Here is a 116,923-nt window from a genome sequence, read left to right as displayed (position 1 = left end):
CAACAAAGCCTACCTGTGGCACCTACCTATCTTATCTATAAGAATTGCATGAGTTTTTTCCAAAAACATTACTGTTCTAAGGACTTCTAAATCAGAGGCCACATAGCTATTGATTATTGACTGCATGCTTGTAGCGACAAGGATCACCTCTTTGCTCAGCTGGACAAACATGAGCAGTGTGAGAACAGGCATGGGAAAACTTGGCAGTTAATTATGGCAAGAAGCTGATCTGGATGCAAAACAGACATGGTTTTATAGTGTGTTTTCTCTCTACCAGATCTCCGTAACACTATAATGAGCACTGCTGTCATACCAAATTCCTGCTGTGAGTCAGAAAGGGGGTGAAGTGGAAGAGCCTCCAACACTACCCCCAGTCCTGTTTGCCAGGAGGTGCAGTGAGTACGAGCCCCCAGGACTCTGCCCATGGCTTTTCATCCTAACGCCCCTTCTGTCCCCTTGGGAGAAAGTGAACAAAACTGGGTTTAAGTTTTGTTCCTGACAAGTCCTGGAGTTAGAGCTCTAGACAATCTCTGCTACAAAATAATAAAATAAAATAAAATAAAATAAAATAAAATAAAATAAAATAAAATAAAATAAAATAAAATAAAATAAAATAAAATAAAATAAAATAAAATAAAATAAAATAAAATAAAATAAAGTGGGATACAGGCACTACATTCTGATTACAACCCTGTTAAATTCCCTGCATCTTTACATCTTTACTTTTCATTTTTGATTTTTATTCTTCTTTGTCTCTGCTTGAGTAATAACATCACCTGCTTGTCTTATACTAAACACATCTTGTTAACTTGCCAGCAATGTCATTTTGTGAATGGTATATCTTGACTGCTACAGAAAAATGTTAGAGGAAAATCATCATTGCCCATATCAATAGACTCTTAAATTGATTCCTTTCATGCTTTCATGCTCTGTTTTTATTAAATGTTTAAGTTGCTGTGTTCTTATTAAATATTACAGGATGTTGCAACAGATGGAAATAGGCCATTGCAACAACTTTCACATTACTAGTCAGTAGCAGTTCCCATTTCATAAACCTGCTTTATGGGAGCCTGTAATTATACATTCATAATAAAATATGAACTATACACAGTTTGTACATTTATTTTCAGTATTCAGCCAGAAAATTTTAGAGTAGAAGCCAAATCATTTTCAAAGGGAAGAAAAGTATATCATGTGCCATACTGAACCAAGATACTCTGTTACACTGAAAGAGAAAAACTGCACACCAAGAACAGAACAATCTCTTCTCCCAAGTAAACCTTTATAGAACAAAACATCATTGGGCAAATTTTGTACTTTTGCGTTGAAGAGCCTGATTGCACCATAGAGTTGGAGACATATAACTACTGGCTGACATAAAAGTGATCAAGGTCATAAAATACAGCTGAGGTTATGCTACTTCTCCTCACCTTATCATATGAAGGGATTTCAAACCACTTTTAACCTTTGGTTAGCTCCTAGATAGGCTTTTATCAAATCTGTTCAGGCGAGCAACAAATTAGACTTTAGCTTATTATCACTGTTCCTCTATCTGGCTTTGCTCAATTAGGTGTGTTGGGCATTTTTCAAATGGCATTAGGAACCTCATTTTTTACTACAGTAAACTCACAAACAGCTGTGCCAGGAAGAGAAAAAATGTAATATTGCTTCTGACGGGACTGCTGTGATACACTTTGTCCCACTGAACACAGAGAAGGAACACTGCGAGTATTGGGAAAGGCACACAGAGCCGCTTGGTTCCTGGAAGAGTCTTGGTACTGTGGAGCAAAAGTTGTGGGCTCACCTCCAAAAAAATGAAAATAAAAAATAAGAAAATTATCTTGCTCTCTTGAAGTATGTAATTGTCCAAAATTTTGACAGCTTTAGTTTTTTGGTTTTGTTTTTGTATTTTTGTGGCGTTACCTATCCTCTCTCACTATCAAAGATGTTTGCAGAACGAGCGCTCTGACTTCCTGCCTATTTGATCACAACACTTTATTACTTCTAATTTGCTGTATGTGGGAGGCCAAGGATTAGCACAGAACTAGGCGTCGCAAACTCAGATCTTCCTGCTATCTGACTGCGGGATTACAGACCAACTACGTCCAGCTCCAGTTTACTGTGTTTGAACAGAGAGGTTACCCTCATGGCAAAGCTCACATTCTGTGTTTTGACAACAGGTTAAAATAAGAGAGGCAGAACACCTTGGCTACACACAAGTGGTTGCTTTGAACAAAGGGTTGCCTCCTTCCTCCTTCGTTTTTATGCCTGGCTCCAACCCCCTCTTTTATCAGTTTGTGGCTAATCCTGCATGCCTGGCCTCGCCACACTTCTGCTGTCCACCCAAGCTCAGGACACCCCTCTGTCACCGTAACAGAGACTGAAATCTTTCTCTTGCTCTCCAGAGGAGAGTGAGCTGAGGTGCCGTTCTCATTTCACACCCCTGGCAAAGCATGACCTTTTGATGGGATCATGAGTACCCTGTCATGCACTGCCTCCGACACTCAGTGCTGGAATTGTGTGGCTGATCAAGCAAGCAACAGCTTTACTTCTTACCGTGCTGGATGACCTCAAATTTGTGAACAAGGTGATGGCCCAGTAGGTGAGTAGGGGTTTTGCTTCGCTCAACATCTACCTTGGTAGATGAGCTGGGAAGGGGAGAGACACAGAGCCCCTTCCCACACACACTAATGCTCCTCAGCCTCCTGAAGCTTCTCACTGATCCTTCCCAACCTCCTGTCCTCATTTTGGGAAACTGTGCCACCCCTCCCACTGAAACAAATGTCGCTCCTCCTGAGGATGAAGATAGTGTCTGCAGGCAAGTCCCGAGCTGCTGGTTTGCGCCATTTTGATCCTACTACAGCAGCTTCCCAGTTCCCTTTTCCCAGGTAGGCCCTCGTTACTAAAACACAGCTTGTCAGACATTCTCCAAGAATACTTTTTCCTCAGAAAAATATTGATTCACGTTAAATATATTCCTTAATTCTAAAATAGAGCTTCTGAACAACGTACAGGCATAACAAAAGGGTAAAAATACCCAGGAAAAAGTAGCTAAGCAGTTCAGGTACTCACTCAGAAAGCAGAGGCAGACTCAAGTTCTCCTCCGTGTCAGAAAATGCAGGGATCAAAACTCACCCTTCCCACCCTTGCAGGAAGTGAGTTAACCACAGGTTACGCCATACTTTGCTGTTTGCAACCTTCTCTCTGTTTTACATGACTTTTTTGGTTGGGTCACCAATTTCTCCCCCTTACAAGGGAAACAGCCAGCTTCCAGAGAACAGGAATACTTAGAGGAAGGCTTCAAGCAATCTAAAAACATTGGGAGGAAAAAGCATTAAAAAATTGACATTTGGCTTTTTAAAGAGAACACTATTACACACTGCCTTTGTATAAAGAAAAAGTAAAACAGTACCCCCTAAAAATTAAAGCTTTTTGACATTCCAACACTAAAAGTTGTATCTTTTCTCAGGACAAAAACAATCAAACAAACAAACAAACAAACAAAATAATAGTGGAGCACTATGAAATTTTCAATGCCTGTGATGAAACACCTTAACGATATCTGAGGCCCACTCCAATGGCCCCAGCATGAACCTCGGCAGAGTGCCTTTTTCCTACAGTGTTCGTGTGACAGATAATGAATGACAGGAATGTCTGCGACCGCCTGCCTGCCCCAGTGATTGTTCTGGAACAGCCTTCAGTCCTCAGCAAATGAAGCAAACAAATCAAAATTATGCCGTAGTAGTTACACCATACAATGAATCTATGAAAATAAGTATTCCGTTCCTGAAATACCAAATGCTTTACTACAGACGTGAATCTCAAAAACCACAAAGAGCTGTCTGTGAAAGCCCACAGTAGATACAAACAACATACAGTAGAGCACAAGATTATATTTCAGAGAAAATGGTGAAATAAATTAATTTAAATTTTGATGTAATAGTCTCCAGTAGAGGAAGATGACTCAATAAGCAGAAAATATTTGTTTTGGGGTCAAATGTAGCTCTTTAACGTGGCCATAAGTTTTCTGTGAGCGTTTTAGTTCATGTTTTTTGCCAACTGTGGCTTGCTAATGACTTGTGACTATCCACATATTATCAATAATCAATATTTGAGTTGTGTGGCTTGTCAAGTGAGCAACAGTTTTAGTTCTTACCATGTTGGATGACCTAAATTTTGTGGACAGGGTGATGGCCTAATCAGTGAACTGAGATACTGCTGCCCTCAAGGACACAAGGGCAGGTGGAGGGATAGAAATAGAAGACAATGTATGGTGATTTTTTGGAAATTCACATTTTTTATTTAAATGCAAGTAGAACATTAAATCTATTCACCTATAATATGGAAATATCTTTTTCCTGTGCTTTGAGTTCTTTAACTGAAAAATGTGTTTGTGCCTGGAAGAAGCAGGGAAAGTGTGGTATTTCTGGTACATTACTGAGGAGCTGTAGAAGGAACAAAGACTTGTAACACTCAAGCTACACTGAAAAAATGTCAGAGGCATCACTTTGTGGCACGGAGAAGAAGGATAGAGTTGTAATCTTAGTGAATCTGAGTTCCTCAGTTTTGATCTGAATTTTGCAGTGTTGGCAAGAATGAGTCCATAGTTATCTTGAACTGTTCCCCTCACTGTCCCTCATACTCACTTCATTTTTCATTACTGAGAACTCTGATTGTTCTCCAGAAGTGCTGAAAATGATGCGAGAGTAAACAATCTCTCTAAATTGTGATCTGATCATTAATGCCACTTGTAAAGTTACATGAAATTGTCTCATCCTCCTGTTCTTTATAGATTTAGCTCGGGACATCCTGAAAAAGCAGCTGTGACTCCACTGCCCTCCTGCTGCACTGTTTCTCTAACATGTTTTCATGTTGTCTCGGACACTGCGTAACCTCGGGGCTAGGCATTTCTCTTCCCTTGACGGTGTCACTACACATGCTATAGCCTGTCAGTTTGAATCTGATTTTTCCTTTCTGGTTTGAGGGGTACAGAAACATTTGGAAGATGTAATTCAAACTCAGGCCATATGATACAGTCCACTCACTTAGCTGAGAACATCTGCTTTGCTCCACTGCTGTGCACTCCTGACTAGGTAATAATTCTAGACAGAAAAGATCAGACTGAGCCTGAAAGAGCTCAGACCTATGGAAAAGAATCTTCTGATAAAACCTGAGTCCAGTGGAAACTCTTAACATTAAAGTAAAACAATGAACTTCTTGCAAAGAAAAAATGCATGTTTCCCTGTTTGAAAAGGCAAAAAATAAGCATACCTTCCTTCTCCACGTTTTGGCATTTTTAAATGTTATAGAGATGTTAGATGTTATGGTAAAGAGTAGAGGTTGATAAAGTAAAAATAATGGTAGCAACACATTTCTATGTCCTTAGAGGCAGGCTGTGGGAATCTCAGGCCAAAGCACTGCAGGTTTTATAAGTAAATACAGAAAGACCATGTCTCTCCTTTTCGCTCTGCCTGAACAAGACTGTTCTGGCTTCAGTGCAAAGTGTTTGACTCTGGATCTCAAATCTTCTTATCTAACTTGTAAATTTGGTAGTCTACCTATTCCTGCTATTGATAAAGGCTAAGGATCCTAAAAATTCTTGAAAAGACTTAACTGAAATTAAAATAATGTAATGACTGAATAATAATAATTAAATAATAATTGGGAAAAAAATCCATTCAGGACTGTCATTTACCTCCAAGAGTATGGTTACTTTTCTGACTCACATGCTAAAGTTTCATTTTACCTGACTTTACACATCACAAGCATGGCTATGTACTTCTGTGCTACTTGTCTAGACTCTTTTTATAGTCAATGGAGATAAACAAGCTCTTCAAGAAGGCAATTCACCCAATCACCTTAACCATCTGTCTTTGGAAGAGATGAAATGCGTCCTAGTTGGTTATATCTCACCACGGACTATAAAGAAGTGTAGATGAGTAGCTCATATGCAAACAACCACGCTGCAGATGACTACAGTGAGGTGCACCCCAGCCTAGATGACTTGCACTGCTAGTTGGCTTAATGTAGTAGGACTCCTCTTTGGCTGACGCTGTAGGCAATTGGCGGGACTATCCCTGAAACTGTCCTTACTCCAGTAAAAAGTATTGGGGATGTGGAAGGCATACATTTCTTATTCTTCTAGTGAGTTAAAAGAGGCATAAACGTGGCTGTCTCGAGAGCTATTGTTTAGCATTTCTGAAGGAGGGGCCCCTAAATCTGCAGAGAAGATAATTCATAGTGGTGAATTTCTCTGCAAAGCAGCAGGTTCCAAACAAAGTGAATTTGGGTCCTAATGTGTGACCCTGTTGTCTGAGAACATGTTAGAGAGGCACCTTGTAGCTGTTGTCTCTATCTTGTGGTGGTAGGTCCTCTTCCGTGATGTCTTCTTATGCTGTCACTGAAACCACCATCCTGAAATGTTTTCTTACTTGCTGTCTCTCAGCCTTTAGCTGCTCCCCCAGTTCTCTATGTTGCAATACATTTATTTTGGGGGGAGAAGTTCAAAATGTCTTCCACCTTGTGTATTTGGAGGACAAACCACAGCCAACCAAAACAGGTTGGGTGATGTGTTTTTGACTATGCACAACAGAGTTTGGTCTCTTATATGACCATGCATTGCAATTTATCCTTAAAACATGGTCATCTCTATAGTAATTCATATTTCTAAAGGTTCAAATCAAACTTGTCTGAACTGTTAAGTTTCCATTTTGTGGAACTTGTAAAATGCTTCCTGGTTTTTATATAAAAAATTCCACTGATTTTCAGCACACTAGGATAGATGCAAAGGTATCATCCTTATGGGGGGAAAATCTTGCTGATTCATTTTTATCGGTATAGACCTGAGGAAGTTTCTGCATGGCTGGCCAACCAGCTCACCTGCTCCTTCTTTCTTGCTCAGTCTAAAGAGAAAAGGGAAATTCCCTTGCATGAAGTAAGGCATTCAACTTATCCCATGGTCAAAAAAAAAAGGTCAAATGGACAAACATTTACCAGTGAATTTCCATTCCAGGAGTGTGAAGGAGAATTTTCTACAAAGATCACAAAGGAGATCTCAATGTATTACAAAAACTGTTCCCTTTTTTTTTTTTTTTATGCAAGTTCTGCAGTATACCCTTTTCTGTGTTTGCCTGCATCAATATTGAAAGGAAAAATACAAAAAAGCCTGCATCAATATTGAAAGGAAAAATACAAAAAAGACAAGAGGTAGTTTAATGACCAGTAAACAACTCTGAAGTGTTTGGACATCAAGTTATCTCATTTAATTATGACTATTTTGTATTGCTCTTTAGTAAATCTCTTTTCCAATAATACATATAACTACAAACTGAAAGAAAGAAATACTAAATAATGTAATCCATGGACTGCCAGAAGAATTCTGTAAGTTAATCTACCTGGGAATATTTCTGAATCAGAAGGAGAAATATCTCAGATGAAAACAAATTTCAACATCTTTTTTTGTGTGTTTTTTTTTTTTTTCAAGCTTAAAAGAATTTTTTGCACTGGTTCATTGTTGCATAAATACCTAAAAATGTCTTGGGATATAGCTTGACATGCAAAATGTATGTTTTTTAATTTGTGTTTTAAGTTTCTTGTGCCATGACAAAGTGCAAATTTTGTTTTCAAATGTATGGAAAGGGCACAGAAGAGTTTAGGCATCACTGTCAGGAGCCACAGCTGAATGAGGCTGCAATGTGAAACTACAGAGGAATAAATACATAGTTTTTCACATCACACAATACAAAGTCAAGAGCAGTAGCAAGCAGCATCTTTTTATGCAAGTCCAGAATTTCTAAGCTATTTGCATGAGAAATTAGTATCATTTATATTTTTAAAAACAAATCCATATGAATTTAATCTCCTCATCTATCAGCTCCTGTTTCCTTTGTCAAGAGGGTTTGGCAGGCAAACCAGAGGCAAATGGATTTACACATGACCTACTTTATGTGGTGAATTATATAAATAGTCTACTCCAAAATTTTGGAGAAGCCATTTAGAACACCTTGGAAGGCACGCATAAAGGAACACAAAGTCAATGGAGGAATGAAAGCATCTTTCACATGCTTGTAGGATGAAGGTAGCAATTGAGAAGAAACAAGTCAGAGGAGCCTGATGTCCAAGGCAGTTAGCCAGCCTGTGCCAAAAGCCCCATGACTGTGCGTGTGGCAGTCACACACCAGGGCACAGTGTCACCCTGCCGCTGGCAAAGCCTTTTGTTCAGTTTTGCACAACACAGCTCATCATAGTATCTGATCACAAAATGGATACTGCCTTGGAAGACGACAGCTATACGGGATTCATAAATAGTAACACATGCAACTGTGCAGGAGCTGGGCCTGGAATTATGTTGGCATTAAAGCCGGCGGGAATTCCAGCCGAGCTCCGCTCGCTAGCGGCTCAGCTGGGCACATCCGCTCCTTGGCTGCACACAAATGCCAATTGTAAGCTTCTTTTTTAGAAATGGTGAAAGCCTCCACCAACTGCAAAATGACTGGTGGCAGTTGTTTTTTTTTTTAATGCCAGGATAAAGCAAGGGAAACTCATGGAAAATAAGGCAGCGGTTCCTCAGGCCTATGACGATTCACAGAAGAAAAGAGCAAGATGGATCTTAGTGAGAACAGTGAAACTGCTTTGGCTTTTTAGGCCATCTCTGATATGCTAGCAAGGCAGAGAAAATCCTTTTTCCTCCAGGATTGCCCTTGAACAAAACCGGAGAAGACCTCCATAGTGTAATTAATTGACCTGAAAGGATCTTTATTCTCTGAGTTTCCTGAATAAGAGCACGCTTGTACGGAAATAACCTGCGGGGTCAAAGTGAGGGGAGAGGGTGGCCTTACCCTGACACAGAGCCCTAGCGGTCAGTTAACCCAGCGGCAGCGTGAGCCAGCGCCTCCGCCGTGAGCCCTCCCCAGCACACTGAGACCAGGGGAAAGCCTGTGCTCCTCAGCACAAGACATGTATCAGGAAAGCAGCAAAATGGACCGTGTTTAACCTTGTTTTAAGTCTCAAAACCAAGTCACAGCAGGAAAACTAGCTGAAACATTCATTCTTGACAGTCTTTGCGACTCATATGCCAATTTCATGAAATTATGCTCTACCCTAATTTAGCTGAGCGTAAGGAATTTTCTGCATGGCATAAATTATTTCACTTGTGCCCACTAACCTCTCTTCAGAGACATGTTTACAGCTCTAACTGTGCAGATTGTAACAGTCAGACCTAAGTATTGCACCGTTTACGCATTTCATTAGAGTTCTTAATTGCTTTGGTTTCCCTTACTATGAGATACCTAAATTACGAACTGTGGAACCTTGCTGGTTATGCATGGAAATCCACTGTATTAATATTCTTGGTTTTGCTAGATGTTAACTTACTTTGAAGAAGTACTGCTTCACGCAGCCCTTTCTTGACATTACTAGTGAAAGTGCAGGTGGGACTGTGAATGGGTAATTCAAATAGCCGAGAGCAGGAAGGGAAATCCACTGTCATGATTAGAAAAGGAGCAGTCCAATAGACAAGATCTTAATTAGGCACTTGGAAATCTTTCTTTGATATGTTATATTTTCATAAACTGAACAATTTTACAAGATTCAGCAACAAGATATGGTCTAAAAGAAAGTTTTTATTGAGTTCTAATTATTTATCGCTATTGTTGACATTAACTCCTTTTCCCTAACTTGTGATTTATCATTATATGGCAGGGATGACACCTACACATAGAATTTGTCTCTGGACAGCTATTTTCAAGCAAGTAGATTCTTACCGAAGCTATATGACAAACTAATGCTGGACTCCAGGCTAACATTGGTTTCAGGGTATTTTAAAATGCAAATGTAGTGTTTTGAAATTCGAACTCAGGGGCAATTTTGTGTCTTTGGGCCAGAAAGCTTGTTCGGTTGGTGCTTCCATAGAGTCTGCTTAGCTAAAAGACTGTCTTTCTTTGATTAGTCCTCAAGATTGGGGTTAATTAATGGGATTTAAATGAATGATTGGATCATACTTTAACATGCTAATGACAATGGTATTTTTAGTATGTTCACACCCATTCTATGTGATTGTGCTCTGATAATACTCAATTGTCTCCAGGTTTCTAAAGAAATGTCTTATCTGACATTTGGAAGTAAACTCAAATGTCAAGATTCTTAAAAAACTGCATTAGCAACTTAAGCGAGGTATAGTGAAACCCAGCTTGAAATCTAAACCTAACACTACAATTTCAAGTTATGCTACCAGCTGCATGCATCATGTCACTTTCCTTATTATTCCTGTCAATAGCCCAATGAGGCGGTTGCAAGGATGTTGTGTAGAAATGTCAGTGAGGGTGTTTTGGATGCTAGGATGTGTGCACTTCTTAACATTGACAAAGCACATAATTAACCTATTTTCTCTTTTAAATGTTTTTGGGAAAAAAAAAAAATATATATATATATATTTGCTCGTTAATGATCTTTCTTTTACCACTGAATAGCATTTCACCTGTCATAACACTTGAAGGATTAATGAAAATAATTATGTGTGAAGATTTACAGTGAATTGATGTACTGGTTTTAATCCCTTCAGGCTTTCACCTTTAATTTTCCTGTTATTTCTGCAAATGATCGCATTAAAACGATACAGACGTTGTTTTGCAGCTCTTTAATGTGATACACCTTGATGGATCAGAGCAAGCGGAACAACACGCTGCCTTCAACAAAGGCACACTAGGGGGACTAGCTCTCTGTGGTGGAAGAGAACTGTTGCTAGCAAACAACACAGCAGCCCCATCCCAGAAGGCTGCAATTAAATAATCTGTAAAATAATAAAGCAATAATCATAATAAAAGACTTTTTTATTAGGAGATACTTCTCGGCGGAGTGCAAAAGACGGAGAGCACTATCAGCAGACTCGCTCCGGAGAGGAGCGGCTCTGCCGTTTGCCTTTTCTGCTCTCAGAGACCAACTTTGTATGTGGGGAATTTTTTTCATAATAATTATTTTTTTTCCGTCAAGGCAGTTTGAAACTTGCTACGAGGCGTTTACTTCTGCTGAGGTGCTTTTAATGCACTTTTAAAAGTTTACTTTACTGAGGTGTTTTTTCATGCAGATTTTTTAGTTTTTGTTTGTTTGTTTGTTTCTCATCTCAAACGAAAGATTTTGCGGTGCGTTTCACCGAATTCACCAACACTTGGGCGCCGGCTTTAACATTTCTTCTCCACACAGCCGCTCGCCTCAGCCACCCGGCCGTGGCAGCCGGGACCCCCTCACCGCCCCGCCGCTCCCCACGCCCCAAACCGGCCCTAAAACCGGAGCGGCTGGGCTGGGGGCGGCGGGGCTGCGTTTTTCGGTGTGTTAGTGTGCCGGTTTATCGTTTTTTCCCCTTTTTTTTCCTCCCCTCAGCGAAGGGCCCGCGCCCCCCTCACGCCTACAGCTCCCAGGATCCCTCGGGGATGGCGGTCCCGCCTCTCCCCTGCCGGCCCTTGTTGTTGGGAATGGCGGGGGGGGGGTGCCGTGCCCGGCCCCCTAATGGCCGGCAGGGGGAGGACCCGGCCCCGCCGTGCGCTCGGGCCGCTCCCCTCGGAGGAGGAGGAGGAAGGGGAAGGGGCGAGCCCAGCCCAGCCCAGCCCGCGGAGCCGCTGAGGGAGGGGAGTGGAAGGAGAGGGGGAGCCCCCAGCGGGAGGATCCCGGGGGGCGGCGCCGGCTGAGGCGGGGCGGCGGCTGGATCCTGCCCCGGGACGGCGGAGCCCAAGTTGCGGCGGGGCGGCGGCCGCCCCTGTCTGCCTGCCTGCCGCTGCCGGGGCCAGCAGGAGGAGGAGGAGGAGGAGGAGGAAGGGGGGAGCCTCCCGCCTCAGCCCCGCTGCCCCTCCGCTTGTTGTGCGTGAGAGACAGACACACACACGCCGCTCCCCGTCCCTCCTCCCTCCCTCTCTCCTTCCCTCCCTCCCTCCCCTTCCCTCGCCCCGCACAGCCCCAGGAGGCCGGAGCGGGCGCGGCGCTGCCGCCGCGTCTCGGGGCTCCCTCGGCCCGGCCCGGAGGAGGAGGACGAGGAGGAGGACGAGGAGGACGAGGAGCGCCCCGGCGGAGGGGCGGGCGGCCCAGCCATGAGCGGCGGGGAGGTGGTCTGCTCGGGCTGGCTCCGAAAGTCGCCACCGGAGAAGAAGTTGAAGCGCTACGTGAGTGCCCTCGCCCTCCCCTCTCTTCTCTTCTCTTCGCCTCCCTTCCGTCCCTTCCTTCCCTTCGTTTCCCTTCCCTTCTATCCCCTTCCCCGCGTCCCCCCTCGCCCTGCCCGGCCTCCTTCGCCCCGTCCCTCCCGGCCGGGCCCGGCGCCCTTCGCCCGCTCCCGCAGCCCGCCGGGCTCCCCCCGTCCCTCTCTTTCCCTCCCCTCCCTTTCCCTTTTTTCTTCTTTTTGTTTTTCCCCAACTCCTTTCTGCTTTCCCCCTCGAAGCGCCGAGCGGTCAGCTCTGCCCTGCCGCGGCTTTATCGCCTTTCCCAGCAGAGTGGGGAGAGGGGCGGAGTTTTTCCGCCTTCCCCGGGGCTCCGGGCTCGGGATATTTCGGGTTTTTTGCCTCTAAACACTGCTGCCCCGGCCCCGGGCGGCCCCCCCAGGCGGGGATGCCCCGGGTGCGCTCCCCGCAGGGCCGGGGGAGCCTTTGCCCTTGGGACCGGAGCCCTGCAGGAGGAGGGAGCTGCGAGCCAAGCGCCTTTTCCTCGTGTTTCCCCCAGCTGCCCGCCGGTGCTCAGGAGGAAATATTTTAGCGGAGCCGAGCCGGAGCTCGCAGGAAAATGGAGCGTGTTTGCTGAGAGGGCAGATTTCGTGACAGGGCAGCGGCCAGGCGGCTGGTGCTGCTCGGGGCTGGCGGCGACGCTGCTGTCAAGTCACGTAGGAGGCAGGGGTGATGCCAGAAGTCAGCTCTGCTCAGCCCTTTCCCATTGGCACCGCCGCAGCCTCATGGTATCTGTGTAATTGGTACAAAATGTGTGTTTTTCTTAATTCTTTTTTCCTCTCTTTCCGTCTTTGTTTAGCCCGTTGGGTGGTATTTAAGTAGGAACGGCCCTCGCAGCTCGGCGTCGTTTGGAGAGGCAGCTCAGCCTTTGCTTGAGAGCTGAACCTCAACGCAACCCGGCTGCTGTCCGTCAGCTGGCGATTCGCAGCCGCTGCTTGGGAAGGAGCTGTTGTAGGCAACTTGTTAAATGGCAGGGGGTTGGTGAAATCGGCTCTTAAAGTTAGTTATTTAAAAAAAAAAAAAAAAAAAAAAAAAGAATAGCCCGTTCACCGGTTCCCAGTGACAAAAACCCTGTTCTCGCCAAGGGCACAGGATCAGACTTGCCGAGAATGACCTGATGGGTCACGGGAGGGCTGTGCTTCCCCGCTGAATCGGACACAGGCTGTATTTTTGGCTGAGCCTCTGTGTGTGTATTCAGAGCGTGCTGCTTCACCAGTGTGCAAGAAGTGGGAAAACTATTAATGTTTTTAAAGTTTGAGTTAATTTCCCACTCAAGCCCTAAATCGTGTACAGTTACACTGTCTGTTAGTGGAAGAAAGCGTAAGTGAGAGTTGGCTGCTCTAAATCAATGCCATAAATCAGTCCCTAACATGTTAGCTATTTTCCATATAACTTTCTGTTCAGCATATTTCTAGCTCTGTTTCTGTATCAGAATAGTATCAGAACCTTTGAGGGTAAAAGTAGCCGTAGTGTTGGTCAGGTGGATCCCTGTCCTAACAGAGTAGTTCCTTCATTTTCACTTAAAACAGGGATCTGCTTTTTGAGGAGGCAGAGTATCAGTGATAGTATGGTTGGCCTGTGTTGGCAGGGCTTCGTGTAACATCTGTGTGCACCCAAGGCCATAAGGTCAGAAGTTTAAATCTTGCATGCTGTTGCAGATGACTTTCTGCTTGTATTCTCCCATGTAAGAGAAAGGAGAGACTGTGTTTAAAGGAGGACTTGAAGTAAAATTCCTCTTGCTTGTCTGCGGTGCCTGATCAGTTGTAGGCTAAAGGGTCACGCTCGTTTTTAAAGGCATAAAAATGACCTTGACGTCGTGATCGCAATCTTTAAGCAAAGAGAAAGTTGACAAATAAATTGGAACTGAGTGCAGTGATTGAAGCATTGGCTTCTGCTCTCTGTAATTCTAAACTTCTGCTAGGGCACAGAAAAGCTATGTTTTTAAAGCCATATTTTATCCTGGTGATATTTCAAGAGACTGCACAAGGAGAAAAGATGGGAAAGTGATTTCAATAGGAAACTGCTTTTCTGCAACGCATACTTTTCACATATATATATGGAAAATTGTAACTTCACGCCCTATTAGATTTTGCATGCAAGTGTTGGGGCAAATCCAGGTTACCATCTGGGAAGGGAGATAAAAAGTCTGAAATTGCAGTTAAATATGGCTTCAGTTCTTAGGAAGGGTGAAAAGGAGCACTTTGAAGCTAGTGCATAGACATGTGTTTCACAGGGACTTCAATTTTTAGTTTGAAACAGTTGGACATGGTATTAAAGCTATCTTGCAATCATTTGGGGGCTAAAAAAAGAAAGTAAACTGGCCTACAGGTGGCAAAAACAGATTTACTTGGATATATGCCTTAATGCCATGTATATTTTCTCCCCCTCAAAGCAGTCATATTTTGATGTCATGTTCCTGTGTTTCAGGTGTGCAAGTAACTTTGCAATAACCATTTGCACCTGTTGTTCGTTCCCCGGAGCTGGTGTTCAGAACAGTTTCTTTGCTGGAATAGGTTTTCAGCAGGAGATTTTGGGGGGAGAATACTGTGGCTCCAAGATCAGGATGTGGATTTAGGAGACAAGTAGGGAAAGAGTATTGGGGCTAAATCCTGCACAGGTCTCTACAGCCTGTGCAATGCTTCCACGAGTAGCAGGAAAGGACTTGTGTCTGCATGGGGAAGCAGGACCGCTATATTTTATGGCTTCTGTTACCTTCTGCATTGTTTGCTATTGCAACTTCTGTTGCCTTCAATTTTGGGAACTTCTGTGCCCTTGTTTTAACCCGCTGTCACCAACTTGCACTTTTACTGCTCTTGTTCCCTTATTTTTAAAGACGTAATTGGAAATCCACTTTATCCCAATTTGTACTTCAAAAAGCACTTGCAAACCCTGGCTTCGTAGTTCTCTGCTACATTGCACATGCCAGTTAAAATAGCTTGTTCTTTGTGGTAGCAGTACAGAGAATTTTCTACTGTCACAGTGTTAAGAAGCAACCAGATATTTAAACACAGCTGTCCTTTGGTAAAGCAAGGAAGGAAGGAAAAACTTGAGTGAACGGGAGTAAGTCTTCTCAATTCTCTCCTAGGATGACTATGCTTTCATTTGGGTGGTGTCTGGGGCTCAGTAGGACAACCGAATATGCTTAAAACTAGGGTCTTAGTGTTGATGCTTGGTTTATACAATTGATTTGTAGTGTCTACTGCGGTAAAGAGCAGCTCGTGCCTTTTTGATTTTTAAATCTAAGTGTGGTGTAGCTGAAGCTAAGCTTTTTTTTTTTTTTTTTCATACCCATACTTAAGACAGTGTAGGTATGGAAGTAATAAAAGTGGAATATTTTACTGTGGTTTTGCTTGGCGTTTACTCTTTGGCACTAATCACATAGGTACCTTTTTGCTCTTGAGTAATACTTAAGCGTGCTAAGATATGTAATGGTGTTAAGAAATGTTTTATTCAGCAGAACAGTTGTAATCTGGTAGAAGCTGAAGTGCATGACAAAAGCTCATTTTCTGGAAGACACCTGTTTGTGTTAAAACCTTCTGTGATCTTGCATCAGCGTAGTGAGCAAATCTGAGAATCCAGTTGATTTACATGCATGAACACACATACACAAAAAACACAACAAGATGAGCTTGTTTCACATCGAGAGCTGTCCCTGTAAAGCTGGGTGGTCAAGTTAACTCAAGGTTGGTGAGTGTAATCAGGTAATGTTCTGTGACATCTTAGTATTCAGAACTTGATTATACTTGTGCCTCCTGCAGAAGTTGGTGAAGATCTTGCAGGAAGCAGTGCAGAAGTGTTAGTGCAGAAGCCTTACGTCTTGGACAGAAGTCGGTCCCTTCCCTTCTTCTGTGCACACTGCAGGAACCAGTATCTTGCCTTCTGATATTTATAAACATAAGTTAGTGAACCCTAAGCCACGTATTTGAAAGCACAAGTAAACATAATGCTTGTGTTGCTGATCGAAGGAAGCTGCGTTGTTTTATGTGCTGACCGAAGGTGCTAAAATGGACTTGGTTATAACTTTGGGGGTATACCTACATTGCAAGCTTGATCTTTGGCGTAAATCTCAGTTCTGCAGCACAGAACTCAATCTGCAAGTATTTATCCTGTGCAGATTTGTGAAGAAAGACAGTTTTCTTCCACTAGTTAGTCTGATTTTTTTTTATTTTTTTTTTAGGTAATATACCATACTGATATACACTGTGAATTTAAATGTTTCTTATTGTGGATGGTCAGACAGCTAGTACCTGAACTGTTTGAGCACTTAATTGTTGCTGGGGCAAGTAGGAAAATCAAGAGGAAAGCGCAATTTCTGTTACTTCAGTCTGAAGTGTGGGTGAACTGCTGGACGCAGGAAACAAGCCATATATTTCTGAAGATGTTTCTTGATGAGAACAGTTTTTCTTAATTCTGTTAAATAGTAACATTTATTTTGAGACCAGAAGATCTGAGAGATGATAAAATACTCGAATTCTGACTTAATGTTATTGAAGATCATTCTCAGTTGGATCTATAGCAGGCTGTGGATACCCTTTCATCGTGGTTCTTTCTTGGTAGATGTGTTAATAAGATTTGGTGCAGCTAATCACAAGGGATTACAATTCAATGAAGACTAACTGGGAGCAGGGGGAGGAAGTGGCAAAGCCAATTATTGTCTCCAGCTTTCTGTGATGCTGCACAACATCTGCTATTCCACGTAAGCACAAAATCTTGTGGTGCTGAACATTGAGTTTATGCAACATATATATTAAAGTTGAAGGAAATCATGAAATACCATAAACTTAGCTTTCAGTTTTCTGCAGATGACCTTGTTTTGCCTGTCTTTCAGTCAATTGTAAGCCAGAATGCTAGAGAAAGCAGCTATCTTAAATAAATGTGAATTGGATATCTTGAGAAAAGGAATGTTTTTATTGGACAGTTTAGTTCTAAAAAGTCTAGGCCTTGACTGTCAAAAAGAGCATATATTTTGGAGGCCGCTGGAGTGCTTTATTACTCCCCAGTGTGTGCATAGCAGTGGTGTTATTTTTGGTTGATGAGGACACCTTTCAGATGGGATATAATCCCTCCATTTTCCTTCTGTTTTGGTATTGAACAGCCTGCTATTTAGAAAGGGGAGAGTGCTAGTCAGAAAACTGTTTCCAGTGTCCTTTTTTCCTCTGAAAATTTTAAAATCTTGGAATGATGGCTTAGAAATTCTGGGGTGTGTAGTGTTTTTTGTTTTTTTTTTTTTTAAACTTTGCTAGCCTTTTTTGACATGGCTTTTGGATCATACAGCTAGAATCCAATTTAATCTCATGCAAACGTTTAAAACATATTTATTTCTCATTAAATTTGGCTCCTGGCTTTGACGGAAGTCTCACTTAAAAAGTGAAAGGAGCATCAGTGATTCAAGATGTAGCAGTCTTAATTAAGAGTAATTCCATGTATTGTAGATAGCTTTGGTTTGGGTATTTCATGTGTTTTTAGTTTTGCTATCTTTTTTTCTAGTCTAAAAATGGACTTGACCAAACTATATTAGGTAAAATGTTTTCTTAAATCAAGAAGGCGAGTACAACTGATGGGATGCAAGTTTCGTTTTTACACAGAGCAAATCAAATCAAGATATTATTTTATATTACCTTATAGTTTCATCCCCAAATCTGTTTTCTCCTTATTTTCATCCAAACCTCTTCTGTAGCATTGCAGTGACAGTGTCTTGGGACTTTTCTTAAACTGACCTTAAAATTTTCCATGCTTCAATGACTAAACATTTTATTGCCAATAGAAGCAATTTAATCTGTTGCAATTTAATTGCAGTATTTCATTAGGAGGGACAGACCTTGTGTCATGCAAATTACTTGTGCAAGGCAGGCAGAAAGATCAGACAGAAAAGGATAATCTTGTCAAGGCAGGTATGTTGTGTACAGGTGAACATTGTTAGTCCAATACAATTTGCTGCTGTTCTAGGGGCTCTAATGTGAATTAAGATCCTTATATGTACAAACAAGTATTTCTAAGGCAGTACTACATTTTTCTTTTTGGGGGGATGGGGGAAGAACAAATTCTGCTATCTCCAGATCAAAAGGAAAGTGCTGTGTGTTTGTAATTCCTGCTTTACCAATTCTTGAATAGGCTATTGCAGTTCTTTTTTATAGATTTCTGGCTTGTTTACTTTAGAAAGTGTTTGTAGTTGTACAAATAGTATTAGCTTTATGCTGGTTGTAGTTTTTCAAAACCGGCTTCTAATAAAATTACGTAGTCTGTTTTTTCTGCTTGTATTTGGTCTTGCTTCCAGCTGTTAACAAAAGTTTTGTTTCTCATGATTAACTTCTGAAGCTTTTTGGAACATTCTGCACACTTTCAGTTGTAGAAAATAATCTCACTTTATAGTGTTTGCCTTCTTAGTGGTGTACATGAGGGAGGTGTTCATAAGCGAACTTTAACTGAGATGAAAGAGACTGAATTAACTGCTGAACTCTCTAACCATCTTTTTTATTATTATTTTTTTAACCAAAGCCTCATATAGGAAGGACTGTATTTAATTGCATTACTTTGCACCAAAATTACAACTTCAGGATCAAAATACCTGAGGCTATGGTGACGTACTTTCCTTCCTTTTTGCAGGTAAATGGCAGCAATTTTGGATAAATGACAACGTGATAGTTGTCTGTCTTGGAGCTGGTGGTATTACAACATGTAATTAAGAATCAGGCATTTGTGTCCGTATGGCTTGTGTATTATTAAATATAATATCTGTTCATAATAATACAAGTAATTCCGTGTAAAAACATATCTTGAAGAAGTGCCGCTTCTAGAAGAACGTGCCAAGATAGCATAGTAGTCTGTCACTTCTGGACAAAGCTGAGTTTAGGCCCCACGTCAAGAACTGAATTAAGTGAGAAGGTTTTGCTGTTCATACAGCAATTCATTGGCAGAGTGACTTGAGAAAAAAAAAGATGCATTTTCAGGAGCTACGTTCTTTGAGAATTTGGGGCAAGCCTCAAGCTTTGCCTTCTCTGCTTTTTCTGAAACAGGTAACTTTGGTTTTCTGGCAAACCCTGGTAAACTTGGATTAGGGGTTCTGGTGTTTGCAGATGGGGCCCTGTGGTTTTACCCCGTGGCTCTGCAGGTAGAGATGGGAGGGAATGGCAGTAGGACATGTGGATGACCTTGCCTAGCAGGAGGAAAGCAACCTCATGTCTTTGCCTGTTTTCCACACTAGAGTTTCCCAGCAAGCTAGCTGGTCACATGTTGGTTGTCCTGCTCTTTTATAAGTGAAAACAACAACAGATAAACCCTTCGTGGCAGTGGAGATAGTGGCTGTCACAAACTGAATCTGCTTCTCCACCCATTTTCCAGCACAGCCAGCCTTGGGGCAGGGTGATGGCAGATCTGCTGCCTGCCTTCCTTGAGGGTAAGTCTGTCTCCACCCCAAAAGGAATGCGATGGGTTTCAGAGGTGCAGGCAAGCACGTTCCTCTCCTCTGGGGTTACAGCTACTCCCAGGCTCTTCGGTATTTTTGCCTCAGAAGAAAAGCAAAAAGAAAAACAACACAAAAATAGACAGACTTCAGTTTATTTTTCTGTGTTGTCTGGGGCTTGGGATTTAAAAGCAAAATAAACCTGTAGGTGTTTATTGCTGACAGTAGGAGTTCATGGGATTAGTCTTGGGGTATGGAATAAGAATACAGGAAGCTATTCAAACACAGTTAATACCCCTGCCTTCAAATAGACTTTTGATATGACCAACACAAAAGAATTACGTTGCACTTGGAAGAGTTACTGTAAGTGAAGATATGTACATAGTATCAAATGAAAAACAGGTTTTGAATTTTAAGACTTAAAGTAGAATGATAGCCGTTCATAAAAAAAAAAAATATCTGGGAATAGTGTCAGTTTGTCGTCATCTCTTTGTATAGAGAACTGCACTGAGTCACGTAATGTGCTAGACAAATGTTCCCCTTCACACTTAATGCATGTTTCTTTTACTATTTTCTGACGCTTGTGTTTCCATGTAGGTTCTTAAACAGCATCAGATGTAGTAAAGAAGCTGGGCTTGATTTTTTTGGGGGGGATGGTGCAGAAGAGGATTGACGTGTCTGATGGATTGCTTGTTGGAACAGCTAGATCTGGAGTGTATGAGCCATAGTTAATCAAGTCCAAGGCCATATGCAGAATTTGACAGTTATAATTAAAAAAACAAAGCATATAAATCATTAGAAATGTAGTGAAATACAGACAGTAAGTCTGCGCTTTCCCAGCAAGCACTAAGAAAAAAAAAGAATGTTAGGTAAAATTGTTGGGATCATTTATCTGATGCTTGTAGTGGATATGGTACAGATTGGTGTTGTGTACTTGTCAAGAAACAGCTAAGAGAGAATATCAGAGTCATCATGTGTGGACTTAAGGAAATGAATGGGCAATTTGTCTTTCCATGGTTCAATTAAAAAATAATAATAAGGAGGGAGTAAGAATGAAGAGGAGAGGGTACTTGCTGCAGTTTGAGTCTGAAGAGGCTTGCCCTACCTGGAACAGATTAGGCAGCGGAGCACCCTGCCACACGGAAGTGTCAGAGGTAGGCTAGGGGTGGGATCCAGTCTGGCAATTCAGCTTTCCTAGAAAGTAGTGATCTGTATGAACTTGATTTGAGATTTAAGCCACAAACTAATAGAACTTTATCCCCTTTGATTATTTCACTTGTTACATAACTCCATGGGGTTTTCATGGATTTTTTTTTCTTCTCTCTGTGGTGCTATGTTTCTTTCAATTATATGTTTTACTGAGTGATGTTCTCAGGGTGGCATTAGAGAAACTTTTTTTTTTTTTTTTTTTTTTTTACAAAATCCTGTTCTGTTGCTACAGGAGATAACTTTTTTTAAAAAAAAAAAAAAAAAGTGCAAGGGTAAGTATGAAGTGCAACAGTATCTTCTGGTTCTTGCATGTGCTATTGTCATCTCAGGTATGGTATGCAATTATTACTGCGAGTTTGCATCATGCTGTGCTTTTTGCAGTCTAATGACTTGTTTCTTATCTAGTGAGAAAACATCCTGAAAGCTCAATGCTGAGGTTATGTCATGTTCTGGGTTGTGACCTAAAAGTTGCCTGTGTGCACAATTCAAGTTGAGATGCATAAATTTGTCAGCACGGTGAAAAGTAACTTAAGCTGCTGTTCGCTATTAGAGGTCCATCAGCAGACAAGATGCTTACACAGACTCCAGAGTTAGTTCTTCATAAGTTGTCACCTGTCTTCTCCTTGCTGGGGTTTTGGGAAGGGAAACTTTTTGAGGGGTGGGTGGGAGGGGAAGAGAGATAAAGTGAAGAGTAGCATTTAAATGAGTCATTAGTGTAAATTGGGAAACATAGCCTTGGTTTCATCCCAGAGTAATTTTGTCCCAGGACAAGTAACTGCAGAGTTTTCTGCTGTGGTGTGTACTTTAATGCTAAGTTAATTGCCTTTTCACACTCCTTTGCATTTTTCCTTGACCTGACATCTCTGTGAATCTCTACTGCTCTGAGATGAAATAATAATAATAATAAAAAAAAAAAGACATGAATTTATTGTCTGATTTATAAAGAATGGCAGGGATGTCTTTACTGATTATATAAACGAGGCACCAACATCATTACCTAAACTTGTCAGTGTTCATTGGTGGCATTTTCTTGTCGTACAGCCATAGCCGACTGATTCAAATCTTCCAGTTCACTGTTTGGGCCTTGGAATGGGCACATCTTTAAATTGCAGTAATAGTCCGCATAATTACACCTTTTTGCTGGGCATGTGCTGTTGGGAGCTGATCTAAAACTCCGTGGAGAGGAGGTGCAAAGTCATTAGCAACACTGGTGAGATGCCTGACAGCTTCCAAGGACTGCTGGTGTGGCAGAAGCGTTCCCAGTGGGGGTGCTTCTGCGCTCTGCTTACGGGAAGAGGTTTTCCTGTCAGCCTCTGTTACCGGTGTCCAGCAAAGCCAAAGCATGTTCCTGCCTCCTTAGGTGGCTGGGATGTGAGCCTTCTTTCTGGCCACCTTTTTCCCGTGTCCAGTTTTTTCCGGTGCTCCCTTCTTCTCAACTTGTTGCTTCCCATTGCGGGCAGCGTGGTACGGGCTGGGAAGGTGGCAGAGGCCTTTCTGGTGACCTCCTTCATGGTTGTTTCTGTTATTTCAGGATGCCCAGTGACAGCAAAACCAAGCCGAGTGTCACGGCTGCTGCTCACACTTGTGATGTGGTTGATATAGAGGGAAGAAAATGTTCACTTGGGAGTGGTTCGAATCCTTTGCTGCTGGTGGCTGTTGTTCAGAGGGAGGGCGGGATGGAGCCTTCCCCTCTGAAATGTAACTGCTTAAAAGAACTAGGGAACAGGCAAGACTGTGATCAATCCTTCCCAGCTGGGCGACCGAGCCGGACAGATGTTTCTTACTCAGTGCTAAGGAGGAAAGTCCCTGGCCGGCAGCTCGAGGGTAAGGGTTGAAAGGTGAAGAAATCCTGCGGGGGGCCTCCTGCTGCGATGATGGCTTCAGCCCTGCACAAGTGAGAGAAGATCCAAAACTTGTCTCTCGTGTCCTTTCCTTCTCCTTCCCCTTGTTGCAACTATTTTCTGTTTATTTTCCTACTTGTAAATTGCATAATTTAGTCCTTCCTGTCACTTCCTAATGTCTGAATCATAGGTAGCTCTTCCTGCCTGCAGTAAACAAACATTTTACTCCTGGCGCTTCTCCAGAAGTTGAAATTGTATTTATGGAGGTGGGGGGGTCCCCCTGGCAATGTGCTTGGGAAGCTACATGTAATTCACTTGTGTACAGATGGGAAAACAAAGACATCAGCTGGCTGCAGAGGGGTGAAGTAAGCAGCTTATCCAGTCTTTAAACTGATGTAGCTGTTCAGCTGATCAGGACAAGCAGGTGAATGGTAGCACATGATAACAGGGTATAAACAGTGGGTTACAAGCTTCTGAAGTTGGAAATGTTATCAGCTAGGGAGAACTGCATCAAGTCTTCCTGTCGCTGCTGTTACATCTTTATCCAGTCGCAGACCTTGCGTGTAGGTACAGTGCTGAGATGCAGGGGGTCTGTCATTTAACCAGTGACTTTTGAGCAGCGCTGTCTGGTCTGACAGCAGGGCTTTGCTCACTTTTTTTTTTTTTTTTCCTATTTTAGCACAGGACAAGAAGATAATACAGGGCACTTGGGGATACAAGGTCTGCCTCCATTAGCCTGCTGGACTTCTTAGGCCATATCTGCAAAAGCTGCAAAACAGATGTCAACCTGGCTTTTCCTGTTACTCCTATTATTTTTAAGCTGTGAAGAGCCTTCATTTTATTTTAATTTTTAGATTGACTGAGTCCACAATGAAGCATAGAAGCTAAAACTAACCCATGGAGGCCTCCTACCTCCTTCTCTCTTGCTCTCTCCTTCTCACTCCCTGTTGGTCTGTCTTGAATCTTGGTAGACCAGCCTTGTGGCTGGCACAGCTCCCTACATTGCAGCTACATGTGGAACTGTTAAATGAGTTTAAAATGGTAAACAGAGACAACAGAGGAAAGATGCAGTTCTTGTTATGGCAACTTGGCATTTGTACCTTCCCATCAGTCTCTGCATCCTCACTTCCCTGATTGCTCCTGCTAAAATGAGAAGGTGTGAATAAGTCAGATTTATTAAGGACAGACTAGATGAGGTAAGAGCACTCTGTGTGTCACACTGATGTCCTAATTGTTTTCTTGAAAAAGAGATTCTCTTCTTTTTAAATGTTACAACCTACTTTGATTTTAACTGCTCTTCATATAGCATGGGAAGCAGATGATTTAAAAAATAAAGATACAAACGGCGGACTGTGCCAATCAAAGCAATAGAATATTACTCCAGCTAAGTTTTATACCAATTTCAGAAAAAAATGGTTGAAGCAAAACCAAAAACCAGCACCTACCCTCACCCTACACCTAAAAAACCCCACTGCTGTTACATGCCATCGGAAAAACTCATGTTCCAGCTTCTCCTGGCCGAGATTACATAAGCACAGGAGTAGGTTTTTCACGGGCCATTTGTTCCCTTCCAGTCAGCAAAAGAAAGGATGGATTTCCTCACAAAGAGAAATTTTGGAACTATTAGCTCATCTTGGAAGTTGTGAATGAGTTACTCTTTCTGTCATCATCTTCTATTTGCACTATTTCCCTACGTGTAATGAAGGAATCTAGATTTCTTTCCACAATGCTGGGAGGAGTTCTTGATTCCCATGGTTGGGCTTGAATTGAATTTTCTGTATTTGGAGCGTAAAAATAATTTTGTGGATGCTGTTTGGGTAATGAATAATGGTTGAGATTGGTAATGAATAATGGTAACTGAGAAGAATGCAAGTGTGATAGAAGACAGTATGCTGTTTATAACACTGCTCTAGTATGATGGCAAGCTAGTTCTTAAAAACACTCTACCATGGGGGAAATAAATTCTGAAACAACCATATTTAAGGTGTTTTCATTACTGTCCTTTTGCTACCTGCATTTTGCAGTTTTTGGAACTTAATAGTACAAATTGAAGTAAATGCCATGTTAAATAATGTAGGAAATACTTGTGTGTCCTTTGTACGCTGCATGGTGGACGTTTTGCTGAATCAGAAGCAAAAATGCAAGGGCTGGGTCCTGTAATTATAGTATTACAGGACCTGTCTACTATTGCCTTTTAATTTATGTTTGCAATATGAAGTTTTTCTGGTTAGAATAAAGATAACACTGAACAAAGAATAATGAATCCCAGTTTTTCTACCTTTTGCATTACTTTAAGTTGTCTTGTAGTGTTCCATGGTGATATTTTGTCAGTTCTAGTTGATAAATTATCGCATTGGTTTGTGAATCTTTTAATTTGAACTTGAAGCTTTAAAATTATGATCTTGCAATAAATTGCAATGATTGTTACTGGCACTGCTCATTTAAGAAGATGACAGTCATGCCTTCTCAAAGGGTGTTGGGTGTTTTTCTTGAAGAAGGCGTAAGTAATATTGAAGTCAAATCTGTTGGAGGGTTTTATGATTTTTTATTTTTTTTTTTTAGCGAATAGTTAAAGCAGTGCTTCTATGAGCTGCTTGTGAAATTGCAGTAAGTCTCAATTTAGAATGCAAATATTTCTCTAGGTAATTGAACTATATAGCCTTTAGTTGCTATAAAACACCTTTATAGCATTAAGAAAAAAAATCATGCTAAGTTCTATACCAAAACTTGTAACTCTGAGAGCGGGCGTAAGCCAAGAAAATGGTTGGGACTGTAGTAGAAACATACTTTCCCACGAAATAAAATCCAAGGATGTAGCCACCATAATTGTGCAATGAATTATCATAAATGTGATGTCATAGTCTCTGCAACCTACTGAAGGGGTAGTCTGATTTTGAAATCAACCAAGTAGTGAATAACAAGTTTCTGAATTGGCCCAGACAACAGCAGACATGTCTGCATCGTTTGGGGAAAGCAGTCATCTCCGTAGAGAATTAAACTATTTCAAAATAGAATTTGTTGACTTAATGTGTTAATCTTGGCTTTCCATGAAGAAGTGCAGCATCCCGTACATATTAATTATTTTTAACAGATCACTAAACTACTACTGGCTTTGTAGGTAAAAGACTGATTGAAAGAAGGTTCATTGAGGCCATTAGGTGTTTAAATCCTACTGGACAGTAATTACAGTTTAGAGGAACTACAACTTCTTACTCTCCCTTGTGGAGAAGGGTCCCAGATACAGAGGTGTAATTGCAGGATTGTAGCTTTGGATTTACAGGGATAAATCCACAGGTTTGCCCAAGGGTGTATTTTGAGGATCAGGCAGAACCAACAACCTTTAAGGTATGAATAGTACAATTTAGAAACTTTATGATAATTATTGTATGTGATAAGAAAAATACATTGCTTGAACACCAGCTCTGTTAGGCATACATTATCTTACTGTAAAACAACCAAGTGAACGAGTCCTTTGTTTGTCACACTTTTGGATTAAAAATTAAGTATTGATCATTAAATTATTAGAACAAGTTGAACTTAATTTAAGTGTAGTAAATACTTGTCTCATTGTCCAAATGAGTATATATTCTAAATATAACAAAGCACAGTATACATTTTTAATCTTTTACTATAACTTCTTGGTGTGGTTATATAATAACTAAAACAAACAATTTATAAACTAGTGATGTGCCCACGAAAGATCTCTTCACTTTCTTAGCAGAAAAATCTTTACACCCATCCCTGTGTCCTTCAGGCAGAAACCTGGGTAAATAAACAGGCCTTACAGTATGCCCAGAGGGTTATCGGTAAGGGGGAGGCGGGAGCAAAATCGAGAGCCAAGAGCCTTCCCAGAAAACTATCTGCTGGTATGTTCCATGTTTGGGAAACCTTGGCTTCCGCATGGTTCAGTCTTTCCTCATGACTCTTACAGATGCATACAGGTGACCTTTTCCAAGCTAGTTTCTCATGTCAGCGGTTCGTTTGTTCTTCTTATGTGTTTTTTCCTTCCATCTTTATTCACTTTAGAAATAGTCAAAACTTTCTTGTTTGAGCTCTTACATATAGCCTTGTTATGCTATAGCCTGCTATTCTGGTAACCTGATTAGTGTTTCCACTAAAGGATAGTAGGTTTTGCTTCTTTTTTGATTTTGGTCTCACTTTCTCTTGGGGAAGTGCAACTTCTGTATTACTGCGTATCTCTTTGTTGGTATCGACCTGTCCCTGGATGAGTACCCATGCTCATTTTACTTATGTTTTACATCAATGGCACTTTCTTCATTCCCACTGTTCCTAAATCTTGCCTCTTCTCTGAATTGTTTTCTGTATGTTGCTATCATACTCCATTTGTTAGTGCAACATTAATATGTTCTGTTTTCTTGTAAGAAGTTTTTGCAGTTCACATTCTCCATTACTTTAAATTATACCCATGTTTTCCTAACAAGCAAGTCTCTTGCACACGAGTTGGCCATTCCAGGAATATGTAGATGACATGGCCTGCACTTGTCATTGGATTAGGCATGTAGACTTTTTCCAGACAATACAAACTACAGTTGCTGTCATTTTTTGTCAGCCCTGCTAATCAAATTGTACATTTCTAAATGCAACAACTAATTTTGTCATAAATGCATGAAATCCAGATGATGTGAAGGTGGTATCCAAAGCCTTTTGTAACTACAGTGTGTCCTTATAGAGACTTGTATAATTTTTTTTACTTGTTTGCTCCAGCAGATTTATTTATTTAACTCCATGTTAAGTTAAGCATTTCACCCCTAAGTCCTCTCTAGATTATTAGAACTTGAGTTTTCTCATTCAGTTCTGACTTAAGGCTGACCTATGATGCGTACAGATGAACTGCAGGTTATATTTAACACATACATGAAATACTCCTGCCTAGAAGGGTAAGGTTCAGTTTTGGACAACAAGAACGGTTGTTACTCTGGGTGTGTTATTTAGCACGTTATTTGTCATGTTTAAAAATGACAATAAATGTATTACAACTTTTTCACAAATATGCTAAATGGCCACAAATCCCTTGAAGAGCAGCTGACTTAAGCAACCACGTCCCCATTTTCCTTCTGTCTCCCATCCTTCTGAGATAGTATGCTAATGAGGGAAGGAGCTTGTGGACTAGGCTGTGAGGAGAGTTTACACTGAAAATGGTCTCGTCTCTCTGCTTGGAAAGCATGTTGAAGGCTTTAAAAGAAATGATTCTTATTTAGTAATAATATGGGTAGAGTGAGAAATCCCTCTGTAGCTAGGGCTTTGACTGTGTAGAGATCCATAAGGCTGAAACAGATTGAATTAGTGCATAGGAACAATTGACTGAATACCAAGTGGAGAGCATGGGAATTATCTGCGCTCTGTTAGGAGTGCTGCCAAGATAAGCTGCTGTCTTCTGTATCAGCTGCAAAGTTTCTTCGTGGTCATCCCTCAGTAAAGCCCCAAATAGTGCACGTGGTTTGAATTCCATTGAGATATGAAAGCAAACACAAATATGAAAGCCGACTCCTGAAAGAATGAAACATTTTTTAATTTTTAAGCCAAATTTTCTTTCACTTGATGATCTCACTGTTCTAATAAAAAAAAAAAAAAAAGTGAAGCCAGCAGAGTCCCTCATCTGAAGGGGCTGAAAAGCTTCTTCTCAGTCTTCAAATACTTCCTTCAGTGTCCGCGCTGCCTCTCCCGGGCTGAGCCTCTGTCAGGTACGCGTCTCCCGGCCTGTGGCGGGCCAGGCCCAGACAGGCTGTGTGGGGCTGGGGGCTGTGCTTACAGCACTGATCGGACTTTGGGGGCTACTTGGTGTTTTCACAGATCTTAAAAACGCTCTGTAAGTCAGTTATTGGAAAACTGAACTGATTGCTCAGCCAAGAAGTGGATCTCTGTATCCCAGATACTGCAGCGCGTCCAAGCCCCTCGCTCTGGGAGAGGAAGCAGTTGTGGAGCTACCTCAGGGCTGTGCGTGTACCGAGGGAGGTCAAGGCACCAGAGGTGGCTGCTGCTAGCGTTAAAACTAACCAGCCTGTGCATTTTGGTTTTGCCATGACCAGTGGTAGATGCCTGGGGGGAAATAGATAGAGCTGTCTGCATGTAGACGTAAAAGTCACCTGGAAGTGATCCAGAAATATTGCTTACTCTCGCAGTTGTTCTCTTGCACCTCTCTGTGCAAGAGATTCCTGGAGCGGAGGGATGGAGATGATGACTTGTTATTTTCTGATCTTGCTAACCTGCAGTGTTCTTAATGGGAATAACTGGAAATGAAGAGGCTACTCAGGTGTAATGAGGTTTAACTAATGTAACCAATGTTTCAACTTGTTCTACTGCATGTTTGCTCTAAGGCTTGTTTACGTATTGTATAAGCCAAACTCGCCTGTCTCGTTGGGTGAGTGTGGTTAAAAGTCTGCAGAGCTAAGTGAACTGCTGTAATATCTTACATAGCATTAACAAAATATGCCCCTGTGGTATGACACATGGCATATGAAATTTAAGTGCTTTTGAGACACGCCTCATAATGGTGATAGGCTTTTTTTTTTTTTTTCAGATGGTGGGAAATTAAGCTTGCTCAAAATGTATTGTAACTATCTTTAGCTAATCAAAGAAAAAAAAATCAAAGGCAGAGGGGCAGGGATCAGAGGCCCAAAGGAAGGTAAATGGAAACTGAAAACTCTCACCACTGGTCCTTGGGCTTGTTATGAAATGAATTAGAAATGTTTGCATTGACGGACAGTTTGTATCCTGTGAGGTGATTTTTTTTTTTTTTTTTTTTTCTCCCCCAACTTCCCAAGTACACTGCCTTCTTGGGCTTCGGGTGAGCTTTTTGGAGTTCATCATGTGAATATTTTTGGTATATTATATATTATCACTTCTTTGGCCAACTTCTTTCACTGAGATCTAGTGTAAGAAGAATGTACTAGTCACTCAGATAACACTTTCAATACCAAGGGAAACTGTACCACTCCACGTTTTTTCCTCTAGTCCTAAACTTAATGAGTTAATACGAAGCTAAATTTAGTAAAGAATTTTTCAAGTAAGCTGCTTATTCAGAACTACTGTAACTTGATCAGTATTTTGCTAAATACTTTTTGCTAATATGAAGTAAGTCTGGTTTTGAACCAAGTTCTGTAGTTAATCTTTTTTGCCAGTTTTGCTCATGAGAGCTGCTTCAGCTGTAGGATATGGTTTGTTGTAAAAGCCTTTTGTGCTTAGAATTGCTTTTTGTGGTCCCTTGTTAATGCTAGCATGTAACATCTGCATTCCTGTAAGAACCTGAAGAGTCTCCAACTTTCCAGGGTCCTATCAGAAGTGCTATCTAATGGAAATATTTCCTTATAACACATTGACATAAGGAACTTTCATAGAAATGTTTATTTTGAGAAAAATAAAAAATATTTAATTTTAATGTCACAGGAAAAGTATTTTAACAAGAAAACAGATAAATTCTTCAGAAGTCTAAAAATAAAGCTACAGTGAAGCAAAAGACTTCCACATTATTTTTTCCTTTATACATTCCCTGCTCTACTAAAAAGTTGGAAGGAAACGCAGCTCTGTAATCTCAGGGTTTCCTGGTTTTTGTCTTCTGATGGTCTTCCTAATATGTGTGGCATGGTTTGCTTAGTACTGACGGTCTAAAGTTTTCTAGGGTAATGTAGATAGTAGGCATGTACTCATGTAAAGATGTGTTGTGGTTTGTATCTCAGTTCTTCAGTGTAGTTCTCTGACCTTAATCTGTGTTACTGGAAAGAGGCTTGTGCAAAACGCTGGCTCCTAAGGCCATACAGGTGATTTTCATCTAGAAACAGTGGCTACAAGGGAATATGCTGCCTTGTGTGAAGCTTCCCAGTAGTTTTTTCATTATATCCATTTTCGGTCCGAGTGTTTTGAGTGTCAGGCAAGAAACTGCAGTCGCCAGACTGCACTGGCATGAGCGCACTGAGTTGCGTAGTGATGAGGGTCTGGCTTTTCCCCTGGGATCCCGATGTGAAAGTGAAGCCAATGAGGGTTTAGAAGCACTGCAAAGATGCTAGACATAGCAGTTCTTCATTGTGCTGTGAAATTTCTTTATGGCTTAAAAATTTCTGCATGGTAGGGCAAGTTCCAGGTGGTAGATCAGTCTTGAAATTAAGGAGGTTGTAACTGGTCAACTTTTCTCTGGAATAGAACAGATCTGTTTATCCAGCAAATGAGAGGTGGTATAAGAACGCCTTGCTCTTCTTACTGCCTTAAATTGAGAAGAAGGAGAGAGGAATCCAACAGTGTGAGCTGAGTGCACCATGGGTGAGTGGATGGCCTTGTGTATTTACATTTGACTTATTATAGTGTAGTCATTCTTCTTCGTCTTCTAAAATTAGCAGAGCACAGCATAATTATAATACTTTCATGCTTCAGGATAACCTTTGCATTTCATTAGTTCATTGGTTCTTATTTATGCTACGTCAGTTCAGGAAGAAAAATGCTAAACTGGAAGAACTTGTTTTGAAAGTTCAGTACAAGTGTGTGCTTTCTTCATCTCTAATTTTGTATCTCCCACCTCTTCTCTGAATGTGAAAGTCTGTTTGCCTTGTCCTTTATAGTAAATGGGAGACTTCACTGTGAAGCAGCATCAAAGCAGTTTATTTGCCTTCAAATACATGTATGTATTTGATTAGAAGTTGAGTTGACACCCCTTAAATCCTCCTTTCTTCCTCCTCCCCCACGCAAATATTTTTAGGACAAGATTTACTGGTAAAAATAGTAACAGGTTTGAGGCGTCTTGCTTTTTCTTAGCTCTGCTTTCCGTTCTGCACTCAGGCTTGTGCATCTCAGCGAGGTGCGGTGGTGTTTGGACCCTGCCAGCTGATGTTGGGTCAGCAGCACGGTGCTGTGCTGCGAGTAGCTGCTGGCTAACAGGCAGCTCGTCTCACACACGTCGGTGCAGGTTTTTCCCATAAGAAGTTGTGGCTTTCGGTGACTGTGCAGTACAGGGGTTTCTAACTATTTTGGGAGCTTTTCTGGAGGGACAAGTAGGCAATCTGGGGGCAGGTTCTTTTCCTCTCTGGTAGCCCTATCCAGTGTGGGACTGGTGGCTGCTCCCTCCCCTTGGCCATGGGCTCTGTGGGGCCACATCTTACCCTGGATATCATCACCTGAACATTTGGCCTCACTGTCACTGTGTGTAGCAGTGTGTGGCCAGCTGTCCGGGCCCACCCGGGTGTCCCTGCTTGGTGCTGGCATGATTTGCTTGCACGCCTGGCTGGGTCTCACCTGCAGCAGGCTTGTGCTTTGCTGCTTGGGAACTGCGGGCGTGGAAGATGCCCGTGTTCCTATGGGAAGGGAGGCTTTGGTGTTTATCTGCCTGGAACACCACTTGAAAGGTAGCCGGCGAGGAATGTGCACCCTTTAAAGATCACAGTCTTGTAGTATTTTATGGATACTTTGAAAGGCAAAAGAGTGTTTGACAGGGTTAGCGGGCAAATAAATGTATGTGGCCCTGGGGCTCTTCACCCTGTTGTGCTAACATAGCTTTCAGACAAAACCAGAAGGATGAGCTAGTCATATTCTCTTCCTTCTGTGACTTGTTGCAGAGACTGGAGTGAAAAATGAAACATTTGCGCTTCAGACCGCTCTCAAGTGTACGACGCGTACTTCATCTTAGTGTCTTTCCTTGCCGTTGATGTTAATGGAAATAACCTTTTTCGCCACCCATTTTTCTTGTTCACAGTCTTTTATGTGACCTTGCAGTGAAGTCATAAAAGCTTGAATCTTTGCTATCGCAATCCTTGCCATAGCAACATGCGTCATAGCCGTATAATTATTTATTTAATGGGTTTAATTATGAAAACTGGAAAAGGCACTTATGAAAACTGGATCAGGTAGGAAAAAAAAGTAGTACTTTTTTAAAAGGAAAAAATACTTTCCAGATAACTTGAGAAAGGAATAAGTTAAGTTCTGGAGTGTTTGTTTTAAACTTTATTCCCTTGCCTACCTTTTCCTCCTTTTTCATTGTTTTTTTTTTTGTCTGCTGTGCAAGAACTATGCAGCTGCTTCAGTGACATTTTTCCCCTTTGCCGACCTATAAATACACTTCCTTTGTCATGTTGTTTCCTAAGAGCTTGGCTTCTAGATAGCTTCGCTGTTTAGAATTTTTCTTCTTTGAATTTCATGTTCTCATGTAAGAAAAAGTAATTGGAAATCCTGAAAAACAAATGCTCTTTGTTGCTCTTTAGATTTTAGGCTGTTTGCAGCTTTCACTTCTCACATTGTGAAGTCAGCTTTGCTACTGACAATCATTCCCACAATAATCTACAGGAATAAAATTTGAAGTTTTTAAGACCATACAGAAACTTGCATATTCACAGAGCAGAGCAGTTTTTTATAACTCAGTGCTGTGCTTCGGAAATTCTCTTCATTTGTTTATTGACAGCATGTATACACCAGAAGTTATGCAATCAGCAGTGTCTTGCAGGAGTACGCAGGTCATGGGTTCTGATTAACAGCTGAAAGCAATGGGTCCTTTTCCTTAATTCATGAGGGAAGAATGAAATGCGACAGCTGTATTGATTCCTCTTCAGACTCACTGACATGTTGTGAACCTTTCGATATAAATCAATAGACAGCTCTGATGCAGTAGCAGGAAAATACCTGATGTTCTGGCAGAGTTGCCCTTTCCTGTATCTCTGCCTTCAGGCTGCGCTGGAGTCATGAATGAGAGTGGGAGCCGGTGGAGTGGTAGCATCAGAGCAGGTCTTGGCAGCTTAAGATTTTATAGGCATTCCTTCTACAACTACATTAAAGGCTGGTTGTGAAATATGACTTGGTGACAGAGCAGTGAATTGTTAATCCAGGACGGGGCTAGAATTTCAAATTTGTGAACTTTTTGGCATGGAGGTAAGGGTGGGGTTTTGCAAGGAATTTCATGAGTTGGTTCATGATATAAAACACCTCCTACTAGATCAGGTTGGCCAAAGCCCCATCCAGCCTGGCCTTGAACACCCCAGAGATGGGGCATCCACAGCTTCTCTGGGCATTATTGTGCAAGTTCCTCTAGGCCTTCAGAGAAGAAGCAATATGAAATTAAAAGTACTGCGAAGGGACACGGAAGTCTGTACGAACTTGACATCTATCTCTGTATCTGTTTTTACTTAAACTAATAATATTTCCTTTAGTCAAACATCGAAACCTGGAGGAGAAGTTGAAGTGGAAAGTGGTCAATTAAAAGTGACAGGAGAACTCGTGTTTGAAATCACTATGCTGTCTTGTCAAATTAGATATGCAAGAACTATATCAAGTCTTCTGCAGCATTTTGTAGGTTTTGTCACAGTTGCTGAGGAACTGTTGATGTCTTAGTGGTGGCTGGCAGGCATCTTCAGATGCATCTCTGTTTGGTTGAACTTTGAGGGCTCAAAAACTGTCGTTTGAGTCTAGCGTAGCCTTTGCATTTGGAAAGGCAGATGGAGTGTACTTTCTTCTGAAGTTTCTCTTCCCTTTTCTGGAACAAAGTGGTCCTTCCATAAGTCTGCCACCACCTGGGGTTTGTGGTTGCTATGGGTGCGTGTGTGTTTGTGAATTTCTGTCTGCAGCAGCAATGTAGCTCATCCACGGTGGGGCTCTTTGCTGTCTTATTGAGTGACACTTGAAGAAAAATGGTTTTGTACAACAAGAACTGCTACATCTTTACAGACTGACACTTTTCTGTGCTGCTGCTTATCTCTGCTGGGTGCCTTCTCTCCTGACTTGATGAATGTGTCTCATTTAGGTAGCAGCTTTTCTTCTTTTTTTTTTTGGGGGGGGAAGGCTGTGGGAATACAGAGACTTGGGGAGTAGCTGTCCTGTAACAGCAGAACGGGCTGCACTGGGGTGCAGAGGTGGTTTACTGGGAGCTTTACAAGTGAACCTACACCTGGTGAGAAGGGAGTGGCGGGAATAACTTGCACCTAAGAAAACAAACAAACAAAGAGGAATAGGCGAATTCTGTAATGGTACAATCTCTTCCACTCGCCTAAGGCAAGGTCACTACATTCACCTTTCGCTTCTGGAAAGCTTTCGCTTGTGTTACAGGGCTTCCCACACCAGTAACTACTGCAAAAAAATCCCGTTTATTCTTTCATGTTCTTTTTTTACTTGCCTGTATTTTGACAATTCAGCCTTGTTTCTTCTGAGGAAGATCAGATGTTCTTTTAACATTGCAGCAAAACTGTACCACTTAACCATGTTTTGATGCATAATGTAATCAGCTTGATTGCTTTTTAATATGTCATTCAGACCTACAGTTACTGTCAGCTGGGCTGAATAGGTTCTCTTGGGGAATTTCTGTAATGCGTTCTGGTGGATCACAGCACCTGATGGTAATTTTTTTTTTTTTCTTGAGGCCAAATCTGTGTCCCAGGAGTAAATGGTGATGTTACTGTGTAAAGCTGAAGCGAGTTGTGGAAGAGATGCTGGATTCTTTGTCTTCCCCTACTGCAGTGGGGAGGGAAGGGCAGTTTTTCCTTGGGTGGAGGAGCTGAGGGGAGGTGAGTTGGCAGCTTGGAGCTGTGCTACTGGGAAGTCTTCCTCCTTGGTTATCAGTTGTGCACACCTCATTGTAGTTTGATCACTGGAAATCTAGCACTGAGTCTGTAACAGCTTTAAATGCGGTCCTGTTCGTTTTGCAAATCGTAGTGCCAGGCTGCATTAAGACACAGCTTACTTTTTCAAGTGTTTTGTTCTTAAAGAGCTTTACTGAGTGTGTGAGGTGTGAAAATAATGCAAGCATGTGGTTGTGCTTTTTCTTTTGTCTGATTGTGGTGGTGTATCAGCTTTAAGGTGAATATGATCTCACTGAAGGATCAGCTGGTTGAATGTGGGACCTCTTAATGTTATGCGTTACTGATTACTCATACCCATGTACTTTGTAACTAATTACATTTTTTTTTTCAATTTTCTTATTGGTATGTGATGGTCCTAGGAGATACAGGTGTCTCCTTTTTTCTTCATTGAAAGGAAGCATAAAAAAAATCCACGTGGGCTCATTGGATGTCTGGAAAGTACATAGATAAGAATTTACACTTGGCTTTTTCGTGTGTTTGCTTACTTAAGCACGCTGCTCTTCAGTGATCGTTCTCTTCAGAGCAGTGTGCTTTGCTTTGAACTTCTGGGTAGTGATGCTCGGCTGCAGCTTGCATTAGTGGAAAGTGGTGGGTGGCCATTTTGTGTGTACTGTAAGAGTTTTTCCTGATGTAATGAGGTACCTGTGAAGTGTCCTTAAGGGAAACAAGATCTCTGCATGGCAGTGTGAGGAAGGGTTAAAAGTGAGGCAGTGAGTGGTCCCCCTTTCTTCTTTTTGAAGAAATAAGGATTTCCAAGTAACATTGACTAAATTATTAGAAAGGGTTCAAGATGGGAGAATATTGGTGAAAACAAGACTGATAGCTCACCTCTTCAGGCTGATTGTGCACTGCAGGCAGCTTTTTATTTTGTGTAACACAGAAGATAGTGATTTCTTATTGTCACATCTGCTCCTCTGTTCTTTCCTCCACCCCTCTTTTTTTCTTCAGAAAATTTCTTGGCGAGGCTATCGATGCAAATTTGACCTTTAAGTTTTTGACGGAGCAGCTCGTGTTTCAGGAAATAGTTGAGAATGTGCAAGATAATTTATTGCAGGAATTCGGTGCGTTTCTATCACGCTTTGAAGCTGTCAAGGCCATGTAAAAAATCCATCCCTTTCATCTTACCTTACACCATGGAGGCACAGGTCCTGCTCACGGCGCACTCAGGGGGGGTGCTCATTGCTGTGGGCGCTGCACCTTGACGTGCTTCGTCACTGGGCTGTGGGCTGTGGACAGTGAGAACCACCTGGAGGGTAGGAGGCATGCACATGGCTCTTGTTTTTGTTCTGAGCCACATTGAGGCCTGCCTCAGGTGGCACAGCAGTGCCGGTAACACTCCAGGGCTGATGCTGTGTGAGGCTGGGGGCTTCCAGCTCTCTGCTAGCAGCAGTGGCAGGCCTGAGCTCACCCTGTGGCCTGCTCCATGTTCTTCTGCTGTCCCCTGTGCGTTGCTTCTGTTAAAACAGAGCAGCTGAAGACACTGAGCTGTGCTTGTGGAGACCACCCCAACCCGCTGTGGAGGTGAGGTGAGTCGGAGGGAGAGAGGCAGCGAAAGGGGAGGTGAGTTGGGTCCTTTTGTCCTGCCTGCTTCAGCATAGCCAAGTCCCGCTCCTGCACTTGCTGTCTCCTTTCTTCTCCTGACTAGCCTCACTTTCTATCCCACTGGGGTAATTTTACTTTCTTTCTGGTTAGACAAACCGACGCTGTTTTGTAAGCTAATGGTCTGTCTCCATTAAGTCATTAAGGAACCGTGTTTCATTGATGAAAGTCAAGTTCAACAGACCTGGTGTTTAAGGTCAGTAGACTATCTGTGTAATAAGTGCAGGTGTGCAGTCATGAGTGTATCATGCAAGCTGGTTTTCTTTAAATCATATGTTCTTTCGCACATGATAATTACTGGTAGAATAGAAATACCAGCAAGGTTCATCTTGAAAGCTTCTGTATTTACCTTCCATTTCTTTACAAATGTTGCAGCCAAGCGTTTTCTCTAAATTACAGAAGTTAGTCAAGTAATAGTGAAAAACCATGTGAAAACTGAGATCATCTTGACAGGAGTTCTGTGTCATAATTTGATAATCCATTTCACATACTTAATACTAGTTATTTCTTTCTGCTTGTCATCTCAGGTTTTTATTTGGATGTTCAGACTTTAAATGTGGTAAGGAGGAAACCCTAACTGGATTTATTATGTTCAATATGCTTTTCCTTGAAAGAGCGTTGGTCAATTTTGAAAGAGCTATTTTTCATAATTTTGTATGAGTTCTCCTCAAGTGTGTAATAATAACAAAAGGGAAGATGTTTGAAAACATACCACAGAAAGTTAGGGGGAAAAAAATCAAAACAAAACAATGAGTTGTACCTCCTCAAAACATGAAGGGGAAAAAAAAATCCTGTTAGGGTTTTGCTAATAATCAAAGTTCTCTTAACTATTGGAGAAAAAAAAATAATAATAAAAATTAACAGTTGAAAGACAGTCCTTGGTGCTAAGGCATCTTTTAAATCTGTGATAGTGCAGCAATCTGTTTGTTTAAATTGCTGACTACTAGTTTACTAAGGGTGTTGCAAAACTTTTTGTTTATTGCTAGTGCATTAGATAGAAGTATCTGATAAGTGATTCACTCTATGCTTTTAAGAAAAAACTCTGGGATAGGCAAAGAGAAAATAAGGAAAGTGTGTTTTGGAGATGTGCGTTGCCTCTTCTGGGAAGAACAGGTTTTTTGTTTCCCTTGTGCTGCACCTGTGTTAAAGAAACCATTGGGAGTTAATGTGTTCTCCAAAGATACCTGGCAGTGAAAGATCTCTTAGAGAATAAAAGTAAAACTAACCTTGGCTGCTGTCAAATTCTAGGTACTGGTATTCCCATTTTGAAAATAAGCGAGCTATTGCACTGTGTCTGCTTTTAGGAGTGCTCATACTGATTTTGCTTTAAAGTAGGAACTTCTGACTACACCTTCAAATGAACAAATTACATAGCAGTAACACCCGTGCAGAAGGCTGGCTGATTTTTTTTTAGTAATTGCAGACCTTTTGGTATGTGATCATCAGGCTGGGGCCTGAGATACTGTGTGGTTTGTGTGAATTCCTGTATTTTATATCTGTAGTCTTCACCTGCAATGGTCTCCCTTCCTGTAAGGTATGAAAAAAAAAAAAATATTTTCCTTTGGCTACATTTAACTATCCAGTCAGAAGCGTAGGAGAAGAATTTGAAGGTATGTTCTGAGCAGCAGAATTCCTTCAAGGCTGGTGTGAAATAGAACAAGGCTTTCTCATTCAGGTGTAAGGACCTGATACCAAGTTAAAATGAGAACATCTGCAGAGAGGTGAAAGAGTTTCCAGTCACTTATTTTGATGTGAGTTATTCAGACTTTCTGTATGCTTAATAAAAGGGAAAGAGAGTATTAAGTGGCAAAGCAGAGAGGGAACTGGGGAGATAGCAAGGCGTTTCTTCATCTGCTGTCAGATCAGATAGCATAAAATTGAGTGTGGTGTTAAACATTTTCTGTGTGCACGTTTCTCCTTGTGTTTATATATTTTGTTAATACAGCACTTCTAGGAGTGCCAAAAGTGTCCCTTAAGCTTCATTACAGGTAGCGTATGTGTTCTTGGCGTAAATCCCGACCTTAAACCTTCACCCCAACGTGGATTTGTCATGAACAAAAAATTGTTTATGCTCTGCTCTTACCCATAATTTTTAGGTGATTATTTGTAGTTCTCAGATGATAATTTCCTGTTAAGAACACATTTACATAATTCCAATTGATCCATTGCTTCTCATTTTCTAATGATCTAAGGACAAAGTAAAAATGGGGTGTGACAGGAACCGGTGTGTTCTCTTCACGGATCAGTGCTTTCTCCTCGTATTGACTCCTTTAAATTGTTTGATCTACAAACTTGGTTTTATTCCACTTAAATAGCATTAGAGTGGCGAGATGGATTCTGTCTCCCCTAATGTACCCCTGGTAAATAAGATAGATGTGTGTTTCCTGGCGATTGAAGTGAGGCAATCAGCTAATACCAGGATAGTGAGGAAATATCTATCCAAACGCTGGAGTTGTTTGTTTGGACTGTATATGACCTTCTGTCATCACTGTTGATATTCAACATAAGCAAAACCTAAAACCAATATGGCAGCTGAGATTTTTGCCTGGCAATTTTGGAGATTTCTGAGAACCTTAGTGCTTAGCTTGTTCTTGGAGCTACCGCTGCTATTGCTGGGCAGTTGGGTGTCTGAAAATGGACCAAGTTCATGGTTTAAATAGTTGCTTATCACCAGAAAATTAGAATTTGCCTGTGTGGACAGCACCTCTTTGAAATTTCCATGCTACTTGTGGACCTGCAGGTGATAGCAAGAGTAGTCTTGCATTCAAAGGATATATCAAGAAAACTCCTTGCATGTGACAAACAAGAAAAAGCAGTGTATAAAACAGTTGGTAGCAAGTTTTTGCATATGCGATGCTCCACAAAAACTACCTGTATTAAATGTAACAAACATGTCCAATTTAGTAAAGCTTCTTTTTGGATAATCCACTTAGGGAACTTCTTTTTGTCCTGTACAGAAGCGGAGAGGGATTTAAAAAGCTGACGAGGCAAAAAATGACACTTTAAAAGGAGTTGGTTAATTGAATATCATAACAGGGAATGTGTTCTGTTCTTGCTCAGAAGAGAATCCGTAACTTTGTACCTGGCTCTATTTTTCCATTTGAACTACTCTTCATTTTGTCAAGACCCAGGCTAACTGGAAAAAAGAGAGTGCTCTACTCTCACTAGCTACACTAACATCCTCAGCAGCATTGTGTATCAGTGTAACTGTTTTAAGTTCTTCACTAATATTAGAGGACGACCCCCAGAAACTGTTTCCTTCATTTTGATTATTTAATTGTTAGCATTGAGTCTGACAGAAACAATTGTCCTCATTAATGTGGAACTGAGACTGTATTAATTCTGTTGCTCAGAAATAACTTATTTCTAACAAGATGCTACTGTGCAATTCTATTCCTTAAAAGTACTTTTACTTTAATCTTTAAGTACTTTTTTTGCATTGGAGCCTCAGCTGGGCTTCAAATCAATGACCATATAGTTAAAGTTCATCAGCTTTAGTCCATGAAACTTATTCTGACTTTTTTTTCCTGAATAGTTGGGACTGCGTGATCAATTTTTGCCCGTGGCATAGCATGCAGATAATAATGGTCTTAATGAAGGGATCGTGGAACTGAGGCAGTTGCTAGAAGTATATTGTTTTCTTTCATAAATGACGGTCACAGTACCAAAGCACACCAAGAGCAGTTGTAATCCAAAAGAAACACATCTAACAGTTGAAAATCAGAGCATCACATCTTGATGACATCTTTTACTTTCTTTATGGAGGAAATGTCATCAGCATCTTCTTGAACTTAACTTATTCCCTTGTTTTTGCAAATTGGTAGTAGAAGACTTCTAAGATTCCTTTGACTTCAAGATGTAGGCCACAACTAATTTGCAAGCTCCTTCAGTTGAAGCTTCTTCATTAGAGATAATGCATAATCATGGTTAATGACAGTATTTATTGTAATAGAGCATAGTCTGGAGCAGCTTCAAGTAGTGATTTGTTACTCAATTCTGCTGAATAATTAAGTTGTTCCAGCAATCACCCTGTCCATCACTGTTTCTTACAACAACACCCTGTATTGGAATATGTTTGTCTACCTTTACGTACATGCAGTGGTATATCTACCTTTCTTCAGCACGCAAGATGCCTAGGTGATCCAAGCTGTCATCCCGTTCCCTGACTCCTCCTAGAAACCATTCAACTGCTGAATGTGCTCTGAAGCCTGCCAGAGAACAGCAGAGTTCTTAGAAAGGCTGCAGTGGTTCTGTCTTCTAGGACCTGTAAAGCTGAGGCAACATTTTTGGTTTATTTTCCTTTACAAGACATGCTGCTTGTCTGCAAGTAAGACTAACCTTAGGCTTGTGTGACTCTGTAATGGCAAAACTTACTGCACAGAATTTAGGCACCTCTCTTACTGCACACACCCCAAGTGTTACCAGTATTTTGTTCAGTTTACATCATTATCTCATGTAGATAAAACAAATTACTTTTTTTAAGTATAATTTAATAAGCATTTACACAATGTAGTTTAGTGTGGATGACCCTTAATCACTTGTGATTCAACTCCTTGCATGAGCAAATTTTACAGTAGCTATTTTATCGAAAACACAGAAATGCAACTTTTAAATTAGAGCATGTGTTAGCACAACTGAATAATTCAGACAACTGTGCGTCATATTGAGCAACTGAGGACAGTTGATTGCAGGAAGTCTAAAAATACTTTGTATAAGTTCATTGCCTCATGCACACTTGAAGTGGCTAGAAACTCAAATGTATGCTTGTTAATGTCTCACAGCTTGAAATTCCAGGACTCGGGTGGAACAGAGAGCCCCTGTAGAAAAACTAGTGAAATCTTGAATTGGTGTGTGCAGAATAATGTGCTTATGCAGTCAGCTTTCTTGTCCTGTGCAAAATTATTATGGTTTGTCCTTCCCCTTGTAAACATCTGGAATTGTGATAACTCTCTACATCACCTTGGGGGAGAGGGAGGCCAGACAAATAAACAGGACATTACATTTTCAGGAAATCAATTGTTGTTCTAATTCTTCCAAAATACATCTGCAAGCTCATGTGCACACATGCACAACTTGTAGGAGATGCTTGAAGGATGAGCAAGCGTTGTTTTCCTGTGTGTTCAGGACACGGTGCAGTGTGTGGAGTGCGGTGTGTCTCTCCCACCAGAGCTGGAGGGGGCACCAAGCTGGTCCTGTGCAGGCAGGGCTCGGCACTGACATGCATCGTGTCTTGCTGCTTGCTGATGCGTTGGGTCTTCCTTGGGGCTGATTGAGTATCCTCCTTCTTCCAGACCAGGTTTTTCCGTAATATTTTGCACCTGCAGGAGCTAGCCAGTACTTCCCTCTCTTCCACAAAACCCACTGTACTTTGTGAAATACTTTCTGTGTGCTTTTAATCCAGTTAGATTGAAATTGCTTGGTTTTGCTTTTTGACTGTAGTTTTTTACTGTAAGATCTCACATAGCTTCAGGAATGGCCTAATACAGTGACTACTTGGTAGTCTTGAAACAGTGTCTGAAATCATTTTACCAAATGTCAGTCGAGTATAATTATACAATCATGTAATTTCTGATGTGTGCATATCATATCACTGTGTGATAATGTAGAACAGAAATTAGGGGCAGGAGGTAGAGTCCAAAAAAGATATTATGCTTTATTTTCAGATCTAAATCCCCACTACAGAGATTGGAAGATAGCGCTGGTCGCTTATTAGCAACATCTTGGGCTCAGGGTTCATTCTGCTCGAGCTCTGCTGCCTCTGCAGACTTGTCTAGGCCAGCTTTTTATTTTGGCTGTTAGTAAGACAACGCCCTGGAGCTGGTTACCCTTCAGATGGTCTGTCCTCTGATAAAAATTGTTCACCGCTCTCCTGTCTGAAAGGCCATCGGGAGCAGTATCAGTGGAAGCCATCGGGCTTACCTTGTCCTGAACTGTTTGGATACAGTGCATTTATCAGCCTCTATATGGACCGTATATCTTGTCTGGAGCTGCTCCCTTGTTTTTTTTCAGTATATTAGGAACAGCCAGGGCAGGCTGAGATATGCCTTTTTACAGACGTGGTCTCGGCGGTGCCATACAGCACATATGTTGAGGTTTGTGGTTCTGAACTATATCCATTGTAAATCCAGTAGGTGAGGTTTGAAAGCACGTTGGCCTAAGGAGCACCTGCACTTTCCCAGGACAGACTCTTTTAAATATGCAAAAATACAAAAACACCCAAACAACCCCAATCCCATATGCAGTGTGGTCAAATGTCCATCTCCAGAAGCATTTTCTCATCTTTAAAGTTTTCTGTGGGTGTAAATTCCAGCACAGCTTCACACTCTGCTTCATCATAATGGAGTCAGAAAGAAATTACTGTCAGGTGGGAAGATCTTTCTTAAAACGTTCTTTCAACATTTGTGTCTATTGCAATGTGTTGGTTAGAAGTGTGGAGCAATCTGTAGGTTTTGACCAACAAGAAATGTGTCAGAAATGTCATGTTTTTATGACCCAAAATAACTTGTCAGACATTCAGCATTATTATAGTCGTATATAGTAAGCTTGAGATGATAGTTTCTTGATATATGGCAGTAATTGCGAAATTCTTTCTGAAACTGCAGTTCAGTCTGCACATTTCTATTTCCTGTGATCACGTGCTGCAAATCAGTTTCTTCCTGTCTTTTGCTCTTTCTCATTCATTGGTCACTTCTGTGCTTATGGAGTTTCAATGCGCTTATAGGATACCTCACACTAGGAAAAATACTTTGCGAACTAGGAGTTCAATAAAAATGAACTTAGAAATTGGATGAACGTTACTTGTCTATGAAATAGGTGGCTGGCAGTTTCGTCTCAGTCTATTTCTGACTAAGTCGCGTGCATTAGTTCTTACTGATTTCTTCCTCTAATTCCACACGCTCAATAAAAATGAACAGAAAAGTGAGTAATGGCACCTCTCCTGAATGATACAATCTCATTCTAATTTCTAAAAGTATCTTACAAAACGTAAACGATCAGGAGGGATTGCTAAATGGCAGTCTAAATCTTGCTGTCTTTAGAAAGTGGTGACTTAAATAGGTGTGTGGGGGAAAAACCCACCCCTGAACTTCAGTTCAGTAAACCTTTTCCTATTTTTTCTTTTTTTTTCCAGGGCAATGTGTTTTTCTTGTCTTTTATCCTCTGAGCACTCTTGGTGATTCACCACTGTATTACCTACAAGAACAAGTGCTTGAGCATCCGTGTGACGCTCAGACTCGGTTTAGTCAGCAAGTACTCGCTTGGAAGCGTGTGCCTTTTGACTGTGAATAACAAATATTGTGGGAAGATAATGGTACTGCTGATAACTGAATCGCAGAAACCCGTTGAAGTTTGCTCTCTGTTATTAGAAACAAAGTCTCCGATCGTTACGTGGCTGTGCTTCCCTAAGCTTCGTGTGACTTTTCTACCTGGGCTTTGAATTCTGTTTATCTAAATGACAGTTTTACAGAACATCAGCCAGAGGCATTGAGCAAACTTGGGATGCATGGGGAAACAAACGTAATAAGAATTTGATCTCTCTCTGGTATTTCTTCCATGCTGAGGGTGCAACTTGCACTTTTCTTACTTTTCATTTAATTAGCATTTCAGATCTGTATGGAAATTAACATAATAACCTCAGGTGCCTTATTACAGATAGACCAGCCAATGAATATCCAAGTTCTAGGTTGCCTATGGTATTATTATAGTAGCTTCTTAATCATGTTTAAGCTGCTTGCGCTTACGATTTATCTCATCTGGACATCTCTTGTAAGTTGAGCATGTGTGAGGAAAGGAGTGAAAATAAGACACTTATTGGATCATGTTTAAGGAAGATGTCCTCCCCTGTGGTTCAGCTCTTTTAGTAGCTACATCGAGAAACTCTTAAAATACTTAAAATACATTAAAATACAGTATTTTTCAATATGAAGTGTATATAGGAGATGGGAAGGAACATCTTGGTTTCAGAAGGCTGCTAGCAGACTTGATGAATATTGTTCAGATTTGGAAGAAATACTAAGTTGCTGAGTGGGACAATTAAATATTTAGACCTATTAAACAAAAAAATAAAAAATACACTTGTGCATTGCCAGTGTTCCAGTTACCAGTGTTGTGATTAATGTCATGAACTTCATGTTGAAGTGTATAAAATTGTCTTATAGTAGTTCGATTCTTACAAAGAGTACGTTGCTCTTTCTAGGTAGACTTCAGTGCTGTGCTCAGGAAAACAAAACAAAAGCAGAAAAGAGAAGAAAAGCTGTCGAAATGGCTCGTGGCAGAATAATGCTGTTTTTAAGGTTGATATTTGCTGTTTCAAGTGGAGAAGGGGCGTAAAGAGTATTTTTCGTATTCCTTTGAAGCTGATAGAAGTCAAATGAATTTCCCCTTGCTCCGATATTGTCTCCTTATTGTCATTGCAGTTATTTTGATGGGATGGTGGAATACGTGATTGTGGTTTGTAGCTAGATGTCAATTTACAGAGTTTCACCACTACAAAGGGAGAGATCAGGCTGTGTAGCAGCTGAACTCTGTGAGATTCTTCTTTGCCCATTTTGCCAGCCTGTTGAGGTCCCTCTGAGTGGCAGCATAGCCATCTGCTGTATCAATTTCTCCTCTCGGTTTTGTATTGTCTGTGAACCTGCTGAGGGTGTGTTCTGCCCCATCAGTAGTGAAGGTACTGAACTGTATTGGCCCCAGCATTGACCCTTGGGGTACACCACCAGTAACTGATCTCCAGCTGGTCTTCATGCTGCTGGTCACAAGCCTGGAAGTACAGCCTCTGCAGTCCATGTCGCTGTCCATTTATCTAGCCCATGTCTCACTGTGTTCCTCTCTGAGGATGCCATGGGATACGGTGCTGAAAGCCTTCCTGAAGTCAAGATAAGGGAAATTGACTGGTTGTTCATCCACCAAGCCATTTATTTCATCAGGCTAGTGAGGCGTGTTTTTTCCTTTCACAAATCCATGCTGTCTACTCTCAATTACTGTCTTGGCCTTATTTGTTTGGAAGTGCTTTCCAGGGTTATTTGCTTCATCAAGGTAAGGCTGACCCATCTGTAGTTCACTAGATACACCTCCTTACCCTTCTTGAAGACAGCAGTGACTTGCTTTCTGGAGGTGTTCAACACCAGGTTGGAAGAGACTTTGGCAACCTGGTCTAGTGGGAGGTGTTTCTGCCTGTGGCAGGGGGATTAGAATTAGATGGTCTGTAAGCTCCCTTGCAGCCCGAGACATTTTATGATTCTACGAATATGGTTATATGAAACCAGAAGAGAAAACCTAGATGCTTTTAACAATGAGGTGTTTTACAAGGAATGTCAAATGCAACTAGGTTACCTTTTAATACTATACCCTCCATTTAAAAAAAAGAAAAAAAAAAAGTTTTCAATAGGGGGAGAGACAAATCCTTGTTTCAGCTGGCGCATGTGAATGAGTGTTGTTTTGATCTCGTCATCCAGTCATTGTGCTGACTTTCGTGTTTGTGTTCTAAATGAGTATCATGGCAGTGGATTGAGAAGCTTTCAGTAAAATTGAGGGATTTTACTTGGTGTAGTAAAATGGGCTGATAGCAACAGGGTTGTAAAGGTTTAAGGCTATGTCATACTTCGTCTTCAGCAGTTTCTTTTGTTGCTGTTGATTCTTGTTTTTTACAGTTGTCAAGTCGTAGGGGTTCTGTGCATTTCCAGCCTAACTACTACAAGATCATAGCCTTCTGTACTGCCTGATCTCCTTTATTTCACTTCGTTCCCTTGCCCTTACTGAAAGTAGCTAATAGCAAAAGGGTACTTCAGGGAAGGTGCTTTGTGGTTTAGGGGGCAATGCATTAGAGTCCCCAGTCAGGTCTAGATGTGTCTGTTGCCTTCAGGGAAGGAAATCATATTGTGAACTGTGTTTTAATATCTGTGCTTACGCTTCTGTGTTTTTTCTTGCATTGAATAAAGATGTGTAGAAATTCTGGTAATGCTGATGTTTTCAAGAATTTGGGGAAAAGGAAAGATGTGATGCAAGTGCGCTAAGGTAGCACAGTGCAATTTAAAATGTCTTAGATTTCTGCCCATGAATCTTGTGCTTCTTTGGACAAGGTGCTTAATCTCTCCTGTATGAAATGCAGATACTAGAGGGGCTTGCTTTGTTTGTCGTGCAAGCTATGTAGTATGGCTAGCTTTTTTTTTTTTTTTTTTAACTGCATGAGCAATAACTGGATCACCTTGTTGCCTATGTTGCCTAGAAAGACATTAGAACTCGGGGCTATTTTTTCCCATGCAACTGAAGAACAAAATACAGGCTAAGCTTAGTTTTAATAATTAAATCTTCTCATTAGCCTCATCTGTGAAATAGAACAAGTTTTATTTGTTCAGATGTTACGTTACTTAGAGGTTGGCTGTGTCTTGATTTGGTAAGTGAATGGCGTTAATTACTGTACCATTTTCATACTGGTAGTAGTAGAACAGCCAGTGCATGGGACTGTGTGGTCTCCATTTGATGAGTTGAAGCTTGCATTTGGGGGAAATACAGCTACTGACACCATTCTATCAAGCTTGATAAATTTCATATCAGAAAACTATGAGCTGTGAACATATAAACTGCTGTATCTGAGCTTTGTGTTCTCTATATAGGAGCTGTTGTACTCGGCTATGATTGAGTATAGAATATACATAAAATTTCAAACGGGGCCATAGCTCCTAACCTGTTGAATATGAATGGCATTAATGTTATGGATTGAGCTATCAGTGTTTTCTGATAGCTCGGGTAAAACCTGGATCACAGTTTTTTAATCCTGTGAGTGTTGCTGTAATGAGGTAGATACTTCACAGCTCTGGTTTCTGTGCATGGCAGTCATCTAGTTGTAGGGGTGATATCAGAGTAAGCTGATTAGCATGATTGATACTGCATGTCAGGGCACTGGCGTAATGGGCTACCATTGAGACTGCTTTGTGAAACCACACGCAGATGAGGTAATCTCATTAGATGATTAAAACCTTCATTGAGTCTGCAAGATTGCAGAGCTTTCAGTTGTATTGCAGTTGGGAACTGATGCTAAGTGAGCGTAGTGCTCTCCTCGAGTGATGCGGAGATGGAGACCTTCCTGGGTTTTTCTCCTGGATGAGTCGCCGCAGCCCGGATAAAAGCCGATGCAGGATTTTCCATCTGGCGGTGTCTTAAAGTAAGGTTTGGGGTGATGGAATTACTTTCTTCCATAGTCAGCATCTGTCTCGTTAGTTGACTTTTTATCATGCTTTGCTGTTCTTTGTGAAATTCTGTAGCATTAGTGTTAAAATTGTGTTTCTGCTTTATGTAGCTTCCCATGCCCCTATACCAAGGGGGAATATTAAGGGTTGTGTTGCTGGCAGCAGCAGTTATAGCTTTTTATCAAGTAACTGGCTTTTTTTTTTTTTGTTTAGTTTTCCCTGAAGGTCAACTTTGCCTTGGCCCAGGAAGAGGTCGGGTGTAAATGGCACTCCTTCTCTTGTTTACAAACAGTACGGCAGGTAGCGCGTGCATGTGCTACAACAGGTGCTATACAGAAATCCCATTTGGCTGGGTCATATGCTATGTGTTAAGGAGCTCATCAAAGGACATGGAATTTTAAGTCAAAAGTAGTGTATTTGGTCACATCCTTAAGCTTTGTTTTTGCTAGCCAAACTAAAAGGGAAAAACAAAAGCTTCCAATTCTGGGACTTCATTGTTACAGTATTCATGATGCAGGCATTTAGGAAGACAGATTACTGGCAATAACTGCTCTAGCTGTATGGCTGAATTATTCTATGTTAAAGATTAGCCCAGTAATCTGCTTGGAGAGGTGGGGGAGCAACAACATTTCCAACTGGCATTGCGTATTGTGAGCAGTTGGTCCATCCTGTTGCTTAAGGAAAATACTGTGACACTAATATGCATGTATGCGCATCTAGTGAGACAAAAACAAGCACAAATTCCATGTTGGCAAGGGAACCCCTGTGATGTTATCTCTTCTGAGCTCCATTTTCAAATGTGGTCTATTTATTCAGCAATCTTGCAAGGAAGTGATCTTTGTCTAAGAGCTATTGAAGATACAGTGTCAAAAAACACCTCACCAGAACCCCATGAGGACCTGTTCCAGCATGTCAAAAAGTGGGAAATATGCACACTGTGACAAGAATGTTCTTTCATGTGCATTTGACAGAATATAAAAACACAAATCTGTGCAAGTTACTAAGGGTTTATAGACAATGATGTGCTGTGAAATATGATCAGTACAGTAACTACACACAGCAAGATTTCAGTTTTAATTTTCCTTATTAGTAATAATGGTGTAAGTTGATAGTATCAAATCATCTTCTATTGATTTTAAGACTCAAGGTCATGCTGGATATCAGTGATAAGCAAGTAATAGGCAGGCCCACAATTAGCGTGCAAAGCCAAGTTGACAGACTAAAATGAATTGCTTGACAGTTTAAATCTCTGCTATATATAGGTATGGAAACATTTTCCCTTTCGTCTTGAACTTGCTCCCTAAATGTACTGGCTGCGTTGAGGAATCTCAAGATCTCTCATTCAGAGACCTTGGTCAAGCCCTGGTGTTGCCCGAGATGCTGGAAGGGACTCAGTTGAACTTGTTTGTACCTACTGGTTAGTTAATGGGCAAAGCAAGCTCCATACACAGCTGCATGTTGTCTGCAAAGGATCTGTTGCTCTGAATAGAATTTAAAATTATAGAGTATTTCCAGTGAAATGAGGCAACTGTTTTGATTACAAAAATAGAAATGTCCTTTGTTGGTATGAGTGCAAACCAGCTTATTCTTTCCAGAATGTCTGCCTTGAACAGAAGAGAGCAAATCATAAATGAGAACTGTCACAAGATAGTTTTCAATGGGAGACCTGGTGTTGTCACTTCTGCTGTCTGCATGTTGTGTCCACTGGAGATGCCTGAAGAAACAAATCAGCAGGAATTACGTTGTTTGAACAGTCCAGTGATTCCAGGTTCACTGAGGCAGAGTTGAAGACAGGGAGATTAATCCATGAATTGTGCTTGTTACTCTGCCATTCTTATTTAAATGTTGCAACTTTTTTTCTTTACATAGGCTGGCTGTAATATTTGGGAAATCCAGAGGCTGTTGGTTCATACATACTTGCTTTCAACTCTACCTATACACTGCCTTGGTAAACAACTGCAAACAGCCTGTCTTAAAACACTTACGCTTTGAAGTGTGTGTGTGGAAATATCTTTTTAAATGTCTCTTTGATATCTTTGTTTTAACGTCGTTTCTCACAGAAAGGGGAATTAGGGCCAGGTGCCAGAGCAATCCCAGAAGAGTAGGATTAAGACTGAGCCCTTATCTGCAGGGACTAACTGGGAGATCTGGACTATGCAGAAATTATTTTTGTCCTTACTCTTAGCTCATAAAGAAACAAATAGGTTTTTCTGTATCAAGTAAAATTTTGCTGATGGTAATTTCTGTTTTGAGTGCTAATTTAACTTTAATTGTAAGAAATCTAGACTTCCAGTGTTTCTTTTGCCTTGAGTAAAGCATGCTGATTAGAAATCGCTTGATGTGTGTATCTCCATATGAAATATTCAGAAGTTATTTTGCTGCATATGAACCAGCTATTGAGCTTATTTTTTTTTCCCAGAAAACTTTCTAATCTTCTTAAAATAGTGATCACAAAATATTTTGCTCTGCTGTTGTGTTCTGTTTTCTTCCTTCCCACCCGCTGCTCCCTCTCCATAACAACATGGTGTGTGAGCCTAAGAAGAAGCTAATGTTCTACCTCTGAACTGTTTCTTTTGTAGTATATTTGTTGAGCTAGCTGGCCTGCTTCCAGAAGTGCAAGAGCATGTTTATACATCTAGCCTAACAATAGTATCATAACACCAATTTGTTTAACCTGGGCTGGAAATAACAGTCTAAATGTTGTGAATCAATGAGAAAGCAGTCCTTTGTGTATGTACTGTGTCAGCTCATTTGTGCTACCTGATAAAAATCACTGGAACTTAGTTGCTGTTCTGCGGGCAACGTGTCAGTTCTGGGAGTGCGATGTGATACCTCTTGTAAAGGCTCAGAGAAGCTCAGCCGTAGCTTTTCCTTCGAGCACTATCACACGCTGTCATCAGCTTGCTCGGGCAGAAGGTGTTTAATTTGTATGGCCAGTTCAAGCACATATTACTGCGGAAAATCAGCTATCCCCAACACTTTGGAGAGGGTGTTTGTAGTATAATAGGCTATTAAATAGTTTGCCTAAGTTATTTTTATTACAGCATTTGAGCCGAGTTGTGAGGGGGTGGAAAGCATGTGATTAATGCTGGTTATGCTTATTTATTGCTCACAAAGCAACTCACTGATTGATTGGCGTATTTTACTTAAGGTGCCAAGAATTCGGGATAAATGCTTTTTACTGTTGCTTTGATTCAGCGACTTTGCCAAAATAATTTTTCTCTGGATTTAGGCAATTTGGACAGTGTTTATTAGCAACTGCTGTTAGGAGTCCTGGCAGTGCTTAGACTCTTAATATGCCATGGGGCCTCACATTTTAGAAGTGAATGGGAAAAAAAGAAAAAAAGCAGCACACTTGTTTTGAACTAAAACTTGTTTTGAACCAAAATGAAGTGATACTGAGGTTTTAAACATTTGTACTTCACCATCTCATCCTCAGTCTTCTGATCTTCGCTCTGTAATAATTTAGTTTTAATCTAGCAAAATCCGAGCAGACGCCTCATCTGCTGAAGTCTCACTTTTTATGACAAACTTTGAAGTTGAGAGTAAGAACGGGTATTCCTGCCACCTTAGCAAGTGAGCATGTTTTTAAAAGTGAGTATATTTGTTTCCATGTTATTCAGTCTTTGCCCTCCCTACTTACCAAGAAAAATGAGTGCTCTCTAATGATGCGCTAGCTTGGGTGAAGTGGCACCTGTTTAATAGGGGACTGACTGCAGCAGTACAATGATATGACGTTTGTAGGTGTCTGATCTTTGCAGTTGGTGACAGTGAAGATACAATCATTCTGCATCAGCAGCTTCTAAAATTATGGCTTGGCGTTGTTGTTGTTGGTCTTCCAGTTCTTCTGTCACGATTCACATAGTGAATAAGCAGCTTCAGCTCTACAGCTCTGTAGAAGAAAGATGCTTGTGACAGAGGCAGAACTAACCTGACCAAATGTGAAGGGCAGCTGAGTATTGCTTAGAGGAGCTGCTTACATTTTTTTCAGCACTTTTGCTGGCCTTTAGGTCTGGGAGGGAGGGTGGATGATTGTACAAGTATGGGAGCCGTTCACTTGGAGACTTCAGTACATGCCTTAAATCTGTTCAGCCTTAAATCAGTGAGTTGCTTTGTGAGCAATAAATAAGCATAACCAGCATTAATCACATGCTTAAATGTGTCTTGTCACACACCCTAACATACGTGGCACTGGTGGTTCCTGGGAGGAAGAGCCTTTGGGTGCCCCTGTAAGTGAGGGGAAAATGAGAAGCTTCCTTCGCTTGCTTCAAGTTTGATATGCTGTTATGGTGGTATATCTTTATATATAAAGATAAAATTATTTTTTTAAAAAGCTGAACTTCAATGAATGACTGCAGTTACAAATGATGTGATATTTTCTGAAGAGCTGGAAGATTCGTACAAGATTTTAAATCTTCTTTCTGAACTCGCACTGCTCTGCTGCTCCAGAACACTTCCTATCTGAAGGATTAAGTAATGGTCATGTTGGGGGGGGGGGGAAAAAAAGAATTAACCTTTTCCAAGTCATCATAATACAGATACTGGGGGGAAGAAAAGAGTTTCATAGGGATCTGGCAATCCCTAGTACTCACAGTTCCAGAATGAAAAGGGTTAAGTTAGGAGTTCGAACAAAGTACCTGCTGAGGTAGTTTGTTTTTTCCATCTACCAGCAATTAAAAATATTTTCAGCCTGCTGCATGTGTACCTTATAATTCTGTTAGAAGACAAAAAAAAAAAAATTTAGAAAAACATGTTTTCCCCTTTCCACAGTTACATTGTTCCTGTGCTGGCAGTAGTAAGAGCTCCCAGAGTGTAAACAAAGCAGATATCCTTTAGATGTATAGAGAGCCGATTCAGTAAGTAACAGGGCATCCAGTTTTAGAGTTCCTTTGCTGCCTGTAAGTTAAAAATTAAACAATTATTATAGTAAGTGAAACTCTAACAAAAAGGTGTAAAAAGCAGTTGGATAATGCAGTGCTTGCTTTTCACGTCAAAGAGCAAGGCTTAAAAATGTGAAGTGCTTTGCAAACCAGCTGAAGTAAAGGGGCTGTAACACTTGAATCTACTCAAAATTTAAGAAGAAATACAAAAAATAAACCCCTGACATTTAATTTCTCATAGCAGTGTTGGTAGTTTAATGATTAGTTATTTCATTTTATCTATTTTTAATGTTTTTCTGCACTTTGTGATGTGATCTGATACAAATGAAGACATGAACAGTCTCACTGTACTGAGCAAACAGCAGGCTAATTGTTCGCTTTATCTAGTGCACAGAGGAGGAGGGGAATGAAGTTTGTGGTGAGATCAGAAATTCTGTACAATTCTTATTCGCTTAGCAGTTATTCATCAGAAGGATGCTGTGCTTAAAACGAACAACAACAAAAAATACCCAGAAGGCTAGACATCTTCTTAATATATGCAACAACAACAAAAAACACCAAATCCTTCTTAGAACTTAAAGGGAAAGATGAATGATGATATTAAGCATGTCTGGGTTTGGGGCATTGTTTAGATGAGAAAGTTGATACTAAAGTGCATTTTGCCTTATCTTGTTGTTTATCCTAGGAAATATTTGGCATAAGGATTGTGTTTTCTGTGCATTTAATGTTGAAAACAATGCCATTTGAATTTTATATCCTTAGATGGTACTGGAGATGTTTGCATTCATGTACTAATCAGATGCACAAAGTGCCATTTTTTGTATCATGTTTGGATCAAGTCTTAGATGTCGGATGGTTTTAACTGATCGAGCTGTGAGCTGCTGGCTGTTTGGTAAACTCAATGCCCTTTGCTGGGTGGTGCCACGTCGGGAGCTGTTCAGCTGGGAGCTTGGCCCATGTAGCAGAGAGCCCTGCTGCAGCACAGCTGTGGTGGCTGGCCTCTGAAATTCGGGCTGAGAAACAAGCTCCTTCTTTCATGATGCAGCTACATAAAGATATTATTCTGCATTTACTTACTTTCTGTCATATGATGCTTACAGTGAAAGAGTACTAGTCAAAATGACCAGAGCTGTGCAGTCGGATTTCTCACAGCAGTTTTCAAAGGAAATGCTGCATTTCTAGAGAAAACAACATAATGCTTCCTATCTTTCCACTTACTTAAACTAAGCATGCAGGCTTGATTCAAGGTGAGTCTGGGAAGAAGTGTGATTTTCTTGTATCTTGTAGTTCACTTCTGTTCTCTCAAGTACGCTTACCTCCTTAATATTTCTTGAAGTGAAGTATCTGTGGGCCCTGGAGGTTGGCCATTAATTTTAGGCCATTGTGTGAATGCTAACTACTTAAAAATAGTCATGGAGCCAACCTTGCTTCCTCTCAGGGTTTATCAGTTGGAAGCATCTTCTTTTTATCCCATGTGTAAGCAGAGACCTCTCTGGATTGATGATTTGATCTGTATAGTGGAAAATCTAGGCAGGATATCCTTTCTCTGTTATTCCTTGGTGTGATGGCATCAGGGTCTGTCTTAACATGGGGGAAGGGAAAGGAGGATCCTATTAACAGGCAGAGTGGTTTCAAGGGACTCCTAAACTATGAACTCGCAGAGAACCTCACATTTACTTTCCTTGTTGAAGCATTTGTGCTTTGAGCTATGATTACGCGGTGTGGCTTCTGCTGCTGAGCTGAAAAGCTTGCTGGTGTGCAGTCCAGCCATCTCGCATTTGGAAGCGGTTGTGGGCATTGTGCTGGAATATATCATCAGGAGCTCCTCTGTGGTTAGTGAGAGTGCTTGCAGGCCTTAATGAAATACTGCGCTGATGGGCTAGATCCAGTCTTATACTGTAGAAAGGCAGTGCCCGAGCTTCCCCTGCTAACGAAAGAGTATTTCGAGTACATTTCTGTGACTGAAACGCTTCTAAAACCATGCAGTCAGTGCCTGATGTACGATAGAGGTTCAGTGAATGCATGATTGAGTGTGTCCACAGGGTAGCAAGCATGCTCGGAATTGTGTTGGGATATTATTAGGACCTTGTGTTTTGGCATGCTTGTAATTATTCCCCAGTACTACCCCTAGCCTGAAATTTCTTAGCACTTCCAAGGCAGAGGGATGTTATCAGCTTCGGTGACTGAGGAAGAACCTTTGATCTAGTAGCCCTAAGCTCCCCACAAGGAGGCCATATAAAAATGGCACTGATTATTTTTCCCCCTTGTTCCCCTCTTCAGGAGACGCAGTAGGGCTCCCTTTGAGAGGGGTGAGTCCCTTTCGGAGTCGGCTCGTTCTGCTCTTATCTTGGTGACCTGCTTGTGTTGCGGTGTAACCGCAAAGGAGGAACCTGAAGCCTTTGGGGAGGGATGACAAAGACAGGACGTGATTGTGGGTTTGCAAGACAGCAATCAACCGGGACTTGGAATGCAAGACAAAATCATTAGAACTAATGAAAAGAAATGCTTTAATTGCCTGTCTGGACTTCGGAATCTATAACTCCGGAGTGTTCATGCCAAGACGTTAGTAAAATGTAAAGCACATGACTTTTATATTGGTAATGAAAATGTCTGTGGTGTCATTGCATGGGCTTTTACATGAGGGAAGGATAAAGACCTTTCCCTCTGTAACGTGAAGTGCTCTTTGACTACATCAAACTAGGAAAGTCCTTCTCATTAGCAGACTGTTCAGTGACTTTTGATCATAGGACTCTTTTAATTCTTTTAACTGCAGTGTGTAAATGGACTACTGGTTACATTTCACACAAGGATGTAATAATGATTTGGAAAACAAGATACAATGCTGCAAGAAACTTCTATTGCCTTTTACTGCTTCCACTATCATAAAATTGAGTTGGTTTTATGAAACAGTGTAATGACTGACTTCAATGCAGAACCTCAATATATGCAAGAATTTGTACCTCTGTACACTGAATAATGTTGCACAGTTCTAACTTAGTTCAGCCTTGCGTCTGGAACAAACATCGTGAGCCTATGAAGCTAGCATGCTTTTTAAGCAACGTTTCGAAAACCAAAGCAAGGGAAGGTTTTTCAAGTCTTAAACCCACCCCTCATGTATTAAATCATTCGAAATCTTACAATTGCTGTTATTTTCAGGCCATTGTGTCTACTTCCTGTTGGTCAAAGGTTATGAGGATAGGGTGGTGTATAGCGAGATGGAAAGCCGACAGGAAAAAGAAAGCCTTGCTTATTTTGGGGTAGACACAACTACAGAAATGGCCAGGACGTTGCCTAAGTTTTCTGAAGACTTAAAGAGGTAAACTAGAAAAAACTGCTCCTGTTGTTTATTTTTCTGCTTTTTAATTCATGTGTACGGAAAATGATTTGGCTTAAGTAAACAGGGGCTTCCTTACAGAACGGTATCTTTCTGCTTGAAATATGTTTTGTTGTTTTTTTTAAGTGGTTTAGCTTGTTAGCTTTTGTTTTGTTTCAGAAGTGGACTTGATAAAACTTTCTGAAGCACTAGTCGAAACCTCCACCCGTTTGTTCACTTGTATTGCTAACTCATTAAAAAAAAAAAAAAAAAAAAAAGGAAGTTTAATGCCACAAAGTGCAAGTAGGAGTTCTGTGATGTATTGCTTCAGTGCATTACAGGCATATGTGGGCATACGTAGGTGTGTTAATGCAGTCCTCTAAAACACTTAGCTTATCTTAATATTTGTATCATTATTCAAGAACCATATGTTATTTCTTGGCTGTTAAAACAGTAGTGCGAGTCCTTCAGTTTTGTCAACACGCGGGCTTGCAGCGAGCTGTTGGGAGCAGATGCTGCCTGGCTGGGGCTTGGCGTGCCGGCGCTCAGGTTCCTCCGGCAGGGCGCCTCGGCTCTTGTGGTAAGCAATTGTGGCCAAGCCATTCCGAGGATTTGGTTTCGGAACAAATCTGGATTCACAAGGCTGCTCAGGGGTGGGAAGAGAAAAGATAAATTAGTTGGTCGTGGTGGTTAAATTCTACAAAACTGTTGATCTAATAATAAGTTGTGTGATGGGACTGTTAGAAGCTAGGAAACAAAAACCATTTTTACAGGAGTTGATGAGAGCAAGTAGCTTTTTGTAAGCTACTCAGCCTTGTTATACTGAAGCTTCTTAATTTTCAAGTATGCTGGTATATAGTTAGTTATGCAATGTAGCTGATTTTTCATCTTAACCCTTTTGTAACTACCAGTGACTTATTTGAACCTTAAAAAGTATATTGTTCGCAGTCTAGGAAAAACAGTATTTGTATTATAATAGAATCTCAGCGTAATATAAGCAAATTATGTTATAATGCATTGGTAATTTTGACTGTGCTGGTTTATTTAGAAATGATTTCTTTCTCTGGAGTTCTTCAGGTCAGCTGTGAAAATGCTCTGAGCAGTTTCGTGGTGTTTCTCAGTGATTAAGGGTGGATGTATGTATCGAACACAATGCTGACTTTTGTTTTATGTTTGGATTTTCTTAGCAGCTCTTTTGCCGTGTCTGCCCACTTGATTCATGCACATTACAGACCTGATGATTTGTAGTGGGAAGGTTGATAATTTTGCTCCTAAAATAATGTAAACAACACTGAGCATGCCCTTTCTATTTCTTCCCCTTCCTTGCAATGCCTTACAGTATTTAAAATATAGCGTGTTGATTTTCGCTGTAATACCTTGGCAGAACAATAGCTTTCCCTTCAGCATGCCCAAAGTGGCCCAAGAAAGTATGAGCCCTCTCATTGCCGTAATAGTGGCTGACTCATGTACAGAAGAGGCTCCAGCTTTAGTCTGCAGATGCTTGACTTGCAAAAATGTCAGCTAGCACACAGAGCATACAGCCTTGGTCTCACAAGGAATGGAGAAGGATGGAGTGTCAACATGTCCTAAATTTTATTTGTAAAGATTATTTAAATAGTCTGGAATTTCCTTTGGAGACTTCTCCATGAGTGTTAATAGATGTCCAACAGCTTCTTCCAGTAGGCAAGCAACTAGTAGCTTAAGCCACGCTAGCTAGATGGGGAGGCAGTGTGTAGAAATCATGGGGTAACTTTGCACTGTCCTCAACTCCACCTTAATTCATCATCCCTTGTTGAATTTGGAGAAAATGCAGCTTCTGTAGCCCAAATCCCCTTTTTTTTTTTTTTTATGGGGAGTACAAAACCCAGCATTTAAGCCAAGGAATATTTTGACATGCAGAATGCCTGGCCTGTGTGCTCATCTGTAGCATTGTCTGTCTTGTACGCAGCATCAGCACACTTGAGTGATCCAAACATGAAACAGTGAAGCATGTGTTGTATGTTTGCTCACTGCAACTTCAGTGTCCTTTAAAGGATCCAAAATAGTGAAGGAGTTTTTACACAGTTCTAATGTCTTGCTTTTCCTTGTATTTAAGGCTTTCTCAGGTTATGAAGATAGATATCTGCACAGGCAAGTAAGGGGGAAAAAAGGAAGACTGAATCTGTACAAAATATTAAAAAAAAAAAAAAAAAAAGCAGCACTGTGTTTGTGAGCTGGAAGACGAGCAATTTTTCACACCCTGTTACAAGCACCACTTCGAAATGACTACCCAGCTAGGGAATGAAAAATGAGTAGACAGAAATAAATGGTGGAATATTTCATCCCCTGCCACTGGTGGGAAAGCAGCTGGAGATATCCATGAAGTGTAGGCTTGACATTTCAGCTGTAGATTAATTGTGCCTTTATAAGTACTGATATTTTTTCTGGTTTTCTACGCATTGTTCTTGTGTGACTTGTCACGATGTGTACTCCTGAACTCAGGACAGTGAAGCTGGAGTCAAACACAGTGTGGCTTGCTTCTTGCCTGGGTTGTCGTGTGCAGGGAGTCTTGTCAGCGCTGTAGTAATTCTTGTAATAAGAAGTGTACAGTCATTTAATAATAATAATTAAAAAAAAAAAAAAGGCAGAACCTACCCTGAATGTTTTGCTTTCTTAGATTAAGATTAGGAGGGGGAAGGGACTTCTAATTAAGAACTGATGAAAAGACTCAAGTTAACTTTTTTTTTTAAAAAAAAAAAAAAAAAAAAAGGGCAAAAACCCCAAGAACTATATCACCTTTCCCTGATAAATACACAAAAACATGACTATCTAAGTATGGGAAAGATGAGAGGAAGGTTCCCAGGATGATGAGAGAGGAAAAGATGAAATGTGGGAGATGTTCTGTGAAAAAGGGCAGCAAGCCAAAGGTGCTACGCAGGTATGTGGGTAAGGGACCTGCAACAAACTTCTTTGTATGCCATGAAAAGTGTTTGTCCTGGTTTCAGCTAGGATAGGGTTAACTTTCCTCCTAGCAGCTGATATGGTGTTACGTTTCCATTGCTGACAAAACAGTGAGAGGAGATGGTGAAGCTCATTTTTGTCATAGGGAGCGTGTTGTTGGCAAGACTGCTGTGAAGGTGTGTGTTAGCCACCAGGGTGGGTGGAGTGAAGCAGAACAAAGCAAAAAGGTAAGCTTGTAAGAGATAAGAAACAGCGGAATATAGGTGTTAAGGGGTGGGTGAGATGATGTAGGAAGCTGGAAGGATGGTCTGGTCACTGGTCCTAGCTTGGAGCCAGGAACTGGGCCATCACATCTCCACTGGAGGTGTGTTTCATTGCATTACCTCCGTGAGTCAGTTTGCCTTTGGTGAAGGTGCAGCGATAGTTCTCTGCTGTGCAGGAGTGTTGCAGAGAAACTAGTGCTTGACATTACAAAATTTCTGACATAGCGCAGAAAAGCGTTGAAGTGGCTGATGCTACCAGTCCTGATAAGGATCAGTGTGATACGGAGAAGATGATACAGATTTGGCTGTATAATTACGCTGGGAATAGGCACAAGACTTGAATAAAAAAATAAAAAAAATAAAAAATGGTGAAGGATTATGAAAACATTCAATTAGTTCTAGATTGACAAAACAGCACTTGCAGTGCTAAAATTATCGTCTGAGTTGTGTTTTGTCCTGTTTTTGATGCTTTAATTAGCTGCGTAATGCTGGGAGACTAGTTAGTTCACATGCTGAACCATCACTTATGAAACAGTGCTCACAGCAAATCTGTGTGCAAGTATTGTTCTGCTGTATTTGCAGTGTTTTCTTTTGTTTGTTTAACAAGCTAAAGTTAGAATCGACAGCACAAGACTAGAAAATGGTGACAATAGTTTGAAAACAGGAAATTTTGGCCTTGTGTGTATTCGGAACAGATGATCAGGATGATGGCCAGGAGAGTGGAAACTTCCACTGAGACTGTTTTTTCCTTATTTTGCTCAGTGAGAAAAGATGGTGCTTCCTGGAAAACAAGTCTTAAGTATTTAAAGAAAGTAATAATATATCCAGTGTTTTCCTCATATCACGTTTGTTTGTTTTGCAGCAATCTGTTTACACTCCTTAGTGCTTAATGCTGCTAAAAGTGGAACACGGGGACTGTTATGAAATCTTGGAAGTGAAGTTTCTGCTCTTAGAGTTAAGATACTAACAAGCTTTATTTTGTGCTGAGTTTATGCGGTATGTTGTATTTTTTTTTTTTAAAGGCATCTCTTTTTCAGGAAGAGTGTGGCTGCTCCCAGTTGGCGTTACAGCAACGACTTCAAAAAGTAACTAATAATTCTGCGTTCTTGAGTTGTGGTGCTTATAGTAGGGCCATTTATTAAAGGCTTCCTAGAAACGCTTTCTGAAAAACATCCCTTAATCTATTTCCATGTAGAAATATACAAGTGCTAATTTCTCAGGGAAAAACTCAGCCAAACTTCTAATTTCACCATTTAGGATTTCTGCAAGTGGAAACAGTGAAGTACTGTGCTTGAAGTAACATTATTTAAGGTGACCTAGTTTAGCTGCTTCCCGGCCGTCCTCCCAGGTACGTGCATTGTGGTAACGAAGCTCGCTGGTGACAGCTGTCACTGCCCTGTGCCCAAAACAAACAGGACCTAAAAAGAAGCCTAGTGCGAAGGAACGCTGCGGTTTGTCATTTGGGCTTCTGAAGGGATGCAGAGCTGAGGTCCAACATGTGAGTCAGCAAGGCAGCATCGGAGGTGTTTGGTTCCTGCGATGGATGGAAGGAACACCTGGGAACTAGAAATGGGGAGGTGAAGAGGGGAAGAACTATTCAGCTTCTGGTTGCCATCCTTCTTCCTGTTTGTCCAAGACATGCAGCTATGTTTCTTGTTTAACTGCAGCACTGGAAAAAAGGGAGAGGGATGGATGAAACGGAGCACAAGCATGAAGAAAATAAAACCTTAATGTGGCAGATGAGTCAAGCGACCTCAGCAGTAGGTTCAGGACTAAAACAAGAGTTCAAAAGAGGATTCTCAAGTGACATGGGCTGCCTTCCCCATTCCTTTACTTCTCTCTAGTTCACGTTCTGCATCTGTTGTCCTTACTTGAGAAGTTCTTTTGGAGCAAGGCGATGTTTTGTCACATGTTTGTAAAATATGAAGTGATCTTTTGGATCCTTCCCTGTGCCCCTGGGTGCGTTGCGTCTTACTTCCAAGCCTTAGTTTACTTCTCTGGAAAAGAAAAATGGCAAATACTGCCCTTTGCAAGTACTTTGCAGAATACTAAGATGAAAAGTTGAGCATGTGCCTACTGGAGAGATGAGAAGGAAGGTCTTGGAGCTGGGCAGTGCTCAACAATTCTGGAGATTTTTTTTCACTGGGTTCTACCTGAGAGAAAAGCAGATGTTATTTGTGCTAGTAAGGGAAAAGCAACTTTAAATGATGCGAGTGTTATGGGTCATAATACTTAGCAAACCAGACAAGGACAATCGACAGTTTGTCAGTAAGCAGTTATTTGACCACGTGAGAACTGTAAAAAAAGATTGGCCAGAACAAGTTGTTTTCGATTTATTTAGCAGCTCTAAGCTTTTAAACACTTCATGCAACTATTTTGGCCTCTTGAGCAGCAGCTTGAGGGGATCTAAATGGAACATTAAGTCCTTTTTAAAATAAAAAGGAAAATTATCTATTCTTTCCGGACCCCTTCCTCCTTCCTTTCCCTCTCCACTTAGACACACATCCACTATTTCCTACATCTTTGAACTAGTGCCAGCAGCTGAACGAGGTACATCTCAAATACATATGACAAGAAGATAAATAAATAAATTCATAAAAATTTAAGGGAAGTATAGCTAAAGTGTGGTTGACATCTTCAGCAGATATACCTCATGTAAGGAGATGATATTGCATACAGTCTTAGCTACAAGCTTTCAAAATCAACGAGAAAAAATAAAAACAAAACCACCACTATGATAAGTAATGCTTTCTACTCGTATTTTAGCTGATTGACTCTTTTCTAAATCAAAATTTTACATGTGAGTGACTGAGTGGGAGAAATTAATAAGAATTTATTTCGGTTTTATAATCTACTCAGAATGCTGCTTGAAAAATCCTGGATTCCAGTATTACTCTGATCATTTGATGCTCTGTGGGTGAGCAGCTTGTCACATTTTAGCCTACTTCAAAACCAAGCAAACAAGCCTGTTTCTATAGTTATGATGGTCTCATGATACGATGGTCTCATGATATAAACAGGACAATGTTTGGCAAGAGTGGTGGAGTCCTATGTTAGACCAGCTGATACGCTTTGTGGCTCTCGGAGAAAACAAGCTGAGAGGCACACAAGTCCTTTCTTAGTCTGAAACAAAAGCAACAAACCTTGTTTTGCAGTAAATTATGTTAGAAGCCTACATGGGCTTCTGGTGAGCTTGAGTCGCGTGACATTTGCCTTGTTACCCTTTCAAAAGCACCAGTTTTACTTCAGAATTAGGGGTTGAAATGCATGCAGTTTTGTAGCTAGTGCTGTAAGTACATACTTTAAAATTTAATTTATTAATAACATTTTCATATGTCTATTTATCATTTCAAATAAACGCATTTTCCCTTATTAAACACTGGTTTTCTGTGCTAGAAATCAACTAGATTAAGCCTGAGAAGGTAAAAATATACTCAGTAGGTTATGGGATTTGAACATTGTTCCAATACCAATATTGTTTAAGCCTGGAAAAATATTTGAGTAGATAATGTATGGTTGGTAGTTGTAAGTGACATGACAGATAATTAGTACTTAGAATATTCCTGTGGCTTAAACCAGTTGCTTTTTTCTTTCTTTGGTGATTAAAAGAAATAGCTCTATGCAAAATTTTCAGACAATGTCAAAAAGGATTAAAAAATTAAGTATACATAAATACATCTTCGCACATGTGCCTGCTGTCTTTTAGAGAGCTCTTTTTGGAAAGCAATTACTGAAGAAGCTCCTTCATTACATAGATAGCCCAGGATTTTGTACTTCAGTGAGGCAGTATACAGCTTTCATTACAACGACAAATACTGAAATGTTAAAAATAGATCAAGCTTTAAGAATCCCAGATATTTTCAAATAACAAAGAGTGATTTATGTGGGCTCATTTTGCACTTTGACAAAATATAGAGGCGCTTTTGTACTATGATTAGCAAGGGTGCTGATGTCAGTTCTCTTGTCTAGCTTTAAGCTTTATTCTGCTGCTAAATTGTGCTTTGTACTGTAATCCAGAGAACCTTTGTATCTGCCTTATTAGTGTGTAGTTTATGGAATTGCTTTTGTTTTTGAATATAATCTGTGCCAGTTCCAGTGAGCGTGACTCATTATCAGACTGAAATAAACATTCACATATGCACTATGTGAAAACTCTTCAAAAATAGTAGCAGGTGCTGCTGGGCTAAATTCGATGTTTTAAGTACTTAATAGTTGCTGTTTTGTAGCCCGAAGGGCTCAAAACAAATTCTGTTTAGCTGGTTGATTTTCTGAATTTAAGAGTGCTGTTTACTCATTAGTTCTCAACAAAGACTGGTGGGATTGATAATATAAATCTTTCACTTGTTACCACGGTATTGGAACTGAGCTTTCATGAGAGGCATGCTTGATGGGTACAGAGTTAATTTTTGTTCTGTGAATCGTGAGACAAATGCATCTTGTAGCTTTCTTTCTTTAATCTTTCCTCCTCATTTGAGCATCAACCAAGTTCTCTGACTGACTGAAGGCTGAGGTTCGAGATAAGTCCAGTTTGTGAAGTACGAGTTCTGTAGTTCATACAGAAGTTATCTGTGGTCAGCTTTGTCTGAAGAGAATGCCTCTGATACTGCTGTTTCCTGTTATCCCAGAATCGAAGTTGTCACTTGGCTTGGAAACAGGAAACCAAAAGAAATTCTACTAGTGTTTTGGGTCAGTTACACAATGCTTAGCAGCTGTGCTACTACAAGATGCTCCTTCTGGAAATTAAGGTGTTTGGTTTGCTCCATCGTCCTCCTTCCCCAGTTGAACTTGGTGGTGCTGTGTACATCAGTGCTTGAGGCCTTGACTTGATCCATTCCACATTACAAGGCAGATGCTGTGTTCACAGCTACAATGAATGCACTTACTTTACCAAGTGTAAAAGTTGTCTTAAAATCAAATATTTTTTGTAGTTTTGTAGCCAGAGAAAAGATCTTCCATTTTCTGTTATCTTCTTAGCTTCAGGAGCTTGATACCCCAAAAAGCGCATGCACTTGACAATGAGCAGTTGGTGAGTCTCCAGGGCAGAGCTGATGGCAGTGGTTTGGAGCTGAGAGATGGTGGTACAGTTCTGAATGTTCCCCATATCTTCCTCCATTGGTTTGTTCAAAGGTTATAGCTTCATAAAAACTAAATAAAACCTCTCTTACTTCCTGAGAAAATAGGTCTGAGTCTTCTTTCCTGATGTGTTGTCAGAAACTCTTGACTGCAAAGTTACATCGCAGTGTGTAAAGGATATCACGTCTCAACTTCCTCTGGAACAATCCCTGTTGGTTCCCTTTCTTTCTTTCCTTTAGCCTCTTGTTCTGCCATGGCTCGTGTGCAGGCAGGGTTAGCTGATACTCACCTACCTATTTTTTTGGGTTTGTTTTGTTGTTTTTTGTTTGGACTTGCTTGTAACTTTACTTGAATATCCTAAGGAAGTTTTTAAATGAGCAACTTCTTGCCCTGAAGACTTGTACTGTGCCCCATACAGTGGTTTGTCTACTGTGTTCACGTGCCTTGGTCTCCAACTTTGCTGAAAAGCGGTGGGGAAAAAAAACACACACAAAAAAACCACCATGTGATGGCTCTCCGTCATGGCATCTCCATGGCTCATCCAGGCTGTAGTCAAAATTGTGAGAACGCAATGCAGCTCTTCCAGCGGGCTGTAGCATTATATCTGGTTTCTTCTACCATGCCATTTTTCCTAATGTGCATGTAAGGGAGCTTACAGTGTAGGATGCTGTGCTGTTGGTAGGGCTGAGGAACCAAAAAAAAACAAAATGCAGTGAAGTGGGGAAACAAGAATGCTGTTGGTAACATCAAGACAGATGTTAGCAAACCTTGCTCTCTTGGTTTGAGTTAGCATCTTTGGAGTGTTTTATGTGAAGCATGTTTTATGGTAAGTGATGGAGGACCCCAGCAATGAAAGGCAGCTGAGGATTAGTTGGACGATGAAGCAGTTTAGTTTTGGTCTTATCCCTGGCCAGCTTCTATCTGTAGCAGCAGGGAGGTTTGTATAACAAGTGCAGTAATTGTAATGTTTTTCCTGTGGATGTACCTTATGCAGGGACTTTTCATGTGGTAAAACTAGACAAAAACCTAGACAATTCGGTCATTTTTCCCCCTACACCTCTAACTTTTTCTGAAATAATAATGTAGGTTGTTCTCTGTAACAACTACTACTGTGAAATGTTAAGAGGTTTTGAGGGCAGAGATGGCTTAACATCAAGAGGAGTGTGTGGTGTGAACAGTGTGCTCTTGAACTATCAGGTTGCTATCATTGAGTATCAGTTTAAAAAAAAAACAAACTAGAATCTGTCAGTCTGAAGTGACCAATACTGGGGGGGGGCGATACACAATGGAGAACTTAGACATATTTTGCTTCTGCTTCCTTCAGAAGTTTTTTTTTGGTGCTTTTTCCCTTTCTCCTGGCCTCATCCCCACCTTTTTCTCTTTACTAAATTCATCCTTTCTCCTTTTTTAAGTAGTGACTTGATGATCCTTAAGGGTCCCTTCCAACTCAGGATATTCTATGATTCTATGATTCTATGTGACTTAATTATATGTTCTCTTTTTTAAAAACAAAGCTTGAATACAGAAGAAATAAACCTTGAAATACAAACTCACTGATCCTCTAGTCCATTGCTGTAATAACAAGTAAATGGATTGTGTTAAATTCAGCTGTTGAATTATAATTTCTTATTATTACTCAGGCTGAAACCATATGCAAAATGTAACAATTATAAAGTATTCCAACTTCTAATTTTTTCCCTTTTTCTCACTAATTTTCAGGCATGGAAGAGGAGATGGTTTGTGCTTCGCAGTGGCCGTTTAACAGGAGATCCAGATGTATTGGAATACTACAAAAATGACCATGCCAAGAAGCCTATCCGAATTATTGACTTAAATTTGTGTCAGCAAGTGGATGCTGGATTAACGTTCAACAAAAAAGAGTTTGAAAACAGTTATATTTTTGATATCAACACTATAGACAGAGTTTTCTATTTGGTGGCAGACAGCGAGGAGGAGATGAATAAGTGGGTCCGATGCATCTGTGATATCTGTGGGTTCAACCCTACAGATGAGGGTAAGTTCTGTTGTCTTTTTTTTTTTTTTTTTTTTCTGAGAAAGTGGTCTATCTACATGCAAAGACTGTTCCAAAGATCAAATGACTATTTTTAGCTAGCATATGTATTAAAACTCATATGCATTGACTGTGAAACTTCCTTGTTACTTTGAAAAAAATGTAAGCAGAACAGAGGGAGATACTAAGAATTCATTACAAATTAAGTGTGCTGTAGAAATGGAATGATGCTCTTCAGTTTTGCATGATGTTAGGTCTTGAGAATATAGGGAAAATCAAAGAGAAATCATGCAAAACAGAAGATAATCATCAAAGGAATCCTGTGTGGTATAAAGCACATGGCTGTGCAAGCAGAAATGGGTGCAAAACGTCCGGTTTCTAATACTGCCATTTCTCCGTCTGCTTTGGAACTTGGAAAAAATGTCCTTTCCTCACTGGTTGAAACAAGCAAAAAATAACTTGTAGCTCTCCACTAACCAGCTCAGATCCTACCAAAATAGACATCGTGTGAAAGCAGCTTGTAGGAAACATGATGGTGTTAAATACCTACAAACAACTCATTGCCATTGCTTTTTCTGAAGCTAGCCTTATTTATTTGCTTATTAGTGGGTTGCATGAACAGCTGTAGCCGTGTGCACAGTCACACAGGGGGTCACAAGAGGCTTGCCTGACTGAACAGGGGGCTGTAATTTAATCCCTTTTTTTTTTTTTGGGGGGGGGGGGGAAGGGAAAGGGGGGTTGTGGGTTGAGGTAGGAGGAAAAAGATTGGGGTAGGGCTTTTATCTCTCCTTCTACTCCAGCTCAATGGCCAAAAATGACTGAAAAACATTGTTGCTTTCTGAAGAGGGGTTCTTCTCTTTCTCCTTAATGCAGTTTTGAACTAAAACTTTGTCATGAAAGCTCCATCTATGGATTACCACTCTAACAGCAAACTCAGTGAAGGGCACTTATTTTGACAGTTACAGCATGTTTTTATGACATCCTTAATATAACTGAGACCACCCACAGCACATTTCTAAAAGTGATTGCCATATGAATCAGTATTCAGTCTGCCAGGCATCTGTTACGTACAGGAGAGGGGCAGGCAGGTGATTGCTTTCTGATGGATAATGCACTAGCACACCACTGCAGCTGTGAGGAGGAGATGCTCAGAAATCATGGGTTCTGGGGACAAACCAGGAATGTGGGAAGTGAAGAGGAAATCTGGCTGCTGCAGTGTACGTGAGAGCGCATGTCCCCTGTGTGTAATGGAAAAGTAGGGTCACCTCAAAACCACGAGGCCTTCTCTTGCTTGAGGGCTGATGTATTAATTAGTCCTTAATTTTCTGTTGATGAAATTCTCTATGAACGCAGAGAGCTGACAGTGGCCTGTTTGGATCTGTTCTTTTTTTGTTTGTTGGAATCAATTTTATTAACAGAACTTCTCCCCATTATGCTCTCATTGTCTTATCTTTAGCATTTTAGTGTTGTCTGAGTTATCCCAACCCCATCACTTCATGTAATTGAAAGCTGGCAGTTCTGTCTGCTTCATGGGATTAGTGAGCTCTGGCAATATGTAGGAGAGGAATTAAAAAAGGGAAATCAGAAAATCAGTTGCTGAGGGTCTGTGTATTGCCAAATTCTTATTTTATAGGATATATCTAGCTGTGAATGGAAGACTTTGTCATAAGCATACTTACAAAATTTGTGTTAATGTACAGTTTGTTTGGAAGTTAAAGAACAGGTGAAATTTACCACAGGCAGTAAACAAACTCTGTTACTTCAGTTTGGATCTAGACAACAAGACAACGTATGGGCCAGAACCAACCTTCCCTTCAGCCTATGGAAATGGAAGATGGTTTTCTTTGGAGCTGGACAATGTCTCTTGCCAGACTGGTTGCAGGTCTTGTGAGAGGACTGTCATTAGCCACCATTACTAGATCAAGGACTGGGGCTCACCACCAGCCTGCAGCTCCTGCTGCTGTTTGTCTGGAAGCCCAGTCCAATTGTCTCCTTGAGATTGATGAAGAGACCTTCAGAGAAGGTGGCACTTGATGCTGTTAGAAACTGAATATGGAGTTGCTGTTTGAGTTTGGGAGGAATAAGGGGGAAAGAGAGACAGTCAAAACTGGGCAGAGATGAAAAAAGGTTGCTTCAGTCTAGTACTAAACTGTTCCTCCCGTACTTAGTGAAAATTCAGAGATTCATGTGATACTAAGCCTGTATTTTCTTCTTGTTCTTTTTTTAAAATTGATTTTCACAGTAATTTATGATTAATGCTCCATTGTTACCTTCCAACTAGAAATTGATTTTTGCATGTGAAATCTATTCATTCTGGAGAGCTGCAAGATTATTTTTGTATTTGGAGAGTAAGAGTAACTTACATTCCTTTGTTACTGTTACAAGTCATTGAGTTGTCAGCTTTTTGATTGCATTGACTTGTGTGATCTGTAGCAGTTATATTATAATATAATTGTATGTTTTTAATAGGAATTTGCTTTAACTTAGGCTTTAAAATTATTTAGATTATCTCTTAAGATTACAATGAGCCCAAAACATCAAGGAAACGTTTATTTTCTAATAAACTCAGTAATTCCACTACTTCTATATAGAAAATTGTGAGTGCATTTTACAGCTTGTTCATTAATTGCTTTTTGTTTTCAAGTGGAATATTTTTAAAACATGTATGAAAAGGGGGGGGGGGAGGCTACACATGAGCATGATTCTCAGTTGCTTTACCACCAATTTCCATACTGTATTTTTAGAATTTGTATTTTCTGTGTAAGGTCATAATATAAGGTAGGTATGGTTTAGTCATGTAGAGGTTAAACTGTAACTATAAGTGAAAACATGCTGCCAGTAATTTGTGTGCTTGGAACTCCAGTGAGACCTTCTGGAATGGAGAAGCAAAACGGACATGGGAAATGACCATTCTCTTCTCCTTGGCGCTGTGGAGATCTCAGCCGAAATACTGTGGTCTGAGTTTTCAGGAGGATGAGGATAAATGTTTAAAGAACAATAGGAGTAGAGGAAGTGGATTTTTAAGTGATCGATGAGGAGAACAGTTAAAACAGTTTCTTTGCTTCCCAGAAACAAAATACCTAGGGAATAGTTGGCTTTAAAAGTATAAAAGCTTGTGATAAGCAGGATATGGATCAATTGTTATCTAAAGAGAAGCAATTTGTTTTATTTTTCGTGAGAGATGTAACAATAAGGGAAAACTTTCCCAGAATATTTAAGCACAGGTCCTGAAAGAAGGCTGTGAAGGTCCCTCCCTAGAATTCAGTAGACATTTGTGATCAATGTTTTACACGTAATCGAGCTCCGTGTTTCTGTAGTTCAGTGAATTGCGTATTTGGCAGTGCAAGGGAAGGAGGAAATGATCTTACTATATGCAAACATGTTACTTTTATGTAGTCTTTGGAATAAAGACAGCAATGATGAAGTGAAATGAGAAAAAAAGGAGAAGAAAAAAATGTTGAAAGCTATACTTGCGTTTCACAAATAATATACATGTGTTCAAGAACATTTCCCTTGTCATAAGAAGTGTAGCATAGATCATGCATTGAAAAAAGTGCAACTTGCCTCACACAACATTTTCAAATTTTGCAGAATTCCTGTTCAGGCAATTGCTGTCTGGTATTTGCCTCTCATGCCTTCAACATTTTGAACAGTAAAATTGTCAACTAACTTCCTTTATCATGTACTGATAATACATGTGTTTGTTATATTTGGACACTTCATCATAGCATGTGTGTAAGAGCAATGACTGGCAGGACGAACATAACTCTACCTTCCTACCTGCTCCTTGTATTCTCTCCAGTAAGGAACCATGCTGCATGGCCAGGTATCACTGCTGCTGTACTTGGCTCAGGATCTCTGTATCAGAGCAGGATACCTGTAGCACAAGTGTGGAACAGAAAACAGGTCTTGTGATCATCTACCTTATTATATATGTGTGTGTGTGTGTATATATGTATACACATAATATATATGATATATAAAATAATTATATAGTAATATATAATTATATATTAATATGTAATATAAATTAATATATTAATAATATATGTGTGTATATATATATGCACACATAGATACACACCTTATCTACCTTGTCATATACTACCTTATCTATGGTAGGAGGCATCAGCATGTAAACAGAGGAGTAGGAAGAAGTTAGTTTTAGAATAAAACTTTAGAATAAGGCAGTTTTTATTACAGTGACAGCTCAGTTCACGTAGTCCTTCAGTTATTGGACTGTGTTGAACTCTGGGATTACTGAGAAGAAATTATCAAGGGGACTTAGATAAGTAAAGTTGGATGTTAAACATATTTAGGGTGCCCTTCCTGTATGAAGGGGCAGCCTATAAGAGACACAATGCTCTTATCTTAGTGGATGATAGGGGCTGGCTTGCTTGTGAAATCAAAATCGTTATCAATAACATGATGAATTTTGGGTACTTTGGTCATGAAAGGTCTCAGAGGTGAGAAATAGATGGAGGAATGCTAAGAAAAATGCACTGTCAGAGTAATAAACGTATTTAAGAGTTTTGTCAATGGATATGAGTGGAGTAGTAAAGGAAATAGAAATTTGTTACTCTTAGACATGAGGTGGAAACAGACTGAGAAGGCTGGTTTATTTTAATGGGCATGATAATAGGACATTGCACGGTACACGTGATGTATGTAATGACAGTCTGTGACTTTTGACACTTCTTGGATGTGACTAATTGAAAGGAGAGTCATCTTGAAGATGACGTGCCAGGAGGATGAGTGACTGGTGACACTGAATGGGGTTCAGAATAACGCGGACGGATGGAGTTAAGTGTTAGGAGAGAGACGCTCCAGATAAGGATTGTGGGTCAGTTATCTCCGAACTGAGGCAATCATTTTAGAGGTAGCAGCGGTGCAGAGGCATCTATCATGGGGGATTTTTTGGATGATTACTTCAAGTAAAGGAAATGGCTGGTGAGATGTAGAAATGTGATTTCTCGGTGAGAATGTCATTGCTAAGAGTGAAGTCAGAATGTGAAGGAAGTTGTCACAGTCACCAAATACCACCTAGAGAAACTGCAGAGTAGTAATAAAATTTGAAGTGGGTCCAGAGAAAGGCCTGAAATTTGGCATTGTAGATTTCGTAGAGGTAGCTGATGGCTAAAGACCTGAGTTGGAAGGTGGCAAAGCTGACGTAATCATTGTCCATCTCCAAAGGAGAAAAGGAATACAGGACAGAACATGAAGCTGTCTTCAACTTCTGATGATGTGTTTAAGGAGGGTGGCTATGAGCAAATGAGCACAAAATCTGTGGTGGTACATCTTCTCTTGGAAGTACATGATGAAAAACTACCCACATAAAAAGCATGCAGTCAGAACTTTCATGTTGAGTGTTTGGGGGTTTTATGTTGAACTGCTAGCTGCCTTCAACAGAATATCCCGTGGAAAGTTGATTTTTCTTTTCCTTGAGAAAAATAGCGTGAATCTAATTTGCATAGGTAATTAAGTTATTTTTTTCCCTCTGGTTCCTGCTGGACATCTTCTGTGGCATTAAAATTGCCTGATGAGCTGCGTGGCGAAGGGGATTGCAGGAGGGTGCCTTGGAAGATGCTTGCAGATTGCTACTTACTGAGTCGGGAGGTGCTGTTCACCATGATGCCGAGTGCTAAAAACATCTTTTTGGAAGCCTGTAGATGTCTGTGGTTGCAGCCAGTGTGCTGCAGCTGGGTAAACTCGCCATGTGACGAGAGCAGCCTGTTCTAGGAGAGCTCTAGACCTTTATAGTGAAGGAAAAAGCTTTTTCATGTGGTGAGCTGCACTGTTTCTCTTCACAAGCACCTACAGAAGTTACCCTGTAACAGTACTTGTTGATTATTTTTCCTGCGTCACCCAGCCTGCGTACCATCTGAAGATGGAGAGAACGGGCTACATCTGTTGCTTTTTCCTTTTTCCCCCTTTTGAAAGAACAGCCTTCAAAAGAAAATTGCAGGTGGAGAGGGGGGAAGAAATTCGGAGTGGAAATGCTTTTGGTGTTTTTGAATCTTAAATGGGTAACCAAAAGGGCAGCTTAAGATTACTTAATGCCTGCAGTTCATATGTACTAAATTGTACAATTGAGCTCCGAAAGCGGGAAATGTTAGGATGTGATAGAAACTTAGAGCAGTTGGTCATGGTTCTGCTTTGTATGCGGGAGCTAGGGCTGTCCTGAACATAAAATACAGTAAGCAACTGCTGAATTCTTTATTACCTTCTTTAAAAAGGGTATTGTTATCCTCAGGAAAAGAGGGAAGAGATACTTGAGATGACATTAAGTTAACAAAACACTTCCAAAATGCATAGGAACTTTTAAAGAACTTAGGAGGATTTGATCCCCGTATAGCAGCAAGGTTCAGAAGGGAGGCTCGCTGCATAGATTTCCTATTGATTGTAAGCTGATCACTTCTGCTGAAAACCTCTCTTACGAAAGTTTGGTGCGCTGCCAAACCCTGACTAACGTGTCCGTGCATCTTCTGGGCTGGATCTGGCTTGCATCTATTGAGTTAAATATGTGAACAGAGCAAGTGCTTGTTTGTTTGCACCCATTGGCATATGCATGCTTGTGCTGTGTGCATGCACACGCACACATGTGGCCCTTTGATTCCAGGATCTTCCATCTGAGACCGTGTAGAAGCTGAGATGAGAGGAAGCTTGAGCAGTGTATTTCGGGATGTATGGTACTATGTTAGGCAGCAGAGATAATGACTTAACAGACTAACTTAAAAAAAAGTCCTTTTAAGGATTGAAGTATTTAATCACATGTACCATGTATTTGAAATTATTTCACATATGTGCAGCTTGCATAGATACAGTAAAATGAGTAATATAAGAGCAGAAATTATTAGTGAATTTGCTGTACCATAGCATTTTTTATGGCCAACACTGTTGTATCTGAAAAATTCTGTACAAGGGTATTGCTAATATTTTGTTGGCCACTGATTGTTTTAATAAGAACATCTGCACCATGGTAAATAGACTGAATGAGACAGAGTAGAATCACGTGGTTATGTATCTGTTGCTGATTCATTATTACAACGGGAAAATCCCACTTCTATTTTTGTCTTCCTACCTATGTTGCACAAAGAATGCTTTTTTCTTACTTGGATTGCAATTTTGGTACGTAATGAAGTGATGATTCTTGTAATGAAACTGTATGTTGCTCACGGTGAGAGTATTTGAAGTGTTTGCATTATCAGGATACTGAGAAGAGAATATATATCACTGTTGCAGTGCACAAAGATTTAATTTCTGACTTTAAAAAAAAAAAAAGCAGCACCAAGTGTGAACTCCCACACTCAAATCTTCTAGATTATTTGTAGTATTATTCAGAAAGTTTTCCTATTTACCTCCTTGAGTTTTGATTGTTTCAGTATTGGGGTAATTATGAGTATAGCTGTGAGAAAAAAGTGTAAATTGTAGAAAAAGTGATGCCTGCTTTTAGCAAATCAAGTGACAAAAGTATCTTCTGAGAAAGCTGCTTATTCTAGCTGTACTGAATGCAAGAATTATAAAAACAAAACAGGATTCTTTTTACGCTCGTTTGCATGTTAAATATTCTGGATGTTTTTCCAGCTCCCAGTTGTTTCAAAGCAGTTCTAGTGTCTGAGCTCTGGGAACAAACCAAATGACTTCCAAGGCTCTTTGGTGTGCAGATGACTCCTTCCCCAAAAATCTGCTGGTTCAAAATGAAGCAAACTGATTATTTTACTCTTTGAAATCATAATAGGCTGCTGGGATAAACCCTCTTCTTCATATCAGCTTGTGAAGTAAGTGGCTGAAGAGAATATTCTTGAGGGTTCAGATAGGCAAACAGCACTCGTTTGATCAGTGATAAGTCATTAACATTTCTGTTTTCTTGGTAGTCAAATTTGAAATAGCTTGAATGTATAAGGTGAGTAAGAAGTGGCACCACAATGAAGAACTTGAGATTGAATTAAAGCAGGCAATAGCCTACACCATTTAACACCTGCAAAATACCAGGGGGAAAAAAAAAAGCACACCACCAATGAAAAATAAATAATCTGTAGAAGGACTCTCAGGGATTTTGTCAAATTTGTCCCTCAAAGTAAACGAGACAGCCTGTCATAAGGAAAGCGCTGCTAATGATCCCTTAATGCTAATTGGCTCCAAATGCTTGCTTAGAGAAGAGATCATGAGCGCCTTTGAGGCATTTTGACAGTGTCACCTTTAATAATCAGTAATGATCAAAAGCCAAATGGTTGGAACAGGAGGAGTGAAGTATCACTATGTCTTTGTAAATCAGTAAGTGTGATCAAATTTTGTGCATTTTATGCAGCGGTTAGTTTCCCTCTTTGGGAAAGAATTAACAGAGCTAGGAAAGGTGAGAGTGAAGGAAAACAAGCTCTCCAATGAGACGGTTTCTGTACCAAGAAAAAAATAGGCAGTACCAAGTCAGTGAAGCTGTGACAAAGATCCATGAAGTTGAGAATATCCCTATTGAATGGGGGAGCAATGAATTGGGAACAAATGTTCATTATTTCCCTTAGGAGTGGAGCTGAAGGATATCAAATGAAGTGATCAAGCTGAAGGTTTGAATCAATAGGAAGTAGTTTTTCATGCCACACAAAGTATCTTGTGGAACCATTGTCACGGGATGTTGTGGGAGTCAAAAATAAATACAGGTACTCAAAAGAGGTAAGAGATTCAGAGAGAAGTCTGTCAGGGGCTGGTAAGCACAAACTCTGGATGCCACCTCTGCACTGGGATGTCCCAAAGCCTCAGAGCCCCCAGAGCTGGGGGCAGGATGCCAGGCTTGCCTTGCTGCTTGTGCTCAGCCTATCTGCAACAGGCCACTATCAGAGGTGGCATCCTGGGCTTAGAGACTTGACATCTGAGCCACTATATTTAGCCTGATGGCCTTCATCACCTTACCCTCATCACCATTTACAAGGTGAAGTGAGCCTTCAACTTCTATTTTTTTCTCACTTTTTTTTTTTTTTTTTTTTAGAAGAAAGTAACTTTTCTTTCTCCAAATTTTCTGTATTGGCCCTCTGTGCTGTTTGTTCCTCCTTCAAGCTTCTTGATTTTGTTTTTCCCCTGGAAAGTTACTATTGAATCTGTTTTTCTTCCTGGGAATGCCAACACGTGATTTTGTTGAAATGCCTCAGCCTTCTGTAGACAGGCATCTTGCTATGTACCTGCTAAGCTCTCCTGACTACCTACAGTCTAATTGACATACCCATCTTCCCCGAAAGCTTCAGGGACATCCTGTTTGATTTCTTTTTTTTTTTTTTTTTTTTTTTTCCCTTTTGTGAACTCAGCACCAACCAGTTCTAATGATGTGAAGGTCGTGTAGTCAAAGACATGGAACAGGGGCTGGTGATTTGGGTACTCTGAAGCCCTCATAGATCTTGCTTCTCAGTAAATGTAGGTAGAGTATGTAGTATATCTGGCTATTCTCTTGCTCTCTTAGTCATGTGTAAGCTTTGTGCATGGTTCCTAGCTCTGGAAGGCTCAGAGAGCTGCCTGTCCCTTCATCTGCTGCTTCTTTTTCCGGGAGCAAGAAGGTACGTGCCCGATAAGGCCATTCAGACACCTCTCTGTTTCTGCTATTGAACCCCCAATATTAGGGGAATGAAGAAATATCAGTTGCATTATTTAATGCAGATGCCTCAGATATGCTCCTACAAGCTCTTGAAATTCCAAAATAATAGAACATTGTTCATATTTTCATATTTTAACGTGTAGCAAAGAAACCATTTTATTGTTGTGTGTGTGATCATTGGGTGCAGTCTGGTATTGCCTTTGTTGTGCTGACGAGTTTGATGGATAGGTTAGGTCCAGCCTTCTACAAAAGCTTCTTGTAGGTTATCCTACCTTTTCAGGTAGGCTGAGTTGAGAAACTTTGGTACATCTAGACTTCTTCCACCCACATAGGTGTGGTGGGATTTAATTTCTGAGCCTGTGTAAGTGCTAGGGGAGTTCAAAGCAAGTACTGCTATTCCTATTTCCACATTGAAATCACCTGTACCTTGTGTACGCAGAGCTGGAAGCAGATGGGCTATGTTCTGGTCTGTTCAGCTGGTGTTTACCAGGGTAGTGCTGGGGAGCAGAAGCTGAATGAAGTCATTTTGTAGTCTATACCTGGCCTGTGAGCTTTAAAGGAGCAGTTTCGCTTGGATAATATGTTCATTTAAACAGTGTTCATAATCAGTCTCTGTTCATGCGATGCACAAATTGGAAATGACAATGAGTTGTAAGTATGCGAGAACCTTGATAATTAAGGAGTAGTTTGTTTAATTACGTTGTTCTTAGTCTATGAATCATTGAAACAATGCAAAAAATCAAACTTGTATTTGATAATGCCAATATTTTCCAGTATCCCAGGTAATTTAATAGTCAGGAGAGGGAAAAAAAAAAATCATAGTATATATTTGAATAGGAATATATAAAAATTACAGTGCCTTAAAAAAAAAAAGGCATAACCACATTTACTGTACTAAAATATAAAGTTGGTGTATGTAATGAGGAGTGCCTAGAGGAACAGGGTAGCTATTGTCCCTCTTTTAGCCATAAGGAATCTTCCATTGCAAAAGCAGCATCTTTCTGGTTGCTTTTCAGCTATTGAGAGAGGCCAGTTCTCGAAGGGTGACTAATCTGAAATGAAGTGACCTTGGTCGCTGAAGGATGAATATATATAGATAGATAGATATGCGAGTGCTGACTCAGGTTTTGAAATTCAGGTAATAAGCTATGGGCCTGTGTCTGCTCTTGATTAAAACAATAGAATTGTGTTCTTAGCTGTTTTAGTGCAGCTGTCAGCATCTTTGTTTTTTCTGTGACTCAAAAACAGGTTAAATAAGTCATACAGCCAAGTCATAACCTTTATTGTCAGGGCAAACTTAAGAGTTTGATTACAGTTTGAAAAAATATAAAGAGATTACAGGGATTTAAAGATAAATACAATCATTGGTATCCAGAACTAAGGTTTTCTTATGTCTACTGACTTTACAATGTTGAATTTAAAAACAATACAAACTTACATTGTGTTAAGAAATGTTCTTACAACACTACAAAAACATTTCTTCATTGTACCAAGTACTATGCTTTTGTGTTTGCAGATGCTGTGAAGCCACCGGTCAGTTCTTTACAAACATCTGCTGAGTTACCCTTGCCTGTCAACACTTCACCGCCTTCCATGCAAGCAGAATCTTCCCTACCTCCTCCTTATCAGCTTATTAATATCCCCCCACTAGAGTCTTCCTCTGGTCAAGAAGATCCTCAAGACTACCTACTGCTAATAAACTGCCAGAGTAAAAAACCTGAACCTATGAGGTAAGTTATGTTGTTTTTCTAATAACACTTACTTGTACAGGCCAAGGATATTAGTGCTAAAAGCACTTTCTTCTTGTTGAGTCGCCACAGATTTGGATGTCTGTGAACTGTGGGAGAAGTTACCAATAACTTTTGCTTCTCCTCTTTTTGTGCTTCAACTTCTTGTAGCAATACTAAGTTGTTTGAGCACCAGGCCCATGTTGCATTGTTGAAATCACCAATCAGAGGCATCAAATTAATGCAGTGGTTCCAGGCTGAATTAAATGCATATTTATTTCTAACTGCTGCTTCTAACTTAAATAGATGTGCAGCACCTTCGGCATAGGAGGATGTGATAACTACAGTAACTGCATAGGAGGAGGTGATAATTACAGTAACTACCTGGGAAATGTTACTGTTTTTTCTGGAATGTATCATGGTAGCAACCCCAAGGAGTTAGTAAAATCTATATTCTTTGAGATTTAAAAGCAAACAAGTGAACAAAAAACTTGACTGCGTGAGGAGGCCCTGGGGAGCCTCACCTGACTTTGAAGTTGGCTCTACTTAGAGGTATTGGAAGAGCTGGACCAGATAATCTCCAGAACTCCTTCCAACCTTGAATATTATCTGGGAGAAAGTTACAAGTCTCTTGAAAGCTGCTTTTCTGCAGTAATTTAAAACAAAATACACTGAGGGTATTTGCAGTTTAAGAAACAAAACAGCATATTCTTTTGGTGATAGCAGGAAAATATATTGAAGGCTGAGAAAAGTTTCCTTTGAAAAGTGTTTTTGTGAGTGTTTCGCATACTCCCTTAGGGCCATACCTTTTAGTGGCGGTGCCTTCTTCCTCAGCACCTTGATGCTCTGCCAGTTTTACTTGTGCCATGTGCTCTCTGCTCCCTTGGCATTTTTACTTGCTCTGTTGTGCCTGAGGAGTTTCCTGCTCCGTTCACCGATGATTGCATGGTAGGCAAGTATGCACTTTTCACAGTCTTCATTATAAAACGGAGGAATGAGCCTACAGTTCCCCCGGTGTATGGAATGTGCAGCTTGCAGGCAGTATGGCATGCCCCAAAGCATCCTGTAGAGAAAGGGAAACACAGAGTCTGACTGGAGTGGTGGTTACATGCTTAGTGATGTGTAGAAGCTGAAGGTGCCTGAGAGGTATGTATTTTTTTCCCCCAAAAAATTATCAAAAAGTTTGGTTCTGTTTCCGTAATGGCTTGCCAAAGCAGTCTCTGCTCATTTCAGAGCCCTGACTCATCAGATATGTGTCTGAGTGCCCATTTGTTTCCGCAAGGGATGGGCACAGAGTGGATTTCCAGCACCAAATGAAGAGTTTTTTGGTTTTTTTTTGAGTGATCAAGGCTGGGATATGAAATTGATCTGACTTCAGCAGTTGTATGGCTTGTGGGTTAAGTAGAGACAGTGAAGTCTAAGACCATAGATGAGGGCACAAAATGAGGCAAGGTAATAGAGTCCATGCATAGCCTCCAAAATTGCTTGAGAAAGACATTGGTAATACAGGAGAAGGTGTTTGGGTGTTTGGGGAAGGTACAATGTCCAGTGGAGATAAAAATGAAAAGAGAAATTGTTAAGATCTGAATGAAGTAATTGGGAGTGTAGAGATGGTTTAAATGTGTTTTAAACACACATGATACAGGCTTTCTCAATTACATTTAAGTAAATTCATTAGTTATGTCCTTTTATTAATGAGGCTTTAGTAATGAAAATTCACAATAGTAGTTACGCTGGGGTTTGTTCAATGTAAAAAGGTTGTATATGTCTCATTTGGTACAGGTATTGTGATGGATTTGGGCCAACATATACAGGATATAGACCTTTTCCTATGGAATTAGAGGTTTATGCATCTTTGTAGGATGTTATTAAATGATATGTTAGAGGACACTGTGTTCATTACCCCAGTCCACCTCCTTGCAGGTAAAGAAGAAATACAAGTCTGCATCATTCTGCATCATTTTCCTATTGATTCCAAATTTGGAACAATTCATTTGTGTGTTTCAGGCAACCTTTATTTTAATGGGGAAGAACAGTATGCAAACATCCATTAAAAGCAAATCTTAATAAATAGGTACTGTTTACATTAAAATAATAGGTAGGTGGTGTTACTTGAATGGTTTATTTCTGTAGTGTTTTATATTTGGATTTTCAAGTTGCCAGTATGCAAAGGCATGTTTTCTGCTCTGATTTTGCATGTTATTTTATAGGTAAGCTGGGAACAACTGAATTTGCTTTTAAAACTTGGGGGTTCTTTTACAGGTGAGGCGGGTAACTGAGAAACACAGAGGTTGTGGCCAACCTGCCTGTTCAGAATTTTTTGGAGTTCTTGTGTTTCAGAACACATAATCTCAAAATGCTTCCTTATGGTGTCATGCAATACACCACATAGTGTTGTGAGATGATTTTGGACACAGTACTTGCAGTTATAATTATCATGCTGTATTTTGTCTAAAATAGTTTTATGCTCTGATCACTGTTGGCTTGAGAAAGAGTATTGTTCAAGTGTAGCTTTTAGTGCGATTGTGACGTTCATATTTGGATCATAAACTAGAAAATGAAGCCAAACACTGTTTCCGAAACCCTTATTGTTCTGGCTCATTCAAGATGTATATGGAAATAATGCTGTCTTCCTCATCTTTCTTGTGTTTATGAACCAGCCAAGGGTCACCCTTTATCTCTGAAGAAGGGCAGGAATACCTTCTCTTAGAAGATTTTGAAAGTAAAAAGATACCACTGCAGTGAGTGAACAGTAGCTGTTGTTGGAACGTGTGTGAGAATTTAATCACAGAGCCATTAACTTGCCTGAAAATATTTGTTTCAGATATGTCTTGCATGGTGTTCTGTGAGTTTTAATAGAAGAAACTGTGTAACCTTGGCTTCCATTTTCTGAAAATAGCTGTAATCACCATAGAGCTGTTTTATCCACATTTTTGACTATGCTTGCTGTTTCTGTCCCAGATTGCTGGCACACAAGAGCGTTTTTGCTGCCACTTTGTTTATAGTATTCTATTTATCTATTGTGTTGATTCCTGCAGATGCAAAAAGAATCAGCTTGAAAGGATGACCGGCCAAGCCAGATCATACCCAGCATATTCCAAAATGGGAGATTGCTCCTCAGACTAAAACATTTTGAAATCTTTTCTCTTCCGTCTGTCAACATTTAGTTTTCAGTGCATGGCAATGGACTTGCTTGTTTTGCCCCCAATATCCCACCTTTGCTCTGTGAGTCCTAGTGCACAGTCCTTGTGAACCTACTGATTACACAATTATCTCTTCTTCGTACTGAGTAAGAAATAGTTTGGCCACTTAGCATAATCTGTAGATGCAGTGCACACATCTGCAAACACTGAGTTCATTAGTCATCCTCTGCTTATAAAGAGGGTTAGTAGTTTTTGTTGTTATATGGGATTTTGCCTTTATTTTAATCTGAAGTGCAAAGAAACCTTAATATCTTATTAACCAGAAGTTAATGGAGGTGTTTAAGCCAACTGATTTTTTTTGGTGTTGTTGCAAACATGGCAGATGTCATCAAGCATCCTGTATCAGAAGTTTTTAAAATAAAATCTGTTATGGATCTGTGGTCCTAATCCAACTTTCCTTGAGGTAACAGGAATCAAACATAGAGTTACATTTTTAAAATTGTAAATGTTCTTCTTGTCATGATCGGTAGTTAATACTGACTTGTGAAATCTATTTAAACTTCAAAGGCTGAATTCCATCTTCATTTTGGCATAAACTGCTTTCTCAGACTGTCTTCAAATCTTTGGTCTTGCAAAATCAGATTGGTTGCAACACATTCATATTTTGAAAACTATTTCAATAGACTAAGAATTTGATTCCGAAAGATTTCATTTCAAAATCTGAAGTAAATCAGAAAAGCCCTCTTGTAATGAGCAATGTGTACTGCTGCCATCAGCTAAGCAATTAACTGGTCTGGCTGCCTTGTGTCAGCTTTTGAAAGTCTTATGTTTTCACAACTGCTTGTGGTCAAGAAAGAATTAGCAGCATTTACTGAGACCTGGAAGAACTCCTAAATGTTGCTTCCATGTGATGGGTAATGCTTAAGCGATGGCATCGTACATGTGTTGTAGTTGCATCTTGAGCTTTGGATATATACCCCTGCATGTTGTGCTTATTTAGAGTCAAATATAACTTGGCATCATTATAATATGTCTCTATGTCTGTAAAACCACCGTAGTGCCTACAACTGGTAAGATTTTTAAGGACCCCTGCTCTGCTTTTGTGTGTGAAACTGTTTTATAGGTTGAGTTCTGGTGCACGGCTAAATGGATGGAAGTGATCCCAGTACATGTACAAGCCAAGAACTGAAAAATAAGATTGAGTCAACCCTTTTTTAAGTGCACTTCTATACTCTTTTTTTGTAAGATATATGGTAGTGCTTATATTATTTCTGTAGTTTGGGGAATTCTTTCATTTAAAAATATATCATGGTCAACTGGAATTAAAATTCCGATTCTACAATTAACTGTCAATGTCCAGCTTCTCTAGACTGCCCGCTTTTTGTAGCACATAAAATACAGATCACAATCCATCCTGTATTTGCTCAAGTACAATGCACGTGAATTTAACTGTGAGTTTGGCCCAGATGAATACCACAGAGCTAGAAGAGTGTCTTGAAGTGAGTTTTTGAATCCTTAAAATAGAGAGCAAGGACTGCATCAGAGCCCAAGCTCAGTGTGTTACTATGCACAATGTTCACAATCTGTAAAGCGCACTGTAACCTCATGTAGGTCCTTCAGTTGTATGTGCTGTATTTTTTTTTGCAGTTGTGTTAAATTTCCTGTGGTTCGTTAGTTCAATTTTTGAAGCTCTGAGACAAAGGACATAAACTGTTAACAAAGAAGAGATGCATGTTTTTGATGGTTGGCAATATAAGGAATGTAAGATTATTCACTTCCTTGGTTTTGCCAAGAGTAAATACTTATAGAGAACTTCTTTTAGGGGGTTCCTATTAAACCAAATGCAGATTAATGGTCAGAGACAGAAACTAATTCTGACCATTGAGCGAGAATGTTAAAAATAGTAACCAGAGCAAAATTGGTATATTAAAATCAAAAAGTGCAAAAAACAAGCTAATCGAAATAAATGTCATAATTAAAGGTAGAGAAAACATTTCGTAGGCCATTCAGGCTGATGGAAGATAGCATCTCTGCTGTTAAATACAGTTTAAAAAAAAAAAAAGTGTTAGGTGATTAGCGTTTTTCTTGACTGCAAATGTCCACTCTAAGCTAATCACATCAGTTCCCTTGATAGCTGGTGGAGAGAGGCACTTTAAGAGTCATCATTTTTGAGTAGATATTCAAGAAGAATGGGTTGTTTCATGCTATATCCATTTCTCCAATGACTGCAGAGGAAACCTAAGTGAATAGTACAACTTGTATTCCTTTCTCCTCAGGTTACCAGAACCCTTTGAGATAAATCCAGCTGTCCCTTAAGTAGAAAAAAATAATAATAATAAAAAAAAGTGATCTTATTGACAATTTGAAATTTGAATATGAAGGTCTAGTTGTGATCACTCTTAGAATCTCTAGGATGAGAGTCTTTTAAGGGAAAAAAATCTTCTGGCGGTGCTCGTACTGTTGACTTCCTGATTTTGTTCCTCAGAAGCTTTGCAAACTGCATGGTCCAGTTGCTTAATACGAGTAGTATAGCAGCTATTCCTTGATGCATACACATGCTGAGGTATTTACATATGTATGTATAAACAAGCACAATCATATAGTCCTGTGGTAATTAAAAAGGGAATTATGATAAAATAAACTGTATGAACTGCTTTAACTGCACCTCTGTTACTATTTTTGCCGTTGTCTTGACTTGGATTTAAACAAGGAGTAAGGCTTGGAATTTCTCTGCCATGTGGAGAAATGTAACTGGGGGGGCTTACATACCATCCCACCTCCTCTTCCCACCAGAATAAAAGAAATGACAGTTTTTGGCTTTCCCCATTGGGGAAAGTTGTATCAGTCATATTCGATCCTCTTTTTCACGCTGTTTAGAATTGGCAAGTATTGTGAACTCAAGGATTGCGTGCATTTTCACCTTAAGCACATCAAAGTGCTGCTAGTTCACAGGATGGGTTAAAACGTAAATCTTTCAACCCCTAAACAAACTCTGCTTTAGTTTGGCTTGGTATCTTTCTGGAAATCACTTGCTTTATGAAACATCAACTTGTTGAGCTGCTACTAAAGCTGCACACTTGTGTTGTTACCTGTTTCACATGCATGGGTTTGTATACATGTAATCACTTAGGATTCTGCTTAAATACTATTGTTTGTTTAATAGTTAGGTTCCTGCATCTCATTTTGGAAAAGCTGGAAAAGGCTGCCACACTTTTCAGTTGTTTACACTTCATATGTTGTGTTTACTATGTGTAATGTTTGTTTTCTTTGTATGTTCATCAATGTTTTAATCTCTTGATCTCCTGTGTAGATCTCATGCTGACTCTGCAAAATCCAGCTCTTCTGAAACAGACTGCAATGATAACGTGCCCTCCCACAAAAATCCTGCTCCATCAGTGAGCAAGCATGCTGTGAATGGCTTTTTTCAGCAGCAAGGTGTCTATGACTCTCCTCCTTCCCGTACGGGACTGGCATTGGCAGACTCCAGCCTTTATAACCTGCCTAGGAGTTATTCACAGGATGTTTTACCGAAGGCAGCGTCTCCAACTGGGACTGATACAGAAGGAGAGCAGCATGTTTTCAACACGCCATCAGCAACATCTTTGTTAGATGCGCAGTTGAGACACATCTCCATTAGTTATGACATTCCCCCTACACCTGGAGGTACTTACCAGATTCCACGAACTTTTCCAGAAGGAACAATGTCTCAGACATCAAAACTAGAGACTATTCCAGATATTCCTCCACCTCGGCCACCAAAACCTCACCATGCTGCAGATCGATCTCCTGTGGAAACATGTAGCATTACGCGTACTGCTTCAGATACTGATAGTAGTTATTGCATCCCTACAGCAGGAATGCCACCCTCACGCAGTAATACCATTTCAACTGTAGATCTGAATATCTTTCGTAAAGGTCAGTATTCCATGCTTTGCTTTGCTTTTGCAGGTATTGTATTAGACAATATTGATCTTGTGAAGAAAGATGTAATATGAATGGGTTGAATAATATGGGGGTTTGTTTTGTCACATACTTGCTTTTCAAGGACATTTTACAAAGCACTCTATGACAGTGAGGCTTAAAACATGTAAGAAAGCAGAGAAATAAGATTATTCAAGGAAACAGTCAAAATAGCAAAGCAGAGAACGTTGATACACGTTGTATGTTGCACTGTGGTGTTCGGCTTTAGCTAAAAACATTGGAAGCCCTAGACATCTTCATAGTATTATTAGTTTTTAGAGAACAGCAGTGAAGAATTAATCATAATTCTTCTTTGCTAATAAGGTCATATAGGTGAGTTCAAAACTGCTGCTATCTGTTCATCAGAACAGCCAAGGTAAGGTTAGCATGTTGTAGTCTGAATTTGCAGAAGCTGAAAGTGTATCACTAAGTTAGTAGGACTTGGTGTGCATCCAGAGCTTTGAGATCAACCCTGATCTGGTTATTGGTGCCACAGAACTTTTTCTCTCTTTGTGGCGGATATCCATACTGACATTTTAAAGTAAAATTAAAATTGTTCCTTATAGACACTTAAATGTTGGCATTTCAGACTTGCTAATGCATTTCTGTTATTTTTTTTTCCTTCAGCAGCTGGATATATTTCTGGGTACTAGCAAATCTGGTGGAGCTACTTTTACTTAAAGACTTTGGTGTATCTTGTTTTTCTGCCTGTTTGTTTGTTCCCATTCTCGTTTTCTCAGAGAACTTCTTGTTACAGAAAGCAGCTGTAGTTGTATTAACAACTCTTGGGCTGAGAGTTTGATTTCTTTCAGGTTCTCGAGACAAGTGGGCCTAAAGCTGTTATTTTTAAAGAAATTGTCAAATGGTTCGAGCTGATGCTAATGTTTGAGGGGATTTTAGAGTTGAGTTGTACTACCTATGGGATGGGAGGCAGAAATGAGGAAGGAGACAGGGACAAGGCTTTTGCAGGAGGCAATATACAGAAGGGGTGTGATTGTACAGGCACTCAGATATTATTCAATTTGTCATTCTTTTTTTTAGGCTAGGTGCAGTGTTATTGGTGGACTCCTGCTCTACTTTGCTATAAATGAGCAAAATGAGAGATGATAAAAAAATTTTGCATTAAAACTGAGATGATTAAAACAGAGATTATTAGCCTAAGGAAAAAGTAGCCTTCCAGTAAATGTTCTTTTAATTTAGCTCTCAGTAGCAGAAGTGTTTATTTTTCCTTCAAAGTGAAGATCTTTAAAAAATAAATAAAATAAAAAAATCCTCCTCTTCTTGATGTGGGCTGCCAAGAGCCAGGACCCTGAAAAGCATGAGATCTTTGTTTCTGTAGATGTTCATTCAAACTGAAAAACCCTGGAGACCCTAACAGGGGAGCTGAGAGGAGGGGGGCAGGGGATACATGAGAGGAATTTACCTGTTATTGCACTGGATTAAATTCTGTTGAATCAGCACTTTGCAAGGGCAGGGTATTCGGTCAGAAAATTTCTCTCCAGACTTAAATTTACATCTGTTGTTCATTTATTTTAGAATAGGTTTCTCATGAGGGCCCTGTATCTCAAAACCTGCTTTTATGTTAAGTTCTTAATGCCTGTCTATTTGAAAGGAAGAATTAACTGATTCTGTAAAAAGAAAAATTACTGTTGCTTTTCCTGCCATGGAAAACATCACTGTAAGATTTTCAAGTTGACTGGTAAGTGCTAAGTTTGTTTATGAACACAGTCAGCTCAAGTATATAGATAAAATCTGTTGGCCACAGCTTCAGGAGTTGTGTTTGCACGGTCTCAGAAGCAGACAGTAAATAACAGGCTCTGGATGTCTGGTGCCAAGTGACAGGAACAGGGATGATAAATAGCCACTTTCTCTTCTTGTTTCTTTAGAAATTAGTTCTCAAGACTGTTATGATATTCCACGAACGTTTCCGAATGACAGATCTAATTCATTGGAGGGCTTCCATAACCACTTTGTAAGTATGACTTGATCTTATGAGAGATGGCAGTGACAGTGCTTGAATGCTTTTTGTTCCTATGTAAGAAGGCAAGCCGTACAGTGTTTGTGTTTTTCAGTTTCAAAAGAATATATTAATCTGAGTAGATTAGGTTAAGAGATTCATGTGATTCACAGCTGATTGCATAACTTATTTTGTTAAAGGAAATATATGTTAATTCTAGAAAAACAGAAGCATGTTGACAGTGGGAAGTGTTTCAAGTGAAGAACTAGATGAAAATTATGTCCCAATGAATCCCAACTCTCCTCCACGACAGCATTCCAGCAGCTTCACTGAACCCATCCAGGAAACAAATTATGTACCAATGACACCAGGCACGTTTGATTTTCCGTTATTTGGAAAGCAAGTCCCTCCTCCTGCTCACATGGGTTTCAGGTCCAGTCCAAAAACCCCTCCCAGACGGTCTGTTCCTGTTGCAGAATGTGAGCCACCGCCAGTGGATCGGAACCTCAAACCAGACAGAAAAGGTGAGGAAAATGTCCAATAGAAGTTGATTCTTTCTATCTAATAAAATAGCTCTTGCAACTTAAATGATCATTTTCAGATATTATAACGATTTTTATCCTGTTAGCTATCCATACAATAGAAGAGTTCTAAAATGTTTTCACGATGTTTTAACATCACAGTAACAATGCCAAATACAAGCATAGGTTTACATTTAATTTCTGTAGTTATTAATCAAATATTAGCATAGAATTGCCAGCACTCAGAAGTATGAGTTTAGTCCTTGCACAGAGAGGACAGCCAACTTACCATGAAGAGAGCATGCAAAGAACTACATAGAATACCAGTATATAGGCATAATAATGCTTGGTACAGGAGCAGCACACATTTCCATTATATGATGTAAAAATTAATAACTATTTTAGGTATTTGCTTTTGATGTCAACATTGTTAGGAATTATATGAGAAGATTTGTGTATTGTGTGCTTTTTAGCCCTATTCCAAGTATGTAGTAGTCATAGAATAATTCTTACAAAAGCGTTTGAGTGAAGGAAAAAAATAGATTGAATGAAGTGTTAACCAGTAATTACAAACTGAAATGAAGTTTCAACATGATGTATAAGCAAGGAAAATCACTTGATGTTTGGGCTGCCCAGTGCTTAAGTGGTAGCAGCCACACAGGGCAGTCACAGGAAGATGTTTAACATGGGCTACGAGGTTACCATATAGGTTTTCCTTGGAATCCAAATGGGAGAAGGAAACTGCTAATTCAAGACAGTTGTTAAGGTATGTTCACTGTATTGCACAAGCTTGGTGCCATGCTTGCATTGCTATTTGTATAAACTGCAGTAAGTGAAAGCATATGAGCCTAGATTTTGAATTTTGGTGTCTTTATAGACTGTGATAGATTAAACAGTCATAAAGCAAAAATAAAAGTGGCTTCATGTGGGAATACTTTAAAGAGCTGAATGTGTGAGAGAGAACTGTTAAAAGTTTGATGGTGCTGCAACAACTTCAGTGACAAAAATGGAAAAAAAAATAAATTTGTACATGTCCTGCCAAAGCTATCCTTAAAACAAAACAAAACAAAACAAAAAACCACTCTTAAACGTAGTGCACTGGGTTTACTTTGCCTTAAAATATGGATTATTTAGGTAATGGGTGGTATTAATCAACAAATACTATGTGTTCAGATGAGGTTATTTGTATAGAGAATCACTGATAAATGGTTTAGACTTCCCAGTCAATCTGAAATGTTTTATCAGCCTATCAGAAATGCCTAAATTGTAGAAGAGGGAACTCAAGAAATTTAGGTTATATGTCTGCACTACTTTGTATTTGAGTAAAATCTGTTTGTAGAACTATGTTTAGGGAAAAAAAAAGTATTTAGATTTAGAGTGGCTGGTTTGATTTTGGAGAAAAACTCATGTCCTAAGCAGATGATCAAAAATATTAAGCAAATAAAATTTTATTTGGACATTTTTTTCCCTTAAGTGAAAGCAGCCTGTAAATAAGTTCATTGGACAGTATCATTATGATATAGATCATCTCAATGTAAAATGGGAAGTGCCACGTTTCATTCTGACTGTCCATGTTCAGAAAATTAAATATGTCTTGTTTCAAAACCTTGGCAGTCTTCTTGTGCCTAATTATTTCAGTGTTAACAGACAGTAGTTCTGTTTTATTTTTAAGAAATACTGGACAGTAACAGATTGAAACATGATACTGGAAAATATTCTTGAAATAAACACTGAACTGCTTGAAAATATTTTCCCCGACTGGCTGGTTTGTGTATTTTACTGATAAAATGCTTGACCTTCAGAACTGTTTAATTTTTATGTTGAAAAGCTTGGTTGATGGTGCAAAGCAGTCACATTGGTGCCTGCTGAGGCAGCGTTGCTATTCTTGCATCTCTCTTCTTGAAGCTAAGTTAGTGTTTTACCTTTTAAAAGTGGTGTGTAAGACTTCTGTTTTGCTCCTGTCCGCCAATGCTTTACAGCTAAGACAGACCTAGCCAACAAGAGGGAAGAGATTTTGAGATATACTAACACATCTCTTAATAAGTATAGAGGTGCCCAGTGTAACTTCTATTGGCCATATTTTTGCCTGCTGACTTTTAGAAGCTGAATCACTGTAAATTGCGTGATTATTTTATGCAGTGTAAAGGATAACATCACTTTAAGGCTAGCCATGAAAGTACATACTTTGTAGTGAATGCCTAGGGTCTGAAAAAAGAACACAGCTCTGTGAAGATCTCGAGCTACCAAGAATGATAATGATTCTGATTTATCAGTGAGGGTTTTATCTTAGTAACACATGCATTAGCTCACTCAAGTTTTATCAAGTCTGCTACTGTGAGACTTCCATTGTTGTGAAGAGCAGATACAATGATGCATCGGGATGGTAATATTCCCACTTCAGTAGCTGCTCTTCACGCGAATCACTTCTTCCAGAAGTACTTTTTGAGAGAATAAAACTGCAGTTCATGTTGAACTAAAATGGGATAAAACTTTGCTTTTAATTGGACCCTTACATGATGAAAGCAAGTATATGCCTCATGTCCTACTGCGTTGCTGTTTCAGCTTTCAAGTTCTTGTAGCAACTTCTATTATAAAGTTGTTTATGGTCATATAAATGTTTTGCAATGGTACTTTGCCACATATTAGTGCATAAAAAGTAAAAAGTGGGCCAGTATGTTTAATAATATCTAGGTAGACATAGGGATGAAATGGCACATAAAATAGTTAAGCTCTGGGTATTGATTTTTTTATTTTTCTTTTAATATGATTGGTTCAAGAACTTATGTTGGAAACCACCACTGCTTCTCTAGATGTGATGTTACTGCCCTTACTGAGATCTGGTGTATTGGGTGCAAGGCTTCCAGGTGTATGAGGGCTGTATTGTGTTCTGTCTGAAGAAGCCAATGTGCTTTTTTCATTGGTTACGGACATTACTGCAAAAATTGTATTTTGCACGGCCTACAAGTAGCTATTCCTTCTTTGTAGGCGTATTGAGAAGTATCATCACCTTTAACTTACTGAGCCAGAGCTAATGCTTCATGTTTCTGTGTGGGCCAGTGAAGTTTGTCAAATGTGATTTTAGCACTGAATGTCACAAAGAAATAATGCAGTGAAACTAGCACATAAGGAAGGCATTGCTTTTTAGTGTCACATGTACATGCTTATGCATCTCCTCTGTTCTACACTTGTAAGTTTACAGACAGTGTAGTTTGGCAATGGTAGGTAATGGATATACGGTAGTGATCTATACATGCTTGATCACTGATGTTCTTTGGAGAATCATGTACTAGGCAACAAAGATCTGGCAATTTGTCTATCAGCAGCAATGAGTGAAGGTGTAGGTCTTCACAGCTCTGATCTAAACACCTAAAGTTCTAGGGAATTTCTTAAAATTTTCTCAGTTGTGACAGAGGAATGAATTACGAAAATCAGTGATGCTGATAAACTAAATGTCAGCAAAACATATTTCTAAAAGTCACTAAGCTACATGCACAGTGTGTGGGCACTTCTTCACTTTTTGAAAGCCAGAAGTTCTTCAGCCTTCCCAGTAGGAGTAGCCTGAGCAGGAGGCCATGGTGCTATGAGATGCTCTGTGTCATTTTCCTCTGTTTTCTAGAATGGCTTTCTTCTAAGCATGAGGGGCTGGAGGGGCGGGGGAGAAAATGCGGTGCAATCTCAAGTCTTTTATGTAGTTTCACTCTTCTGGCTCACAGCTGCTTCTGTAAGCAGGGAGGGCTTCCAGTACTTTCTGCAAGTCTTGAAAGTCATTTCAAAACATGGTGTTGGCTTATGGTCCCAGTAGCTGGAATCAAAGCATTTTACTGTTTCTTTAGAGAAGCATACCAAAAGGTAAGTAGTATATTACTTGGGACAAAATTGAGAGCATTTGGCCAGATGCTTTTCTGCAGTCATCTGTAACTGAATGAAGAAAAAATATCTTTCCTTAAAAATGTGTTTTATTCAGGGTGCTGTTTTTTAATATTATATTATTATTATTATTATTATTATATATTGTCTGCACTGATTTTGTATTTCTGCTTTTTGGCTCTGGCTTGCTATGGTTGCATGTAATCATGATGCTAAATTGGAAGCACTGTTGCTAGCAAAAGGCTTCAGCTGGCATCAATGTTGCATCCATCCTTGCAGCTGGGTATGTTCTCTGAGTTGTTAAAAGGCTCTGTGACTGGTTCTGCTGGAGAATGGTGCTTTGGCATTTTACCTTGGGGCTCTCACATGTTCCTTTTTCAAAATGCTGCTTATCAAAGAAGGAGCAGTAGAGTTAAAAGTACCCAAGTGCAGTGAGGTGAGCTAAGGAAAGCTAAGGCTGCAGAGAGCAAACAGCCAGGTTCTCTTCTCCACCTTGTGCTTTCCTAGGGCTCTTCAAAATATCTAAAAAAGGGTCGTGATATGAGGCAAGGGATCCTGTGATCCCAGCCTGCTGACAGCTTGTAGGGCCCTAACAAACATTTTGCCACTTCATAGGGAACAATTCAGCATAGCAAAATGTCTTGGACAGGCAGATGCTGGTTGGCTGTGCTGGCAGTCTGTGGGAAGGTTTTAAGGCCTGACAGAAATCTGTGAGCTCAAGCAACCTTAATCTTCAATACAAATGTGGTATTTATTTGTAGATGAAGGGAAGCACATGGATGAAAACACAAGGGGTGGGGGTTTTGAATTAGGTTTTGTTGGTCAGGAGATGGCTGGAGCAGGAGTGAGCCTCTGTACCAGCTGCTGTGAAAACTCACTTAGCTAAGCTGAGACAGTATTTGAATGAGATGGGTTGTCTGTGTGCATGGTAATGACACCCCCAGTTGTAATTTTTCAAAGTTTTTTTTTTTTTTCAGTTGTGATTTTTCCCAAATAAACAATTTTGTGATGGAATTTGTAGCAGAAGTTTGTTCTTCAGAGTCTTAGTCTGGTGCTCTGCTTAGGGTAATGTGGTAACTTCCATTTTCTAAAGGGTAGCATGCCTTCATACAGGAGGGGATTTTTTTTTTTTTTAAGGTTCTAAAAAAGAAAAACATGAACTGTGAGCATATTGCTCAATTAACAAGTCATGCCCGCTATGGAATGAAAATCAAAAGTTAAAACTCACTTGATTAAAGTGTAGTGCTACTATTTTTGTAATGTTGTCGATCCACGGTATTTAAAAAAAACACTTCACAGAAGTCAGATTCATGCAGATACCGGTTCAGGGTCACTGGGAGGTGTGATGGAATGATGTATCGGTAAGGGAATTGCTAATGGTCAAGAACTCAGGATTCCCTGTTCCTTAGATACAACATTGTACTGGATTTTGTTCCTTGTGTCTTCACTGGCAATTATATTTATTTGAATGTCATTAGAGTTGAATTACGTTCAAGATGATTAAGATTTTCATTCTTAGTCTTGGATTGAATTTCACAGCTTATTTTGCTGATGGCAAGAATAACAAATAGCTAGTGTAATGCCTTTTCACTTTTTTTTTTTCCAAAAAATGATTTGTCTTTCAACAAAAATAAATCATCACAATTTTGTGTAGCGATGTTTCTTGCAACTTCAGTCCATGTGATTATCTTGAAAAGAAACTGCTGCTGGCCCTGGTAACTTTAAGCCCAGCAAACAGTAAACTAGGATTTAGAGAGAGTTAGTGATGTACTCATTTCTCTTCGTGCAAATAAAATACCCAGTTGCACATTAAAAGAAACAAAGGGAGAGGGGGAAAAAAGTCTCAGAGTTGGTACTTGTGACTATTTTAAAAATGTTGCTGCTTCTTGTTGAGTTCACTTAATCTGGTTGTTTTCCTTAGAATTTTTTTATCATTTAAGATGTTACATGACATAATTTATGTGATCAAACCACACAAGTGGACTGCTTATAAAAATCTGTCTTTTCCGTAAGTACTCATGAGCATCTCCCAACCAGATTAACCTCATAAATTATTTCTTTTCCAAAGTACATTTAAAAGTGTAGGCCCACTTTGAAGAGGGATTTATGCACAGAACTTTCACATGTGACAGGAAGCATCTGCCCTATTCTGGCCACCATATGACCCACTGATATGCTTCTGGATGACAGTCATAATCACCCATTGCAGTAGTTCAGTATGAGCCTTTAAAAATCTCAAGCAAAATCATTACTTGTTAAGGAAATTAAGAACCCTCATTAATAATGAAGTTTAGTTATAAATAGCCTAGTGAATAGTTGCCTTGTTAAATATTTACATGTGTTGAGTTGGATGATGTGAACATACTGTACATCCTGATATAGCAGGAGCACCACACCAGCATCCTGAAATAAAACTTCAGAGAAACAATTGAAACGTGACAACAGGAGATAAGGCTTACTTTAAAAAAGATGGAAAAGAGGAGGAAAAAAAAGGGGGAGAGGTCTAAAAGAAGTTGGCAACACTGCAGAGTTCCACACTATCATGATAGCTGCGCATTCTTAAATGAAATATCACTTAGGCTTCAGGACAAGTAGGCAATTAAAGATTGTGAATGATGGTTTTAATCCATAGAAAGAACTAAAATGAAGATCTGATGAATCAGCAACTAATTTTCATGAAGACTTTTTAGAGCAGAACTACTGTTTGTTCTGTTTTAGGAAATCCAAGTGCTTAATTGTTCTATTTACTCTTGGAAGTTACACTTACTATTTGTTTTGTTTAAGAATTATATAAAAAAAAAAGACAACACACTGGGGGATATTTTGGTGCTTACTCAGCATCCCTAAAGCAGGATGAATACAAATTTACTGATTCTTCCTTCAAGCTCCAAAGCCTTCCTCCACTTGTAGTACTGCAGGAGTATTATACTTCCTCCTTGGCAGTACTAAATTACTTCTATTAGGCTAGTTTTTGGTTACAAGCTTTAAATTAATTTAATAGTGCCTTGCTATGGTCCACCAATCCTTAACTTGCAGCTGTGATTGGTCTCAGAAAACTTTGAAACAGCAAATAATTCCAAGACTTCCTTGGATAGCTACATTACAGCTAATGAAGCTATTTCAGTAAATGAAGCTATGACTTCGTGGACGTAACCGTTTTAAAAAATTAAACAAGTTTTCTAATGACAAACTGCAAGAATTACTCTTATACTTGTAGAGATGGTGTTGTACAACTTCAGAGATCCCAGGGAGAGCAGGAACAGGAGAATACTGGTGATAACCCTCCATATTTTTCCTCTCATTTTTTTTTCTTCCCTGTATTTTAATGCCTCTTTAAGCAAACATATATATTTTTATGTACATAGTCATGCTATCCCTTTAGCATTTTTACTGTTTTAATATTATGTTCAATTTTTTCAAGGAACAAGTTGCTCCATTTTTCAGTTTTTGTTTAAAAAAAAAAATAAAAGTGAAAGCAATCTTAAGTAGTGTCCCTTGGACTTCATACATCTTAGTACAGCTTTAAGCTCCTAATCAATAAACACATCAGAACTCTGTACTTTGGTCTTAAACCACTACCTTTGGTATTGAAGGCTTTTAGTTGATCATGCGTTGGGGGATTGTTAAATATAGACATGTAGAATTACTTTCAAATTAGGGCAGTCGAATAGTATTTGGGTGATTAATAGCTTTGGTATTCTCTGAATAGTTTTTGTGGCATTTGGCAAGTATTTCATGAATACCAGTGAACCTTAACTGTCAGATACAGTTTGCCTTTATAATCAGATGTTTTTTCTAATTTCTCCTTAATTTCTGTAGTATCCAAAGTACCGGTGCTCCAAGAGAAATTGCTCCAAGAGAAATTATTTGGAGAATATAAAGGTGTCCAAGAAAACTGGAGAGCATCTCTTTAGATGACTGATTTTAATTCATAATTTTGAAAGAATGAGCTGGTTCTGCTTTGTTTTTACTGTTGTAAAGAGACCAATCATTGTTGTCTGTGTGGAACCACTGACCAGAGCTAAGCAGAGTATCGATATTCCTATTTGTTGCAGGATACTAGTATAGAAACGGATATGAATTTTGTACAACTAAATACATGTTTCTAATTAGAAGTACCTTGGCAGGAAAGAGCCTTAATAAAAACAGAGATGAAAAAGCAAATTCAGGATATTTGTGGAGCTTCATGTTGAAGACCATGTACTCAGGAATTGGAGTTCACTGGGGTGAGGAAGAGAAGGAAAGGGGGAGGTTATTCTGCATAATTGAAAGTCAAATAATAAACCCTGTGAGATTGAGACTGAGCTTCAGCCTCTTTTTTTTTTTTTTTTTTTTTTAAGGAAAAGGACACAGCAGTTCTGAGTACTGGAATTCTTGGACCTGTGTGAATTTCAGTTTCTCTAAAAAAATAAAAATAAAATAAATGCAGCATCTTTATGTATTTAATGGAAACTGAAAAATGCTCTTAGTTACGTTGCTCTCAAAATACTTCTGTCGATGCAGGACGCTCATGGATGTTTTTCCTTCTTGCTCTCCCCTTTCTATTCCAAGTAAAGCACTGCTTTAGCATTCCTATGTCTGATCTCCTTGTCTCGTGAGGATTAGAGTCCTGCTGGCCAGGAAACAGCATTAGCAGATCACACATTTCTGAAATTTTATGTCACATTAGTAGGTTTACTTGAAAATTTTAAGCTCTAAATACCTGGTGTTAAAAGAGTGTGTTGGCCTCGTTCATGAGGATGTTTGCAATTTCCTGATGTAAAATGCATTGCCAGCAAGCTATGGAGAGCAAGCAATCGCTCAAAAAACAAGCTTCTTTTTAACAGAAGTCTTGTTAGTACTATTGCTTCAAGGCTATAGCCTGAAAACAAAATGAGACTCTTCACTGGGTGCCTTATGTTCTCAAAATCAAAACTGCACTTACCTACTGTGGTGCTGCAGTGGGAAGCCTTCCTCTCTGCTTCCTCCTCGCCCTTCCCACATCGTATTTCAAGGTGTTTTTGGCAAACAAGAGAATACATTAGGTAATGGGGAAAAAAAAACAGCAACAAAACTAAAACAAAAAGATTCTTCAATTATACCATTATTTGAAATAAAATCAAACAAGTGAAATGGACTCCTCCTGATGACTTGTGAGACAAAGGCAGCATTGACACACACCAAAATGCCAGGAGCAGAATTCATGTCATCTGACTGTACTCTAACGCTGGATCCATAATCACTTGTTCTACTTGGCAGTTTTTACAAGCAGCCATTTGTTAGAAAAATAGACTTTGTTAGTGATGTTTCAGCACAGAGTGCCCTTGCACAGTAGTTGTATCACAGTGTGTAGAAACTGAGTTTTTCTGGCTGTAGCGTTTTGCATTTTACAGGTGGTGACTTGACTGAACAATAAAAACATCTAATTTTCACTTCTTGTTTGGTTGGTTTCACTTGCTGTAACTTATTTGGTGTTTTGGCTTTTTTTCTTCTGTGGGATCATATGCAGTTGTTTTAACATCACTTGTCTCCTTTTAGTTCAAAAAAAAAAAAAAAACCTAAACTGAATTTTAACCCAGATTTGTCATTCCTGGAATAGGTTTGTAAGTTAAAAGCATTGCCTCGTATGAGTGCCTAAACATTAGCTGAGGTAAACTAGGGTGAGTGGGCCTAAACCATAGGAAATGCATTTTTTAGTGTCACTGGTGTTGGAATGCCGTATGGAGCTGCGAGCTCCACAGACACTTTGCATCACCTTTAGTAAAGTAATTAAGGGAATGGTCCTATCACACTTCTTGGGAGATTGTTTTGGAGAATAAACATTGGAGACCAGTCCATTGTACAGGTACGATGCATTTTCTCTATTATATTCAACTTTTTACTCTGAGAGCACTTTGCTTCCTGCAGGCTTGGAGGAGCAAAGTAGAAAGGTTAGGTTCGGATAGCATCAGGGATTTCAATTGTAGTATTTAATCTTTTTCAATTCTAAAAATGTGGATTTCTGTTTGTAGATATGACTAATAGAGTAGCAGAACTGCTGATATTTAGATAAAGAATGGCAGTTTGAAATTCTTTGATGGGTTTATTTAAAATGTGCCTTTAGAGGGAGTTAGAGATATTATCAAGAACTTTTCTGTGCCAGAGCCTTACGTTATTTTTTTCTTAAATGAACAAAAATGGAGTAGAGGAGTTCTGCAATACAGACCCAAAAATAAGAAACATCAGTCTCGTGATTGTGATTTTCCCCCAACTCCTTTTCCTTTGCCTGATATCAGTTTTTTTTCTATTGAGATGTAAGCTCCTCAAAAGAGATTAGACTGTGTTTTTTTTTTTGATTTTGTAGAGACGGAAAACTTGCGCAAGTATTTTAATTCCCTATGACAAACTAACTAGGGTAACTGCATTATCCTGGCTATCTGGTAGCAGCAAGCTGTTTTGCCACTAAATTTATTTTAGGTTGAACAGTCTTTCTGCAGGAAGAGATGAAAACTCAGTCTATTTTATGCTGGAACATTTTGTATGTTCTTGTCTGATGCGCAAGAGAAATATTATAGGGACCTGTACTTATTTATATAGCTCTTCAGAAAGCCTCAGAACAGTTTTGAAGTGCTAAATTAAGTATGAGGCAGGCACTTACATAATGCCCATATTTTACAAACAGGGATAATCAGGAAGGTTAGCTTCAGGAGTTAGTTCAGGAAGGTCAGCTGCATGAGACCACATAGAATCATTAACAAAAGCAGAAATAATGAGTCACAACCCTGACTTCCCTGTGCTTCTCTCCCATACTGTTGGTTTCAGTTGCTTCAGCCTACATTTGGTTGTAAGAGGAGAGGTTATAAAGTACACGCTGGTTAAATCCCTTCATTAACCCTATTACATGTGCTAGATTTCTCACTGTATTTAAGATTGATGCTCATGTGTAAGTATGTTGATTGGCATTTTAAATTGAGTTGTCTTGGCCTGAATTTATTTAAATCAGGTAATAAAACTGAAACAGAATTAATATGACTAGGTAAGGATGTTGAGCATCAAATTGTTTTTATTAGACAACATTGGAATTTGAACTTCTAAATCTGTTCAACTGAGCTTGAGATCTTGGCCTTTTGTATAGGCAAGCTTTTATCATAGAGTTGTAGGCAAGATACTTAGGAATATTGAATCAGCTCAGAATAAACTTGGCAGTGTGTTGGGTCATGCTTTTGATCTAGGTCCAGTCAACAGCATACTTCACGGAAATACCGTGTGTACCATTTGACAGTCCAAGTCTTTGGTCAGCATTGCCCAGCCACTTGGTCTTTTCATCAGCACTTCTAGCCCTTTAAGGGATCGTCCGGTTTTGAAATTAGAAAAGAAGCCTTTGCGTGAAAATCATTTCATGTTCTTTTGTTTTAAAGCTGCTATGTGGCAGTATTAGTAAATAAATAGTCTTACCTGCATGGTCTCTTGGAAGTGCTGTGTAAAATTTAAGATACAGTAAAAAAAAAAAAATAAATGTTTACCTTTCTTATTTGATTACTCCCAATACTTAGCGATAACAGTAATAGAGCACTTCATATGCAAAACCCTTGGGCTAGGGATTTGCAAACTCCTGGTGTTCGTTGCCAAATCTATTTTTTTTACAAAGCCTTCTCACTCATTGCTGGTAGTACCAGCCCACATCTGAATCTGTGCCAGTCCTTTTTCCTTTTGTGCTGTAGGGCAACTTTTGAACATTATCAGCCTTAAACTTACTTGGTTTATTGTAAATCTTTACCTTTCATATGGCTTCTCGGTGTACCACTTGAAGGCACTCACTTTTTGTAATATTAAACAAACCCTTTGTCAGGTAGACTTTCATGACAAGTTAGTTATCGTGCATTATCGATCATATTTATTTAAAATACGCAGTGTGACCAGAACTGCTTGCAGAGTTTGAAGTTGGCTAAGAGGTTCCTTACTGAGAAGGGGGTTATATTACTACTGCCTGGAGGGAGCTTGTTAAATCTCAAATGTTTTCTTATTTTGTACTCATCTTGTTGCCAGGTTCATTTAAAAGGTTGCATTGTATGATAGCATAGAATATTAGGGAATGATTAGTGCATCTGTTGCAATTGCACATGTTCATATAGAACGGGAAAAAGAATTAGATGTCATTTTCTGATAGGGCTGTTTGCGGTGAGGACTGGAATGCTCTGTGCTGTATGCAGACTGGGAGCTTGGAAAGAAAGTCACCCTGTTTCTGCGGTGTCAGGGAGGAGATTTTGATGCAGATCAGTACAGACCTCTCGGTAACAAGTTTAACTACAGTGTGGAGCTCCTGGTGGCTTCTCAGCTAAGGGGGTACGTAGTGGGTAGGACGTTTCCCAAGACCATCCCTATTTCCAAAGTAATACTGGAGCTAAAGAGGACTTAAGTCAAGCTACCCTCAAAGAAATTATGCCTGAAAGGTGACTGTTTTCTTGTCATACTAGATATTCCTCAAATATGGAATTTATTTAATACAACTTGAAAAAAGTGGTCAGTTACAACATTTGTTGATACATGTTTTAGGCTTTCTGTACAGCTTTTATGCTTGCCTCCAGCAAATGACTTGCATGCAGTGTTTTCTTTGTTTCAAGTTTGGTGCTTAAAGCCTTTAGCGTGAGACCTAACTAGACTGTAAAACTCTTCCTTCAGCAGCTTGCTTGTGCTTGTGGTGTTAACCTTTCTGCAGGGGGTTGCGCTGTTTATTTAAAAAAAATCCATTTTCCAGTTATAAAAAGAATACTATATTAAGAGAGTCTTCTTTTTACCAATTAGGTCAAAGTCCTAAAATTTTAAGACCTAAACCACATGGTTTAGAGCGAACTGATTCACAAACCGTAGGTGACTTTACTACAAGAAGAAAGGGTATGTACTTGAGCACTGTATGTATATGGAGCTTTATAAAAATAAATAAAACTTACTCGAACTGTTACTCTATAACTCTCCTCTAGTCTTCTTACTTCTTTATCATCTAAGATCATAAACTTGTATCCCATGCCAAGCAAAAAACTATGTAAGAAAGTATAGCCTTTCTGTTGTGAACAGCAGATGAATACATTACCTTGACATCAACGTAGATGCTAGATCTCTTAAATTTTAGCTGTTCATATTTACTTTTAGCTGTTCGATTTACTTTTTTGTTTGTTTAGAAACAAGTATGTGTGACTCACATGTAAGTTGCTTGAACTGTCTTTTGTTAGGCAGTAAACCTGAAATCACCGTTTACTTGGGTCTTCTACTGTAGGTCAAATGCTGAAGTAAGGCAAAATATAATCCTGTAACTATTTAATAATAATGTGATTTACATAGGTAACTTAATGAACGTTGCATTTAGTCTGGGCTTAAATCAAGATGCTGAGGTAGTGCTTGATATTGGCACGCAAAGTAAAGTAAATTACAGATAGCAACACTTCTGTGAGATTTTTGATGTTGTTCAGTACCTTTGGTTGTTAAAGCCCATTGCAACCAGATGAAATATTCCTTTGACCAAGTCCTTTACTCTTTCTGCTGGAGTGGTACCTTGGCCACTGATTGTACCTGCCATTTAGCCTCAGGCCTTGACAGAGGACTGGAGCTGAGCTGATAATTTTTGTGTCACTCAATCTTCAGGATCATCTTGCCTGTGTAAAGTTCAGTTCTGCCACCCTATCTCGTATGATACCTTATACCTTGACACAGATGAGTTGTAGGTCCTCTTCTGAGGCTGTGGTGACAGCTTTTTATGAGCAAGTGAGTTAAAGTGGCACAATTACTGAAGCAGGCTCGATATGCTTTGAGTAATTACGACTTTTTAATTAAAGGAGAAAATTGTTTGGGATGCTGAAGACTTGTACTTATCCAGAAAATGTGAATCATAAGCCTTTGTTTGATATGTAAGATAGCTGACTTTTCAGTAAACTCTATCTGAGGAGTGAGTATAATGAAAGTATGATGAGTACAGTTCTGTTTTTTCCCTTGCAAGACAACCACGCTGATTAAGCAACTGATTTCTGTCAGTTCCTCATGTGGTCGCTTATGACAGTTCTTATTCTACATGAACTAGTTCTGCATGCCTAATACTTGATCTTGGTGAATTTGTTAATATGCAGCAAACAGATAATTTGGGGGACGGGTGGGGCTGGATGTTACTTCAATGGCTTTGCTTTCTATCTTCTTAAAACAGTTTTAGGGAGAATGAAATTGAGATTTGAACCGTGGCAACAGTTTAACCATACGTAATTTTGTTCCTTACGAGTCCCATGATCCTTCTTGATTTTTTTTAAAGGCTTAGGAAGGATGAAACAAAAGTTGGATAAAGAGATGATGTTTCTCACTAACAATCAACTTGTGTTTCTGTTCTGAAAATGGAATTAAAAAATGGCATCTTTTCTAGCACATTAGCTGTCACTGATGGCACAAACACGCTGCTCTGCTCTCCAGTTGGTGAGCACTGAAGCAAGCCAAACACCTTTTGGAACTTAAGTATTGGCTCATCTCTCCGTTCTGAAAACTTAGTTGCAGATTCTGCCCACACTTTGAGCTGTGAAACCTAATCTGTAGGGGCACATTCATGCAGTGAGAGCAGAGTTTGCATAATAATCATTGTCCATGAGCCAGGAAAAGTATACGGAGCTGGCTGTGCTGGTATTTTAAGCCAAAGCTGTCAACCCTATGTGCACTTGTCAGTTCAGCAAGTCATTGTGCCACTGTAAACACAGAACATGATGCTGCCATTTCAGTCTGTTCGAAATGTTAAATTATATGTTTGAGTGTATCTTGCAAATTCTTAATTTGTGTGTTTTTTTTTTTCTAAATACTGTTGCTTTTTAGTAACTGGGAAATTTAAACTACAAGTTAATGTATCATAGCTTTATAGGAATTGAAGTGTCTCCTTTTCTTAACTAGTTTTCACTATTTGAAAAACAGTATTTCTTTTTGGCATTTACACTTTGAAAAGCTATTAAATTTAAGTTTGTTTGGGAATGTTCCGTGCTTTAAGGTCGTCTGTTTCTTATATAGCAAAACCAGCTCCACTAGAAATAAAACCGCTGCCTGAATGGGAAGAATTACAAGCCCCAGTTAGATCTCCTATCACCAGAAGTTTTGCACGAGAGTAAGTTCCTGGCTTTTCTTCATTTGGATTAACTGTTTTTGTTGACTAGTGCTAGTATATGTGTATACACATCTGTGTTATATTCTCAGCCTGTGTAATACAGATTGAGGTTTCCTTTTGAAGTATGTGTGTATATGCATGCATGCGTTAAGACAAATTATGTCAATGATTTTTTATTTTGTAATATATGTAAAAGACAACATAACCAAAAAAATGCAACACTCTAGTAATCTTCAATGAAAATTTCAGCTCTAATGTGCTTATTTTTGTTGTTTACCAGGAGGTTTAAGATATTCAAGATGTATTGTTTGTAAAATAATTCCTGGTAATTAGCTCCTCCAGGTTTCCCATGTCTCCCAGACCGGATTCAGTTCATAGCACAACTTCCAGCAGTGACTCGCATGACAGTGAAGAGAATTATGTTTCCATGAATCCAAATCAGTCCACTGAAGACCCAGTATGTAAAATCTACATCTTAACTACTCTCTTCCTGTGCAGTCCTTACTTCTAAATCATGCAAACACAATACAAATCCTTCCACTCAACATCATCTTCTTTTATATTTCTAGATCAAAATAATAAATCTGTGTAATAGAACTGTAGTTTTGTTAGGATTTCACTGAGGAAGTTAAGAGTATAGTCATTTATAGAGGCTATGGTTAGTATATATGTCTGTTGTACAAAACAAGTCAACATTTGACTTTCTCTTTTACCTAGAAACTGTCTCCTCTTGTCTGCCATTGTTAGTTCTAGACTAGCAATTCGGTATCAGGGCATCAAGGGAAATAAATTATTCATAAAACTTCTAAGACAGGCTTAAAAACCTTTACTAAAAGGAAGATCTTCCATGAAATGTGGAAAGAATTGAGGGGAAAAAAAATAAGGATCGATATGTTTATATTCTGTTGAAAACAACAACAAAAAAGAACTGAGCTACCTCTGCTTTTATTAGATTTTTTTTTTTTTTTTTTAAAAAAAGTCAAATGGGGCTTTGTATACTAAATACGTATTTTTTTCACTTTTGGGGAGAGCTAATTCAGATGGTAGTTTCAAATATTTAGCTTGCAGTGCTGTCAGAGCTAGTTAAGAAAAATTAGTGATGTGTTCTGTGTGGTGGTTTGTTTTTGTTTGGTTTAACTGGGGAGAGAGAAAATGCAATAGCATTTTCAAGTAAAAGAACAGCAGTAAGCCTAGTCCTGGAGTGAGACATGGTCCAGAATATTCCTAAAGCAGTAGGGGGATACCTGCATTTTTGCCCCAGGATTTAAGTCAGGGTAGTTTCAATGCAATTACAACATTTTTAATGCTTGGATTCTCTTTTAGTGGGGAATACATTTTTCACCTTTAAAGCCTTACGAAGCTATGGTTTCCAAACCTTCTCTGGGGTAGAGCCTGCCTGCTGCCACCTTTTTTTTGTGCTGTTCATTTGTCTGCCTTCCTATATGGCATGTGCTATCCCGTTTCACTACGCCCTAGACTCTTCTCACAGTGCTGCTTGCTACCCACCCTCTGCTGTCCCACATACCCTTCCCAGTTCCCTCCAGCCTTCTACCTCCCGTGCTCCATGGCTGCCTGTGGATACCACCTCTTAGGTCCCCCAGGCAAGCCCCTCCTGCTGACTTCTCTGTGGTAGCTCGGACTCAGTGCAAGCTTAGGAGCCCGCAGAAAGTCTGGCTCATGTTTTGTGCAGTGTCCGACCTGCTGGCAATGCAAGTGTGCTTCTCAGGTGAAGCATGCTTCAGCAGTGGGGTGCCAGTGAGGTAAAAACCTAGCCCATCTCTTACAAGAGCACTGTGCAAGAGGCACTGGTAAGTAATTGGTCACATCCCATTTTACAGATGCAAGAAGTGTCCCGTTTTGCACAAATGTTTGGAGTCGCTTCTGCCCATAAGCAGAATTGCAGAATCGCAATTAGAAGTGGAGACTTCTGTTGATTCTTACAATGCCGTTTCAGGGGGTTTAATTTCAGTGCTAAGATGGTGTATTTAATTTTGCACCCAAAATGGCCTGTCGTTAGTATCTTCTGTTTGCTTGCACCATTCTTTCTTCAAGGTTGTTCTACAGATATCCTTCCATTTTCATTTAAGTATATTTTAATCTTGTTTTCTAATGCTTATGTTTCTGCCTGTCTAGTTCGTTTGACATAACATATCATTTTCTGTTTAATGAGTAAGAGCTTTTTAAGTTTATTCTGGAAACCTTTACACAGATCCCAATTTTTGTTAAATATGCAGAAATATGTTTAGAGAGTTTGGGCAACAAAAATGAACCTTTGTCATAGTTGTTTGTGTTTGTCCTTGTTTACCACTTAATGAGTTGGACGATACAGGTGCAATGGATAACATGAATTGAAAAAGCCCAGCCCATTAAGATTTAACCAATAAAATATTTTATTTCCTAGAGAACCTGAATGTTTCCAGATATGTCAAGGCATTTGTTTTAATGTGTGCTAATGAATTATATAGATTTCTCAAAAGTTTTGATTTGTTCCAACAACATCTTAGAAAGGAGTCCAGACTTTTTTCATCCTTTTCTGTCATCAGCTTTGAACCATCTTGTTTGGACATGTTGCACTTCTGTTTTATTTAATAAAATCAGCAATATTCTGCTTTCTTTCAAGTTGCTGTCAGCCTTACCCTTCTGTCTTTCCTTCTGCCTTCCTCTTCATTTTTTGCTGACTGCTGCCCTCTGTCTTCCTTTTTTTTTCTTTATCTTTTAGAGAAGAGTCCTTCTATTGTACTGTTCCTATAACACCTGTTAAGAGGGAGGGATCAGGCTGGGAGAGGACAGAGGAGGTGAGGTTGTAAAAGTATGGGCTAATTGAAATTTAGGTTTATGCAATACAACTTCAGTTCAGGCAGCTCTGCACAAATTTCCCAAAGTTTTAATATTTCAGTTTTATTAATTGAATAATACCTTTTGATTTTAAATTTAATTATGATAGCTTTTGAGTGACATGCAAAAGTTTCATTTGGAGCTTTACCACTATTGTAAGGCTGAAATTCTCCTAAGATATTTAATAGCAATTATTTTTTATAATTGTAATTAAGAAATGCTAGATTTGAGATGTAACAAATTCTTTAAGAAATAAATAAATGAAGGAAACACCAAAACTATTCCATTCTTATGTTGTGATATGAAAGGGGTACTAGGTGGAAGACAGACTGATTTGGTTGCAACCTTAACTTTGGGGGGTTGGTTTTTGGGTTCCGTTACCCAACCCCTCTTGGCTTTTGATTCTGTCCCAAGTTCAACATTGTTCCATTTCCACTTAAATTTGAATATACTTGTTGCACAATGTCAGTAAAACTTGCATGGTTTAACTGATTGTAAGAGCTCAGCCAGTTTTTTAACCTTGAATATTTTGACAGTTTATAATAAGCATATTTGATAATTTCAACTATTAACATGTACATTTGCAGCTGAAATTATTTGTATTATAATTTCAGAATTTGTTCGGTAGCAACAGTCTTGATGGAGGAAGCAGTCCCATGGTAAAACCTAAAGGAGATAAACAAGTAGAATATTTAGATCTGGACCTAGATTCAGGAAAATCTACCCCACCTCGTAAGGTGAGCAAATTTTGAACTTGTGCATGAGGTGCTTAGAATTTTTTCACAAGTAGTTGCTGGGAAAGAACCTCCAGCAAGATCACCCTAATTAGCTTGTCAAAAGGTCAGTTGGAGAGGTTCTGTTGGACCGGTCATTGAAAGTTACTTGTTCTGTATCTGTTTGAGACAGACATTTTATTTTCTAATAAATAAATCGTATGTTTTAACTTTTTTTTTTGTCCTCCCGTGTTTTTATCCAGAAAAAGAGCAGTGGTTCGGGCAGCAGTGTGGCAGACGAAAGAGTTGATTATGTTGTGGTTGACCAGCAGAAAACACTAGCACTGAAGAGCACACGGGAGGCATGGACTGATGGGAGACAGTCTACAGAGTCTGAAACACCAACAAAAAGCGTGAAGTGAATATACTGCCTTTTCTATGGAGAACAGAAAGGAGTGAATTTTGAAGAATTACAGGACCACAATGGCAGCATGGCTTGACTGTACAGTATTCACTGGTGCGTGAATAGGTTCTTGACCGAATAGGATGGAAGCCAAATGACACTTCAAATGTATCAAAAGAATTTTAAGATCATAAATCGGCTATGTGGTCTCTGGAAAATTTGCAACCTGTAAATAACGTGTAAAATAGTATTGCTTAGCTTTCAGAAAACTTTTTGTTCTGTAGTTAACACATCTGTAGTATTACCATGTTTATGCACTTTTTCAGTTACAATGTTGGTTCAGGTATTCCCAGTTAGTGTACCTTAATGCCTAATTTGTCTGGAGATTTTTTTCTTTACACTACTATTTCTTACAATGTTAGGTTAATTAAGCTACATGTAGATATGGAAATTAATATTTGAACTTCATTTAACAACTTAAAATTGATTTTTGCAGAAATACTTTCACAATTGAATAATCTACTTGAAATGTCAAGAGATGACCGTTAGTTACCTACTTGTTTATATTTAATACATGCGGAAGATTATTTGGAAGTCTACAGGTTACCTTCCTAACAAAAATTGCTGTGAGTTAATAATAATGAACTATACTGGGTTTAGACCTACAATCCTGGCTTATATGTTAGTTGTTAGTGGTGGAACTTCTATTGTATTTTATTAATGACAGTGTTCTGTGTTCGATGGGTGAAGATTCTGCAGGGTGGGATCTTACACTTTTAAAGACTGAATAATTAAATATCAAGTAAGCCTGCAAACCACTGATGGCATGCAGTAATATTGTGATCTCACACTTATTAACAAGAAATAACCTTTATATTATTTACAGAAGGTAGAGTATATAAATCAGGTACGTACCAAGCACTATTGTGCTAATACACTGATCAGGTTTAGACAATGAGCTTTAGTTTTGTACTATTTAGAAGTTCTAATGTCAGTTTTCAGTTCAAGATTAATGGGACAGTTTGACATTCACTGTTTGTAGTACTAGCAAAATACTGTGATTTTGAATTAGACATAATTCAAACGGAAATACTATGTTTTGACACCATAGTGCCCTTCTTACGATCTTTATTTTACTTCAATCTCCTGCTTGGCCTTATATTTAAATCCCTATGCAACTGATATTTTGTATCTCTGTTTTTAAAAATTAGGTAATATTCTTAAATGATCCCCTTGTAAACCACTTGTCGCTCTTTCCTGGTACAGGATTTTAAGCTCTGTATACTGTGATCCTTTATTTTACTATGCCAGTTCCAAATAATAATCTGCCTTGGTTTAGAAACGTGTTGTTTTTATCTGGAAGAACATAGAGCTCTTTAAATACATGAACGAGTTAGGTCTAGATAGAAAATTTACTAACGCTTTTTTTACACAAATGCCCGTAAGTAAGCGGTTGGTTTTATTTTCCCACCCAATTGTTTTATTTTGTCAAAGTCATTTAAAAGTTGAGTATAAAGCTGTGTTGTTTTCCAGCGTGTTGGCCTTAGTACTGTGCCTATTCTACCATTGGTTGTTTCTCTCCCCTCACAGCCACAATCTGCCATATGTAAATTATGTTATTTTTAACAAAGGTTCTTTTTAAATTAGTAATATTTTGATGCTTTGAATGTTCATTTAAAAACAAACAAACAAACAACTAAACACAATGCATTTTGAGGTGGATTTTAAATAAATCAAGTTGTTCAGTTTTGATGTGTAAATTCTGTCCTGTGAAACAGTGAATGGGTATTAATGTGTGTGTAAAGGCGCCTAGATACAAGCCACTTTTTTTCCCAAAGTTGTACATTACCTCATAGTATCTTTCAAACAAAAAGCATCTGGAAGAGTTTTGAAAACAAATCTCTGATGTAAAACCCTGCTGCAAGCAACTAAATATATCTGGGTCCCAGCCTTCTGGGAGCCAGGAAAAGTGATGTGAGCCAGGGGACCTCGATGGCTTAATCAAAAATAGTTGAAATCCTTAAAGACTCTGGAGCTATAACTCAACTCTGCTTTGAAGGTCTTATTCAATACTGAACTGCTCCTCACTGATGCTACAGCTGACAAAGCCACAGGCATGGTGAATAATTGGTAAGTCTAATGTTTGGTTTAGGACATACTGGTTTTAATCATTTTATTGGTACAATTGCAACTGTGTACCTCCACTGATGAGTTGCCTCTAATTTGTTAGCAGAAGTGATTAGATAATCACTGCTCCTGTTTACGCATCGTAGTTACTTTGCTTACCGTTGTGGTAAAGAGTCATGCTCTGTACTCCTGCACTTGCACATATACCCAAGGAGTACTTATGATCTTAGAATATTTCAAAGCTGTAGTTGTTTATTTTCTCAATGCACAAACAAATCCGGGGGAGAAAGTTTGGAAGAGCTGCTAATTCTTTACACATTCCTAAGCCCTCCTTCCTTGAAACATTTGCTGACTGCACAACTACATTTTTCTGTATATAAATATATATATTTATATACTGTGGTTGTTTTTTTTTTTTTTTTTTTGTAGTTGAGCGCTGACAGTTTAGGTATCAATGGTATTTTTTCAGATATTTTGAGCGTCTCTGATAGTGAAGTATAAATGCCTGAAAAAATAGGTTTCCTAGGCTGGCCTCTCCTCTTGAGCTAGTGACACAAGTTGGTTTTGCTGTTTGCTGACATCAGTACTTGGTTTACAGATTATACTTATTTTTTCTTCATTTTAAATTTGACAGCATTCATAGCATTATTATGATTGACATTTTGAGGATATTTTCCTTGTTAAGGGAAATACGTTTTCTACGTTAGGTAGTAGAATACAAAGTAGTTGCCTGGAACTTCTCTTTAGTTTATTAGATTTCTTTGCTGTTTTCTCCCCTTAATTCAAGTGTTTTTTCTACTTCCATGTTGACCAAAGATTGTTCGGAATCAGAGACGTGATACTAACTTTGATGATATTTCACCTAGAAAGCTAGAGTGGGACTTTGTGTTGCAGGTTTCTCAGAGCTCTGGAAATTCCTAAGGATGTGAATATTACATTAAAAATTAGTTCTAAAATTTCAAGTCATAGAAAGAAAGCTAGACTGTTGTTAAATGTGCAGTTTTCAATTACAAGCTTCCAGAAAACACTCTGGTAGCAGGGATGGATGCCGATGGAAACTGCAGTAGAGATCAGTGCAGAAGCAGTTTGTCGAGTGTTCCTTTTCAAACAGGTAAGGTCTTGTTTCACTAAAACACTGTTTTCATTTGTAAATATAGTTTTAATTGCTGTGTCATAGATGAGTCATTTTGAACTGCAAATGTGTGTGTAAATCTTCGTCACAAAAATCAGAAGAAAAACTTAGTGCCTTGTACGGTAAGATCAACTCTGAAAATGTTTTGGCATCTCCTTTCCCTACAATCTGAGCAATTGCTTTCCTGGTAAATACTGCTGGCCACACTTAAACACTGACTTAATCATTATAGCCTCATAAAGTGCAGGTGCAGAAGCAGAGCTGTTACATTCTGCTAGAAATATGTTTAGTGACCCTGAAAAAGGTGACAATATAAACATGACTGTTAGTCTTTTTTTTTTTTTTTTTTTTTTTTTTTTAGCTTTTTTGAGATTTTCATTTATATGAAAGAAAAATCTTGCAATCCATTTGTGTATGGTAGTTGATGCAGTGCCACACACAGGTCATGCAGACAAATTACAATCTTGCCATTTTAATTATGTAATTTAGAATTCATTGCTCCATATAGCTAAATGGGGAGAGATGAGCAGCTCCTTAGCTTTCAAATTCCGTTATGAGCTAAGCAAGATCTTTATCACAATGACATTTAAGCTTAGTTATTAATGATTGCAGCAGTCAATTTATATATATATATATATATATATATATATAAATTAGTCTTGCAAAACTACCTTGGAAACTTACCAGCCCTGAATGAACCCTCCATTCCCTCCTTAACCATTGAGGTTTGTATCATAAAAGCCAGAGGATATACATTTTTTCTCAAGAAAAAGCTTTTGCCGTGCTATGTCAGTGTACAGTTTTAGAAAGCAATAATACTACGTAGTGGTTTTTTTTTTTGGATTTTTTTTTACACTTAAAACTCTTAAGAAGCAGAGTGCTGTCCACAGGCAGACTTAAATGTGGAGATTGTCCTCTATATTTCTTGTATTTGGTTGGGGTTTCTGTGTATTACATCAAACACTTCTTGACGTTCATTTCCTCTCATCTTACTGTATGTAAATACTAAGGTGATCCATCACAACAAAAACGAGTGCTTGTCCAGCAAACAGTGTAAGCGATGTTCCACAAAAATGTGTCAATTTGCTGTGGATGAACTGAAGACCAAGATGTGATTCTATTTGTTAAACTTCTATTTTAACTTAACAAGGTATAGTTAAGTTATAAAATCAATATTTTTACTAATCCATGCTTGAATATTCTTACAGGATTCTTGATTTATCCCAAGCCTTTTCCTAGTAAGGTGGATCTGCAGTGAAACGAGAAGAAAATACGTGTCACGTGAATTTTGAGAAAAGCCAATAAGAATTTGGGTCCTACTACAAGATTTGATTAAATGCTGTTTGAAGTTCTCTTCAGCTGTTGCATGTTAGTGTATGTGGGACTTGTTCAGTGTGCCCAGATGACCTGATTTGCGTTTTGGGAGATGGTATGGAAATCCAGTCTTACGAAGATATTTAAAAGGTGTAATACCTAGTAAAACCATTCTTAGCATTACTTTTGGAATTGACTGAGCATTTTCAGGTATGAAATTAAGTGATTTTGACTGAGGAAAAAATGAAAGGCTTACAGTAGGACAACTTGATATTTTATCCAAGTTTAGCTGTTGTCATTTCATTGCAGGAGAGTTGAGCTGTTCTTGGATTAGCTGTAACTAGCTAGTGACTAGCAGTGTAACCTAGCAGTGCAGAGCCCAGTGCATGCCCAAGAAACAACAATTAAGGAATGCTGCAGGTAAAGTACAGATTTCTATTTTAAAATCCTGTTTACAGACAAAAGGTTCCTATCTTGCATCATTGTTAGTGAATGTGAACAAATGCAGCTGAGCAGCTGAAAGTTGCCTTTACTGCTTTTTCTTAATCAGGTTGCCAGAATAGGAGAAAGTGTAATTAGTATCTTGTTTTTGATCAATTCCTATCAGATTTTAAGTTATATAAGACATCATATTTGTAGGCTGTTTTCAGGGAATAGGCTTAGATGAAGTAATCACTACTTGTTTTTGTGCAGTTGTGCTGTGGATTTACATGCACACATTATGCAGGTTAATTGAAATGGTTTAGGATTTTTTCCCCTTACTGTCAGTGGTGAAAGATTCTGGCCAGGGAGTTGTGGAAATGCCTCAGACTGGCCTGCTGGAATACCTCAGCTTGTGTCTGGAGTTAATCGCATCCAAATGGTGTTTCAACCCTCTGCTGATGTCTTCATAGTACCACAGATAAATCATATTGTACATATTTATTAAGTTAATTGTAGTTGAGGCCAGAAGGTTAAAACGAATGGTGTTCAGTAATCTGTAGTTAGGCCTAGAGCAGCATTTCTGAAAGGTATTGAGTGTAATAGGGTTGCAAGTTCCCCAGGCACATAAACCCACTCTGTGATCTTTTGAGGAGCAGATGTTGATTGTCACAGAATCACAGAATTGAAGGGATTGGAAGGGACCTCGAAAGATCATCGGGTCCAACACCCCCCTGCAAAAGCAGGTTCCCTAGAGCAGGCTGCCCAGGTAGGCATCCAGCCAGGCCTTGAATATCTCTAGAGAAGGAGACTCCACAACCTCCCTGGGCAGCCTGTCCCAGTGCTCCATCCCCCTCACTGTGAAGAAGTTCTTCTGCATGTTGGTGTGGAACTTCCCGTGATCCATTTTGTGGCCATTGCCCCTTGTCCTGTCCCCACAAACCACTGAAAAGAGGTTGGCCAAACCGCTGTCTCCCACACTTAAGGTATTTGTAAACATTAATAAGGTCTCCTCTCAGTCTTCTTTTCTCGAGGCTGAACAGACCCAGGTCTCTCAGCCTTTCCCCATAAAATAGCCAGACACTGGTGATGCAATCTGATCGCTAATAATGATATTACACTCTTGCAGTGATAGAAGGTCCATGACAACTTTGAGTAATACTGAATAATGAAATTATGGATGAATTAGTGTTAAAAGCTTCATTGAGAAGTATATCACTTATTCATCAGCCTTTGGATCTCTGACACTATTGCATTGTTATCCTATTAGGGTTAGCAAAAAATACTCATGATGTTGCCAGTTCTATACAGTCACAAGACTGACTTTCAGTTCAGTCAGTGCCTGTGGATGCAGTAGTTTGCTTTTGTGAGGGAATGGCTCTGCTTACATTGTCTTGTTCTCAATGCCATGCCATTTGGTGAGAAGTGAACTTCATGACTGTGACAAAACATTGCCAGCTGACCACTGGCAGGAATGAGAATCTGAAGCTTTGAAGAAGGAAGGATGTGTCTTCATAATGAACTATGTGTATGTGCATATTGTGTTGTTTTGTGTTATTTTTATATGTAAAAATACATAATTGTGCATTTTGTTTGAGCCTTTTTTAGCCACAGTGGCTTGCAAAAAATAAAAGCATTATCTAGTGTGGGTTTCTTCTGTGAGAGTGCTACTTGTTACAGAATCTCCTTTCTTTCAGGATTACTATAACAAGTATCAACAGTTGACACTTTTTATGGGTAGTTCTTGCTCTAAATCGGACACAAGCAAAGACTTATATGCCCTGTGGATGTACATTACAGCTTTAAGCACTGTGGATGAACTCAGTGCCACTTGTTTTCTATGAAACACAGTGTTAACATGGTTACTCTGTAATTTGAATAACTTCAATATCATCTTCCCAGTAAAGGCTACGTGGATAGATATTTATACTTCAGTGGTAAACACTTAAACTTTGTTTCCATTGCATTAAGGAATCTATTGAAATTAATATACAGTATCTTTTGTGTGTGTTTTTATACACTGAAAGTCAATGCATCCTCAGTTAGGATGCAGCTGCACCTCTGTTATTGGGCAGTATCTAACTTCTATCTAACTTATTCTGTGTAGCATTTTACTTTCGCATTTTAAACTATACTTAAAAACAAGTAATATCTGAATACAAACCAGATTCTTTCCCTTTTCCTAGCTTCTTGAAATCAAATGGCCTGCATGTGTCTGATATTGTGACTACAAACCATTCTGTTTCATTCCTTTCCCAAACTTTGATAAGATTTAGTGTTTAATGCATGTGCAGCAACACCTATTAACGTAATTGCTGCACAGCTAATAGCATCATTTTGAGTTGCTCTTACTTGTGGTGTTTTCATTTAAATTTAACAAGAAGTCATCTCAAGAATATTAATTATGATTACACAACTGAGCAACAAAATTGAAAGATGTCACCCAAGAGATTTGACAAAAATCTGTAATTAAAGAGCTCTTTACTAACTTTATAAGCAAGTTAATAATTAGTTTTCTCTACAATGTGGTACTGGCTGAGGGATGATTTTTATGCCTTATTGTGTGTTTAACCATATGTTGGTGTTTAACACATCAATAACCTCTGTCATGAGCTTCTTTATGCCCCTGGTTGCTTTTAATTTAAGGTTTCCATTTTGGGGCTTTGTATGGACCGTTATGATTTTGTGCATTTATGAACATGTTAACTTCAGAGGTCCTTTTTTCTTTTTGTTCTTGCTTAGTCTTCTATGCTTTTAGAGCGTTAGAAATTTCAAACCTTTGGATTTTTTTTTAATTATAGCTGCCTTCTGTATTGCTTTGAAGTCTAATAGTTTGCTTTATTTTTGCCTGTAGTTCTGCTTTTTCTTCTGACCATGAGATTTTGTAACTGTCTTGTTTTTGGCTGGGATAGAGTTAATTTTCTTCCTAGTAGCTGTTATGGTTCTGTGTTTTGGATTTAGGAGGAGAATAATGGTGATAGCACACACTTTTTCAGTTGCTGCAGAGCAATGCTTACACAGAGCCAAGGACTTTGCTGCTTTTCATACTGCCCTGTATGGGGCAAGGAGACTGGGGGTGCTGGGAGGGGACAGAACCAGGACAGCTGGCTCAAGCGGATGGCAGGGATGTCCCTTCCCTTAGGATGCCATGCTCAGCAATAACAGCTGAGGGGAGTTGGCAAGGGGGGCTGCCATTGCCTGGGGACTGGCTGGGCATCTGTTACCTGGCAGTGAGCAACAGTTCTGTTCATCATTTGCTTTTTTATTTTTTCCTTTCACTTGTCTTTTTCTTATTAAACTGTCTTTTCCTCAACCCATGAGTTCTTGCACTTACACCTTTTTCAATTCTATCCCCCATCTTGCTGTAGGGAAGGGCATGATTGAACAGCTGTGTGGTGCTTAGCTGCCTGCTGGGTTAAGCCACAACAGTAACTCCTGCTGCTGCTTCACAGCATGGCTCTCTTTGCTTGGAAATAGTTTGTCTAAAATTCGGATTTAAGAGTTGATTCCTAGTGATATTGCACTCTTGCAGTGATACAGCGTCCATGACAACTTAATGTAAGTAATATTGAATAATGAAATTATGGATGAATTAGAGGTAAGAGGTTTTTTTTGTGAAGTACTAAATCATATTCAGAAGCCTTTGGGTATATGAAACTATTTCACTGATATCCTATTAGGGTTATCAAAAAATACTGATACAATATTGCAAGTTCTTTGCAGCTGCAAGACTGATTTTTATTTCTTGCCTCTGCAGAGAGGAAAAAAAAAAAAAAAAGATTTTCTGGTTTTATTGTGGAATTCAGGTTTTGGCTAGGATTTTTTTTTTTTTTTTTTGCAATATTTCCCTGTATGTGAACAAAATACTTGAGGTTGGTACTTTATTTAATGTTAACTTTGATATTTAAGCAACAAGTGTTGTTCCTTTATCATAAAAGTAGAGTTTCTGTAAAGTGAGGAAAACAGAGAAGCTAAAGCAGTAGCCACTAAGAGAGAAGAAGCAAGTTTGAAGTAAAGATGAAAGATTTATTAATATTTTCTGAGGCCCAAAAGTATCTCAGCACCTCTCACTGACTTGCTGGGTGGCCAAGGTTCAATGAGGTTTGAATGGAGACAGTAAGAAAAGGGAGAATAATACCAACCAACAATTCTCTCCTACCAACCTTTATGATCTTACCTGGCAATTTTATACTGACAAATGATGGTGACGGTGCTGAAACATCAACCTCTTTCCAAATACCTGATTACTTCCTGAATGCCCCACTTTTCTTCACCCGGGATCTTCCAAGTGTGGTTTTTGAGTGCTTTTCTGGGGAAACTGAAAAATCAGGAAGGGGGGAATCCTGCTTCCTAGCCTCACGTACTGTCCACACCACACAGATAGTACTGCATCATCAGAAGCAGCTCTAGAAGAGGAGAGGAGAAGGGGCAGGAGCTAAGGCAGAGCAGATTAAAATTGAAGACAAGTCTAATGGTGGATAAATCAATAAACTTAGTATAATTTGCTACTGCTTATATTGAGAAGTTAAAGCTGTCTCACTGAATGTAGAGGAGAACCTTCAGCAAAGCCCTGGGACTGGATTTCCATCTATGATGAGAAATGATAACAAACAGTGACTAACCATGTCAGGAAATTTGTTACTATTTGAGAAATCCTGTTCTAGGAAAACTGAAAATTTCTGAGAAGTTACTACTCTTCTGAGTAGTTAGGGAGAAATTAATTGACATAGTTGTTTAGAAACGTCAAAGCAAACTATTTTAACTTCAAAAAAATGTTAAAGTCTCTGAACAAAAAAATTGTAATAATCATAGGAGTGATTTTGCCATTTATCCACTACTTCCCCCTACCCCCCAGCCCCGTGTGCTACATGTAGCTTTGCAATCTTGCAGCCTATGCTCAGGGGCTGTCCCTCCATTAACACTGCTTGTTAATGCAGGTGCATCCACAGCCGAACCCTTTCTACTTACAATTGCAGAGCAGTTCAGCTGCAGTACCCAGTATCCACCTTTATCTACGAACAAAAAGGTGAGGGATCTTCAGCCTGGCTGGGGCTGGCTCCTTTGGCCTCAGCCTCTGTCAGCAGCTCGCGGACACTAGTGGTGCTCACAGAATTCTCCTTCGCAGTCAGGACTGCACCAAGCGGGTGAGGCCGAGTTCTGTGTTACCTGTCAGGGTGAGCAGGGGTGTGTGGGGTGGCTTTTTGGGAGTGTGCCTCAGGTAGCAGAGGCTGGTGTAGAGCAGCTCCCTCGCCTCATCCAGCAGGGATACGCAGTGCAGGGGGGTTTTGGGACAGCAGCTGGCACTCGGCTTCATTCCATTGTCTAATTAAACAATACTTCTCCCCCCAGCCCTGGCCTGGATCCTCGGATCCCCAGATCCTATTTTGTGGGCTGGCAGGAGATGAGAGAGCAGGGGGCTTGCGGGGTTGGCTCTGCCACCTGTTCTGGTGACTAATCAGCTCCTGGTCCTGCAGCTGGAGCTGCCTTATTGTGTTGCCCTGAGACAAACAGTGCTTTTATTGCCGGCTATCCTACTCGTGCAGACCTGTGTTTTCTTTTGGCAAAGGGCACGGAGCTCCCCCTCACACTCGGTGCGGGGCGGCGGGGCGATGTTATGTTAACTGTGAGCGTTAAAAGCGAAACCAGCGCCTCCCTTCGGCACGGATAACACCCGCTCCCCCC

General features: G+C 39.6%; 1 protein-coding gene across 8 annotated transcripts; it reads left to right on the top strand.

The window, feature by feature from the left end:
• Positions 1 to 11,738: 11,738 nt before the first annotated feature.
• On the top strand, positions 11,739 to 107,986 carry GAB1 (GRB2 associated binding protein 1). Of its 8 annotated transcripts, none has more exons than XM_084285583.1 (12): positions 11,739 to 12,146; positions 66,177 to 66,471; positions 77,562 to 77,775; positions 80,433 to 80,513; positions 84,226 to 84,830; positions 86,762 to 86,847; positions 87,146 to 87,356; positions 99,981 to 100,070; positions 102,204 to 102,297; positions 102,631 to 102,754; positions 105,747 to 105,869; positions 106,109 to 107,986. In XM_084285583.1, the coding sequence occupies exons 1-12, from the start codon at positions 12,075 to 12,077 to the stop codon at positions 106,265 to 106,267; spliced, it is 2,154 nt and encodes a 717-aa protein (XP_084141709.1). In that variant the 5' UTR covers positions 11,739 to 12,074; the 3' UTR covers positions 106,268 to 107,986. The 8 variants fall into 8 exon arrangements, with proteins under 8 accessions (XP_084141709.1, XP_084141706.1, XP_084141705.1 ...); XM_084285580.1 differs by lacking the exon at positions 102,631 to 102,754 and adding an exon at positions 105,017 to 105,092 and having other exon boundaries at positions 87,053 to 87,356; XM_084285579.1 differs by having other exon boundaries at positions 87,053 to 87,356.
• The last annotated feature ends 8,937 nt before the right edge of the window (positions 107,987 to 116,923 follow it).

The sequence above is a fragment of the Netta rufina genome (assembly GCF_964035555.1).
Source record: "Netta rufina genome assembly, chromosome: 4".
Taxonomy (NCBI): Eukaryota; Metazoa; Chordata; class Aves; order Anseriformes; family Anatidae; genus Netta; species Netta rufina.
Note: the sequence above shows the minus strand (reverse complement) of the source record. Positions and strands in the feature narration are given on the sequence as shown.

Bases quoted from the DNA above. Each gene is read 5' to 3' on its own strand.
- GAB1 (XM_084285579.1), top strand. From the start codon at position 12,075: ATGAGCGGCGGGGAGGTGGTCTGCTCGGGCTGGCTCCGAAAGTCGCCA. The intron at 84,831-86,761 runs GTCAGTATTCCA...TTGTTTCTTTAG, and splicing joins TCTGAATATCTTTCGTAAAG to AAATTAGTTCTCAAGACTGT. The intron at 102,755-105,746 runs GTATGTAAAATC...TTATAATTTCAG, and splicing joins ATCAGTCCACTGAAGACCCA to AATTTGTTCGGTAGCAACAG.